This window comes from Nerophis ophidion, linkage group LG20 (assembly GCF_033978795.1).
Source record: "Nerophis ophidion isolate RoL-2023_Sa linkage group LG20, RoL_Noph_v1.0, whole genome shotgun sequence".
In the NCBI taxonomy this organism is placed as follows: Eukaryota; Metazoa; Chordata; class Actinopteri; order Syngnathiformes; family Syngnathidae; genus Nerophis; species Nerophis ophidion.
This window is the reverse complement of record NC_084630.1, coordinates 27222524-27347523: the sequence shown is the minus strand read 5'-3', so window position 1 is coordinate 27347523 and position 125000 is coordinate 27222524. Positions and strand designations below refer to the sequence as shown.

At 41.4% G+C, this 125000-nt stretch overlaps 1 long non-coding RNA gene across 1 annotated transcript; it reads left to right on the top strand.

Annotated features, from left to right (window-relative positions):
• The first annotated feature begins 40048 nt into the window (after positions 1-40048).
• LOC133538594 (uncharacterized) lies at positions 40049-91480 on the top strand. Its single transcript, XR_009803049.1, has 4 exons — positions 40049-40144; positions 82468-82529; positions 85557-85632; positions 91326-91480. It is a non-coding gene; the product is annotated as an uncharacterized LOC133538594 (long non-coding RNA).
• The last annotated feature ends 33520 nt before the right edge of the window (positions 91481-125000 follow it).

Genomic DNA, 125000 nt, shown 5'->3' with positions numbered 1-125000 from the left:
GCCTACTATCAAAATGACTGTGTCACAGGCTAACACATATCTTTGGAACATTGGAAAACATTAGTAAAACAGAGGCTTCCCCAAATGGTTGGATAACTTCTGGCATAGAATGGCCAAAGGTATAGATGTGTGTCTCCGAGATAAAGGAAACAGCAGGCTTTCTTCTTTTAATGGATTCATTACAATATATGGAAGTTGGGGAACGTTTGCTGTGGTCTGGAACAACATGGCACTCAAACACCTATCAGAAATGCAGCCAATTGTTATGTACGTGAGGGTTGGAAGGAGACGACACCATGAAGGACTTAAGGTTACCAGGTTTATTGCAACCTTTGATGATTGTTGTGGGATATGTATGCTACTCTAAGGGGAAGATAGAACGCTCTCCACCACCAGCTTAATTTGAGACACATGGACCACAGGATGTCGCTTGATCGAGGGTGGGAGAGCCAATTTAACAGAAACTGGGTTGATTACGGAAATGATGGGAAAAGGACCAACAAAACGGGGTGCTAATTTTTGGGACGGTACCTGTAAACTGAGGTCCTTAGCGAGTAACATGACCTTCTGTCCAGGTTGGTAGGAAGGGGCCGGGATGCGGTGTTTGTTTGCGCTGCGACACATCCTCTCTGATTCCTTCACTCGGGCCCTACGAGCTGCTCTCCACACCCTTTGACACCTCTTGATGTGGGCCCTGGTAGAAGGTACCCCAATCTCGAGTTCCTGCTGGGGAAACATAGGGGGTTGATAGCCCAAAGAACACTCAAAAGGGTACATAACGGTGGCGGAGCTCTTCATCGCGTAGTAGGAGTATTCCACCCATGGAATGGACTTGCTCAAGGACGTGGGCTGACGTTGGGCAACGCAGCAAAGCATAGACTCCAGGGTTTGATTAGCCCTTTCGGCCTGTCCATTGCTTTGGGGGTGAAACCCAGTGGTGAGGCTGACTGAGTCCCCGATCCCCTTACAAAATGCTTTCCATACCTTAGAGGTAAACTGGGGGCCCGGTCGGATACGATGTCCATAGGAATCCCATGTTGTTTGACGACGTGCAACGTGAGGAGATCCGCTGTCTCGGAGGAGGAAGGCAGCTTGCGGAAGGGTTGAAGTAGACTGCCTTCGAAAAACGGTCGACAATGGTGAGTATGGTGTTGTTACCTCTCGAGACAGAAACCCCGTGACGAATTCCAAGGCTTTGTGCGACCAAGGTCGAGCAGAGATCAGCAGTGGGCTTAGAAGGCCAGCCGGGGGTCGGTGTGATGGTTTACTGCGGGCACAAGTGGAACAGGCAGTGATGAACTCACGAGTGTCGGCAGCCAAGGATGGCCGCCAAAAACGTCTTCGGACAAAGGATAATGTTCGTTGGAACCCAGGATGGCAGGAAAACAGACTGGAGTAAGCCCAATCCAGGACCTGGGACCGAAGTTCACGGTGAACGAACAGCTTGCCAGGTGGTCCACCCCCAGGTCCAGGACGAGCCTGTAGAGCCTTTTTCACTTGGTCCTCAATTTTCCAGGTTACCATTCCCACAATTCGCATTGGTGGCAGAATGGTCTCAGGGATAGGCCGACAAGCATTCTCAGTCATGTGCATACTGGAAAAAGCGTGTGCCTTCAGGTTTTTGGATCCTGGTCTGTAAGACAAGACGTAGTCGAAGCGAGAAAAAACTGTTGCCACCTTGCCTGGCGATTGTTGATTCGTCACGCTGACCGAATGGCAAGAAGGTTGCTGTGGTCAGTCAGAATTTGGAACTGGTGTCTAGCTCTCTCTAACCAGTGTCTCCACTCTACTAATGCCTCGCGGATGGCCTGCAGCTCCCTGTTACCAGCATCGTAGTTTTGTTCTGCCGGTGAGAGTCGCCTGGAGAAAAATGCACAGGGGTGAAGCATGTTATCAATTGTGGATTTCTGCGAAAGTATACTGTAGCTCCAATCCCCGAATCAGAGGCATCCACCTCTACCAAGAATGGATAGTCCCAGTCCGGATGGATGAAGACGGGTGCAGATATAAAGCTAGCCTTGAGTCCTCTAAAGACACTGTCGGCCTCAGATGACCACAAAAAGATGAGCTTTGATAAGGTGAGAGCATTAAGGGATGCGGCATCCATCCATTTTTCTACCGCTTATTCCCTTTTGGGGTCATGGGGGGCGCTGGCGCCTCTCTCAGCTACAATCGGGCGGAAGGCGGGGTACACCCTGGACAAGTCGCCATCTCATCGCAGGGCCAACACAGATAGACAGACAACATTCACACTCACATTCACACACTGGGGCCAATTTAGTGTTGCCAATCAACCTATCCCCAAGTGCATGTCTTTGAAAGCGGGGGAAGCCAAAGTACCCGGAGGGAACTCAAGCGTTCACGGGGAGAACATGCAAACTCCACACAGAAAGATCCCGATCCTGGGATTGAACCCAGGACTGCAGGACCTTCGTATTGTGAGGCAGACACACTAACCCCTCAGCCCCCGTGAAGCAATACGAATCTTCTATAAAATCTAGCTAAGCCCATGAATCTCCTGAGTTATGTCTTGGAAGTGGGTTGCGGCCAGGCTACCACAGCCTTGACCTTCTCAGGGTCAGCCCTGACGTGACCTCTCTCCACAATGAAGCCCAGAAAATCCAAAGATGAGGCGTGAAAAAGGCATTTCTCTGCCTTGACAGTTTGTTTTCAAGAAGACGTTGAAGGACCAAATGAACATGCTGTTGATTCTCCTGCGGGTTGCGAGAAAAAATAAGGATGTCATCCGAGTAGACAACAACAAACTGGTCAAGCATGTCACGTAGGATGTCATTGACCAGCGTCTGAAAAACAGCGGGGGCGTTGGTAAGACCAAAAGGCACTCGTAGTGGCCAAGGTGGGTATTAAACGCAGGTTTCCATTCATCCCCCTCTTTATTCCGAACCAAGTGGTATGCGTTGCGAAGGTCGAGTTTGGTGAAGACGGTAGCAGGTGCCAAGGGTTCAAAAGATGCGTTAAGAAGTGGCAATGGGTACTTGTTTTTTATGGTTATGTTGTTGAGGTGTCGGTAGTCAATGCAGGGTCGCAAGGACCCGTCCTTCTTGGTCACAAAGAAAAACCCCGCAGCCACAGGGGATTTGGAAGGGGTTATGATCCAGGAAGCCAGTGATTCAGTAATAAAATTTTCATGGCTTCCTTCGGGAAGAGACAGGTTATACAGCCGGCTGGAAGGCAGGGAGGCCCCGGGAAGCAGCTCGATAGCGCAGTCATATGGCCTATGCGGTGGGAGAGATTTTGCACGTTCCTTGCTGAATACTTCGGCGAGGTCATGGTAGCACTCAGTAATGGTAGAGAGTTCGATCTTTTGGTTAGTGGATAGTGTTGTCTTGCGAGGGGCCGAGGCAGACTTCAAGCAATCAGCGTGACAGGGGGTGCTCCAGGCCATTATCTCTCCGGAGGTCCATGAAATCTGAGGATCATGTTGCTTCAACCAAACTCTACCTAGGACCACGGGAGTGAAAGGGGCCTCCAACACCCAGAAACGGATGGTATCCGAATGGTTTCCGGACAAGGTGAGAAGTAGCAGTTCTGAACAGTGTTTGATAGGACCCAATGGACGTCCGTCCAGAGCTTGAGCAGGAAGGTCCTTATCCAACGATACCAGAGGGATCTTGTTTTGTTGGGCAAAACCGTAGTCCATCAGACTATCGTACGCCCAGGAGTAAAAAACAACCTTAACTGCCACTCTTTTGTCGTTCCAAGTTAAGGATGCGGAAAACAGGATTCCCGGGTTGTCTTGTCCCTGGGGAAGAGTCAACTGGCTCACCAGGATCCCCCTTGCTGGTGAGCCCCCACACTAAAGACAGAGGTGTTGCCTCATTCTTCTCTCCCTCTCCTCCGTCCCCAAACGGGTTCTTCTCACTTGCATGGGTTCGGGGGTAGGAACCGCAACTGGCAATGGGGTCGGTGGTCCTCCAAATGGCTGGAAGACGGGAGAAGAAGTCATAGCCGGGGTTCTCCTGGCGACGCTCCGGGATCTCTCGCTTGCTCGCTAAACTAGTCTCTGGTCGTACTAAAGTGCCAAATCAATTAGGGCTCTGCAAGAGGTTGGTCTATCCCTCAGAAGACCGTCCTTAATTTCTTCAGCGAGTCCCTGACGAAAAGCACTTTGGAGCGCCTTGTCGTTCCAGCTGCTGTCTGCCGCAATGGTCCGAAACTCAAGGGTGTAAGTTGCCACCGAGCGAGTTCCTTGCTGAATGGTGTGCAGACGTCCTGCGACATACCCCCCATCCTTGGGGTGGTCAAATACTGCCCAAAATTTGGACCAAAATGCTGAGTGCTGTACTAGCTATCTTGGGCTCCCAGCTAAGAAAAATGCTACCTGAGCTAGTAGCTGGTGTAGCATGCTGTCCTGTTACCAAGTCTTGCACTGGACTGGGGCCTAACTGGTCCAACTTAGTATATAACTTGGTGAAAACTTTTTCTAAATTGTCCTCTAATGCCTCAAAGCGAGTCTGGTGTGTCTTAAGGACTGAACACATTACCTCCAAGTCCGGACTACGAGGGATCCGAGCCTGGGCAGTAAGTCTCGGCGGGGTGTTGTCGTCTGGTTCCGACCTGGTTGGCCGGAACATACTGTTATGTACGTGAGGGTTGGAAGGAGATGACACCACAAAGGACTTAAGGTTACCAGGTTTATTGTAACCTTTGATGATTGTGTGGGATGTGTATGCTACTCTAAGTGTTAAAAAACAGCTAAAAGTCGTCTGCTTTAACCGCATAATTACACAGTATTTTGGACATCTGAGTTGCTGAATCTTTTGCAATTTGTTCAATTAATAATGGAGAATTCAACATGGATCCCAACCAAATGTCAACCTTTCGGTGAGAAAATTGTGGTAAAAAGTCGCCACTTACCGGAAATCAGCTGAGCGTGTGCTGTCCATAAAGCTGCCGCCAACTTCCATCAGACACTGGCCCCAAGACACCCGTGGATACACCCTTCCGACTATCAGGTACTGTTAAACTCACTAAAACACTAGCAACACAATAGAAAAATAAGGGATTTCCCAAAATTATCCTTGTAAATGTGTCTAAAAACATCTGAATCCGTCCCAATGCAATCGCTTTTTTTTTTTAACTTTATTTTTTTCTTTTTTGTAGTCCGTCGCTATCAATATCCTCAAACACGAATCTTTCATCCTCGCTCAAATTAATGGGGAAATTGTCGTTTTCTAAGTCCGAATAGCTCTTTTTGTCAGAGGCTCCCATTACAAACAATGTGAGGAAGTGAGGAGCCCTCAACGGGTGACGTCATCGTCCGCGACTTCCGGTAAAGGCAGGGCTTTTCTGTCAGCGACCAAAAGTTGCAAACTTTATCGTGGATGTTCTCTAGTAAATCCTTTTAGCAAAAATATGGCAATATCGCGAAATGATTAAGTATGACACATAGAATGGACCTGCGTTTTTTTTTTTTTTTTTTTTTCCCTTGGCCTCAGTCTGCACCCCCACTCCAGGGCCTAGGCTAAGACCGATTTTTAAATTTTATTTTAATCTTCTATTTTTTTCTCCCCCCCCCCCCCCCCAACCCCCCTTGTTTTCCTGTATGTCATCTTTTTTGTAAGGGGCGCTGGAAGCCGGCAGACCCGTCAGCGATCCTGTTCTGTCTCCCTGTAATGTTTGTCTGATCTTGAATGGGATTGTGCTGAAAATTGTAATTTTCCTGAAGGAACTCTCCTGACGGAATAAATAAAGTACTATCTATCTATCTATCCATCTATCTATCTATCTATCTATCTATCTATCTATCTATCTATCTATCTATCTATCTATCTATCTATCTATCCCCGTTTAAATAAGAAAATATAATTTCAGTAGGCCTTCAAAGAAACCATATTAAAACAAAAATTTGTGTGTATTTCTTTTAAAAACTCCAGGGAGCCACTAGGTCGGCGCTAAAGAGCCACTGGTTGCTGACCCCCCGCCCTAAGCCATGAACAACATAACGGGTGTGTGCTGTGCAGTATTACTTTACCATACTTTATGCTTTGTGTGGAATTTATTTCTACACAAACTTGGTTGACTTTTGCTGACACTCGCCGGAATGCTGCCACTATGCATCACACAGAGGCTGTTTCATTTTATCTGCTCTTATCTTTTTCTACTTTCTTGTCCACACCAACTCTCTTATCTTTTTTTTAAATTAATCGAGAATTTCTTTTTAGGTTTTTTTGTTTTTTTAATAGTTTTTGGCCTCTTTTTCTGTGTGAGGGAGGACATATTTTCTATGACAGATGCAACATTCCTTTCCGACTTTTATCAAAAGCCTCCCCAATTGACTATCCAGCAGAGGAACAGGGCATGAGAAACAAGGATGGAGATATTTTAAGATGTATCTTTGCTCCTTCAACCTTATACTCCATTAGAACCACAGCCAATTAAGGTCAAATGATGTTGAATATAACACAGACGTATTTTTTTGTTTTGTTATTCTTCTCAGTTTAGTCTATATTTCTGTTGCCACCTTTGTTTACGATCATGTTGCTGGTAGTGCCTGTTCTCCCGCACCTGTTTCTGTTTGTTGATTAGTGTCTCCACCTGCTGTTGCCACTAATCACTCCGTTCTATACGTCTTTGTCACCCAGCCTGTCCTGGTGAGATTTTGTTCGCTCTACGCAACAATTAACGCATCTTCCTTGCTAACTCTAAACTTTGTTGTTGTTGTCCGATGGCGACCATTTGAGTTCCAGTTAGCTTCACGCTGGCTAATGCTTCTGTGCCTCGTGCAAGCAACAGTTAAAAAAGCATTCTTACCTGCCAGCTTCTTCCTGCCGTCCTTTGCATTCTGGGAAACATGACCTTCGCAGACATGCAGCATGTACTTTGAATTGAACTAAATTAGATATATTCGTTAAAAGGTATTGAAACAATGACAGTCATTGCATTTTCCTGCATTATATTACTGAAATATATTTATATAGTGCTTTTCTCTAGCGACTCACAGCGTTTTTACAAATCCTGTTTCCATATGAGTTGGGAAATTGTGTTAGATGTAAATATAAACGGAATACTATGATTTGCAAATCATTTTCAACCCATATTCAGTTGAATATGCTACAAAGACAACATTTGATGTTCAAACTTATAAACATAATTTTTTTTGCAAATAATCATTAACTTTAGAATTTGATGCCAGCAACACGTGACAAAGAAGTTGAGAAACGTGGCAAGAAATACTGATAAGGTTGAGAAATGCTCATCAAACACTTATTTGGAACATCCCACAGGTGTGCAGGCTAATTGGGAACAGGTGGGTGCCATGATTGGGTATAAAAGCAGCTTCCATGCAATGCTAAGTAATTCACAAACAAGGATGGAGTGAGGGTCACCAATTTGTAAGCAAATTGTCGAACAGTTTTAGAACAACATTTCTCAACGAGCTATTGCAACGAATTTAGGGATTTTACCATCTACGATGGGTAAAATCATCAAAAGGTTCAGATAATCTGGAGAAATCACTGCACGTAAGCGATGATATTACGGACTTTTGATCCCTCAGGTGGTACTGCATCAAAAACCGACATCAGTGTGTAAAGGATATCACCACATGGGCTCAGGAACACTTCATAAAACCACTGTCAGTAACTACAGTTGGTCGCTACATCTGTAAGTGCAAGTTAAAACTCTACTATGCAAAGCCAAACCCATTTATCAACAGACCTTTGATCCCTCGGGTGGTATTGCATTAAAAAACAGAAAAACATAGTAAACATAGTAAAATCCAATATCTAAGTTACATTTAAACCAGTGTGGGTGGCACTGGGAGCAAGTGGGTAAAGTGTCTTGCCCAAGGACAGAACGGCAGTGACTAGGATGGCGGAAGCATGAATCGAACCTGGAACCCTCAAGTTGCTGGCACGGCCACTCTACCAACCGAGCTACGCCGCCCCAAATTAGTCTTATTTCTTTAAAAAATTGTTTCGAAAGTAGATTCCTACTACACATGGAAACACCTTAATCTGATCGTGTTTGGCTTTTTAGAAATCAAAGGTGTCACACCGCGGTGAGGGAAGTCTTGTCTTGGTTTTTCTGTCTTGTGATTTACATGTTTTATTTTGAAAAGCTACCCTCTTGTTTCAAATCACGGGCCCTTCCTCTTGTGTCACCAGTCTGACGTCATCCCTGATCCCTGATTGTTTCCACCTGTTTCCCATCATATCCTATTTAAGCTCACGCCGCTTTCTGTCCGTTGCCAGATCGTCTCGATTATCGTGCCTTCTAGCGTCCATGTCCATGTCCTCGAAAAAACGTCTTTGTCTTGCTCCTGTTTTCCTGGTTCCCCCTTTTTGGATCAAGCAGTTTTTTGCTATAATTTACTTTTTTCAGGTTTCGGTGAGAAAATTGTGGTTAAAAAGTCGCTTCTTACCGGATATCAGCTGAGCTTGTGCCGCCCATAAAGCTGCCGTCGACTTCCCTGAGACACTGCGCGTCAACACCCGGCCGTAGACGTACACTTCCGACTATCAGGTACTGTTAAACTCACTAAAACACTAGCAACACAATATAAAGATAAGGGATTTCCCAGAATTATCCTAGTAAATGTCTCTAAAAACATATGAATAATCTCAAAGCAATCGCGTTTTTTTTTCTTTCTAGTCCGTCGCTATCAATATCCTCAAACACAAATCTTTCATCCTCGCTCAAATTGATGGGGAAATTTTCGTTATCTCGGTCAAATAACTCTTTTTGTTGGAGGCTCCCATTAGAAACAATGTGAATATGTGAGGAGCCATCAACATGTGACGTCATCATCTGCGACTTCCAGTAGAGGCAGGGCTTTTCTCCAGTTGCGAACTTTATCGTCGATGTTCTCTACTAAATCCTTTCAGCAAAAATATGGCAATATCGCGAAATGATCAAGTATGACACATAGAATGGACCTGCTATCCCCGTTTAAATAAGAAAATCTCATTTTAGTAGGCCTTTAACTAAGAGTGTTCCCTCAGAATTATTGCTTATTAGTAACCCTAACCCTAATATGTTACTTAAGTGTCCAAATAACTCAATTAAGTCTTTGTTACTTATAATATCCATCCATCCATTTTCTACCGTTTGTCCGTTTTGAGGTAACTGGGGGTGATGCTGGAGCCTATCTCAGCTGCATTCATACAAAAAATTTGAAATAAAAATAAATAATTTTTATTTATGATAGGTTGATTGGCAACACTAAATTGGCCCTAGTGTGTGAATGTGAGTGTGAATGTTGTCTGTCTATCTGTGTTGGCCCTGCGATGAGGTGGCGACTTGTCCAGGATGTACCCCGCCTTCAGCCCGATTGTAGCTGAGATAGGCACCAGCGCCCCCGCGATCCCAAAGGGAATAAGCGGTAGGAAATGGATGGATGGATGAATTATTAAAATCATATCAAATATGTATATTGTATGTATATTATACATTTACTGTATAGTCTATGTCCAGAGCCCTGCGATTAGAATAGAATAGAATAGAAAGTACTTTATTGATCCCTGGAGGAAATTCAGTACCACAGTTCGCTCACAATAAACAATAATAATAATAAATAATCCATCCATCCATTTCTACTACTTATTCCCTTTTTGGGGTTGTGGGGGGCGCTGGTGCCTATGACATATACTTTATATATTTATTAGGGCTGGGCAATGATTAAAATTTTCAAACGAAGTTAATCGCACTATTTCTCTGATTAATCGCGATTAACTGCATTGTATACGCAAAGCCCAATAATGAATTCAAAAGTAGTGTGTAGTGCACCTTTATTGGAATATTCTCCCACATGAACAAAAGCGCCAAAACATTTGTTGTGCAAACACAATTCAAATCAGTCCTTGTTAAACAGTAGCAGTTAAATAGCATATTTTATGAAAATCAACTCAAAAAATGTAAATACAAACATTTAAGCTTATTTCCACTGCCAGGGTATTTAAGTTATCCTGTTTGTTATGGAAAATAAATATAATCTATATACAAATCTCTGAGCCACAATCATAACATCTGAACAGGCAATTTCTGAGGTAACAGCAGGAACATTTTTTTTTTATCAGGGATCTTATGTTTAAAAAACCTATATTATAGGTAGTGGTCTTTTTTAGGAAATTTTTGATTAAATTATCCGTAGTAGCAATATTAATGTTGTTTATTATGCGTAGTGCACTTAAAATAGTTATGACCATATCTAGGAATTGATATGATGGGAATTTTCCGATTGTTTGCTTGGTGCTTTATATATATATATATATATATATATATATATATATATATATATATATATATATATATATATATTTTTTTTTTTTTTATATATATATATATATATATATATATATATATATATATATATATATATATATATATGTATGTATGTATGTATGTATATATATGTATATATGTATATATATATATATGAATAATATAAATATATTCTACATTTAAGTGCAGTCAAGGAACATATGCATTATACAGTCTGATGGCTGTCGGTATGAAGGACCTCCTGTGTGGTTCCGTGTTACATTTTGGGAGGCTGAGCCTTCCACTGAACGTGCTCATTCTCTCCGCAAGGTCCAAGTGTAGTGGGTGGGAGGTGTTGTCCATAATAGCTAGGAGTTTTGCTAGACTTCTCCTTTCTGACACCATCGCCAAAGTCCAGCTCCACTCCCACCACGTTACTGGCCTTCTCTACCAACTTGTCCAGTCTGTTTGCGTCCCTCGCTCGCAGGTGATTAGATGGCGACTTGTCCAGGGTGCACCCTGCCTTCCGCCCGATTGTAGCTGAGATAGGCACCAGCGCCCCCCGCGACCCCAAAGGGAATAAGCGGTAGAAAATGGATGGATGGATGTATGTCCACACTTTAGGGACACCCTGTACATTCCAGGGTCAGTTGTGTACCACACGCACACACACCCACACACACACACACTTCAGCCTGTAAAGAAACACATTTAGATGAAAGCAGTGGGGTTTTTTTAATCTCCTCTCAGCAGGAAACTCTGCAACTACTATTGCACATGTACACACACACACACACACACACACACACACACACACACACACACACACACACACACACACACACACACACGAACCCACAGTCTAGTTGATTAGTTGTGTGACTTTGGAATTTGGCCATAAAAATGTTCAGAATAAGCCTTTGCTTTTTCACCCTAGAAACCTCTGGTGGTTGTGATAGTCACACAAGATGGTTAGACCTGTTTTATACATTTATATTTAAACAATGAAACATTCACAAGAATGGAAGCCAGAAAAACATGTGCTTGAATGTTTTAAAGCCCTTAAAAACTGAAAAGTGCGCCTTATAACCTGGTGCGCCTAATGTACGGAATGATTTTGGTTATGTTGACGGACCTCAAGGCTATTTTTCTTCTGTCATTCATAAAGAAAACATTCAAATTTTCAAATGACACAAATGATCTGGGATAAAATAAAATTCCTGACTTGTTCCAATATTTACAAAGCCGTTATTGCAGCTGTTAACTACTTCATTCTTCTTTTTCTTTTTTTTTATTATTACCTAAACATATTATCAAGAATCATTCATAATAGCTATCGCAAGAATAACAGTAAATAACACAATAAAAACTAAAATATACAGAAGCACAAATCATATGTACCGTATTTTTCGGACTATAAGGCGCACTTAAAATCCTTTCATTTTCACAAAACTCGACAGTGCGCCTTATAACCCAGGGCGCCTAATGTACGGAATAAATCTGGTTGTGCTTACCCACCTCGAAGCTCTTTTATTTGGTACATGGTGACCAGTAGATGACAGTCACACAAAAGAGATATGTGTAAGCTGCAATATGACTCAAGTAAACAAAACCAAAATTGTATATGTTCCATTAAAAATATAGAACATTACACACAGCGCTCAAAAATCCATCAAAATGTTTTAGTACGACTTTGGTAAGCTATGAAACCACACCGCTTGATGGATTGTACTGTGCTTCAATATAGGAGTGTTATTATGATGTGTGTATAAGTTAAGACATATTATCGGGCGTTTTGTTTCACAATATTATGCAAAAGCAACTTTTTTTACCTTCTGGTACCTGCTGATCTGTATTTGGGATCTGCATAAGTCATGTAAATTTACGCAGGTCCTCCTTTGTAGTCCGTGGCAACACCGTAGCCGATAAGCTTCTTCTTTTTCTCTATATTCTTGTTATGGGACATTCATCCTCCGCTGTTCCCATTTCTAATATAGAATAGTGTAAAGTTCTTACTTATATCTGTCAGTAAACTCGCCATGAAACCCATAAAACATACTGGTGTAGTGAGTTTACATTATTCACCCAAGGAACTTTAGTTATTAGAGAGTTCCGGTCGGACGGTTTTTCATGGGACACATTTTCGGGCGTTGTTGTTGTTTCCGGATGAGGAGATGTTGCTTCATTATTGATTGAAGTAAAGTCTGAATGTCATAAAACAGTTAGCTCCATCTTTTGACACTTCTTCCACTCCCGTCCTTGCACGCTACACCGCTACAACAAAGATGACGGGGAGAAAGCGCTGTCGAAGATGAGCCACGTAACTTAGACCGCCCACAAAACGGCGCATCCGGAAGCGACTGTCAGAAGAAGATGATCTGTAAAACATCATCCATGCAACATTTTGACCAAAGAACCACCATTACATGGTATGTAGACCACAAGGAAGTGTTTCACATTTAGAAAAAATAAATAATGACTCTTTTGACACTTCTTCCACTCCGGTCCTTGCACGCTACACCGCTACAACAAAGATGACGGGGAGAAGACGCTGTTGAAGGTGAGCCAGGTAAATAAGACCGCCCACAAAAACGGCGCATCCCAAGGCGACTGTCAGAAAGCGGCTTGAAGATGATCTGTAAAACATCATCTATGCAACATTTTGACCACATGTTATGTAGACCACAAGGAAGTGTTTTATATTTAGAAAAAAAAATCATGAAATGACCTCTTTAATGCGCCCTATAATCCGGTGTGCCTTTTGTATGAAATTAGACCTGAATACAGCCGCTTATCGGCAGTGGGCCTTATAATCCGGTGCGCCCTATGGTCTGGACAATACGGTAGTTTCTTGGATAAAAGAACAATCTATACACCTGATTTATACGCTTAAACTGCTTCTGTCGTGATCTGACGCCGGATCCAGGGAACTGAAATGAAAATAAATAGGCCAGACCTTCTTAAATAATATTTGGGGAACACTAAAGCAGTTATTCCAAGAACTGAGGATTTTAACGTACATTAATGGATAAAACACATTGATGTTCCTCTTCTGTAGGCCAAATCAACTTGTCCAATGAACGCAATTTGTTGGACAATATTGCTCGTATTAGATTTGTTTCCTCTGTCATCTCAGAACTGACTGGTAGTGTGTGTGTGTGTGTGTGTGTGTGTGCGTGTGTGTGTGTGTGTGTCAAGCTGCTAGGTTGATTATCCAGACAGGACATAAAAGCTGGGTGGCCTTCTATTGGCCCGCTGTCTCCTCTACTCAGGATCATGGGCCTCAGTCACCTGAGCCTCATAAAAAAAGTATTTTATTAGCTACTCTGAAGACAACTAGGTGTGCATGTGTGTGTACACTATGTGTGTGTACACTATGTGTGTGTAAATACGTATTACCGTATTTTTTGGACTATAAGTCGCAGTATTTCATAGTTTGGCCGGGGGTGCGGACATATACTCCGAAGTGACTTATGTGTGAAATTATTAACACATTACCGCAAAATATCAAATAATATTATTTATCTCATTCGCGGAAGAGACAAAGAAAATGTCAGCAATCGTCACACACACGTCAACCAATAAGAATTGGCAGAAGTGCATTGTAGGTCATGGGATTTTCTTGTTCTCTTGGCAGATACTTTTGCTTAATTTAAACAAAGTACCCCAAATTTTAGTGTTTTTTTTTCATGTTTTGGAACACTGACTTTTTGTTGTATGGACACAAACTATTCTCCCCTCTCCCCTTAGGCAGGAGACTACGGTCCATCCAGACCCATACGTCCCGCCACCTGAACAGTTTTTTTCCCCTCGGCCATCAGGCACATGAACGATAACAAGATCTGATAGCACAGTTACAGCTCTTACACTGTAAAAAATGACTGTAAAAATACCAAAAAAATCACAGTTATATACTGTTCTTCTTAAATGCAGTAAAGTACTGTTTTTTGTTGCATTTTACAAAAAATATCGACCAACAGTAAGCTACTGCACAACCTACAGTATAATACAGTATTTTTCAGACTTGTTTCTTGGGTCCGCCCACAATTGTCAGACCGAGCTTCTTTTCGCACTGTCTGCTGCTTTCACGCATAACACGTACCCAGGCGGAAGAAAAAGTAGTTCCAACTAAACCGTGTCATTTATGCAAGATTTCAATAGTACTTCCCTTTGTGTTGCTGTTGATATTTTTACCTCAAAACATGTACTATCAAAGTATCAACATTTTGATTTGAAAATCAATTTTAGAGCATTAAGATCTGGCACTCGTTTTATTGATATTCAAGTATCATTCCGCACATCTTAACTAGTCTGAAGTTGCCAAGTACTCATGGATGGACGATCCACCTCCAGCTACACGATCACCTGGCCGCCGCAGCTACATCCATCCTACTGGTCTCTTTTTGATAACAAGGCAATTCCCGTGCATTCAAAGTCACTTGTACCTTGATGTGTCATTTTCTGTTAGAATTGCTTTATATACATATATTTATAAAGTACGAAATTACATAGCGTCACAGTCAGCATCACATGTACCGCCGCATGCTAGCTAGCTAAGTTTTCGTCATTTTTGTCAGCGTGATTATGTAAAAAAAGATATTAACCTGCAACATATGCGCTACGACTTGCAGCAATGTGTTCGCATATGTTAGATACATGCAAAGTCATAGTTTTATGCCCAATGCATCGTTTAAGTGTGCTTTCCCTGAATGAATATATCTGTATTTGAGAAAAAAAGCTATGAACCATAATGCTCAGTCTACCCTTCCTGTGGATGAAAATGGGGAGTTGACTCTTCATATCATCCAGATGTTGATGGCCTATTTTGATGAAAGAAGAGGTGCACTGATACTCCTTGCAGATGTAAGTTTATCACTAGGCATTCTTGAATTTTAATTAAATGATGCTCCAAACTGCCATGTTATATTTTGTCACAAGTCATCATGGTGACCTATTTTTTCTACAGATGTCTGCCACTGCAGGCGATGTGGAGCGGACACTGACCCTCCCGACCAGTCCACGACTGATACTGCTAGGTAAGTGTCTCATGGAGCGCAGAACATAAGTCTGTTTGTCCTAAATATATGTATACTATGCTCTCCTGCAGATGTATTTGTATCGTTGTTGTTTTTGTCATTTTGAACATTGGAAAGTAATGATTTGCAGCAGTACACCTTAGGACATTGGTTCTTAACCTTCTTTCAGTGATGTACCCCCTGTGAACACATTTTTAATTCAAGTACCCCCTAATCAGAGCAAAGCATTTTTGGTTGAAAAAAATACATAAAGAAGTAAAATACAGAACTACGTCATCAGTTTCCAATTCATTAAATTGTATAACAGTGCAAAATATTGCTCATTTGTAGTGGTCTTTCTTGAACTATTTGGAAAAAAAAGATATAGAAAAAACTAAAAACTTGATGAAAAATAAACAAGTGATTCAATTATAAATAAAGATTTCTACACATAGAAGTAATCATCAACTTAAAGTGCCCTCTTTGGGGATTGTAATAGAGATCCATCTGGATTCATCAACTTAATTCTAAACATTTCTTCACAAAAAAATAACATTTTAAATATAAACAATATTTATGGAACATGTCCAAAAAAAAAATCTAGCTGTCAACACTGAATATTGCATTGTTGCATTTATTTTCACAGTTTATGAACTTACATTCATATTATGTTGAATTATTATTTAATAAATATATTTATAAACGATTTTTGAATTGTTGCTTTTTCTAGAATGTTTTAAAAAAAATCTCACATACCTCTTGGCATACCTTCAAGTACCCCCAGGGGTACACGTACCCCCATTTGAGAACCACTGCCTTAGGACAGTGGTTCTCAAATGGGGGTGCGCTTACCCCTGGGGGTACTTGAAGGTATGCCAAAGGGTATGTGAGATTTTTCTTTAAATATTTAAAAAATAGCAACAATTCAAAAATCCTTTATAAATATATTTATTGAATAATCCATCCATCCATTTCCTACCGCTTATTCCCTTTGGGGTCTCGGGGGGTGCTGGTGCCTAGCTCAGCTACAATCGGGTAGAAGGCGGGTACACCCTGGACAAGTCGCCACCTCATCGCAGTATTTATTGAATAATACTTCAACAAAATATGAATGTAAGTTCATAAACTGTGAAAATAAATCCAACAATGCAATATTCAGTGTTGACAGCTAGATTTTTTTGTGGACATGTTCCATAAATATTGATGTTAAAGATTACTTTTTTTGTGAAGAAATTTTTAGAATTAAGTTGATGAATCCAGATGGATCTCTATTACAATCCCCAAAGAGGGCACTTTAAGTTGATGATTACTTCTATGTGTAGAAATTGTTATTTATACTTGAATCACTTGTTTATTTTTCAACAAGTTTTTTTTTTGTTTTTTTTGTATCTTTGTTTTCCAAAACAGTTCAAAAAAGACCATCACAAATGAGCAATATTTTGCACTGTTATACAATTTAATAAATCAGAAACTGATGACAAAGTGCTATATTTTGCTTCTTTATCTCTGTTTTTCAACCAAAAATGCTTTGCTCTGATTAGGGGGTACTTGAATTAAAAAAATGTCCACAGGGGGTACATCACTGAAAAAATGTTGAGAAACACTGCCTTGGGAGACTAGATGTAAACAGAGTAAAGAGAAAGCGATATATTTTTGGGTGTAAGGTGGCCATTCAAAATACCTTTAAAATGCTACCCATATTGGATACTGTTTCGGAACATAAACTGCATTTCTTGACTGTTCCAGTTGCTGGCGACATAGTCACAATAAAACGTTAGATGATCATAATGGAAGGTGATGTCATCTGCGAAGGCGTCCAACCTAGCTTCATCTAAGAGCTTGCTGCCCTTCTTGCCACCTACTATGTGTTCAACTTGGAATACCAAGAAGAAGGTGCTCGGACTTTGGAAGTTGTTCAAAGGTAAATCCTCTTGATACTGTTAAATACTGTTAGGATATTTTGCCCCTTTTCTCACCTCTGTTCAGGAATTTCACTTGTCATTTCCCCAATGTTGTGCCTTAAATCAATGACTCTTCTGTTCCTTTGTAGACCTTCTTATTACAAATGTTTCTTTTGATAGCAAGTTGAAGATGGCATGTTCATCCAAAGTGTGATGCTGGATTCAGAGTGAATTAATTACTACCACAATAAATGTTTTTTGATCTCGAGTAATTCTTTTTGGCCACCAGACCTAAGTCTGTCAAACATATCAGCATCTCAAACCACAGCTACCTCATCTTTGTGCAACTTGTTCCAACCGGTCTGAACAATCCAGTCGACCAACATGGATACCAAAATGAGGCGGGTTGTGCTTTGAAATGGACATAAAGCCAGGCGAAGAGAATACATCTGTCTCTGCCCTCCCTCTTTTGATACCCTGCCTTTTGTTGTTTTTTTTGGCATGCATTACAACAGATTAAGTTGTATTACAGTAGGTAAGTTTCCAAAACACTACATAACCATCAATCAATCAATGTTTATTTATATAGCCCCAAATCACAAATGTCTCAAAGGACTGCACAAATCATTACGACTACAACATCCTCGGAAGAACCCACAAAAGGGCAAGCAAAACTCACACCCAGTGGGCAGGGAGAATTCACATCCAGTGGGACGCCAGTGACAATGCTGACTATGAGAAACCTTGGAGAGGACCTCAGATGTTTGGCAACCCCCCCCCCCCCCTCTAGGGGACCGAAAGCAATGGATGTCGAGCGGGTCTAACATGATACTGTGAAAGTTCAATCCATAGTGGCTCCAACACAGCCGCGAGAGTTCAGTTCAAGCGGATCCAAGACAGCAGCGAGAGTCCCGTCCACAGGAGACTATCTCAAGCGGAGGCGGATCAGCAGCGTAGAGATGTCCCCAACCGATACACAGGCGAGCGGTCCATCCTGGATCCCGACGAGCGGTCCATCCTGGGTCTCGACTCTGGACAGCCAGTACTTCATCCATGGTCATCGGACCGGACCCCTCCACAAGGGAGGGGGAGACATAGGAGAAAGAAAAGAAGCGGCAGATCAACTGGTCTAAAAAGGAGGTCTATTTAAAGGCTAGAGTATACAAATGAGTATTAAGGTGAGACTTAAATGCGTCTACTGAGGTAGCATCTCGAACTGTTACCGGGAGGGCATTCCAGAGTACTGGAGCCGGAACGGAAAACGCTCTGTAGCCCGCAGACTTTTTTTGGGCTCTAGGAATCACTAATAAGCCGGAGTCTTTTGAACGCAGATTTCTTGCCGGGACATACGGTACAATACAATCGGCAAGATAGGCTGGAGCTAGACCGTGTAGTATTTTATACGTAAGTAGTAAAACCTTAAAGTCACATCTTAAGTGCACAGGAAGCCAGTGCAGGTGAGCCAGTACAGGCGTAATATGATCAAACTTCCTTGTTCTTGTCAAAAGTCTAGCAGCCGCATTTTGTACCAACTGTAATCTTTTAATGCTAGACATGGGGAGACCCGAAAATAATACGTTACAGTAATCGAGACGAGACGTAACAAACGCATGGATAATGATCTCGGCGTCTTTAGTGGACAAATTGGAGCGAATTTTTGCGATATTAAGGAGATGAAAGAAGGCCGTTTTAGTAACGCTTTTAATGTGTGACTCAAAGGAGAGAGTTGGGTCGAAGATAATACCCAGATTTTTTACAGAGTCACCTTGTTTTATTATTTGGTTGTCAAATGTTAAAGTTGTATTATCAAATAGAGGTCGGTGTCTAGCAGGACCGATAATCAGCATTTCCGTTTTTTTGGCATTAAGTTGCAAAAAGTTAGCAGACATCCATTGTTTAATTTCATTAAGACACGCTTCCAACTGACTACAATCCGGCGTGTTGGTCAGCTTTAGGGGCATGTAGAGTTGGGTGTCATCAGCATAACAGTGAAAGCTAATACCGTATTTGCGTATGACGTCACCCAGCGGCAGCATGTAGATGCTGAAGAGTACAGGGCCAAGGACCGAACCCTGGGGAACTCCACACGTTACCTTAACATAGTCCGAGGTCACACTGTTATGGGAGACGCACTGCATCCTATCAGTAAGATAAGATTTAAACCATGACAGGGCTGAGTCTGACATACCAATTCGTATTTTGATACGCTCTAATAAAATATTATGATCGACGGTATCGAAAGCAGCGCTAAGATCGAGGAGCAGCAACATAGATGACGCATCAGAGTCCATCGTTAGCAATAGATCATTAGTCAATAACAAACTAGAAAAGCATGTGAAGAGTGCAGACCACCACAATAGGGTCACTGGCAGCGATATTTTGGTGTCCAGATATGACCTTAGGTAGGAAATTATTTTCTAGTGCGCTGGGGAGTACTCCTGGCTCTTAGCCTCTATCACAGCTTATAACAGTGGGGTCTCTGACAGAATCCTTAAAAAGAAAATACTGGATCCAGACAGTGATCCGGGTCTCCACCAAAATCTAACAATCTGTTCTTTATCTGGATACCCACCTTGTGCGAATATATGAACAAAATCCGTTTGAGCTGTTTCCAAATTTTGCAAATCCACTAACCTCAACAAAAACATAACCTCCTAGGCAGAGGTAAATATGTAAATGTGTCAAAGAAGTATCCATGTTGCATGCTCCTGTGCAGTAATATGCCAGATACACAATGTCATTACATGGTTGTTTTGTCTGCCATTATAAATGTGCTATCAAAAGATGGCAAAAGATAGACGGAGAGAAATACATAAATAGAGAGAGGGATTTGGGAGGTTTTAGCATTGCCTTCCTCTCTGAATTTGTCTTAATGGGTTTTAGAGCATTCACTCATCTATAGCTGTGGTTACGGTATAGGCTCACATATATCCTAAAATTGATATGAATATTTGTGCAGTGCATATTCATAAATTAACAATGTGAGGGGAGTTCTGTATTGACTGCAAGTAATCTTCAATCACGACAGAATATCTTATATGCTTTCTCAGTTTTTTAGGCAATTCATTGGCATTAACCCTGAGAGGGGAACAAAGGCTACCCAGGGAAAGGTGGTGTCCAAGAAGACCGGGAAGCTGGTCCAGAAAAAGGCAGCGACTGTCAATCCTCAAGTAGCCACCTTTATAAAAATTCTCACAGACTTTGGTGGGGCTTTATGTTGCCCGACCACTGAACACTGGGTATGTCATGTTCAGTTAGTTTAGTTAATTGTGCAGTTCAGTTTTGTTTTACAAATTTTTCTATCGCACATGATCCTAACTTGTTTTGTTTTAAATGTTAAAAATGTTCTTTGAAAATGTGTGTGCCCTCTCTCATTGTGAAGCAGAGCCACTATGTATGGAGGTGTGTGTGGGGGGGGATGTTTACATCATATCCAAATGGACATTTTCATTTTGATCGTTTTGATTGTTATCTTTAAGAAGGGGGACCGGAGGGTGTGTTCCAACTATCGTGGGATCACACTCCTCAGCCTTCCCGTTAAGGTTTATTCAGGTGTACTGGAGAGGAGGCTACGTCGGATAGTCGAACCTCGGATTCAGGAGGAACCGTGTGGTTTTCGTCCTGGTCGTGGAACTGTGGACCAGCTCTATACTCTCGGCAGGGTTCTTGAGGGTGCATGGGAGTTTGCCCAACCAGTCTACATGTGCTTTGTGGACTTGGAGAAGGCATTCGACCGTGTCCCTCGGGAAGTCCTGTGGGGAGTGCTCAGAGAGTATGGGGTATCGGACTGTCTTATTGTGGCGGTCCGTTTCCTGTACGATCAGTGCCAGAGCTTGGTCCGCATTGCCGGACCAAGTCGAACACATTTCCAGTGAGGGTTGGACTCCGCCAAGGCTGTCCTTTGTCACCGATTCTGTTCATAACTTTTATGGACAGAATTTCTAGGCGCAGTCAAGGCGTTGAGGGGTTCCGGTTTGGTAACCGCAGGATTAGGTCTCTGCTTTTTGCAGATGATGTGGTCCTGATGGCTTCATCTGACCGGGATCTTCAGCTCTCGCTGGATCGGTTCGCAGCCGAGTGTGAAGCGACCGGAATGAGAATCAGCACCTCCAAGTCCGAGTCCATGGTTCTCGCCCGGAAAAGGGTGGAATGCCATCTCCGGGTTGGGGAGGAGACCCTGCCCCAAGTGGAGGAGTTCAAATACCTAGGAGTCTTGTTCACGAGTGAGGGAAGAGTGGATCGTGAGATCGACAGGCGGATCGGTGCGGCGTCTTCAGTAATGCGGACGTTGTACCGATCCGTTGTGGTGAAGAAGGAGCTGAGCCGGAAGGCAAAGCTCTCAATTTACCGGTCGATCTACGTTCCCATCCTCACCTATGGTCATGAGCTTTGGGTCATGACCGAAAGGATAAGATCACGGGTACAAGCGGCCGAAATGAGTTTCCTCCGCCGTGTGGCGGGGCTCTCCCTTAGAGATAGGGTGAGAAGCTCTGCCATCCGGGAGGAACTCAAAGTAAAGCCGCTGCTCCTTCACATCGAGAGGAGCCAGATGAGGTGGTTCGGGCATCTGGTCAGGATGCCACCCGAACGCCTCCCTAGGGAGGTGTTTAGGGCACGTCCAACCGGTAGGAGGCCACGAGGAAGACCCAGGACACGTTGGGAAGACTATGTCTCCCGGTTGGCCTGGGAACGCCTCCGGATCCCCCAGGAAGAGCTAGACGAAGTGGCTGGGGAGAGGGAAGTCTGGGTTTCCCTGCTTAGGCTGTTGCCCCCGCGACCCGACCTCGGATAAGCGGAAGATGATGGATGGATGGATTGTTATCTGGATGTAGGAACCACGTTCTCTGATGCGATCGTTTGTTCCGATTGCAGGAGTTGCTTAACATTGTTTTAAATGTTAAAATGTTAATTTAAAATGTGTGTGCTCTCTCGGATGGTGCAACAGAGGCACTATGTTTGGGGGTGTGGGTGTGTCCTGGTGGGAGGATATCTAAATGGACATTTTCATTTTGATTATCTAGTTTTATGGACTGTTCTGATGCTTAAGTTGCTTAACATTGTTCTAAATGTTAAAATGCTTCACTGAAAAAAAGAAGAATGCACTAAATGTACATTGAATGTGTTTGATGCACTTAAAAATAATTGGTTAATAAAAGCATAAACAAGGCCATTTCTCCAGTCATTTTTATGCCAACAGATTGCAGGGGTTTTGATTTTGAAAAATTAAAAGTTCAACTCATTAACTTCTTGTGGCATTATACTGTAAAGCTCGGTCTATAGTGCTTACAATTATTTTACTGTCATTAACTCTCATGTATATTACAGTAGATACACTAAAATAACAGTGTAATGCCGCTAAACAGATGACAGTAATATGCTGTGAAGCGTATATTTGATACAGCACAGTACTGTGACACCTTTTACAGTAATATACTGTAGTGATAAATCACAGTATGTGTGCTGTAGAAAAACAGTTTTACACTGGAACCATTAGCTGCCAGTAGGTTACTGTAATTAAACTGTGAAATGTCTTACAGTGTATATGTGATTTATTTTGTACCAAGAACAATTCATAGTTTGTGAACCCGTTCTCAAACAATGGCAATAAAAAAATATTCTAATTCTGATTCCAATTCTGATATTCTTTTATTTAAACTCCATGATACACTTGTGCAAAACTAGACAGCCAGTTAACAGGTACGTGCCCTCCAATAAGCACACAGGGTTGATCTGTTCTTCAATTTTAGTTGGGTCATTTACAAAAGAAAACATGGTAGGCCGCGGGCTAATACAGACCTGGGCAAAATGCAGCCCATTAAGATTTTCAATTTTCTACAGAAATGTTTTTAGACCTTTAACATCAAAACTGTAGCCGCCATTATAATGTGCAGTGCTGTTTTTAAATGACCGTAAATCTTGAACTATAGAAAGTATTTCAATGGTTGAAATCTGCGCTTTTGAGTGTTAAACAAGTTATTACGGTAATCTACGTCACAGCAGCTCAGACCAGAAACAAAGAAGAGTGGGCGGGGTTTGTTTTCAGACAAATATCCATCCATCCAATTCTTACCGCTTATCCCTCTCAGGGTACAGTACATATAATTAGAATAGACTAGACTACACTAGACTAGAATAGAATAGAAATAAAATAGAAAGTACTTTATTGATACCAGGGGGAAATTCAGCGCCACAGTTTGCTTTCAATAAACAATAAACACTTGGGTATTTTTTTACATGTGAATAATATGTAAAGTCTATTATACAGCATTATTAACATGTGAATTATATAAACACATTCTATTATACAGCAATATTCACATGTGAATAATATAAATACAGTCTGTTATAGAGCATTATTCATTTGTGAATAATATAAATAAAGTCTATTATAGAGCATTATTCACACGTGAATAATATAAACACAGTATTATACAGCATGGGCTTCACGGTGGCAGAGGGGTTAGTGCGTCTGCCTCACAATACGAAGGTCCTGCAGTCCTGGGTTCAAATCCAGGCTCGGGATCTTTCTGTGTGGAGTTTGCATGTTCTCCCCGTGAATGCGTGGGTTCCCTCCGGGTACGCCGGCTTCCTCCCACTTCCAAAGAAATGCACCTGGGGGTAGGTTGATTGGCAACACTAATTGGTCCCTAGTGTGTGAATGTGAGTGTGAATGTTGTCTGTCTATCTGTGTTGGCCCTGCGATGAGGAGGCAAATTGTCCAGGGTGTACCCCGGCTTCCGCCCGATTGTAGCTGAGATAGGCGCCAGCGCCCCCCGCCACCCCGGAAGGGAATAAGCGGTAGAAAATGGATGGATGGAAGGATGGATGGATTATACAGCATTATTCACATGTGAATAACACAAACACAGTCTATTATACAGCATTATTCACATGTAAATAAAATAAATACAGTTTATTATACAGCATCATTCACAAGTGAATAATATAAATACAGTCTATTATACAACATGATTAACATGGGAATAATACAAATACAGCCTGTTATACAGCATTATTCGCATGTGAATAACAAATACAGTCTATTATACATCATTATTCACATGTGAATAATATAAATACAGTCTATTATACAACATGATTCACATGTGAATAATACAAATACAGCCTATTATACAGCATTATTCGCATGTGAATAACAAATACAGTCTATTATACATCAGTATTCACATGTGAATAACATAAATACAGTCTATTATACAGCAATATTCACATCTGAATAACATAAATACAGTCTATTATATAGTATTATTCACATGTGAATAACATAAATACAGTCTATTATACAGCATATTTCTAATGTGAATAATATAAATACAGTCTATTATACAGCACTATTCACATTTGAATAACATTTATACCGTCTATTATACTGCATTATTCACATGTGAATAATATAAATACAGTCTATAATACAACATTATTCACATGTGAATAACAAATACAGTCTATTATACAACATTATTCACATGTGAATAATATAAAATTATACAGCATTATTCACATGTGAATAACATAAATACAGTCTATTATACAGTATTATTCACATGTGAAAAACATAAATACAGTCTATTAGACAGCATATTTCTAATGTGAATAATATAAATACAGTCTATTATACAGCATTATTCACATGTGAATAATATAAATACAGACTATTATACAGCTTTATTCACATGTGAATAACATAAATACAGTCTATTATACAGCACTATTCACATGTGAATGGCATTTATACAGTCTATTATACAGTATTATTCACATGTGAATAACATAAATACAGTCTATTACACAGCATTATTCACATGTGAATAACATAAATACAGTCTATTATACAGCATATTTCTAATGTGAATAATATAAATACAGTCTATTGTACAGCGTTATTCACATGTGAATAACATAAATACAGTCTATTATACAGCATTACTCTCATATGAATAACATAATTACAGTCAATTATACAGCATTATTGTTTATTGTTTCTTGAATGGATCCCCATTAGCTTACGCCAGGGCGACTGCTCGTCTTCCTGAGGTCCATATAGGAGCATACAAAATTAAAATAAAAAGAATACATGCATTACCAAACATTATACAATGGAAAAATACAACAATGTTTGTTGTTGTTTTGTAAATCACATTCACATGTGAATAACAAAAATACAGTCTATCATACATTTAAGTAGAGTCAAAAAGGAACATTTGCACTACACAGTCTGATGGCTGTCGGTATGAATGACTTCATGTGTCGTTCCGTATTGTATTTTGGGTGTGTGAGCCTTCCACTGAACGTGCTCATTCTCTCCACCAAGTCCAAGTGTATTATAGTTGTATTACTACAATATAAAATGTATACTTCAATCCCTGTGGTTGGCTTGCAGGCTGGAAGAAGCATTGTAAGAAAGGGAGGCTTAATACAGATCATACAGGGAGCGGACCGCCACAATCAGACAGTCCGATACCCCATTCTCTCTGAGCACTCCCCACAAAACTTCCCAGGGTACACGGTCCAATGCCTTCTCCAAGTCCACAAAGCACATGTAGACTGGTTGTGCAAACTCCCATGTACCCTCAGACCCTGCCGAGAGTATAGAGCTGGTCCACAGTTCCACGACCAGGACGAAAACCACACTGTTCCTCCTGAATCCGAGGTTCGACTATCCGACGTAGCCTCCTCTCCAGTAAACCTGAATAAACCTTACCGGGAAGGCTGAGGAGTGTGATCCCACGATAGTTGGAACACACCCTCCGGTTACCCTTCTTAAAGAGAGGAACCACCACCCCAGTCTGCCATTTCAGAGGTACTGCCCCTGATGTCCACGCGATGTTGCACAGTCTTGTCAATCAAGACAGTCCCACAGCATCCAGAGCCTCAAGGAACTCTGGGCGGATCTCATCCACCCACGAGTTCTTGCCAATAAGGAGCGTTTTAAGTACCTCAGCAACCTCAGCCCCAGAAATAGGAAAACCCACCACAGATCCCCAAGGCACTGCTTCCTCATAGGAAGACGTGTTGGTGAGATTGAGGATCTCTTTTAAGTATTCCCTCCGCCGATCCACAATATCTGCAGTCGAGGTCAGCAGGACACCATCCCCACCATACACGATGTTGAGATTGCACTGCTTCCCCTTCCTGAGGTGGCGGATGGTGTTCCAGAATCACTTAGAAGCCGCCTGGAAGTAGTTTTACATGGCTTCCCCGAACTCCTACCATGTCCGAGTTTTTGCCTCCGTGACCGCTGTAGCCGTACACCGCTTTGCTTGTCTTTATCTGTCCCCTGCCTCCGGAGCCCCATGAGCCAAAGGGACCCAATAGGACTCTTTCATCGGCTTGACGGCATCCCTCACCGCTGGTGGACCAGCGAGTTCTAGGATTACTGCCACGACAGGCACCAACCACCTTGCGACCACAGTTCCAATCGGCCGCCTTGACAATAGAGGTACAGAACATGGTCCACTCGGACTCAATGTCCAGCGCCTCCCTCGTGACATGTTCAAAGTTCTTCCAGAGGTGGGAATTGAAACTCTCTCTGACAGGAGACTCACAATGCTTTTGGGTCTGCCAGGTATGTCTGGCATTCTCCCCCTACATCGCAGCCAACTCACCACCCGGTGGGGATCGGAAGAAAGCTAAGCCCCTGTCTTCACCCGAGTGTCCAAAACATGAGACCGCAAATCCGATGACACAACTACAAAGTCAATCATGGAACTGTGGCTTAGGATGTCCTGGTGCCAAGTGCACACATGGGCACCCTTTTGTTTGAACATGGTGTTTGTTATGGACAATCTGTGACGAGCACAAAAGTCCAATAACAAAACACCACTGGGGTTAAGATCTGGGTGGCCATTCTTCCCAATCACACCTCTCCAGGTTTCACTGTCAATGCCAACATCAGCTTTGAAGTCCCCCAGTAGAAAAAGGGACTCACCAGGGGCAGCACTCTCCAGTACTCCCTCGAGTGAATCCAAAAAGGGTGGGTACTCTGAGCAGCTGCTTGGTGAGTAAGCACAAACAACAGTCAGGACCCGGCCCCATACCTGAAGGCGGAGGGAAATTACCCAGTAGTCCACTGGGTTGAACTCCAACGTGCAGGCTTTGAGCCGGGGTCAACAAGAATTGCCACCCCAGCCTATCACCTCTCATTGCTTGCAACGCCAGAGTGGAAGAGAGTCCATCCCCTCTCGAGAGAACTGGTTCCAGAGCCCTTGCTATGCGTCGAAGTGAGTCCAACTATATCTAGCCGGAACTTCTCCACCTCACGCACTAGCTCAGACTTCGTCTCCCCCAGCGAGATGACGTTCCACATCCCAAGAGCTAGCTTATGTGGTCGAGGGTCGGACCGCCAAATGCCCTACCTTTGACTTCTGCTCAGCTCACAGCACACCCGATCTCTATGGCTCCTGGTATGGGTGGTTAGCCCATTGGAAGGGGGAATCCTCGTTACCTCTTCGGGTTGTGTGCCCGGCTGGGCCCCATGGGGCCACCAGGCGCTCGCCACCTTGCCCCACCTCCGGGCCTGGCTCCTGAGGGGCGCCCCAGTGACCCGCGTCCGGGTGAGGGAAATCTGGGTCCTTTGTTTTTATTTTTCATAGAGGTCTTCGATCTGCTCTTTTGTCTGATCCCTCACCTAGGACCTGTTTGTCTTGGGAGGCCCTACCAGGGAGCATAGAAGCCCCCGGACAATATAGCTCCTAGGATCATTGGGACTCGCGAACTCCTCTACCAAGATACGGTGGCCGCTCAGAGAGTATACCATGGTAAGTATTCATCATGATTCTTGTTCTGTGTACTTTGTGAACAACTGTAGTTTGAATAGTCTCTTAAACTGAATCATATTAGTGCTTTGTTTGACTTCTTTGGTTAATCCATTTTATAATTTAATTCCACATACAAATGTTTTGTGAGGAGGCGTGGCCGGCGGACCTGCAGCGGGGCTGGGCGCTCCGGGGCCGGCTCCGAGATGGGCGTCAAGAGGGGCAGAAGGAGTTGGAGAGCCAGTGGTGCATGATGAGCAAACGCGACAAAGAGCGAGACACGGACGACGTCAGGGCGGCTGAAAAGCGACTGGAAGAGCAAGCAGTTGGAAGAAGAAGAGCTGAAAAGCGACCTGACCTGTACTGAAGTTTTTTGAAAGAATAAACAAAGTGACAAAACTGCTCACAGTCATGTCCCTCATTGGTGGTCCAAGGAACCGGGAGGGAAGCGATCCTCCACAGTTTTAAATGGCATTTTCCTCTAAGGTCATATTTCTCTTTTGTTGAGAAGAATTGTTGTACATTATTAAGTAGCAGGTTATAGTTTGCATTGTAAATAATTTGGGCTGTTTGCAAATGCACCAAACCGCTGAATTCATTGCGGGGGGCAAAACTTACAAAATCAGCCTCGGGACCAGATAATATATTATTGTTTTCCTCACTGTATTTTCAGATTAAAAAAAGTGGACGTGCTTATCAGCTGCACTTCAGCCAAGAGTCATTGAGACGGTCATCTGTGTGTGTTTGCATGTGCGCATGCACATACGTGACAGTGTGTGTTTGAGTGTTAGCCCGAGGCTGCAGCAGGTGATGTCTGCACTAATGAGGGTTAGTCCGATATTATCTGTGTATCAGCTGTCAGTGTGTTTACGTGCAGGCACTAATTCAGTCATCTTATCTCTGCTCTGTGATCTCTTCTGACGTCCTCATCCATCATTTCTCTTCTCATGGCCCTCGTGGACATCACGTACTGTTTGTCTTCAGTTTTAACCTGTTCTATACAAGATTGTCAGTTCTCTCAATCATCCAACTATATAGTCTTATTTGCAAGACAGATAGTCACTTCTGTCTCTACAATTCTTCATCTGCTGTCTGCATCTGTCGAGGAGCAATTGCGTTAATTGTATTGTCATTGTGGATTATTTGGGCAGTTTTTCTAGTGCTTTATATTACGAACTTTCGATCAGTCAATGTTTATTTATATAGCCCTAAATCACAGGTGTCTCAAAGGGCTGCACAAGCCACAAACGACATCCTCTGTTCATATCCCACACAAGGGCAAGGAAAAACTCAACCCAGTGGGATGACAATGAGAAACCTTGGAGAGGACCGCAGATGTGGGTGACCCCTCCGCCCCCTCTAGAGCGACCTGTGCAATTGACGTAGAGTGGATCTAGCATAATATTATGAAAGTCCAGTCCATAGTGGATCTAACATAATAGTGAGAGGCCAGTCCATAGTGCGGCCAGCAGTGGACAATCCCGAGCGGAGACAGATCAGCAGTGCAGAGATGTCCCCAACCGATGCACAGACGGGTCCCGAAACTAGACAGCCAGCACTTCATCCGTTGCCACCGAACCTGTGCCCCCCCCCCCTCCTTAAGGGAGAGGGGGGCTGAGCAGAAAATAAAATAAATGGCAGATCAACTGGTCTAAAACGGGGGACTATTTAAAGGATAGAATATACCAATGAGTTTTAAGATGGGACTTAAAGGCCTACTGAAACCCACTACTACCGACCAAACAGTCTGATAGTTTATATATCAATGATGAAATATTAACATTGCAACACATGCCAATACGGCCTTTTTAGTTTACTAAATTACAATTTTAAATTTCCCCAGGAATTTTATTGTCGAAAACGTTGCGGAATGATGACGCGTGCGCCGGAAGTCTCGAGTTGGAGGGGACATATTAGCGCAGCACCCCTAGCGGCTAAAAGTTGTCTCTTTTAATCGCGCAATTACACAGTATTTTGGACATCTGTGTTGCTGAATCTTTTGCAATTTGTTCAATTAAAAATGGAGAAGTCAAAATAAAAAGAAGGAGGTGGGAAGCTTTAGCCTTTAGCCACACAAACACACGGTGTTTCCTTGTTTAAAATTCCCCGAGGTGAAGCTTTACTATGGATCAGAGCGGTCAAGCGAATACGGATCCCGACCCCTTGTCAACTGGCAGGTTTTGGTGAGAAAATTGTGGTAAAAATTTGCCTCTTACCGGAGATCAGTGGGGCTTTTGTCGTGCTGCTGCTGCCATGACTAATTCCCTCAGACACCCATGGACACACCCCTCCGACTATCAGGTACTCTTTAACTCACTAAAACACTAGCAACACAATAGAAAGAGAATTATCCTAGTAAATGTGTCTAAATACATCTGAATCGCTCACAATGCAATCGCCTTTTTTTTTTTTTACTTTTTTTTTTCTAGTCCTTCGCTATCAATATCCTCAGCCACAAATCTTTCATCCTCGCTCAATTTAATGGGGAAATTGTCATTTTCTCAGTCCGAATAGCTCTTTTTGTTGGGGCTCCCATTATAAACGATGTGAGGATGTGAGGAGCCCATGCATTGCGACTTCCGGTAAAGGCAAGGCTTTTTTATTAACGACCAAAAGTTGTGAACTTTATCGTGGATGTTCTCTGCTAAATCCTTTCAGCAAAAATATGGCAATATCGCGAAATGATCAAGTATGACACATAGAATGGACCTGCTATCCCCGTTTGAATAAGAAAATCTCATTTCAGTAGGCTTTTAAATGCTTCTACTATAGTAGCATCTGTAACTGTTACCAGGAGGGCATTCCAGTGTACTGGAGCCCAAATACAAAACGCTCTATAGCCCGCAGACTTTTTTTGGGCTCTGGGAATCACTAATAAGCCGGAATTCTTAGAACGCAAATTTCTTGCCAAAACAACTTTCTATAACGAACTGTGGACGAGCGATTACAATACAATTGACTATGTTGCACTCGTGCATGTGTGCGTGTAATTGTATGGGTGTATCGATTATCAGCCCCTCCCAACACACACACGCACACACACACACACGCGCACACACACACACACACACACACACACACACACACACACACACACACACACACACACACACACACACACACACACACACACACACACACAGACCACATGTGCAAGTGTGTTCTCCATGTATAACTGTAAAAGGGGTGATCACATTACAGTTAACTACATGTGCTTTTAATTACTTTCTACAAGCAGCATCATATATTTCATATGTAGTTATACATAGTATTAAATAGTACTTCATATTGTCATTTAAGTGGTGAATGTGAATGAAAGCAAGAGAAAATCCATTTCTATATCCACAATGTTTTAACCCAAAGGGCACCAAAATACAGGTTTCTTCTTGTATTTTCCCTAAAAAGTTGAATGCAAATTATTGGTGTATATTTTTTTTAATTCTGCTATTACCTAAGAAATTAACAAACTTGCAGAAGCCGAAAACAACCTCTTTGTGTTTTCCACTTGCCAGTAGTAAAATTGTTTGTGACACCAGCCATTGTATAAACTCATCTGATTTGAAGTCTGATCCAGAATTATTCAGTTTTTGTGGAAATTGTGATTCAACAGGAAAAGGTGGTCCTTAGTTTTAATGTACCCTATTTTCCGGACTATAAGGCGCACTTAAAATCTTTTTCCCCCCCTCAAAACTCAACACTGCATCTTACAAGAATAATTCTGGTTTTGCTTACCGACCTCAAAGCTATTTTATTTAGTACATGGTGTAATGATAAGTGTCACCAGTAGATGGCAGTCAAACATAAAATATAAGTGTAACCTGTACTATAATGGCAATATGACTTGTGTGAAAAACACCAACATTTTATTTGTTTCATTGAAAATATAGAACATTACACACGGCGCTCAAAAATCTATCAAAATGTTTTAGTGCAATTTTGGTAAGCTAAGAATATGCACCACTTGATGGATTGTACTGTGCTTCAATTTAGGATTATTATTATGGTGTGTGTATAAGGTAAGACATATTATCGGGCTTTGTGTTTCGCAATATTATGCAAAAGCAACTTTTCTTACCTTCTGGTACCTGCTAATTTTATATTTGTGATCTTTATGAATCCTGAAAAATTGCGCGCCTCCGCCTTTGTAGTCCGTGTAGACACTGTAGTCGATAAGCTTCTTCTTTTTCTCTATCTTCTAGTTATGGAACATTCATCCTCTGATTAATTTCTAAGTAGTGTAAAGTTCTTACTTATATCTGTCAGTAAACTCGCCATGAAAGCGCTAAAACATACCGGTGGATTGAGTTTACATTATTCACCCAAGGAACTCTAGTGATTAGAGAGTTCCAGTCGGATGGTTTTCACGGGACACATTTCTGCTGTTGTTGTTTCCGGAAGAGAAGATGCTGCTCCGTTGTTGATTGAAGAAAAGTCTGAATGTCATTAAAACAGTTACCTCCATCTTTTGACACATCTTCCACTCCCGTCCTTGCACGCTACACCCCTACAACAAAGATGACGGAGAAAAGCCGCTGTCGAAGGTGAGCCTCGTAAATAAGACCACCCACAAAACGGCGCTTTCGGAAGTGACCGTCAGAAGAAGATTATCTGTGAAACATTTTGACCAAAGAACCACCATTACATGTTATGTAGACCACAAGGAAGTGTTTTACATTTAGAAAAAATAAATAATGACTCCTTAAATGTGCCCTATATTTTCGGTGTGCCTTATACAGTGTATATATATATATATATATACTGTATATATATATATATATATATATATATATATATATACAGTATATATACAGTAACTTAGCACAGGAAACAAAAGGCTAACACTTAGAATAAACCATGGACAGGGCAAAAACCCTCTAACTGTGGCATGGACAAACAAAAACTTACTTGGCAAGGCATGAAGCAAACAATCGCATGAGACAAGCAATGACGCCAGGCCGACTGACAGACAAAGACAGGCTTAAATACTGGTCTCTTGATTAGACGCAGGTGTGTCCCGAACGCAAGAGGCAGGTGAAAATCATAAGTCGTCATGGAAACTAAAACAAACAAGGGTGCACAAAAACAGGAACTAATGGAGCCTTAAAACTAACAGTAAATAACAAAAACATGATCCAGACCACAGATCATGATGGTATATTGTTTAATGAAGACAATGAAATACAATTCAGCATATAAAGTCAACTTGTTTTTCCATTCTACTAGTACTTTAAGCTCAGACTTTCACTAAATATCTGCATTGCACAAGTTATTTTACTTTGTCCCCCCCTCCCTTGTGGAGGGGGTCCGGTCCGATGACCATGGATGAAGTACTGGCTGTCCAGAGTCGAGACCCAGGATGGATAGCTCGTCGGGACCCAGGATGGACCGCTCGCCTGTATCGGTTGGGGACATCTCTACGCTGCTGATCCGCCTCCGCTTGAGATGGTCTCCTGTGGACGGGACTCTCGCTGATGTCTTGGATCCGCTTGAACTGAACTCTCGCGGCTGTGTTGGAGCCACTATGGATTGAACTTTCACAGTATCATGTTAGACCCGCTCGACATCCATTGCTTTCGGTCCCCTAGAGGGGGGGGGGGGTTGCCCACATCTGAGGTCCTCTCCAAGGTTTCTCATAGTCAGCATTGTCAATGGCGTCCCACTGGATGTGAATTCTCCCTGCCCACTGGGTGTGAGTTTTCCTTGCCCTTTTGTGGGTTCTTCCGAGGATGTTGTAGTCGTAATGATTTGTGCAGTCCTTTGAGACATTTGTGATTTGGGGCTATATAAATAAACATTGATTGATTGATTGACAAAAATCCTGTAAGATTTACTTGATTTGCTGTACTACTACCATAACACCTTAGCATTTGTGCAACCGAAAATAGGTTTATGAAATTTAATGAATTGTTTATGAATTGATTAACGTGGACCCCGACTTAAACAAGTTGAAAAACTTATTCGGGTGTTACCATTTAGTGGTCAATTGTACAAAATATGTACTGTAACTGTGAAATCTACTAATACAAGTCTCAATCAATCAATCAATCAATCAATCAATCAATCAATCAAAAGCCCCATGATAATCAATGATGTACATGTCATTACGGTGATCTGGAGAACTGTAAAACAGCAGATCGGAGAAGAAAAGGCTTAAATACAAAGCAGAGTGAAGGTTTGTTTACAAATGAGCATAAGTGACAGAGAGGGACGGCGAAGCAAACTTCATATGGGACAAAGTTCTACAAAACTCAAAACCAGTGAACCATCCAGATAATAATCTGGACGGTTCTTGTCCTCTTTGTTCCGCAGGACACGACGTCCACAGTTTCCAAAAACAATTGTTGACTCCTCAAACCACAGAACAATTTTCCGCTTTGCATCAGTCCATCTTAGATGAGCTCGGGCCCAGCGAAGCCGGCAGCGTTTCTGGGTGTTGTTGATGAATGGCTTTGGCTTTGCCTAGTAGAGTTTTAACTTGTACTTACAAATGTAGCGGCCAACTGTAGTTAATGAAAGTGTTTTTCTGAAATGTTTCTGAGCCCATGTGGTGATGTCCTTTAAACACTGATGTTGCTTTTTGATTTAGTTGCCATTTGTGCCAGCTTTTTTAAAAACATGTTGCAGGCATCAGATTCCAAATGAGCTATTATTTGCAAAACATAACAAAGTTTACCAGTTCGAACAATAAATGTCTTGTCTTTGCAGTTTATTCATTTAAACATAGGTTGAAAAGGATTTGCAAATCATTGTATTCTGTTTATATTTACCATTTACACAACGTGCCAACTTCACTGGTTTTGGGTTTTGGTGTTTCTAACATTTTCTTCCAATTTAGTACCCTGGTAAAACACAAAAATGGTGCAGGAATGCAAATCGACTACATGAGAAGTAGTCTTGACAAACGAGAGAAAAACATATGTTTTATACATGTCTGGCCCTTCCCCCGGGAAAGACAAAAACAATAATTGCTGGTATACAGTCAAGGTCAATGCTCATCCAGCACATACACACTCAAATGTCGGTGAAGTGCTTTTGAGAGAGTAAAAAGTAAGACATCTTTTGTGAACAGTGATTGTCCTTCCTTAGGCCAAAGGTCAATCTATTCATAGCACATAGACACAACCTATGAATTCACCACACAAAATAGCCTCCAACAAGAGTAGTGTGTGTGTGTGTGTGTGTGTGTGTGTGTGTGTGTGTGTGTGTGTGTGTTTACCAGGATGGATCTCCACCTTGTGACCCAGGCACAAGCCAGGGTCGAAGTTCAGAAACTTTTTGTCTGTCTCTTTTTAAAGACTAAAATGGCCTGTGGGACCTCTTTGTGCACACACACACATGCAACCTCAAAACTTTTCAACAGCAGCACACCACCAATTAGGACCAAAAATGGAAAATATAGTTTAGTTGAAACCTAATATGTCAGAGATAGGCTCCAGCACCCCTCGCGACCCCGAGAGGGACAAGCGGTAGTAAATAGATGGATGGATGGATGTTCAGCCATGGAAATTGACTGAGAACTACTGTATTTTCCGGACCATACGGCACACCGGGTTATAATTTTTTCATATATAAGGTGCACCAGATTACAGGGCGCAGTAAAGGAGTCATATTATTTATTTATTTTTTCTAAATATAAAACACTTCCTTGTGGTCTACATAACATGTAATGGTGGTTCTTTGGTCAAAATGTTGCATAGATTATGTTTTACAGATCATCTTCAAGCCGCTTTCTGACAGTTGCTTCAGGGTGCAACGTTTTGTGGGCGGTCTTATTTACGTGGCTCACCTTCGGCAGCGTCTTCTCCCCGTCATCTTTGTTGTAGCGGTGTAGCGTGCAAGGACGGGAGTGGAAGAAGTGTCAAAAGATGGAGCTAACTGTTTTATTGACATTCAGACTTCCATCCATCCATCCATCTTCTTCCGCTTATCCGATTTCAGGTCGCGGGGGCAACAACCTAAGCAGGGTAGCCCAAACTTTCCTCTCTCCAGCCACTTTGTCTAGCTCTTCCCGGGGGATCCCGAGACGTTCCCAGGCTAGCCGGTTCACATAGTCTTCCCATCGTGTCCTGGGTCTTCCCCGTGGCCTCTTACCGGTCGGACGTGCCCTAATCACCTCCCTAGGGAGGCGTTCGGGTGGCATCCTGACCAGATGCCTGTACCACCTCATCCGGCTCCTATCGACTGGCTCCATTCAGACTTTACTTCAATCAATAACGGAGCGGCATCTCCTCATCCGGAAACAACAACACAGGAAATGTGTCCTGTTAAAAAAACTCCGACCTGAATTGTGAAGTGAATTATATTTTATATAGCGCTTTTCTCCAGTGACTCAAAGCGCTTTACATAGTGAAACCCAATATCTAAGTTACATTTAAACCAGTGTGGGTGGCATTGGGAGCAGGTGGGTAAAGTATATTGCCCAAGGACACTACGACAGTAACTAGGATGGCGGGAGCGGGAATCGAACCTGCAACCCTCAAGTTGCTGCCCCACAATTCTCTACTAACTAAAGTTCCTTGGTTGAATAATGTAAACTCACTACACCGGTATGTTTTAGCGCTTTCATGGTGAGTTGACTGACAGATATAAGTAATAACTTTACACTACTTTATATTAGAAATGGCAACAGCGGAGGATGAATGTCCCATAACAAGAAGGTACAGAAAAAGAAGAAGCTTATCGACTACGGTGTCGACACAGACTACAAAGATAGAGGCGCACAATTTTTCAGGGTTTATGCAGATCCCAAATACAGATCAGCAGGTACCAGAAGGTCAGAAAAGTTACTTTTGCAGAATTTTGCAGAACAAAACGCCAGATAATATGTCTTACCTTATACACACACCATAATAATACTTCTATGTTGAGACACAGTACAATCCATCAAATGGTACGGCTTCATTGCTTACCAAAGTCATACTAAATCATTTTATAGATTTTTGAGTTCCGTGTTTAATGTTCTTTATTTTCAATGGAACATTTAAAATGTTGGTGTTGTTTACTTGAGTCATATTGCCATCAAAGTGCAGTCTACAGGTATCTCTTATGGTTGACAGCCATCTACTGGTCACACTTATCATTACACCATTGACCAAATAAAATAGCTTTGAGGTCGGTAAGCAAAACCGGAAATATTCCGTACATTAGGTGCACCAGGTTATTAAGGCGCTGTCACGCCAAATTTCTTCTCCCTACAAAAACCTCTCCCCACCCTGTTTACTTCCGGGGTCATGATTAATACAGACGTTTTGTTAACGCTATATTATGAAAATATAACGCTATATTATGAAAATATAACGCTATATTATGAAAATATAACGCTATATTATGAAAATATAACGCTATATTATAAAAATACAGACGTTTTTTTTAACGCTATATTATAAAACAAATTTAAAAAACAATTTACAAACACAAGCTATGGGATGACATAAGAGGAAACGTGACCCCGGAGGTAAATGCGTCATCCCATAACTTGTGTTTGTAAATTGTTTTTTAATTTTTTTTATAATATAGCAATAACAAAACATCTGTATTTTTATAATATAACGTTATATTTTATAAATTAGCGTTAACAAAACGTCTGTATTAATCATGACCCCGGAAGTAAATGGGGGGGGAGGTTTTTGTAGGGGGGAAGAAATTTGGCGTGACAGCACACTGTCGAGTTTTAAGGGAATAAGGATTTTAAGTGCGCCTTATAGTCCAGAAAATACGGTAAATTCATTGACTAACTATACCCAAATAGTGGATATGAAGATAAAAACATGCGTTTGCTGTTTGTCCAAATACAAACTGGGAACTACTAAAATGGTCCCTAGTGTATGAATGTGAGTGTGAATGTTTGTCGATCTGTGTTGGCCCTGTGATGAGGTGGCGACTTGTCCAGGGTGTACACCGCCTTCCGCCCGAATGTAGCTGAGATAGGCACCAGCACCCCCATGACCCACGAAAGGGACAAGCGGTAAAAAATGGATGGATGGATAGACACAACGTGATGACGACGGAAGCGCAGGGGGTGGCGGACCCGCACCTTTCAGAGGCGGTATAGTACCGAATGTGATTCATTGGTATCGCAGTACTATACTAATATCGCTATACCGTACAACCCTAGAGTAGACTAAATTAGGAGTCTTTATTTCTAAATTAGGAGTCTTTATTTGCTTACTTACTAAAAAAAGACAAGTTTTCTTGTATGTTGACAATTTTATTTAAGGACAAATTTGCAATAAGAAACATATGTTTAATGTATAGCCTGTGGAAGTGTGGAAATAGTCGAGTGAAAGCAGAGAAAAAAATCTAATTTTGGTTTCAATATTGACACATTAAATGTTTCATCACACCACATTTACAGTCTTAATGTCGCTGTATTTGTAAGCCTAATAACTTCTAATACAGATGTTGAATTGTCCTACTCTAGTCTACAGAAGGTGATTTTGCGGTTGTTTTGAGTGAAGAGGGTTTAGCTTTGGACATATTACTGCTGAGAGGCCTATTACAGCTAAATATTTCTGCGTGTGTGTGTGTGTGTGTGTGTGTGTCCTTGTCTTTCTGCCCTTCTTGAGACATCAACAAGGTAAAGTACCTTCCATATGAGGAGCCGTGAACAAGTTAGGACATAGATCATGGTCCCAATATGGAAAATAATCTAATAGAGAATGTCTTAACCAGATCTGAGGAGGGGATGTCGTTGTGGCTTGTACAGCCCTTTGAGACACTTGTGATTTAGGGCTATATAAATAAACTTTGATTGATTGATGGAAAACGTCTCATTTTCACCCCTGGTGAAGAAATCTATCAAAATTCGGGTGGCCCCCAAAAAAGAGGGATTTTTTAAGGTGATTGTGTGTCAGTTTTAAAAAGTGCTCCCTCTGTGGCCAACATATGAAATAACAAGTGTGTGTAACAAATTGAAATGTGGCCTCTTTGGCCAAAATTAATTTAAAAAAAAAATAAAGAAAGAAAATAAATATGTATATAGAGACATACTGTAATAACTTGAAGTAAATAATGAAGATTAAAAACCAATTAAAAGCAACAACAACAAACAAAAAAGGCAAAGGCCCACCTTTTTTATATTTACATAGGATGTATTTATTATTAATGTTGTCAATGCAAATCTTTATATATCTAGAAAGGGTGGTCCTAAAGAGGCAGGAATTTTTTGGAGGTCTCAAGAAGGTTAGAAATACTAGAAAGTGTGTGTGTGTGTGTGTGTGTCCTTGTCTTTCTACCCTTCTTGAGACATCAACAAGGTAAAGTACCTTCCATATGAGGAGCGGTGAACAAGTTAGGACATAGATCATGGTCCCAATACGGAAAATAATCTAATAGAGAATGTCTTAACCAGATCTGAGCCGAGGATGTCGTTGTGGCTTGTGCAGCCCTTTGAGACACTTGTGATTTAGGGCTATGTAAATAAACTTTGATTGATTGATGGAGAATGTCACATTTGCACCCCTGGTGATGAAATCTATCAAAATTAGGTTGGCCCCAAAAAAGAGGGATTTTTTAAGGTGATTCTGTGTCAGTTTTAAAAAGTGCTCCCCCTGTGGCCAACATATGAAATAACAAGTGTGTGTAACAAATTGAAATGTGGCCTCTTTGGCCAAAATTAATTTTAAAAAAAAGTAAGAAAGAAAATAAATATGTATATATAGACATACTGTAATAACTTGAAGTAAATAATGAAAATTAAAAACCCCCCAAAAAAGGAAAAGACCCACCTTTTTTATATTTGCATAGTATGTATATATTATTAATGTTGTCGATGCAAATCTTTATATATCTAGAAAGGGTGGTCCTAAAGAGGCAGGCATTTTGGAGGTCTCAAGAAGGTTAGAAATTCAAGAAAGTGTGTGTGCGTGTGTGTGTGTGTGTGTGTGTGTGTGTGTGTGTGTGTGTGTGTGTGTGTGTGTGTGTGTGTGTGTGTGTGTGTGTGTAGCATGTGGTTTCTGATGACAACCATTTAAAGGTGTCAGACTGGAGCCAAAGAAAATTATCAAAGCCACACACACACACACACACACACACACACACACACACACACACACACACACTAGCCTCATTCCTCTCTTTTTTCTGCGCAGTCTAAACAAGCGTGTTATCTTGGCCCTCATTAGATAATGGATGACAACAGGTCACATGACCCGCCCTAACAAGGTTGCTAAGAGCGACATCTTAATGGCGCCTTAAAGCACCGCTCACGGAAACGACACACGTATTAGAGGTAAGTACTTATAATTACTCTTCCACAAACACCCACAATGTTATTTGTACATGTTTGTGGTTGTGTTTAACCTGTCCCATGAAGGTTATTGACCAACATGGAATTTGAATTATTCCGGTAGATGGAAAAAAGTCACTGCTCGACTATAAATAACCACAATAGAACCACCAACACACTAGACAAAGTTTCATTAAAAAAAAACATCATGTTTGTACGTGGACAATTCAACATGTCTGAAAAGGAATAGGGTAAAGCAGAAGTAATGTAATCCTACACCTTTTCCATGTTTTAGCAAATACTGATAGTTTGTTAAAATGTGTACCGTATTTTCCGAACCATAGGGCGCACCCGTGGCTCTCATCCGTGGCTCACTGGTGCAACAACAACACCGGAAATGTGTCCCGGGAAAAACCGTCCGTCCGGAACTCTGTAATAACTAAAGTTCCTTGGGTAAATTATGTAAACTCACTACATCGGTAGTTTTTAGCGCTTCCATAGAGAGATATAAGTTAGGACTTTACACTACTTTAACTTAGAAGGTGAATGTCCCATAACGAGAGTAAGTTTATCCACTACGGCATCGGCATGGACTACAGTGGCGGCCGTTCGCTAATTTTCAGGCTTTATGCAGATCCCAAATACACATCAGCAGATACCAGAAGATAAGAAAAATTGGTTTTGCATAATATTGTCAAACAAAACGCCAAATAATATATCTGCTAATGGGTGCCATTTTATGGTCCTTATACACACACCATACTAATACTTGTGTCTCTGACTACGGAAGCCGTAATGGACCGACAATCCATCAAACGGTACAGCTTCAAAGTCGTACTAAAACATTTTGATGGATTTTTGAGTGCCGTGTGTGATGTTCTATATTTTCAATGGAACATTAAAAGTTTTGGTGTTGTTTACTGGCATCATATTGCAGTTTACAAGTATCTCTTATGTGTGACTACCATCATATTGCAGTCTACACGTATATCTTATGTGTGACTGCCATCATATCGCAGTATCACAGTCTACACGTATTTCTTATGTGTGACTACCATCTACTGGTCACACTTATCCTTACACCATGTACCAAATAAAATTGCTTCGAGGTCGGTACGCACAACCAGAATTATTCCGTACATTAGGCGCACTGGGTTATAAAGCACACTGTAGGTTTTTGAGAAAATTAAAGGATTTTGAGTGCGCCTTATAGTCCGAAAAATACGGTAATAATGAAAATAATTGAATTCCCACTAAGCTTACTAATTTAATGCCCAAATTTAGATTGGGTAAACTCCAACTTAACCATAACCCTAATAAGGACAAACGGTAGAGAATATAGAAGGGGACATTCCTTTGGTAATAAAAGAAAATATAAATAAATAAGGGAGTCGACATTGGCAGAAACACTGTAGAGAAATGGATACACTAATTACAGAATAAAACACAAACATTGATTAATTCAATACATTGAGAATATATTATAGATATAACACAAGAACATCATACTGAATATAAACATATATAATATAAGGTAGCTAATACTTCATCAAATAATGCATAATAAAGTTAATATCAATAATTTCAGACCAGGGGGTATTTTTTAATACATAAGGAATTCAGAATAAATTGTATCACACACTGTTTTTTATTAAATAACACTAAAATAATACAATAAGGATAAATGATGGTATTTGTCAATAAATGAGGAATATCTCAAGATAAATTCTATCCAACATTGTAATGGTCGGTGAATAACAATTATCGAAGGAGAACAGGATACATGATATCAGACACTGTGGATTTATTAAATAACAATGAAAGGGATTTAGATACATTATATCAGACACTGTTGTATTTATTAAGTAACAATACATGAATAACATCAAGATAAAAAAGATCAGACAATGTGGTTCACTAAACAACAATAGATAAATAAAATCCGGATAAATGATGCCAGACACTGTGGGATTTGATAAATAACAATGAATGAATTCAGGATAAATAGCATAAGCCACTGTGGTATTCATTAAACAACAATGGACAAATAAACTCTGGATTAATGACATCAGACACATTTGTAATAATTAAGTAACAATAAATTAATTAAATTAGGAGAAAATATATCAGAAAATATAATGATAATTGAATAACAAACTGATAAAAGTAGAATAAACAGTATCAGACACTTGTTTTTAGTAATAAATTAGGACTGATTCAGGATAAACAATATCAGACACTGTTGTTTTTTTAAAATAATAAATTAGGATTAATTCAGGATAAATAATATAAGACACTGTGATAGTGGTTAAATAACAATAAATGTACAAAATCAGGAAAAACAATATCAGATACTGTGATAGTTTTCAAATAACATTACATGTACAAATCAGGATAAACGATGTCAGATACTGTGATAATCATTAAACAACAATGAATGAAAATTGGACCTATGATATCGAACACTGTTGCGTTCATTAAATACCAATAAATTAACGAAATCAGGATAAATGATATTAGACACCGTGTTGTTTATTAAACAACAAATAAATGGAAACAATTAAAAGTTAGATATATGACACTGTGGCTATTATCAAAGAACAATACATGAAGGAAACCGGGATACATATCAGCCACTGGGATATCTATTAAATAATAATTAATAAATGAAATCAGGATAAATTACATCAAAGAATCTGGTTCATAATAATCCATCCTACATCGGTCTTGCTTATGTGTGTACTGTTTTTAGACTGGCTCTTATTAAAAACATGGACTTCTTTACACAAACATTGACTTGTTAAGTATTTAATGCGATGCAATATTTTCAATAAAATTGTTCATGCAGGGGAAGAAAAAAGTTGTACATTTTTGGTTGTTGAGTAAAGTTTGTGAATGAAATGTATTTTATAAATATACCCCCACAGCTCCATGCTATTATTCAGATATGGTAGCACACAAACAGCTAAGAGTTTTTGTTCCAGAATATGTTTTACTTTATTAAAAAAAAACAAAAAAAAAACACTTTTGTTGACATCATTTTAGTCCAAAGAGGTGTTTGTTTTCCAAGAAGAGTGCCACATACCAAGAGACACAGGCGCACACCCTCCGTGCCATGGCTGGCGCCTGTGATTACGCTGTTAAACTAAATGACTTTCCTGTGTTTGGTTTGATGGATGCCATCATTCTCATGGATCTAAAACAGGTAAGTGCACCCCCCAACCTTTAGCCCTTTTATTCCCTTCCAACCCCCACCCAATTCCCCACATGCACACGTTTAACCAAATGTGCCTTTTCCTCCAGCTTTATCTGATAGCTTAGTATCTTAACTTATATTCTATTTTTGTTGTTGTTGTTGTTGTTTTGCAATGTTTATAACCTTTGCAAGGCTGCTGACTAATTACTTTCCTCTTATATATTCCTTTTTTCATATGTGCAGTGTTTTTACTACATACCTTTTCTTATAAATCCCAAATAATACGGCCAAACATTGCATTAAACAAAGAACTTTGTTTCAGACCAATTAGTGCATTCAAATTTAATGACATCATCCATCATATTCGCTCGTTTCCTGTCTGTTTTGTCATGATTGTAACTAAATTAAATGAATAACAGGTAACTTTGATGCAATCATTGATATTCTTTGTAGCTTCGGTATAACCTAATGTGGGGGCCTTTAGCCAGACATCATTCTGGATGTGAATATTAACACCTTAATGCAGGGGTTCCCAAACTATGGCCAGGGTCCAAAATCCGGGCTACGGTAAGTCCTAGGTTAAAAAAAGTAATAATTTTATTTTATTTTTAATTTTTATTTTTTAGAATCTGTCCTTTCTAATCCATGTTACTGTTACCTGCTGTGTCTCCTAGCCGCTCAGTCAAATCATATTGTCGAAAAATGCATTTTCCCATGAATAACTTGACATCATCAGTGGCAAGTGCACGCTCTTTCAATCAATTAGTACGCAAGGAATATATATATATATATATATATATATATATATATATATATATATATATATATATATATATATATATATATATATATATTATTTTAACGCGCATTTGCGTATGTTGTTTACATGCTTTTATTTTGTTAACGCCTTTTCTTAACAAGATGGCGTCGCCCGGACGGGCTTCGGCGTCGAGGAGCTCTTGGTAAAGATGGAACATTTGGCAAAAATACCGGACAATTCTGCAAATTTCGTGGCTGGCTTACAGCGTGGTCACTCCGGGATCACTTACGACCGCCAGACAATTCTGAATGTGGATAGATCGGGCCGTTTTGGACTGAATGACGCGTGCTTGCTAGACCGGCTAGCTAGCATGAGAATACTTTGCCGGCTACATTCAGCGGCCTGTGAAGCAGCGGAGTATATGTGTTGTCTGTCTATTTATCAATAATGCAGACGAGGAGTGTTGGCTGAGTTCTTAACGTTTGCTTTCAGAGCGTGCATATCACAACATACAAGATGCCGTCATGGTGACACAACCTATACCGGGCTACCGCGCATGCTCGTCACTCCTGTTGCATGCTGGGTAGGGTAGTTCTTTATTTCCCTGGCTCATAACATCACAATATAGTACCATGTATATGCGTTCAGTTTATCAAAGCACCAAGCAAACAATCGGAAAATTCCCATCATATCAATTCCTAGATATGGTCCTAATTATTTTAAGTGCACTACGCAGAATAAACACAACATTATTAATATTGCTACCACGGATAATTTGATCAAAAATTCCCTAAAACTGCCCACTACCTATAATATAGGTTTTTTAAACATAAGATCCCTGATAAAAAAAATGTTTCTGCTGTTACCTCAGAAATTGCCTGTTCAGATGTTATGATTGTGGCTCAGAGATTTGTATGTAGATTATATTTATTTTCCATAACAAACAGGATAACTTAAATACCCTGGCAGTGGCAATAAGCTCAAATGTTTGTATTTATATTTTTTGAGTTGATTTTCATAAAATATGCTATTTAACTGCTACTGTTTAACAAGGACTGATTTAAATTGTGTTTGCACAACAAATGTTTTGGCGCTTTTGTTTATGTGGGAGAATATTCCAATAAAGGTGCACTACACACTACTTTTGAATTCATTATTGGGCTTTGCGTATACAATGCAGTTAATCGCGATTAATCGGAGAAATAGTGCGATTAACTTCAATTAAAATGTTTAATCGTTGCCCAGCCCTAATATATATATATATATATATATATATATATATATATATATATATATATATATATATATATATATATATATATATATATATATATATATATATATATACTATAAAAACAGTACCACTTTTTACATTTTCATTTATTTGTTTTTTTATTGTAGCAACATGGTGGTTAACGTTTTGGAGACTTGTGTATGCGTGTCCATGTTTATATATATATATATATGTACATATATATATATATACATATATATATATATGTATATATATATATATGTATATATATATATATATATATATATATGTATACATATATATATATATATATATATGTGTATATATATATATATATATATATATATATATATATATATATATATATATATATATATATATATATATATATATATATATGTCTTCGTCTAGAAATGGAACCAACTAGACGAAGACCTTGACAAAGTGCTAGAAGCCGCTCTAGCAGGAACAGCTGAACAAAAAGTCAATACACTCACAACAATAACGTACAATCTGGCAAGGGAGCGTTTTGGGATGGAGGACAAGAAGGTTTACACCAAATTGGCGCATCAGCCAAGCAGAAGAGAAAGAGAAATCCATCGCCTAAGGAAGGAAATCAAAACTTTAAACAAACAGTTCAAAAGAGCCACTGTCGAGGAAAAGGAAGGCATCAAGGATCTGACAAGGCAACTTCGGGAACGTCTTTGCAGACTCCGTAGAGCAGAAAACATTCGGAAGAGGAGGAAGGAGAGGGAGAACAGAAGAGCACAGTTCACCAAAAACCCTTTCAGATTCACCAGGAAACTACTGGGTGAAGCAAAATCCGGAATGCTGACCAGCTCTAGGGAAGATGTGGAGGCGTTCCTAAGGGAAACCCATCATGACACCTGCAAAAACCAGGCCCTGGGTGCCAACCATAACATCGGCAGCTCGGAAAAACCAAGAAAGGAGCTCCACATCGGGGAACCATCCTGGAAGGAAATCCAAGATGTGGTGAAAAAGGCCAGAACAGGATCTGCCCCTGGCCCCAGTGGTATACCCTATAAGGTATACAAAAAATGCCCGATGCTCCTTTGGAGGCTGTGGATGCTGTTCCGGAGAATCTGGAAAAAGGGCACCATTCCATCATGCTGGAAGAAGGCAGAAGGCTGTTTTGTGCCAAAGGAAGAGAACTCCTCAACCATAAATCAATTCCGTACAATATCACTTCTAAATGTAGAAGGCAAAATCTTCTTTTCTGTACTGGCAAAAAAGATGACCTTATACGTGACTGAGAACGGATATGTTGACACCTCTATCCAAAAAGGTGGAATACCAGGCTTCTCTGGATGCCTGGAACACACCGGAGTTCTCAGTCAGATGATCCGGGAGGCCAAAGCAAGCAAAGGCAACCTGACTGTTGTCTGGCTCGATCTGGCTAACGCCTACGGATCAATCCCTCACGCCCTCATTCACACTGCACTAGACCATTACCACATCCCTCTGCACATCAAGGGAATGATAACCAGCTACTTTGGGGGCATCCAGATACGTTTCAAGACAGCCAATTTCACAACTCAGTGGCAAAACCTGGAAAAGGGAATCGTAACTGGATGCACAATCTCCCCCATCCTCTTTATCATGGGTATGAACCTCCTCATAACAGCTGTTGGGAAAGAAGCCAGAGGACCAGCAATGGAATCAGGCATTCAACAACCCCCAATAAGAGGTTACATGGACGATCTCACCGTGACGACCACAACCCATGTGGAGGCGAGACGGGTGCTAACAGTTCTGGACCACATGGCAACATGGTCCAGAATGAAGTTTAAGCCCAAAAAATCAAGGAGCATGGTGATCCGGAAAGGTAAATTGGCGAACAGGTTCAAGCTGCAAGTGCAAGGAGAAGTGATTCCATCGATTGAGGAGAACCCTATAAAGTGCCTCGGAAAGTGGTTTGACAGCTCACTTACTGACAGGAACAACATCACCAGTACAGAGAAGCAGACAGAGGAGTGGCTGAGGAAGATTGGAAAATCAGGACTCCCTGGTAAATTTAAAATATGGCTATACCAACATGGACTGTTGCCAAGACTCATGTGGCTGTTGACAGTGTATGACATCCCTATGACACGCGTAGAAGGAGTGGAAAGAAAGATCAACAAGAACCTCAGAAAATGGCTGGGAATCCCTCCAAGCTTCACATCAGTAGGCCTCTACATAAGATCAGGACAGCTCCAGCTTCCCTTGTCATCCGTGGTGGAGGAATTCAAGGTAGCAAAGTGCAGAGTCTTAATGACATACAGAGACACCCAGGACGAACAAGTCAGACACGCAGGCGCCACTACAAGATCAGGACGCAAGTGGGCAGCTGACACAACTGTTGCACAAGTTGAGAGCATATTGAGGCTACGTGACATCATAGGGATGCCATGCACAGGGAGACAGGGTCTTGGAACTTCCCATGTCCAACAATGGAGTAAGGCAGAACCCAGGGAAAGAAGAGCTATGGTCCAGGAGGAAGTACGAAACCTGGAAGAGGAAGGTCGAATATCAAGAGCAGTGGAACTAGCGTCCCAGGGAGCTTGGACCAAATGGGACCTCCCTAAGAGAAAGATCACATGGGCAGATCTGTGGAAGCTGGAACCATTCCGCATCTCTTTCTTGCTGAGATCAGTGTATGACACACTCCCGACTCCAACAAACTTGCACAGATGGGGCATGAGAGGGGATCCACTATGCAAGCTTTGCGGGCAGAAGGGTACCATGGCACACATTCTGTCAGGGTGTAAAACAGCACTCACCCAAGGGAGATACAGATGGCGTCATGACAAGGTGCTCATGACACTGGCTAACACCTTGGACCAGCAGAGATGCAAGAAACAGCAACCCCAAGGGAAAACAAAATCCATCCAGTTTGTGAGGGAGGGAGAAAAGCCACCAACCACAGCAACAGCAAGGAAGAGCCTACTGCAAATGGCACGGTCTTGGGATATGAAAGTAGACCTGGGAGGAAGGCTGCAGTTCCCCCAGGTTGTACAAACAACCCTGAGACCGGATGTGGTGCTGTGGTCTGAAGAGGCAAAGAAGATCATTCTTATTGAACTCACAGTCCCATGGGAAGAAGGTTGCGACCAAGCCTTTGAAAGGAAAAGTGCTAAATACCAGGACCTTTTAAATGACTGCAGGGGAAAAGGATGGCAGGCATGGCTGTTCCCGGTCGAGGTCGGCTGCAGAGGATTCCCTGCCCAGTCGGTATGGAGAATGCTCACAGCTTTGGGAATAACGGGGAAGGAGAGAAAGACAGCAGCTCGCAGGATGGGGGAGGCAGCGGAGAGAGCCTCTTGCTGGTTATGGAGCAGGAGAGATGAGATGAGCTGGAAGCCAAGAGGAGGAGATAGGCAGTGACTTGGCCACCACTGCCGGCCCACCAGCGGTAGGGTGTTACGGTTCAGGGTCGAAACACCCAATGACCGCTGGACACCGTCTGAAGATATCAAGTTCTCCTGGCCAAGGCTTCATTCACCTAAGGTGAATGAAGAAGAAAGCATCTCCGGATGTAATGCAATCATATATATATATATTTATATATACACATTCGTGTGTGTGTGTGTGTGTGTTTGGAGGGTAATATATGTTAGCTAACTGTAGAATCAGATGGACAGTGGCTATACAGTATTATACAAGTCCAAATTTAGTGTAGCTTTTCCAACCCAATTTTGTTTTGCCCACCTTCGTGAAATGTGTGGGACTTGTATCCAAAGCGACATACATGAAAAATACATATTAAACAATCACTGTAAGCATCATCATTTAAGGGATGAATGTAACACAAAATATCAATACAATACGATATATAGATATCAAATGTATTCATGCATTGTTTATGTAGGATTTACGCATGTATATATAACCTCATCATATTTTTTTTTCAACTTAAAAATAGCTGACCATTTTTTTCCCCTTCTCTGGGATTTTATTCCCAGTTTTGATCTCGGACGTCTGGTCACTTATACAAACCCTGTTTCCATATGAGTTGGGAAATTGTGTTAGATGTAAATATAAACTGAATACAATGATTTGCAAATCATTTTCAACCCATATTCAGTTGAATATGCTACAAAGACAACATATTTGATGTTCAAACTGATAAACATTTTTTTTGTGCAAATAATCATTAACTTTAGAATTTGATGCCAGCAACACGTGACAAAGAAGTTAGGAAAGGTGTCAATAAATATTGATAAAGTTGAGAAATGCTCATCAAACACTTATTTGGAACATCCCACATGTGTGCAGGCTAATTGGGAACAGGTGGGTGCCCTGATTGGGTAGAAAAGCAGCTTCCATGAAGTGTTCAGTCTTTCACAAGAAAGGATGGGGCGAGGGTCACCAATTTGTAAACAAATTGTCGAACAGTTGTAGAACAACATTTCTCAACGAGCTATTGCAAGGAATTTAGGGATTTTACCATCTTCGGTTTTTTTAAATCATCAAAAGGTTCTGAGAGTCTGGAGAAATCACTGCATGTAAGCCATGATATTACGGACCTTTGATCCCTCAGGCGGCACTGCATCAAAAACCGACAATAGTGTGTAAAGGATATCACCCCATGGACTCAGGAACACTTTATAAAACCACTGTAAGTAACTACAGTTGGTTGCTACATAGGTAAGTTCAAGTTAAAACTCTGCTATTCAAAGCAGAACTCATTTATCAACAACACCAAGGAACGCCGCTGGCTTCGCTGGGCCCGAGATCATCTAAGATGGACTGATGCAAAGTGGAAAAGTGTTCTGTGGTCTGACAAGTCCACATTTCAAATTATATTTGGAAACTGTGGACGTAGTGTCCTCCGGAACAAAGAGGAAAATAACCATCAGGATTGTTATAGGCGCAAAGTTCAAAAGCCAGCATCTGTGATGGTATGGGGGTGTATTAGTGCCCAAGGCATGGGTAACTTACACATCTGTGAAGGCACCATTAATGCTGAATGGTCCGTACAGGTTTTGGAGCAACATATGTTGTCACCTAAGCAACTTTATCATGGATGCCTCTGCTTATTTCAGCAAGACAATGCCAAGCCACGTGTTACAACAGCGTGGTTTTGTAGTAAAAGAGTGCGGGTACTTTCCTGGCCCGCCTGCAGTCCAGACCTGTTTCCCAGCGAAAATGTGTGGCGCATTATGAAGCGTAAAATACGACAGCGGAGACCCCGGACTGTTGAGCGACTGATGCTCTACATAAAACAAGATTGAGAAAGAATTCCACTTTCAAAGCTTCAACAATTAGTTTCCTCAGTTCTCAAACGTTTATTGAGTGTTGTTAAAAGAAAAGGTGATGTAACACATTTGTGAACATGCCCTTTCCCAACTATTTTGGCACATGTTGCAGCCATGATATTCTAAGTTAATTATTATTTGCAAAAAAAAATCAAGTTTATGAGTTTAAACATCAAGCATCTTGTCTTTTAGTGCATTCAATTGAATATGGGTTGAAAAGGATTTGCAAATCATTGTATTCCGTTTATATTTACCATCCATCCATCCATTTTCTACCGCTTATCCCCTTTCGGGGTCGCGGGGGGCGCTGGCGCCTATCTCAGCTACAATCGGGCGGAAGGCGGGGTACACCCTGGACAAGTCGCCACCTCATCGCAGGGCCAACACAGATAGACAGACAACATTCACACTCACATTCACACACTAGGGCCAATTTAGTGTTGCCAATCAACCTATCCCTAGGTGCATGTCTTTGGAAGTAGGAGGAAGCCGGAGTACCCGGAGGGAACCCACACATTCACGGGCAGAACATGTAAACTCCACACAGAAAGATCCCGAGCCTGGATTTGAACCCAGGACTGCAGGACTTTCGTATTGTGAGGCAGACGCACTAACCCCTCTGCCACCGTGAAGCCAAGTATATATTTACATCTAACATAATTTCCCAAGTCATATGGAAACGGGGTTTGTAGCATATAACAATATCCTATTACTGTTAAGCAAACTATGTATAATAAAACACGCCAAAACATTTGTCCTTTATCATAGCTACACGTATGACGAAAAACCGTGTGAAAAGCAGTTGTATTCAGTAAGGTAAAATGAATTAAATGCGCTGAAAGTTTATTGGTCCTGCCAAATGAATTGCACTGAGTGGAGCGGATCACCACTCCAAGATGGCGGCCCCGCGTCTTGTCAGCGCCAGTAGGCAGTAATGCTCCATGCTGCGTCTACTTAGAAGATGTCTATTGCTGCCACCACATGTGAGTATCTTGCAACAGTTAAATTAACCTTATAAAAATTTTAGCGAACCAACAACTAAATGATGTGAATTATACATGTTGAGAGGAGTGATGAGTAGGGTCACTCTTTTAAAGGCCTACTGAAATGAGATTTTCTTATTCAAACGGGGATAGCAGGTCCATTCTATGTGTCATACTTGATCATTTCGCGATATTGCCATATTTTTGCTGAAAGGATTTAGTAGAGAACATCTACGATAAAGTTCGCAACTTTTGGTTGCTAATAGAAAAGCCCTGCCTTTATGTGACGTCACGAGTTGCAGGGCTCCACACATATTCACATTGTTTATAATGGGAGCAATTCGGACCGATAAAGCGACAATTTCCCCATTAATTTGAGCGAGGATGAAAGATTCGTGAATTAGGATATTGATAGTGAAGGACTACAAGAAAGGAAAAGAAAAAAAAAAGCGACGGCTCCGGGCGGCGGCAGTGTGAGCGTTTCAGATGTAATTAAACATATTTACGAGGATAATTCTGGAAGATCCCTGTGGAGAGACGGAGCCGAGGAGCCAACAGCAGGGTCGGACAAATGCCGGTCCTACCCGCAATGGTGGCCAGGAGGCGGGTCGTGCGGCGGAGAGAGGAGGCGGGACGCACTCAGAGTGACGCTCCAGCCAGCGAAGTCAGGTGCGTTCACACCTGCGCTCAATCTGCTCATCTATTGTTACAGCACAAAAGAGGGGAAGGAGGAGTAAGCGAGGACACCACGGCAACCAGACAACGAGCACGATGATCGAGGACAAGAGAGAGAGATGAAGACCTCCCGCAACAGACGCAACTGCCGGACGCCGAAAGGCGTGCAGCAGCGGCAAGCAGGAAGAGCCCGCGCGCTGAAAAGTGACGCGATCAGATGGCCAAAGGAAGACAGGTTTATTGACATAATAAACACCAGTCAAACCTGCTATGATGCGTCTTGTGTCTAGTGTCATGGCAACCCACACAGTGACGGCGGCTGGGAGTCCGCCACAATCCCTTATCTGCTTATTGTTTTAATAGTGTTTTAGTGAGATTGTAAAGACATACCTCGAGGTCGGATGGCTGCGGTGAACACGCAGTGTCTCAGAGAGAAGCCGAGGAGCCAAGCTCACAGCTGCCTTTTAAACAGCTGCTGCTGGAGGAAGTCCCATAATCCACTGATTTCTCCGGTAAGACTTAATATCACAATTTTCCCATCCAAAGACATGTTGGTTGATGTAAAGAAAACATGTTCGCTTGACCGCTCTGCTTCACAACAAACAAAGAAACACCGGCTGTGTCTCGGTGCTGAAGACAGCTGCAATCCACCACTTTCCACCAACAGCATTGTTCTTTATAGTATCCATTATTAAATGAAGAAATTGCAAAAGATTCAGCAACACAGATGTCCAAAATACTGTGTAATTACGCCATGAACACAGACGACTTTTAGCCGTGTTTGGTGCCTCGCTAATATGTCCCCTCCAACACGCGACATCACGCGTACGCGTCATCATTCCGCGACGTTTTCAACAAGAAACTCGCGGGAAATTTAAAATTGCAATTTAGTAAACTAAAAAGGCCGCATTGGCATGTGTTGCAATGTTAATATTTCATCATTGATATATAAACTATCAGACTGCGTGGTGGGTAGTAGTGGGTTTCAGTAGGCCTTTAAAGTATCACTACAGTAACTATCTTTTCAAACGAGATGTAGTACTAATTCCCCTGAGTCAGTTTTGCCCACCCCCCATCTGTCTTTTTTTTTCACTTTCTTTTTTTATGTCAGTCTGTGCTCGGTTCTATGAGACACAATAATGGCAAGCTGACAATCGCCAAGCTCAAGCACATGGCTACTTTCAACATGATTTGGGTATTTATAAGTGGGCGTGGTGGGGGCGTGCCTAAACCAAACCATGCCCATTGTTACGTTTCAAAGAAATGTGCTTGGATTTGTGCTTGTGCAGACTTTCATACTTATGAATTTTTACTTGCGTACGCCGTTTTCAGGATTAGAACTCACGTCAATTATTAGCAGGAAATTCACGCATCTCTTGTTACATGAGGTCCCTGGGATAAATATCACCACGCATCACTAGAATAGGGTTGTACGGTTTACCGGTATTAGTATAGTATCGCGATACTAATGAATCATATTAATTACCATACCGCCTCTGAAAAGTACAGTAAAATGTAAACAAACGCCTTTGGTGGAGCTACACCTAACATCCATTGTAAAGATACCAAATACAGTAGCATATCTAGTTGATACTACTATGATTACATCGATATTTTTTGGCATTAAAACATCGTCTGTCTTTTTTTAATTTTTTTAAACGTGTATTAAGTTTATAAACTCAGGAAATATGTCCCTGGACACATGAGGACTTTGAAGAGGACCAATGTATGATCCTGTAACGACTTGGTATCGGATTGATACCCAAATTTGTGGTATCATCCAAAACTGATTTAAAGTATAAAACAACAGAAGAATAAGTGATTATTAGATTTTAACAGAAGTGTAGATAGAACATGTTAAGAGAGACAGTAAGCAGATATTAACAGTAAATGATCGAGTAGATCTATAATTAATTTTTTACCACTTGTCCTTAATAATTTTGGCAAAATGATAGATTTGAAAATGACACAATAAGTTACTGCATATGTCGGCAAACTAAATTAGGAGCCTTTGTTAAGAAACATATGTTTAATGTACCGTAAGATTTTTGGTTAAAGGGGAACATTATCACCAGACCTATGTAAGCGTCAATATATACCTTGATGTTGCAGAAAAAAGACCATATATTTTTTTAACCGATTTCCGAACTCTAAATGGGTGAATTTTGGCGAATTAAACGCCTTTCTGTTTATGCCTACACATTAGACGCATCGAGTCGAATCAGCTGTGTTATTTTCCGTTTTTTCGACTGTTTTCCAGTACCTTGGAGACATCATGCCTCGTCGGTGTGTTGTCGGAGGGTGTAACAACACGATCAGGGACGGATTCAAGTAGATTTACGTAGAATGTGCATCGATTAGCACAGCATGCTAATCGATGCTAACATACTATTTAGGCTAGCTGTATATACATATTGCAGCATTATGCCTCATTTGTAGCTATATCTATATCTATCCTTTCCCTCCACCCACATTTAATGCCAAACAAACACTTAGCAATCGACGGATTTAAGTTGCTCCAGTATCAAGAGATGCAAAAGTCCCCCGTTTGATTTTTACCGGCGATGCTATGACAGAGATGGCACAGAGATGACAATAATGTCTGGATATCCTGCAACACTCAAAGCAGATGCATTCCCAACGATAAAGTCAACGAAATCACTAAGGTGAGTGTTTTTGTTATTGACTTATGTGCTAATCAGACATATTTGGTCGTGGCATGACTGCCAGCTAATCGATGCTAACATGCCATTTAGGCTAGCTGTATGTACATTTGAAACTATATTTACATCCAGCGTTTCCCTAAACCCACATTTAATGCGAAACAAACACTTACCAATCGACGGATTTAAGTTGATCCAGTGTCAATGCAAAAGTCCTGATCGGTTGGTCTGCACATTTTACCGGCGATGCTAACGCAAAGATGGCCGAATAGCGTCAATAGCTATTCGCTCAATAGCTTCTGTTTCTTCTTCACTTTCGTTTTCGCTATCTGCCTCCATACTCCAACCATCTGTTTCAATACATGCGTAATCTGTTGAATCGCTTAAGCCGCTGAAATCAGAGTCTGAATCCGAGCTAATCTCGCTATATCTTGCTGTGCTATTCGCCATTGTTTGTATTGGAATCGCTATGTGACGTCACAGAGAAATGGACAGTGGCTTAAGCAAATAGCGAAAATCAAGCACTTTAAAGCTTTTTTTAGGGATATTCCAGGACAGATAACATTTTGAAAAGGTTTTCGAAAAATAAAATAAGCCACTGGGAACTGATTTTTATTGGTTTTAACCCTTCTGAAATTGTGATAATGTTCCCCTTTAAAATAAAGCCAATGCCATTTTTTGTGGTTCCCTTTATTTAAAAAAGTACCAAAAAGTACTTTTTTGGTATCAGGACAACGCTACACTAGAACTAACTAAAAGCAGTGTTTATTAACCATATTGTCATGATCCATTCAATTAGTTTGACCCCCTCAGTTCTGTTTTGAGCACCCTTGGGTTTGTGTGTTTTTTGTTACCATGGGTGCTGATTAGTTTCACCTGCCTCTGATTAGTGTTCGGGACGCTCACCTGCTTCCGGGCAATAATCGGAGAGCTACGTATTCCTGTTTTTCACCACACTCAGTCTGGCTCTCTTGTTTAAATGTTTATATATGCTAAGCTTTCGCGCTAGCCTTTTCCTTAGCTTTGCTTCCTGTGCTTCGACACGTTTGTTTTGTTTTTTTGGTATCCTGTATGATTTATGAAGAATAAATGGGGATAGGTTGATTGGCAACACTAAATTGGCCCTAGTGTGTGAATGTGAGTGTGAATGTTGTCTGTCTATCTGTGTTGGCCCTGCGATGAGGCAGCAACTTGTCCAGGGTGTACCCTGCCTTCCGCCCGATTGTAGCTGAGATAGGCGCCAGCGCCCCCCGCGACCCCGAAAGGGAATAAGCGGTAGAAAATGGATGGAAATCATTCTCTTACCTGCACCTTGCCTCCGGAGTTTCCGTCTGCATTTCGGGAGAACGATCCACACCGTAAAATGCGACCGTGACGTGACACACACAGCCGTTGTTTCTCAGCTTTGTTCTGTATAAGCTGCAATACACTTTTCCACCACTTGTGGCAGTAATCACAAGATAAAACAAACAGAAGAAGTCTGAGGCTTCAGTCATAAAGAAGTTTTTTAAAGGCCTACTGAAACCCACTACTACCCACCACGCAGTCTGATAGTTTATATATCAATGATGAAATATTAACGTGTACCCCGCCTTCCGCCCGATTGTAGCTGAGATAGGCGCCAGCGCCCCCCGCGACCCCGAAAGGGAATAAGCGGTAGAAAATGGATGGATGGATGGATGCAACACATGCCAATACGGCCTTTTTAGTTTACTAAATTACAATTTTAAATTTCCTGGGAGTTTCGTCTTGAAAACGTCATGTAATGATGACGTGTACGCAAGACGTAACAGGTTTTTAGGAAGTATCAGCGCTGCACACACACACAGCTAAAAGTCGTCAGTTTTAACGGCATAATTACACAGTATTTTGGAGATCTCCTGTTGCTGAATCTTTTGCAATTTGTTCAATTAATATTGGAGAAGTCACATTAGAAAGATGGAGTTGGGAAGCTTTAGCCTTTAGCCACACAAACACACGGGGATTCCCTGTTTAAAATTCCTGGAGGTGAAACTTTACTATGGATCAGAGCGCGGTCAAGCAAACATGAATCACGACGGAATGTCAACTAGCAGGTTTCGGTGAAAAAATTGTGGTAAAAGGTTGCTTCTTACCGGAGAAAAGCTGTGCTTGTGCCATCCATAAAGCCGCCTTCGAGTCCCCTGAGACACTGGCCTCAAGACACCCGTGGACGTACACCTCCGACTATCAGGTAGTATTTATCTCACTAAAACACTAGCAACACAATAGAAAGTTAGGGGATGTCCCATAATTATCCTGGTAAATGTCTCTAAAAACATCGGAATCCGTCCCAATGGAATCGCGTTTTTTTGGGGGGGTTTTTCCTAGTCCGTCGCTATTAATATACTCAAACACAAATCTTTCATCATCGCTCAAATTAATGGGGAAATTGTCGTTTTCTCGGTCGAATAGCACTTTTTGTTGGAGGCTCCCATTAAAAACAATGTGAATATGTGCGGAGCCATCACACGGGTGACGTCATCGTCTGCGACTTCCGGTAGAGGCAGGGCTTTTCTCTTAGCACTGAAAGTTGCGAACTTTATCGTGGATGTTCTCTACTAAATCCTTTCATTAAAAATATGGCAATATCGCCAAATGATCAAGTATGACACATAGAATGGACCTGCTATCCCCGTTTAAATAAGAACATCTCATTTCAGTCGGCCTTTAAGCACATAAAATGATGGCTAAAGTGTTGAAGCTGTATTTTTTTGTTTGCACTCAAATATCCTAGACAGTTTATTTATCAATTTCGTAAAAAATAAAAAAATAAATACATAATTTAGTATATGTGTGTGTCTGTGAGAGACAACACGTGTGTATATGAGAGTGAGAAAGAAAGAAAAGCAAGACAGCTGGAATGTGTCAAGACTGACGAGAGACATTCCTGTTAGTGTAGCATAACCGTCTACTACTCTGCTGATAACACTGGCACCTCTCTGACACACACACACACACACTTGCACTCTGCTATCTCCAGCACTGCGCTACCAATACTAATGCCATGGGAACCAGACTGTGGGTTCAATTATTCCACTGTGTATGCATAAACACACACACACACACACACACGCACACACACACACGCACACACACACACACACACACACACACACACACACACACACACACACACACACACACACACACACACACACACACACACACACACACGCACACACACACACATACGCACACATGCACACACGCACGCACGCACACACTCTTTCACAGGGCTAGTGTGTTTCAGTGACCTCACTGTGGAAAGAGTTAAGATAGTCTTATCTGTTGTGCTCACACGCTAAAATGCTTGTGTGCCCAAACACACACACACACACACACACACACACACACACACACACACACTAGTGGGACATTGATCATAACAGAGGCAACTGGCTTATGCTGCTGTATTGACATCTTCAGCTGGAGAGCTGCTTTTTCGCCTCGGAGCTAATGAAAGTTTATTCTAGATCAGACCTGGGCAATTTAAAGGCCTACAGAAACCCACTACTACCCACCACGCAGTCTGATAGTTTATATATCAATGATGAAATATTAACATTGCAACACATGCCAATACGGCCGGTTTAGTTTACTAAATTACAATTTTTAATTTCCCGCAGAGTTTCTTGTTAAAAACGTCACGGAATGATGACGGGCACGCAGGGGACATATTAGCGCAGCACTATTGGCGGCTAAAAGTCGTCTCTTTTCATCGCCCAATTACACAGTATTTTGGAGATCTGTGTTGCTGAATCTTTTGCAATTTGTGCAATTAAAAATCGAGAAGTCACAGTAGAAAGATGGAGTTGGGAAGCTTTAGCCTTTAGCCACACAAACACACGGTGATACCTTGTTTAAAATTCCCGGAGTTGAAGCTTTACTATGGATCAGAGTGGTCAAGCGAACATGGTTCTCGACCACTTGTCAACCGGCAGGTTTCGGTGAGAAAATTGTGGTAAAAAGTCGCCTCTTACCGGAGATCTGCGCCGTCCATGCAGCTGCCGTCGACTTGCCTCAGAGAATGGCGTCAAGACACCCGTGGACACACCCCTCCGACTATCAGGTACTATTTAATCTCACTAAAACATTAGCAACACAATAGAAAGATAAGGGATTTCCCAGAATTATCCTAGTAAATGTGTCTAAAAACATCGCCTTTTTTTTTTTAAGTTGATTTTTTTTTCTAGTCCTCCGCTATCAATATCATCATCCACGAATCTTTCATCCTCGCTCAAATTAATGGGGAAATGGTCGTTTTCTCGGTCCGAATAGCTCTTGCTGCTGGAGGTTCCATTATAAACAATGTGAGGTCGTGAGGAGCCCTCACCCTTGTGATGTCATCGTCTGCGACTTCCGGTAAAGGCAAGGCTTTTTTTTTAGCGACCAAAAGTTGCAAACTTTATCGTCTATGTTCTCTACTAAATCCTTTCAGCAAAAATAAGGCAATATGGCAAAATGATCAAGTATGACTTATAGAATGGACCTGCTATCCCCATTTGAATAAGAAAATCTCATTTCCTGGGAAGTTTTTGAATCTAGCCCGCCGGATATTCCCAAATAACTTTTTTTAGATCTTTAAGATGGAAACTGTCGCTGCCTTTATGATGTGCAGTGATGTTTTCAAATGACCCTAAAGTTAAAAGTTAAGTTAAAGTACCCATTATAATCACACACACACACACTAGGTGTGGTGAAATGTGTCTTCTGCATTCGACCCATTCCCTTGTTCACTCCCCTGGTAGGTGAGGGGAGCAGTGGGCAGCAGCGGTGGCCAGACCCAGGAATAATTTTTGGTGATTCAACCCCCAATTCCAACCCTTGATGCTGAGTGCCAAGCAGGGAGGTAATGGGTCCCATTTTTATAGTCTTTGGTATGACTCGGCCGGGGTTTGAACTCACGGCCTACCGATCTCAGGGCGTACACTCTAACCACTAAGCCACTGAATAGGTGTAAGTATTGAACTATACAAAGTATTTCAATGGTTGGAATCTACACTTTTGCGTGATATACTTGTTACTATGGTCATCTAATTAGTTACTATGGTAATGTAATTATTAACTATGGTAATCTAAGTCACAGCAGCTCAGACGAGGCACCAAGCAGTGTGGGTGGGGAGCGTTTCCACAGAGTGTTTCCAGCGCGGCCAGCCTGAAATGCGGTTGTCAGGGACAGACGGGGAAGGACATTTTTTACAACAAAGTTCTGCAAGAAAAGTGACATATCAGATATATCAGATTATAGGTGTTGTTTTTTTGTTTTTTTTACTCTTTGCGATCATATTTTGCTGGGTTTGTTGCATTTTTGTTGCATTTTGCTTGCTTGTAAAATATGTCGATCGACAGGGTGTGCGACGTTCATATGTTGTCAATATTCAGTGTTTTATCGTTTATAGTTAATATTGTAAATCCCACAAAATTGTCATGTACACATTGGGTGTCTCATTAGGTAAAAAAATTAAATTCCATTCTGTTTTTTCAGGCGGTCTGTCTTACCTTCTGATACCTGCTGATCTGTATTTGAGATCTGCATAAGTCCATAAAAATTGTGCGCAGCCACCTTTGTAGTCCATGCCGATGACATAGTCAATAAGCTTCTTCTTTTTCTCTATCTTCTTGTTATGGGACAAATGGATGGATGATGATTAACGTGGACCCCGACTTAAACAAGTTGAAAAACGTATTCGGGTGTTACTATTTAGTGGTCAATTGTATGGAATATGTACTGAACTGTGTAATCTACTAATAAAAGTTTCAATCAGTCAATCAAAGTATTTATGATTGATACTAGTGATTAGATTGCTATATATGTATTTCTTTAAATCTGTTTTTTGTTATTGTTTACAAATTCAAGGAGTAAATCCCTGGACACTGTAGGACCTTATTGGCATTAACATAATGAGTAGTAGTAGATCATGGGAGTTTTTGCTTTTGTTTGGTTATTTTGCACCTTTGACTTTATTTTGCTTGTATGTAGTAAAAGATAATAATTAAATATTATAGTTTAAGTATTGTGATGATATTTTACACTTCTTTCTTGTGTTTTTCTTATTATAATTATTATCAAAAAACTAAAAATAAAATTATTTATCATTTTAGATATTCAGTTCATTTTCAGTTTATTTCGAACATGCATGCTCTGAACCGAGGATGTCGTTGTGGCTTGTGCAGCCCGTTGAGACACTTGTGATTTGGGGCTACATAAATAAACATTGATTGATTGATTGATTGATTGATTGACATTCATCCTACGCTGTTGCCATTTCTACTATAAAGTAGTGCAAAGTTCTTAATTATATCTGTCGGTAAACTCGCCATGAATGCGCTAAAACATACCGGTGTAGTGAGTTTACATTATTCACCCAAGGAACGGTCGGACGGTTTTTCACAGAACACATTTCCGGCCTTTTTGTTGCACTTTTCAATGTCACATTTTCACCATTTAGAGCACAAATAAAAGAGATTAGAACCTCAGGTCACCAAACTTGGCATCCGCTACTCCTTTGTTGCTGTTCAGAAATTCCAACAAACAGAGTGAACATCCGCCATCAACAATTTGGACTTCAAGTGATTTCATTCAACATCCTTCTCCAGTATACCAATCAAGAGGCACTGTGGGCTCCAAGATGATGCTCTTTAGCCTAACTCGGGGGTCAGCCCTGGTGCCGCCCTAGTGGCTCCCTGGAGCATTTTTAAAAAAGGATTGAAAATGGAAAAAAAAAATGGGGGAAAATCTTTTTTTTCTTCAAATTTTTTTGTTTGAGGACAAACGTGACACAAACCTTCCCAATTGTTCGAAAGCCCACTGTTTAGTATGTTTGTGTGTAGGATTCCCTGGTAAGAGTATTTGGTGAACATCGTTTTGTCCTACTGATTTTGCCGGTTCTCGAACTCACCATAGTGTGGACTGTGTCGCAACAGATTGTTTACATGTAAAATCTTACACTCCTTCGTCTCATTTTGTCCACAAAATGTTTTATACTGTGTGTGAATGCACAAAGGTGTGCTTTGTTGATGTTATTGACTGTCAAACATTTTTTTTTTAAACGATTGAAAATGGAAAAGATGGGAGAATTTTTTTTTTTTTAAGTACGTTTTTTGTTTGAGAACAAACATGACACAAACCTTCCCGATTGTTCGAAAGCCCACTTTTTAAAATGTCTGTGTGTATACTTCCCTGGTGAGAGTATTTGGTGAACACCGTTTTGTCCTACTGATTTTGGCGGTTCTCGAACTCACCATAGTGTGGACTGTGTCGCAACAGTTTGTTTACATGTAAAATCTTACACTCCTTCGTCTCATTTTGTCCACAAAATGTTTTATACTGTGTGTGAATGCACATAGTTGACGTTATTGACTCTCTGTAACATTTTTTTAAAAATGATTGAAAATGGAAAAGATGGGAGAATTTTTTTTTTTTTTGTTTAAGTACGTTTTTTGTTTGAGTACAAACATGACAAAAACCTTCCCGATTGCTAGAAAGCCCACTGTTTAATATGTTTGTGTGTATGTTTCACTGATGAGACCATTTGGTGAACCTTTTTTTTGTCCTGCTAATATCGTCGGTTTTCGAACTCACCATAGTGTGGACAGTATGTTTACATGTAAAAATCTTCCACACCTTCTTTGTCTCATTTTGTCCACCAAAACTTTTATGCTGTGCGTGAATGCACAAAGGTGAGCTTTGTTGATGTTATTGACTTATGTGGAGTGCTAATCAGGCATATTTGGTCAGTGCATGACTGCGAGTTAATAATATGACTCCTTTAATGTGCCTTATATACAAGAACATGATCAAAATTTGACCATTCATCGGCAGTGTGCCTTATAATCCGGTGCGCCCTATGATCCGGAAAACACGGTATATTTGTGTGTAAAGCGTTCCACCAACTCCATGGGGTTAGACATTGTGGAAAAGAGAGTCTCCATCCCAAAGGTCCTGCTCGACGGTTGATTAAGTTCTAGGTGACTACTTGTCTCGTGGACACTTTCATCATTACAGACTCTTTCCAGGGAAGACACTTTTTCTTCTTGTTCTAGATCATTCCAGCACTTCTGTGTTTCCTGCTTCAGTGATTATCTGACCCACTCTAATGTGGTCCACCTGTGTACAATTATCCCACTGTAGCGAGGGCGCCCTGTCGCCGTGTCTCCTTTGTGGTTGTCCTCCATGTCTACGTGTTCCACCCTCAGTTCTGCATGTGATCCAATCCTTTGTTGTTCACGTTCTATATTCTTGAGAGGAGAAAAAATAACTTTTATTGATCCAGTCCTGTGTGAAAGTACACAATTACAGCAAGTCCTTTCTGTGTGAAATGTATTTGTTGTCCCTCAGTGCAGAAGTTTCTTACTTTCTGGTTCTGTTCAAGGTTTTTTCTTATACAAAAGGAAGAGCTTGCTAAAGTGCTTTCTCATGTGGAATTAGGCAGACTTTTCTTTGGTTTTGGTGTTTACAAAGCACAATATGGGGAACAAAAACTGTGAATATAATCCAAACACGTCACAATTTTACACTTTCTTTGAGAAGGAGTAGGATGAAACCAAGTTGTTGTGTTTATTCTTTCAACCTATAAGAAGCTAAAAGGCTTTAGATGAGATTTATTCATCGAGTTTATTAATACTGTTAAGGATATTTTCTTACTGCTAACAAATACCATCAAACATGCTATAATGCGGTCATTCTTGTCAAATAAAACACTTGGCTTTCCTGCACGACTAAAACGTTTAGTTTCTGTTGTAAAAATCGACAACAAAAATATGGTGGATTGTACCAACAGTCACAATATTTATTATTGTGCATCGGTTGGGGACATCTGGGCGCTGCTGACCTGTCTCCTCTCGGGATGGTATCCTGCTGGCCCCACTATGGACTGGACTCTCACTTTTATGTTAGATCCACTATGGACTGGACTTTCACAATATTATGTTAGACCCACTCAACGTCCATTGCACCGGTCGCCCTGGGGGGGGTCCTCTCCGAGGTCTTTCATTGTCATCCAACTGGGTTGAGTTTTTACTTGCCCTGATGTGGGCTCTGAACCGAGGATGTCGTTGTGGCTTGTGGAGCCCTTTGAGACACTTGTGATTTAGGGCTATATAAATAAACATTGATTGATTGATTATTGGGACTTATCATGACATTAGTTTATTTGCACAAGCAGGTCTTTGTAGTTATATTTATTCATAGCAACCACAATAGAACACACAATAATGCGATCTCTTGTCCTTTCTTTATGTTTAGTTCTGCTCTCCAACACTCCTAATGGAGTAAACTAATGATTTAGACTTTGATTTTTGGCAATGGTTTGTCATGGGATTTATGTAACTGGGGTGTTGCTAAGCTGGTTTACTTCAGATAATAGAACCGTCAGTAGTCATTATTTCAGACGTTTTAGTTATTCTAGTAGGGTTCCTCAAAGTTCTATTTTAAGTCCTCTCGTTTTCATCATTTGGGGTATTCAACTGGCGGACCCACGGGTTCAGTTTTGTTATGCCTTGGCGCGAATGAGGACTCAGATGCAGATGGGGGATGATTGACACAGGCTTTATTTCAGCAGTTTCCTAGAACTCTCTTTAGATAGATTGATTAAACAAATGGCTATGAACCATATACTAGATACTAGTAATGGGTCTGGCAACACCGATGCACATGTGTCGAGCTCATAGAGCAAAACCCTGTGTCGGTGCACGTACCGCTTTTAGAAAGTCACGTGACCGATCATGAGCTGTTTCGGTCACGTGACCGATACGCGAACTGTGTCGAAGTGAGAAAGGAAAAATAGAGAGATAGAGAGAGAGAGAGAGAGAGAGAGAAAATAGAAAAATAGAGAGCTAGACAAAGAGAGAGAGGGAGGGAAACAGAGAGAAAAACAGAGAAAATGTATAAAGAAACAGAGAGAGAGAGATAAAGAGAGAGTGAGCGAGAAACAAACAGAGCGCGAGAGAGAAAGAGAGAGAAAAACCGAGAGAGAAACGGATAGAGGAACAGAGAGAGAGAGAGAAACAGAGTGAGAGACAGAGAAAGAGAAACAGAGAGATTAAGACAGAAAGAGAGAGAGAAAGAGAGAAACAAAGAAAAACAGAGAAAGAGAGAGAAAGAGAAAGAGAGAAGATAGAAAGAGAGAGAGATAGACAGAGAGAGAAACAGATAGAAAAACAGAAAGAGAAAAACAGAGAGAGAAACGGATTGAGAAACAGAGAGAACGAGAGAAAGACAGAAAAAAGAGAGGGAGACAGAGAGACAGAGAGATAGATACAGAGAAAGAAAGAGAGAGAGAATCAAAGAGAGAGAGAGAAACTGAGTGAGAGACTGAGAGATAGAAACAGAGAGAGAGAGAGAGAGAGAGAGAAACATAGAGAGAGAGAGAAACTGAGTGAGGGACAGAGAGATAGAAACAGAGAGAGAAACAGAGAGAGAGAGAGAGAGAGAGCGGGAGAAAGAGAGAGAGAAACATAGAGAGAGAGAGAAACTGAGTGAGGGACAGAGAGATAGAAACAGAGAGAGAAACAGAGAGAGAGAAAGAGAGAGAGAGAGAAAGAGAGAGATAGAGAGAAAGAAAGAGAGAGAGAGAGAGAGAGAAAGAGAGAGAGAGATAGAGAGAGAGAAACAGAGAGAGAGAGAGAGAGAAAGAGAGAGAGAGAGAGAAACAGAGAGAGAGAGAGAGAAAGAGAGAGAGAGAGAGAAAGAGAGAGAGAAACAGAGAGAGAGAGAGATAGAGAGAGAGAGAGAAACAGAGAGAGAGAGAAAGAGAAAGAGAGAGAGAGAGAGAGAAAAAGAGAGAGAGAGAGAGAGAGAGAGAGAGAGAGAGAGAGAGAGAGAGAGAGAGAGAGAGAGAGAGAGAGGAAAACTTGTTGGACGAACAAGCGGCAGAAAATAGATGGATGGATATCGTCGAGAAAGGAAAAGAAACAGTATGGATCACATTATTGAATATTACTATGGTACATTTTTTTTTTCTACTTAATACCTTTTGTTTTCACCCTCTTTTTGTGCCCTTGTGTGCATTACCCTTTCCATCCTTACCCTTTCCATCCTTGGTAACTGAGCTACTGTGTGGAACAACTTCCCTTGTGCACCATTCCAGTTGGTGTAAGTGTGAACCTGATGTGTCTGATCATCTGGTTTTTGGCCTCACTGACTGTAACACACATCACCTCTGCACTGAGGCACTGCACTGCTACCCAGGCGGAAGAAAAAGTAGTTCCCACCCACCACATAACATCTAGACAAGATCTCAATGACTGGTACTTTGCACTGTGTTCATCTACTCAGTGGCCAAGTGGTTAGGGCAGGGGTCACCAACCTTTTTGAAACCAAGAGCTACGCAAGCGTGACAATATATATCCAATCGATTACTATTAGTATAATAAAAATATACAATGTATTGAGAAAAGCAGCAAAATGATGTACTAATATGAGTCACTTTAGGACAATGGACCAATCAATCATCATTAATCAATGTTTATTTATATAGCCCTAAATACAAATGTCTCAAAGGACTGTACAAACCACTACGACTACGACATCCTCGGAAAAACCCACATAAGGGCAAGGAGAATTCACAACCAGTGGGACGCCGGTGACAATGATGACTATGAGAACCTTGGAGGGGAGCTCATATGTGGGCAGTACCCCCCCCTCTCCACCCTCTAAGGGACCGAAAGCAATGGATATCGAGCGGGTCTAACATGATACTGTGAAAGTTCAATCCATAGTGGATCCAACACAGCCGCGAGAGTTCAGTTCAAAGCGGATCCAAGACAGCAGCGAGAGTCCCGTCCACAGGAAACCATCCAAGCGGAGTCGGATCAGCATCGCAGAGATGTCCCCAACCGATACACATGCAAGCGGTCCATCCTGGGTCCCGACTCTGGACAGCCAGTACTTCATCCATGGTCATCGGACCGGACCCCTTCCACAAGGGAAGGGGGGACAGAGGAGAAAAAGAAAAGAAGCGGCAGATCAACTGGTCTAAAAAGGAGGTCTATTTAAAGGCCAGAGTATACAAATGAGTTTTAAGGTGAGACTTAAATGCTTCTACTGAGGTAGCATCTCGAACTGTTACCGGGAGGGCATTCCAGAGTACTGGAGCCCGAACGGAAAACGCTCTACAGCCCGCAGACTTTTTTTGCGCTTTGGGAATCACTAATAAGCCGGAGTCCTTTGAACGCAGATTTCTTGCCGGGACATATGGTACAATACAATCGGCAAGATAGGATGGAGCTAGACCCTATAGTATTTTATACGTAAGTAGTAAAACCTAAAAGTCACATCTTAAGTGCACAGGAAGCCAGTGCAGGTGAGCCAGTACAGGCGTAATATGATCAAACTTTCTTGTTCTTGTCAAAAGTCTAGCAGCCGCATTTTGTACCAACTGTAATCTTTTAATGCTAGACATGGGGAGACCCGAAAATACTACGTTACAGTAATCGAGACGAGACGTAACAAACGCAAGGATAATGATCTCAGCGTCGTTAGGGACAAACACATGTTTACAAATAAAGAACAAGAATAATGCTCAACCACTGATTTCGTTGATTGTTATTTATTTGATATTACAGGGTCTGGTGTTATCAACCCTGACTTCATGTATTTACTGTATTATATTTTAACAAGGCACTGTCCATCACATATCCTCGATGTCACAGATATTTACAATATCTGTAAATTCTGGAGCTATTGAAAAGGTGCGGGATTAAATTAACTTTGCTTCTTCCTCCATGTTAAAATTGTTCTTATTCGTACTTTGTGAACACTTGTATTTTGAACAGTCTATTTTGAACTGAATCCTATTGGTGTTTTGTTTGAGTTCCTTGCTGAATTCATTCCATAATTTAATTTCACATACGCATATGTGTCATGATCTGTGGTGTAGATCATGTTTTGTTTAGTTATGTTCCGTTAGTTTCGGACTCCATTGGTTCCTGTTTTTGTGCACTCTTGTTTGTTGTAGATTCCATGACGACTCATTAGTTCCACCTGCCTCATGTGTTCAGTAGGCCTTTAATATTTGCACTGATAATGGCAACCCGCGAATGTGGCTCTTTAGCGCCACTCTAGTGGCTCCCTGGACCTCTTTCAGAGATGTGTGAAATTGGAAAAAGATAAAAATAAAAAAGGTAAAATTCATTTCAATGGTTTTATAAATATATATATATATATTTTAATATGTATTATTGTTTTAGTTGCTTAAGAAATTTTCCTGGCTCTGAATTTGTTCACTGTTATTTTTATGTTTTTGTGCATTACTTGTTGCCGTCATTAAACGAACAGGTTACTCATCAGTTACTCAGTACTTGAGTAGTTTTTTCACAACATTCTTTTTACTTTTATTCAAGTAAATATTTGGGTGACTACTCCTTACTTTTACTTGAGTAATAAGTCTCTAAAGTAACAGTACTCTTACTTGAGTACAATTTCTGCCTATTCTACCCACCTCTGATTATCGCTAATATAGACACTTATATCTCGTGTTCCTTTTATAATAAGGCTTTGAATTTTTTGCAACTCCAGACAAATTTTTTGGTATTTTTGGTCCAATATGGCTCTTTCGACATTTTGGGTTGCCGGGTTTAGACAATACAGTAATACTAATTTTGATTGATTATTACTAAATTAACCAGTGGAGCATACAGCAAATATTTTGTTAAGTTTATTTACATATTGAATGTGTGTTTTATGTGCTGTCCACCAACATGAAGTGACATGCTTGTGTACAGAATGTAGCTCTGAGACAACTAGGGGAGACAGAGAGAGACATCCAGAGAAAGGAACTGACCAGATGCCTCGATGATGATGTCCAGACTTGGGTCTGGACCGTCCTTAATTCAGTTAACGTGTACCAATGGGCCCGATGGTGTGTATCACTGTGTGCGCTTGTGTGTTAGTGTTTGTTGCGTCTTGATTGGCCCACCGCCCTGTGTCTCTGGCCCACAAGACAAAAGGTTAACTGAATTTGGTCAAGATTGAATTGATGTGTTCCTTTTCCTGCCTTTGTGTTTGCACATGAGTGTATGTGTCCGTAACCGTCTTACAGCCATATAATGTTGGACAGATGTTACAGCCCAACTGTATAACATATATACATACACAACTCAAAACCAGTCAAGTTGGCACATTGTATAAATGGTAAATAAAAAGTGAATACAATGATTAGCAAATCATTTTCAATATATTCAATTGAATAGACTGCAAAAACAAGATATTTAACGTTCGAACTGGAAAACGTTGCTATTTTTTGCAAATATTGGCTCATTTGGAATTTTATGCCGGAAACATGTTTCAAAAAAGCTGGCACAAGTGGCAAAAAAGACTGATAAAGTTGAGGAATGCTCATCAAACAGGTGAACAGGCTTATTGGGAACAGGTGGGTGCCATGATTGGGTATAAAAGCAGCTTCCATGAAATGCTCACTCATTCACCAACAAGAATGGGTTGAGGGTCGGCACTTTGTGAACAAATGCGTGAGCAAATTGTCCAACAGTTAAAGAACAAATTCTCAATGAACTATTGCAAAAAATGTAGGGATTTCACCATCTGCCGTCCATAATGTCATGAAAAGGTTGAGAGAATCTGGAGAAATAACTGCACGTAAGCGATGATATTATGGACCTTCTATCCCTCAGGCGGTACTGCTTCAATAAGTGACATCAGTGTGTCTACTACATGGGTTCAGGAAGACTTCAGAAAACCACTGTCAGTAACTACAGTTGGTCATTACATCTGTAAGTGCAAGTTTAAACTCCCCTATGCAAAGCGAAAGCCATTTGTCAACAACACCCAAAAACGCAGCCGGCTTCGCTGGGCCCGAGCTCATCTAAGATGGACTGATGCAAAGTGGAAAAGTGTTCTGTGGTCTGACGATTCCACATTTCACATTGTTTTTGGAAACTCTGGACGTCGTGTCCTCTGTAACAAAGAGGAAGAGAACCATCCGGATTATTATAGGCGCAAACTTTAAATGTCAGCATCTGTGATGGTATGGGGGTGTATTAGTGTTCAAGGCATGGGTAACGTACACATCTGTGAAGGCACCATTAATGCTGAAAGGTCCATACAGGTTTTGGAGCAACATATGTTGACATTCAAGCAAGATTATCATGGACGCCCCTGCTTATTTCAGCAAGACAATGCCAAGCCACGTGTAACAACAACATGGTTTTGTAGTAAAAGAGTGCGGGTACTTTCCTGGCCCGCCTGCAGTCCAGACATGTCTCCCATCGATAATGTGTGGCACATTATGAAGCGTAAAATACCACATTGGAGACCCCGGACTGTTGAACGACTTAAGCTGTACATCAAGCAAGAATTCCACCTGAAAATCTTCAAAAATGGGTCTCCTCAGTTCCCAAACGTTTTTCCAAGTGTTGTTAAAAGGAAAGGCCATGTAACACGGTGGTAAAAAAGAACCCTGTGCCAACTTTTAAACATTTTATCTTTGCAGTCTATTCAATTGAATACAAGTTGAAAAGGATTTGCAAATAATTGTGTTCTGTTTTTATTTACGAATTACACAACGAGCCAACTTCACTGGATTTGGGTTTTGTAGTATACTGTGTGAGGAGTACACTCACATTATTTCACACTTTTGAGCTTTCATTTCCTACAGTTTGTGTTCCACTTTAAGCACAAATATGGGCTGTTTTAAAAAAAAACGTATTTTGCATAATAAATACTTGACAAAAAAACTGTGATTTTATATCTAAAAAAGTCATGCTTTCTACACATGAAACAAAAATGTACAATGTGTTAAACACAATAATTATTGGGTTCGACATTTTGAGAATAAAAGAGAAACAATCCAGTCCGAATGTTTTAATTGTGGAAAAAAACTAACTGCACATTCTTAAATGTGTAAAAAATATAATAAATATTTATTAACACGAATTAAATATAATAATAAATATCCATGCCTAATTTGTGTTTAGCGTTCCCAGCTGAAAACTGAATACCCTTTGTAGCGCTAGATTTATTGTGTGAGCAGTTAAAGCAAGTACCCTATTAAAAACCAACCTAAGTTACCAACCTGACCCTAAACATTGCATGTGTGCGCTTGTGTGTGTGTGTGTGTGTGTGTGTGTGTGTGTGTGTTTGCGTGTGTGTGTTCTTTTTCCTTCATGTATAAGTACTAGTATATGCAAGGCAACTTTAAACATTCCATTTATTACTTTCCTACTATCTTAAATGAGAACTGCACTTTTTTTTTTCACATGACGACGGATGGATTTTTTTTTTCAATGCATTCAAAATATTAAATGAATTCGATCAAAAGTTCGCTTACGATGGATCCTATGAGAGCCGTTCAATTCTGCCTAGAGAGCCCCTAAAAAGTCATCTAAACACCTCCATTAGGGTTTTATATACAATCCCCGTTTCCATATGAGGTGGGAAATTGTGTTAGATGTAAATATAAATGGAATACAATGATTTGCAAATCCTTTTCAACCCATATTCAATTGAATGCACTACGAAGACAAGATATTTGACGTTCAAACTCATAAACTTTATTTTTTTTTTGCAAATATTAATTAACTTAGAATTTCATGGCTGCAACACGTGCCAAAGTAGTTGGGATAGGATAGGATAGGATAGGATAGGTCTTTATTGTCATTGCACAAGTACAACGAAACTTTGTTTTCAGCACAAACCTGTTCAATATTAGACAAACAAACAGTGTACAGGGTTACAGAACAAGAATGTTGATGGGTCGCCATAAGGCGCCCCGTAAAAGATGCGAAAAAGGTAAACGCTGGGGAAGGATGAGTAAAAAAATACAATCTAGACTGGGCTCCTAAGGTGGCCCAGTCTGGAGTGGGAAAAAACCTCCATAGCAAAGCACATATACATATTACAACATACATCTCAAGATATCTAGCAACAGAGGGAAGGTAGTTCTAGGTCATGGTGGTAGGTCGCAGCTCTCAGGCGCTGACCATCCATTCATCACCCCTACGGAATTTGCGTTGAGGGTGTTAGGGGGGGGGGAATAGGGTGTGTATGTGTGGCGTATATTTTTGTGGATGTGTGTGTGTGTAAGCCCTTAGTGTGTCTCTATTCCGCAACCTTGATGTATTGTGCAGTCGCTAGTCCAAAGTCAACAACAAGTGTGTGTCCATGAGAGACAAGAAGGGAGCTGTTGTGTCTTCGGCGCACTGTCCTTCGGGAAAGTCCTCGAAGCCAGGGAAACAATCCAAGTTAGAATGATTTGTATGCGATTGAAAATAAAATATGATTTTCACTCTAAATTGTCTATGACTTGTCCTCAAAAACTGCGAGGTAGACAGTCCGATGTAATCCACAGTACTTCCCGCATCCTCCAATCATTTGTGGCAGCTTAGGGGTACTTTGAAGACTGCCAGCAACTTCCAATTTGACGACAAACCAGAGGAACGCTTACAACCAATCAGCAGATGTCCTGTTGTCATAATTCCGAATAGGTGGATATCTTCACATCCTTAACAGAAAAGGGTCGCCAGGCACGCTGCACTCCTTCTTCTCCCAAGAGTCCGTCGTGTGTCCAGCAACAACCACTCTGTCCCGACAGGAGGTTCCCCCAAACCCAAGATCTTGTCAATTTTGTTGAGGCCAGTTAAATCGTTCCAATGTTTAGATTTGGAGAGCAGTGCAAAAAGAGGCAACAAGAAAGTTAAGACAAGACAAGACAAAGAAGCAAGCAGGAGAGATAAGGGAGAGGAAAGGGGAGCGTCCACCTTCGATGAGTGCCAGAGAGAATCAAAGGGCATGTTCACCACTGTGTTACATCAGCTTTTCTTTTGACAACCGTCAATAAATGTTTGGGAACTGAGGAAACTAATTGTTGAAGCTTCGAAAGTGGAATTCTTTCTCATTCTTGTTTTATGTAGAGCTTCAGTCGTTCAACAGTCCGGGGTATCCGGTGTCGTATTTTACGCTTCATAATGCGCCAGACATTATCGATGGGAGACAGGTCTGGACTGCAGGCGGGCCAGGAAAGTACCCGCACTCTTTTACTACGAAACCATGTTGTTATAACACGTGGTTTGGCGTTGTCTTGCTGAAATAAGCAGGGGCGTCCATGATAATGTTGCATGGATGTGCCTTCACAGATGTGTAAGTTACCCATGCCTTGGGCACTAATACACCCCCATTGCATCACAGATGCTGGCTTTTGAACTTTGCGCCTATAACAAACCGGATGGGTATTTTCCTCTTTGTTCCGGAGGACACCACATCCACATTTTCCAAATATAATTTGAAATGTGGACTCGTCAGACCACAGAACACTTTTCCACTTTGCATCAGTCCATCCTAGATGAGCTCGGGTCCAGCGAAGCCAGCGGCATTCCTTGGTGATGTTGATAAATTGGTTTTGCTTTGCATAGTAGAGTTTTAACTTGAACTTACAGATGTAGCGACCAACTGTAGTTACTGACAGTGGTTTTATGAATGGTTCCTGAGCCCATGTGGTGATATCCTTTACACACTGATGTCGGTTTTTGATGCAGTACCGCCTGAGGAATCAAAGGTCCGTAATATCATCGCTTACGTGCAGTGATTTCTCCAGATTCTCTGAACCTTTTAATGATTTTACGGACCGTAGATGGTAAAATCCCTAAATTCCTTGCAATAGCTCGTTGAGAAATGTTGTTCTAAAACTCTTCAACAATTTGCTTACAAATTGGTGACTTTCGTCCCATCCTTGTTTGTGAATTACTTAGCATTTCATGGGAGCTGCTTTAATACCCAATCAGGGCACCTACCTGTTCCCAATTAGCCTGCACACCTGTGGGATGTTCCAATTAAGTGTTTGATGAGCATTTCTCAACTTCTTTGTCACGTGTTGTTGGCCTTAAATCCTAAAGTTAATGATTATTTGCAAAAAAATAAATGTTTGTCAGTTTGAACATCAAATATGTTGTCTTTGTAGCAAATTCAACTGAATATGTGTTGAAAAGGATTTGCAAATCATTGTATTCCGTTTATATTTACATCTAACACAATTTCCCAACTCATATGGAAACAGAGTTTGTAGATGATGTAGTATGATGAAGTGTTTATGTAATGAAGTAAGGGGCGCATTCAAAATGACTTTTAATATTTGTATTTTGATCATTTTAAGCCACATGTGTCAAACTCAAGGCCCGCCTCTTTGTTTTGTTTGGCCCTCAAAAGCCTGGAAATAATGTGTATAAATAAAGTACCGTAACGTTTCTCACTAAATGTATTCTTTCTTTATATTTTGGGAGAAAAAAAAAAGAAGTACTTCATGTAATTGCAAATTATGTGAACTTAAATATTGTCTAATTATGCATACATATATTATCAAACATTCAAACCAATTTTAAAGAGAAATAAATACTATTAATAATGATTTCCAAGCAAGTTATCCATCAAATTGTGCAAGGTAAAAGTCGCAAAAGATATCATGGTAAAATTGGGAAATTTACTGTGGTTTTTACAGCATTTTTCTCTAAATAAAAAAAAAAAAAGTTATTTTTTTAAAATTGTAAAAAACTGTGGTGTCGTTTTGGCATTTACAATAATACACAGAAAAATCCACAGTTGTTGATTTGCAGTAAAAAAAAAAGAAAAAAAAATCTGCTTTAAAATTGTATTTTTTTTAATTTACGGTCAGAAAAAAATAATTTTACTGTAAAATTCTGGCAACTGAGCTGACTTTTTTTTTTTTTAACCATAAAAAAAGCAGTACTGTTTTTACATTTAATTTTGAGGTGCAGTTAAAGTTAAAGTTAAAGTACCAATGATTGTCACACACACACTAGGTGTGGTGAAATTGGTCCTCTGCATTTGACCCATCACCCTTGAATATCCCCTGGGAGGTGAGGGGAGCAGTGGGCAGCAGCGGTGCCGCGCCCGGGAATCATTTTTGGTGATTTAAACCCCAATTCCAACCCTTGATGCTGAGTGCCAAGCAGGGAGGTAATGGCTCCCATTTTTATAGTCGTTGGTATGACTCAGCCGGGGTTTGAACTCACAACCTACCAATCTCAGGGCGTACACTCTAACCACTAGGCCACTGAGTAGGTGATTTTATATATATATACTGTATATATATATATATATATATATATATATATACACACACATATATATATATATACACACACATATATATATATATATATATATATATATATATATATATATATATATATATATATATATATATATACCGTATATTACCAAAAAGCAGCCCGGGCGTTTATTTCACAAAATCATTTTTGGAGACTCAAAGTAAAGCCGCTGCTCCTCCACATCGAGAGGAGCCAGATGAGGTGGTTCGTTTAAAAGAAGCTGGCGGTTACTTGCACAAGGCTTTTATTTATTTTAGCACCAAGCTGCACTAGGCCCTTATTTGGTTACAATGGTTACTGTCCAGTAATTTTTTTTTCGTCTAAAAAACTTTAAATGTAAAAGCTAAACAGAAAAACAAGAAGTATCAAAATTCAAGAGATCAAAAGGCCTCAACATGGCAGTAGTGCAACAACTGTCAAATAAAATACCAATGCTGAAAATAAATAAAGTTTTTAAATAAAGCAGCCTACCGGGAAAAAATAAATTATGGTACCAAGAACTCAAGTATAAAACCCACCATCAAAACAGAACAATAATAGTGTCACCTAAGTACAATAAAGGCTACAGTATTCCAAGTTTTAAATAAAGCAGCATACAGGAAAAATTAAATTATGGTACCAAGTACTCTATAAAACCATCAAAACAATAATACTGCAGCAAACGCAACCCCGAATGCAACTCAAACCCACTCATCTTTCTCCTCCTCTTCAATCACAAGTTCATTGAGGAACTGCTGTTCCTCATCACTCTCCTCCTCTTCCTGAACCACAGCAGCACCCTGCTGTCTAGCCCTCAACAGCATCTCTCTGCCTGCCTGACATGGTTGTCCCTCCCTGAGGCATTAAATGAGCTGGTCCTCACTCCCATCAGCTGCCACCGTCAGCCCACACACCTTGCAGGATACCAGAAAGCAACAATCAGCTATGGCTACTGTTTGCAACACATACACACACACACACACACATACACACATTCATCCAGCCTACCTTGAATGAGTTGATCAGAGTGTCCCGATCCAGAGCATCCCAAGCTCCCAGGACCCAGTCGACCAGGAGGCGGCGGGAAGGGGCTCTAAGGTTCCCTGACTTGGTGTAGGTCTTGTCTTTATGACCAGTCATCCAGTTATCATAGTAGTCACGGAGCTGCGCTTTGAAAGGGCCATTCCACACATCGGGTGCCTGCAGGTACTTTGTTCAACCTCCAGATATAACAGCCATTGTAAGGTTGTAGCCCCTTTTGAGCTCTGCCTTCGTGACCTCGCTGATATGGCATCGGTATGAGTCCCATGCAAGTAGCCTCGGTCCGAAATGAACTTTCCCCACTGCCCTCTGGAGCCAATCCTTTGTCAGGTCATCATTAAACCAGCCATTCTTGGAGAAAGATATGATCACCCCGGGGATGCTCTGCATAGCCTTTACATCACGGACAGCACCTTTAAACTCAATGTAAGGCTTCAGCTTTGTCTCGTCTGCTTTGGCTGCAAGAGCCACCGTGACGCGGGCCTTCTCGTGGTCGGTGGTTTTGAGGCAGATGGAGCAAGCGCCTCTCTCATTGACCGTAATAAAACCAACCATGTCAAAACAGACGGCTGTTTCATCCATGGCGATGATATTCTTGGGCTGGATTTTCTTGGCCTCTCTCTGTTTAGTAGAGAAAACGAGGAAGTTGACAATCTTCTCGACGGGAGCGTCCTTCTGTGCAACAGTTGTTCTCCTCCTGAGGGTAAAGTTGTTCCGACGCAGGAATCGTTTAAGCCAGCCACTCGTTGCACCAAACACCACCTCGGTTGTATGCCACCGTCTCTCGTGTCACTCGCGGTGGCATACAACTCCTTGGCCTTAATGCGGATCATTTTGTGGTAGACATGGTGGTTCAGTCCACGAACGTGATGCATCCACTGACAGAAATTAGCATCAAGCTCGTCGCTCACTTTCTTCCTACCTCCGCCAGATAAGCGAGCCCGTTTTCTATCAATTGCCGACTGAGATAGTAGTTCTCCTTTTTTTTGTTTCCATTCGCGTACACGCTTAGGGTCAACGTTAAACTACCTGGCCGCTGCCAAATCAGAATTCTGCGTCGCATACTTCACAACCGCTGGTTTGATATTTAAGTCAAACTTTCTGTTCTTCTTCCCCCTTAAAGTATTCCTGTCCATCAGTTGTGGTGTAACGCTATACATGGGATATTATTAGGAAGAGGCGTTTAATTCACAAAATGGGCTCAGACCCCGGGCGGCTATTAGGACATGGGCAGTTATTTGCCCAAGGGCGTTTATATGGTAATATACGGTATGTATATATATATATATATATATATATATATATATATATATATATATATATATATATATATATACATATATATATTACAACACACACACACTCACACATCTATACACTGTATTGCCAAAAGTATTTGGCCACCTGCGTTGACTCACATATGAACTTGAAGTATCATCCCATTCCTTCGATATGATGTGGGTCCACCTTTTGCAGCTATTACAGCTTCAACTCTTCTGGGAAGGCTGTCCACAATGTTGCAGAGTGTGTTTATAGGAATTTTCCACCATTCTTCCAAAAGTGCATTGGCGAGGTCACACACTGATGTTGGTCGAGAAGTCCTGGCTCTCAGTCTCCATTCTAATTCATCCCAAATGCGTTCATTCGGGTTCAGGTCAGGACTCTGTGCAGGCTAGTCAAATTCATCAACATTAGACTCTGTCATGTTGGAAGAGGAAGGAGCCAGCTCCAAACTTTTTCTCAAAAGGTTGGGAGCAAAATGTTTTGGTATCCTGGAGCATTCAAAGTTCCTTTCACTGGAACTACGGGGTCAAACCCAACTCCTGAAAAACAACCCCACACCATAATTCCTCCTCTACCAAATTTCACACTTGGCACAATGCAGACTCGTCCATCAGATTGCCAGATGGAAAAGTGTGATTCATCACTCCAGAGAAGGCGCCGCTACTGCTCTAGAGTCCAGTGGCGACGTGCTTAACACCAGTGGTCCCCAACCACTGGCTCGATTGGTACCGTGCCGCAGAAGAATTTTGTATTATTATTATTATTATTTTTTTATTTTTATTAAATCAACATAAAAAACACAAGATACACTTACAATTAGTAAACCAACCCCAAAAACCTCCCTTTTTCATGACAAAAAAAATGTAATAAAAAATGTTTTAAAAATAAATAACCCCCCACCCACCCACACCCCGCCCGGGCCACAGGACAATTTATCAAGCGTTGACCGGTCCGCAGCTACAAAAAGGTTGGGGACCACTGCTTTACACCACTGCATCCGAACCTTTGCATTGGACTTGTTGATGTATGGCTTGGATGCAGCTGCTCTCTGCGCACTGTACGTGGGCTAATTGGAATGTCACATGAAGTTTGGAGCTATGTAGCAACTGACTGTGCAGAAAGTGGGCGACCTCTTTGCACTATGCGCCTCAGCATCCGCTGACCCCTCTCTGTCAGTTTACCTGGTGGCTGAGTTGCTTTTGTTCCCAAATTCTTCCATTTTCTTATAACAAAGCCTACAGTTGACTTTGGAATATTTAGGAGCGAGGAAATTTCACGACTGGATTTGTTGCACAGGTGGCATCCTGTGACAGTTCCACGTTCGAAACCACTGAGCTCCTGAGTCCGGCCCATTTTTTCAAAAATGTTTGTAGAAACAGTGTCCATGTCTAAGTGCTTGATTTTATACACCTGTGGCCGGGCCAAGTGATTAGGAGACCTGATTTTGATCGTATGGATGGGTGGCCAAATACTTTTGGCATAATAGTGTGTAAATATATAAATATATATATATATATATATATATATATATATATATATATATATATATATATATATATATATATATATATATATATATATATATATATATTCAGTGACGTGAATATATGGCAGGTGAGGCGGGGCCATCATGGAAAGAAAAAAAAATGTAAAAAGAAAAAAAAGTAATGAAATTGTTATATGTATCCAGTAATTATACTATAAAGTTATTTTCCATTTAACTTAACCAGTTTTAGATTATTTTTATTCAAAATCGCTGAATTTTCACATATGTGTGTGTGTATATATATACACACACACAGACACATATATGCTTACATACATACATATATACATTTATCTAAATAAATAAATAAATGGGTTGTACTTGTATAGCGCTTTTCTACCCTCAAGGTACTCAAAGCGCTTTGACACTACTTCCACATTTACCCATTCACACACACATTCACACACTGATGGAGGGAGCTGCCATGCAAGGCGCCAACCAGCACCCATCAGGAGCAAGGGTGAAGTGTCTTGCTCAAGGACACAACGGACGTGACGAGGTTGGTTCTAGGTGGGATTTGAACCAGTGACCCTCGGGTTGCGCACGGCCACTCTCCCATTTCGCCACGCCGTCCCTACATTGTAATTAAGTAGTAAAATAAAATACAATATAAATATGAAAAAAAATTATATATATATATGAAATATAAAAAAATATATATATATATATATATATATATATATTTATATATATATTTTTTTTATATTTGTATTGTATTTTATTTTACTACTCAATTACAATGTAGATAAATGTATATACTGTATGTATGTATGTAAGCATATATGTGTCTGTGTGTGTATGTATATATATATATATATATATATATATATATATATATATATATATATATATATATATATATATATATATATATATGATTATCTTTATTGATAAATGTATTTTGTAGATTAATCAAATATTGACAAATTACATTAGTCAATAAAGAGATGTATACAGTATATATATATACATTTTTATATTTATATACTGTAAATGTATATAGTTGAATAATCTATTTTGTGTGACTTAACTGTCTTTGTAAATTAAAAAAAGGTATATAAATATACATATATATATATATACTCTTATATATATATATATACACACACATATATATATACATATATATACACACACATATATATACTATACATATATATATATATATATATATATATATATATATATATATATATATATATATATATATATATATATATATATATATATATATATATATATATATATATATATATATATATAATTTGTTTTGTTTTGTTTTGTTTTGTTTGTTTCCAAACAAAATACACTAGTAAGGGATTGCTTTTTGATTATTGCCTACCAAAAAAAATTAAATTTCCGCACAAGTTTGACTCTAAAAATATAATAATTAATAGAAAAGCATAGGACTCTATTTTTGTTAAACGGTAGTTAACTATATTGAGATGTTACAATATTTAAAAAAAACAACAATAAATTCCATTTCCCTTAATAACAGAAGAAATGTACACATTAAAAGATGGTTTGACAAAAAAACACACTATACTCGAATTTCAGTAAAACTACAATAATATTAGTCGATAACAGCAGAAGAGAAAGTTGAACACCAATACCGATAGAAGGACATTGAGAGAATAAAAGAAAGGGTCTAATAATAGATGATAGTGAATCAATTAAGTGTTTCTAAGTTTAAAAGCACAGGCATATAGCATGTACGGGGTTTAAAAATACATTTGAGGCTACAGTGGACATTCTTCACACTAAAGTCATAATTTCCCCTTGAATATTGCTCCAAAGCTAATGAACATTTTTGCAACATGAGGGTAATAAGTTATGTCTTCAGTTGCTCTGTGTATTTCTTTTTTTAACGTTTATAGCGCCGTTGCGTGCTAGAGTGCCTGCTGGTCACTAAACACTGCAGTCAACTACGGCTGCAAAATTATACTCTCACAAAATAAAAGCATGTTTTGTTGTAAGGTCACGAGCCTGGGTATGTTTAGAACTTTATTTAGGCCTATTATTGTGGTTGCTTTTGTCAGAAAAACGACAGCAATTGCATGCACAGGCCCTTGGTAGCAGAAATGGCGCCGGTTGTTTAGTCTGCCATACTCTCTGCTTGAGAGGGATCTATTCTGTCCCCTGTTGGTTGAGAGCAACACTGCACTTTTACAAGTTCTGCATCATTTGATGAGGAAGCTCACATCAAACCATCTGGAAGAGATGAACACTCACCCTTGGACTTAGTACCTTCTTGAACCTCGCACGAGGCCGGTCGACCGATCATTTGATCAAACGACATTTATTATTTAAAAATATATAATATGTATACAGTATTGTGTCTAATAGTCCTGATTGGACTTTCTGTGATACACACATCAACTTATGCTCAATATAAGTAATTATACCTGTGTGTGTGCTCATGTGTGTGCGTGTGCGTGTGCATGTACTCGTGTGTGTGTGTGTGCGTGTGTGCACGTGTGTCTGTGTGTGTGTGTGTGTGTGTGTGTGTGTGTGTGTGTGTGTGTGTGTGTGTAAATGTGATCAGGAATTCATTAGTGAGAGGAAGCTCTATGCCACAGTCTGTTTTCCGTCAGTCTGTCGCACTCTGATTTTTCCCAAGGCCAAGAGTATATCCCTTACACACACACACACACACACAACTGCTGATGCTGCCACACACGGAAAAAAGAGAACGTAATTTAATGCACGACATAAAGAAAGATGAAAAAGCATACATGTTTGTACTTTACAAGAGGCAAGATATTGTGTGTGTTTAAGACAATCATCCATCCATCCATTTTCTACCGCTTATTCCCTTTGGGGTCGCGGGTAAGACAATCGTAAATATTTTAAATGGGCCACTATTAAAAGTCTGGGGTAAAAAATTGAAGTATTCGAGCATTCAAGGAATTTATAAATTCATGTTATGATAAATATGAGATATTATACAATTAACATCAAACTAAGATGATTGGAAAAAAGGCTCCAAAGTACAGCTTGGGGAACATTTTCAGCCCACAGCTTATTCTTTTAATTTGTTTTTTGATTGGCATCCAGTAGATTGTGAACATATAGTAAATTAATTATTAATTAGTTGCATTATTACTTATTGAACTATTTTTTTTTGTCACACAAAGTTACGCTGTAAAAACTAATAATTGCATTGCATTCACACTTACAGTAAATTCATGTGAAGTATATTTTACAGCAATTTATTGCATAGTTGTCAATTGATAGTTTATTTCAATAATAGAAGAAATATAAGAAATATATGCTGTAACATTTCTTCGGGGTCGCGGGGGCCGCTGGTGCCTATCTCAGCTACAATCGGGCGGAAGGTGTTTTACACCCAGGACAAGTCGCCATATCGCAGTAAATTTCAAATTAAAGTACAATTATATGTTGGAACTTTATTCCATCCATTTTCTACCACTTATCCCTACATCCCTATATCCCTGTCAGGGATATAGGGATATAGGGATAAGTGTGCATTATCCTTTCCATCCTTTGTAACTGAGCTAATGTGTGGAACAATTTCCTTTGTGGACCAATAAAGTTTGTCTAATGTCGAATTTGTCTAATACAGGGCTGTCAAACGTACGGCCCTAGGGCCTGATCAGGTTTTATCCAGCCCGCGGGATGAGTTTGGTAAGTATAAAAAAGTTATCTGAATCTTCTGAATGAAATAAACTGCTGTTCTAAATGTGTCTACTAGATGTCGCAATTTCAATTATTCACACCTTTCTAGACGATGCTACACACTGTATTTCCTTGAATTGCCGCATGGGCGCTAATTAATTTAAGACCTCTTCTCACTCCTGCGCTTACCAAAGGCATGGGGTAAAAGTAAGCATGCTCTAATTATTCTAAAACCTCTTCTCACTCCGGCACTTACCAAAGGTATGCAGTAAAAAATTGAGTTTGATGTAAGCTTGGACCTTAAATCCTACCGAATAGCTCTTAATCTTCTTCCTTTTATGCGATTTCAAATTGCCGGTATTGAAATCAGCCTGCTCTATTTTGAAAATGATGACAGGGGAAGTGTCACTCGTGACGTCACGAGTTTGACCAGGCGGTAATACTAAGCATGCGCTAATTATTTTGGGAAGCGAGTTTGACCCGGCAGTAATTCAAGGCAGGCGCATACTATATGCCCTGCGGCAATTCAAGGAAATACGGTATGTACAAAATAAACCACAGGATGTTAGTGCACCAGTCGAGGAAAATGATCAAACTACATAAATCAAAATTTTTTATCGTGATGGATTGAAATCTAATACTAATGAGTTGACTGATGAACATTATCACATAATTAATTCAGAAAGTATAAACAACCACAAATAAAGATAGAATACTATCAACCGCAACATGTAAGTGTAAAAGAAAACCCAACAACATTATGATTTGTACATTTTCAGAATGGGCTTGTTCTCTTTTTAAACAAAGAAAACAATCTGAAGTTGTCTTTATTTTTAAGTTATCGATCCGTGATTTTACCAGTCCGGCCCACTTGGGAGTAGATTTTTCTCCATGTGGCCCCCCATCTAAAATGACTTTGACACCCCTGGTGTAATGTCAAATGTTACAGGACCTTTTGTTTACGGTGTTTTATTATTTAAAAAAAAAAAGTTAAATGCTGAGAAATTTATATTATTGATGTATGTATACATGTTATTGATGTATTGTTATTTACAGATAAACACTGACATGTATTATTTATACATAGTTATTTACAGATTCCGCCCGATTGTAGCTGAGATAGGCACCAGCGCCCCTCGTGACCCCAAAGGGAATAAGCGGTAGGAAATGGATGGATGGATATTTACAGATAAACACTGACATGTATCATTTATATATTTTTCATTTACAGAAAAAACTGACATTTATACTGTATATATTGTTAATGACAGGTAAACAGTGACATTTATTTTGATATATTGTTTAGCTCGGTTGGTACAGTGGCCGTGCCAGCAACTTGAGGGTTGCGGGTTCGATTCCCGCTTCCGCCATCCTAGTCACTGCCGTTGTGTCCTTGGGCAAGACACTTTACCCACCTGCTCCCAGTGCCACCCACACTGGTTTGAATGTAACTTAGATATTGGGTTTCGCTATGTAAAGCGCTTTGTGTCACTAGAGAAAAAGCGCTATATAAATATAATTCACTTCACAGATAAATACTGACATGTATCATTTATATATAGTTATTTACAGGTAAACGCTGGCATTTATTATTGATGTATTGTTATTTACAGATAAACACTGACATGTATTATTGGTGTATTTTTATTTACAGATAAACACTGACAGGTAGTATTGATATATCGTTATTTACGGGTGAAAACTGACATTTATTATTGATATATTCTTACTTCCAGATAAACACTGACATGTATTATTGGTATATTGTTATTTACAGATAAACACTGCCATTTATTATGTATATATTGTTATTTACACATAACCACTGACATGTATTATTGATATATTGTTATTTACAGATAACCACTGACACGTAGTATTGATATATTGTTATTTACAGATAAACACTGACATTTATTATTTATATATTGTTATTTACAGATAAACACTGACATTTATCATGTATATATTGTTATTTACAGATAAACACTGACATGTATTATGTATGTATCGTTACTTATAGGTGGACACTGACATTTATTATTGATGTATTGTTATTTACAGGTAAACACTGACATGTATTATTAATACATTGTTATTTACTGGTAAACACTGACATTTATCATGTCCATCCATTTTCTACCGCTTATTCCCTTTCGGGGTCGCGGGGGGCGCTGGCGCCTATCTCAGCTACAATCGGGCGGAAGGCGGGGTACACCCTGGACAAGTCGCCACCTCATCGAAGACAGATCATGTATATATTGTTATTTACTGGTAAACACTGACATGTATTATTTATACATTGTTATTTACTGGTAAACACTGACATTTATCATGTATATATTGTTATTTACAGATAAACACTGACATGTATTATGTATGTATTGTTACTTATAGGTGGACACTGACATTTATTATTGATGTATTGTTATTTACTGGTAAACACTGACGTGTATTATTGATATATTGTTATTTACAGATAAACACTGGCATATATTATTGATATATTGTTATTTACAGGTAAACACTGACATTTATCATTGATATATTGTTATTTACAGATAAACACTGACAGGTAATATTGATATATTGTTACTTACAGATAAACAATTCCAGTGTACTGTACTGTATATTGACTCACAGATTGTACTGAACCCTTCGCCACAATCGTAGCCATCTCAAGCGGTTGCAATTCAAGTAAATATTACACTGGTCATTTCCGACACAGTGGCTGTGACACAACACTGGCCTGTCAAAATCCACACACTCGAGAGCTGAGTAGAGTTTGCACACAATACTTAGTGATGGAAGGATTCCTTTTGAGACATATGGTATGGTGTTGTGCTGGATGCCTTAGAATAGCACAGATGCTGTAAAAGTGATTTATGAGGGCAAAAAAAATACAAGGGTGGAGGAAAAGAGGTAAAAGAATGGCAGTAAAAGTGTGAGAACACAAGGTGTACAGCACCACCTGCGCGTGCATTTATCAGTAAAGAAAAGTGTGTTTGCTGTTGTTATGTTTGTGTCTTTGCTTAGTCAACCATGATGTCCAAGGAGTCAGGACTCTGCCAGGACTTCACCAAGCATCTGACATCTCAACACTGCACTGGAGGTACGTCTGCAGAACCATTTTCACATCCATGCTTTAAAAGCAGTTAGTTGCTTTACAACATATTACAAATAATGCATTGAAGAACACCACATAACTGCACTATTTTGCATTTCTGGAAAGGAGTAGAAAGTAGCAGAGTTTAGGTACCTATTAAATTCCTTTTCTATTGAATGAAAATTCATTGTATTCATTGTATTTATATGTTACAATTAATAACAAAGTGATAAAAAAAGAAAGTGAAACATGTTGAAAAAAATACAAAATAATATTCACTTGCCTATTTAATTACATATATGTTGATCCTCTTTAAACAGTATCACTGAAAATATTACGACCTTTAAATTTTATTTTGAAAAACAAAAACAAAAAGAAGACTCAACAAGTTGTATTAAAAAACTGTGTTATTATTACAGTAATTATATTATAACATATTCCGTTTATTGACAGTAAGTCTTTGCTCGTGTTTCCCATTTTCGGCTTTAGTTAAAAAAATAAAAATAAAAAATAAAAAACTTCTTAAAAGCGGACAAAATGACGAATTCGAAGATGAATGAATAAATAAACTCATAATTGACAGGCGTGTATGATGGAAATGCAAATACAATAATACAAATGTTCGATAAAAAAATATTGAAAAATAAAAGTGGATACACAGGATATTAAACGACAAATAAAATGAATAAAGGAGTATTTAGTCTTTGGTGAATCAATAAAAACAAGGAATACAGTTTGTTTTCCTTTTAGACGTCCTTCGACGCAAACCTCACATTTACACTCAGGCGCATTCATTTATTATTATTATTATTATTTATTTACATGTATTATTATTATTATTATTAATATTATCATTATTTCGTTTTAGACTTCCTTCCAGACGCAAACCTCACATTTACACTTTCAAGTGCATTAATTGATTAGTATTATTCTTTATTGATTTTTTTTCATTATTATTATCATTTTCGTTGGACGTCCTTCCTGACGCAAACAGCACATTTATTATTATTTTTATTTATTGAAATTGTTTTATTATTATTATCATTTTCGCTTTAGACGTCCTTCTTGACGCAAACAGCACATTTACACTCAAGGGCATTAATTTATTATTATTTTCATTTATTGAAATTGTTTTATTATTATTATCATTTTCGTTTTAGACGTGCTTCTTGACGCAAACGCAGGTGCATTAATTTGTTATTATTTACATCATTATTCTTTTTATTATTATTATCATTATTATTATTATAATTATTATTATTATCAGCGTAGATTTGTCTGTATTTAAGCAGACTTTACTTATTTGTCTAGTCTGCAGAGAACAAGATTGCGGGCCGCTGGGCGCAAACGATACGGAGAAGATTATTGATATGAAGTGGAAGCAAAACCTACCAGGGGAAGAAAACACTTTATGAAGAATTGTGTGAAAATATTAACGGGTTAATTATTACAGCGCTCATGCAATAATACGAGTTGACAAATTGCTGATGTACAACAACAACATTTCAAAATCACTTCATCAATAAGTAAAAATAAAATTGAAAGTGTACAAGTAGTTTTTCTTATTTTACGGTAATGTTTAAATTATCATTTATCATATATTATCAAATGTATTACCTTTGCTATATCATTATTATTATTCTTACCATCATTATTACATTGTGTTATTGCAAAACTCCAAACATTGCAGTAACATGAATACAAAATGTTTTTATTGTCTCACACGGATTAGGTGATATTAACAATATCGATGCCGTTTCATTCAATTAAAAATTGTACTATGTATTTGTGCACCACGTAACATACAAAAATGAAATAAAAAAAATCGAATTATTTTAAATTCGTTGTCAATCTAAAAGAGAAATGCATTTAGTACATGTTTTGAACGTTTTTGTGTGTGTATGTATATATATATATATATATATATATATATATATATATATATATATATATATATATATATATATATATATATATATATATATATATATATATTTATATATATATATATGTATATATATACTGAATTGTAGTCGTATTAAAGTTTGCGGGGGGGGGGGCATGTCTTTAAACACTTTTCAACGACTTTGGGTTTGAAATATGGAAATTTATGTCTGGTATTGATTTTTTTTTTTACATAATACTTTGATGATGTTAATTAAAGCAGGTTAAGTGTCTGACCTTTGTGTTTGTGTGCGTGTCATAGTGCGTGTGTGTGTGCGTGGGCGCGTGTGTAGGTGTGTAAGTGTGTGCGTGTGTTTGCGTGCGTGTCCGCGTACGTGCGTGAAATGAATGTAAAGATGATAAATGGCCGCCATTAAGGAAGTGCTGCGTGTGTGCAGATCATTTATGGGATTTTGTTTTTCACATTAAAAGCTGTAAATTAGGAGCTTTTCGCAAGGACAACACACATTCTTACATTAAAGACGCTGTCAAATGCTGAGATCAGAACAATACATTCACCAGCTTTGCGATTTATGGGACAAAGAAAAGTATTATTATATCTAATTATATTAAATTATTTTATTTTTAGTGCCAATGAAACTTTGGACAACTGTGCTGTATTTGAAAAAAGTGTTATTGGTGATATTTCCAAACTCTCACGTTTACCCCAATACTTGACATAAATCTGGCTTGGGGGTCCCAACTTGCTTTTTATTGACCTGTGGAAGATTCTAAAAATAAATACAGACAAACAAGAAAATTTAAAAAATTATTTAAAAAAGCGAAAAGGCATAGAGCAGTGGTCCTCAAACTACAATATGTATATATATATATATATATATATATATATATATATATATATATATATATATATATATATATATACACACATATATAAATGTATAGACACACGTATATATATGTATATATACATACATTTATTTATATATATATATATATGTATACATTTATAGATATACACAATTATATGTATATAATTTAGAGTAAAAACAATAACAACCATATATATATATCCATCCATTTTCTACCGCTTATTCCCTTTTGGGGTCGCGGGGGGCGCCTATCTAAGCTACAATTGGGCAGAGGCCGGGGTACACCCTGGACAGGTCGCCACCTCATCGCAGGGCCAACACAGATAGACAGCCAAAATTCACAGTCATATATATAAACATACATATATTCATATATATGTAATATATTTATATGCATATATATACATATATATACATACATATATTTATATATATGTAAGATGAATATGTAAATATATATGTGTGTACATATATATATGTGTGTATATATATGTAAGTATGTATGAATGTATGTATATATATATGTATATACGTATGTGTGTATACATGTAAGTATGTATAAATGTGTATATATATATATATATATATATGTATATATATATATATATATATATACGTATGTGTGTATATATGTAAGTATGTATAAATGTGTATATATATATATATATATATATATATATATATATATATATATATATATATATATATATATATATATATATATATATATATATATATATATATATAACCTGGGCTCCGGCCAAATTTCTTTAACCCAATGCGGCCCCCTAGTCAAAAAGTTTGGGGACCCCTGGTGTAGAGTCATGGAGTCCAAAGTGCTTTCAGTAAGATGTCGTGATTTATTTGCACATAGCATATTTAAAAATTAAACAAACCATAACAAAAAAATAACCTTAATTGATGACTTTTGGTAGACCGTCGGAAAAGCAACTGAGCAGATTGTGCCTATTTTTTTTTTTTTTCCTACTATGCTGACTATTACCGACTTTTGATGTCAATATAATGAATGCAGTCTGAATGACAAAATATATACTCAAGATTAAATAAGAGGTAGATGCACGCACTCACACGCACGCACACACACACACCCCCACACACACACAAACAGACACACACGCGTGCACACACTCACACACACACACGCCCACACGCACACGCACGCATGTGCACACACGTGCACACACCGACACACACACGGGCACACACCCACACACGCTACAATCTTATGAGTACTGTTTCAAAGGAGGGACAATTACTGAATTGTAAAAGCTTTTAAAATAATCCAGCACAGGAATGAGCACACTGTTATAGTCAAAGTCAGTTGGGTCAACTAAAATGTACACAACATAAAGACTGATAAATCCCCAATACAAATATTACAGTAGGGTAGAAAATGGCGCTAAAAGTAAAGTAAGGTCATGATTTCAAACAAGGCAACACAACCGGCAGGTGAGCAAGGCAGCACAAGGAGAAGGACACAAAGTAGGCTACAGAAACAAACTGGCACAGATGGCAGGCCAAAAACAGGAAAGAGTAGCAAAGATTAGCTATCTGAAAATACACAGAAGTATCCGTACACACAACAGCGTACAATTCTGTATGCTCCTCCTGTAGCCTGCTTGCTTCAATACCATGATCGCGCAATGTCTACAGGTGTGGACCCAGTGGGTCTGTGGGGAAGCAGAAAAAAAGCAAACATGTCAAACAGAACAACACAAACTACCGGTAACACAATGCAATGCATGACAGTCATCCCAAGATGGCAATATCTTAGTCAGCAACATGTGGCTCCAGTGCAGGGGTCACCAACCTTTTTGAAACCAAGAGCTACTTCTTGGGTACTGATTAATGCGAAGAGCTACCAATTTGATACACACTTAAATAAATTGCCAGAAATAGCCAATTTGCTCAATTTAACTATAATAAATAAATCTATGTATATAAAAAAAAGATGGGTATTTCTGTCTGTCATTCCATCGTACATTTTTTATCCTTTTACGTAAAGTTATTTGCAGAGAATGAATGATGAAAAAACACTTAATTTAACGGTTTAAAAGAGGAGAAAACACGAAAAAATAAGAAAATTAAATTTTGAAACATAGTTTATCTTCGCCGGAATTTTTTTTTAAATTTTAATCATAATAAGTTTGAAGAAATATTTCACAAATATTCTTCATTGAAAAAACAGAAGCTCAACTGAAGAATTAAATTAAAATGTATTTATTATTCTTTACAATAAAATAAAAAAATACTTGAACATTGATTTAAATTGTCAGGAAAGAAGAGGAAGGAATTTAAAAGGTAAAAAGGTATATGTGTTTAAAAATCCTAAAATAATTTTTAAGGTTGTATTTTTTCTCTAAAATTGTCTTTCTGAAAGTTATAGGAAGCAAAGTAAAAGAAATAAATGAATTTATTTAAACAAGTGAAGACCAAGTCTTTAAAATATTTTCTTGGATTTTCAAATTCTATTTGAGTTTTGTCACTCTTAGAATTAAAAATGTTGAGCAAAGCGAGACCAGCTTGCGAGTAAATAAATACAATTTAAAAAATAGAGGCAGCTCACTGGTAAGTGCTGCTATTTGAGCTACTTTTAGAACAGGCCAGCGGGCGACTCATCTGGTCCTTACGGGCTACCTGGTGCCCGCGGGCACTGCGTTGGTGACCCCTGTCCTAGTGGCTCCCTGGACCTCTTGCAGAGATGTGTGAAAATGGAAAAAGATGAAGAAAAAAATGAATATGTTTGTTTTAATATATTTTCTGTAGGAGAAAAAACATGACAAAAACTTTCCTATTTGTTAGAAACCCACTGTTTATGTTATGTTTATGTTAGACATGCTTCACTGAAGAGAGTATTTTGATCCTTGAACACTTTAGTGTTGCTAATCAACCTATCCCCAGGTGCATGTCATTGGAGGTGGGAAGAAACTGGACTAACCGGTAGGAAGCCACGCAGTCAAGGGGAGGTCATGCATACTCCACACAGAAAGATCCCGAGCCCGGGATTGAACCCAGGACCTTTGTATTGTGAGGCACATCCACTAACCCCTGTTTCACCGTGCTGGCCAAAGTGTTTTACATTTAGAAAAAAAAAATATATATATATATATGAATCTTTCAATGTGCCCTATAATCCATCCATCCTTCCGTTTTCTACCGCCTGTACTGTTCGGGGTCGCGGGGGGTGCTGGAGCCTATCTCAGCTTTATTCGCACCCTGGACAAGTCCCCACCCCAATAATCCGGTGCGCCTCATATATGAAAAAAGATCAAAAATAGAACATTGATCGGCAGTTCGCCTTATAATCCGGTGCACTCTATGGTCCGGAAAATATGTTAAGTAAAGCAGAATTGCAGAAATTGGAAACAGTTGCCTGAGAGCTTCTAGTTATCTTTGCCAGCATTTATGTACCAAAACTTCAGTTGTTTTAGGAATTTATTTCTTCTTTCTGCATATGTTTCAGTCGTTGACATACATTGTAGCTACCTCCAATGTTTGAAACCTCCATCAGATGTTCAGTCATTCAGGTCATGGTCACCTGTCAAAAATGGTACCAAATTAACTAGACTCCTATTGTTTGCTGAAGTTGTTTCCCCTTTTGTCAAAAAATGGCTTCTACGTTGGAGAAAAGCAACCCTTATATGAATGCATGGCACAATGTACAATAAGAGGACAGTTTTATTCAGCCTGTATGTATGTCAATCATTTGCCACCTTGGGCTGCTGCAAAAAGAATCATATTGTGACCAATAGAAAACACGCCATTGGAAAAGTATATATTTATCAATCATCAATCAATCAATCAATGTTTACTTATATAGCCCTAAATCACTAGTGTCTCAATATATATATATATATATATATATATATATATATATATATATATATATATATATATATATATATATACACACATATATATATCCATCCATCCATCCATCATCTTCCGCTTATCCGAGGTCGGGTCGCGGGGGCAACAGCCTAAGCAGGGAAACCCAGACTTCCCTCTCCCCAGCCACTTCGTCTAGCTCTTCCCGGGGGATCCCGAGGCGTTCCCAGGCCAGCCGGGAGACATAGTCTTCCCAACGTGTCCTGGGTCTTCCCCGTGGCCTCCTACCGGTTGGACGTGCCCTAAACACCTCCCTAGGGAGGCGTTCGGGTGGCATCCTGACCAGATGCCCGAACCACCTCATCTGGCTCCTCTCGATGTGAAGGAGCAGCGGCTTTACTTTGAGTTCCTCCCGGATGGCAGAGCTTCTCACCCTATCTCTAAGGGAGAGCCCCGCCACACGGCGGAGGAAACTCATTTCGGCCGCTTGTACCCGTGATCTTATCCTTTCGGTCATGACCCAAAGCTCATGACCATAGGTGAGGATGGGAACGTAGATCGACCGGTAAATTGAGAGCTTTGCCTTCCGGCTCAGCTCCTTCTTCACCACAACGGACCGGTACAACGTCCGCATTACTGAAGACGCCGCACCGATCCGCCTGTCGATCTCACGATCCACTCTTCCCTCACTCGTGAACAAGACTCCTAGGTACTTGAACTCCTCCACTTGGGGCAGGGTCTCCTCCCCAACCCGGAGATGGCACTCCACCCTTTTCCGGGCGAGAACCATGGACTCGGACTTGGAGGTGCTGATTCTCATTCCGGTCGCTTCACACTCGGCTGCGAACCGATCCAGCGAGAGCTGAAGATCCCGGTCAGATGAAGCCATCAGGACCACATCATCTGCAAAAAGCAGAGACCTAATCCTGCGGTTACCAAACCGGAACCCCTCAACGCCTTGACTGCGCCTAGAAATTCTGTCCATAAAAGTTATGAACAGAATCGGTGACAAAGGACAGCCTTGGCGGAGTCCAACCCTCACTGGAAATGTGTTCGACTTACTGCCGGCAATGCGGACCAAGCTCTGGCACTGATCGTACAGGGAACGGACCGCCACAATAAGACTGTCCGATACCCCATACTCTCTTAGCACTCCCCACAGGACTTCCCGAGGGACACGGTCGAATGCCTTCTCCAAGTCCACAAAGCACATGTAGACTGGTTGGGCAAACTCCCATGCACCCTCAAGAACCCTGCCGAGAGTATAGAGCTGGTCCACAGTTCCACGACCAGGACGAAAACCACACTGTTCCTCCTGAATCCGAGGTTCGACTATCCGACGTAGCCTCCTCTCCAGTACACCTGAATAAACCTTACCGGGAAGGCTGAGGAGTGTGATCCCACGATAGTTGGAACACACCCTCCGGTCCCCCTTCTTAAAGAGAGGAACCACCACCCCGGTCTGCCAATCCAGAGGTACCGCCCCCGATGTCCACGCGATGCTGCAAAGTCTTGTCAACCAAGACAGCCCCACAGCATCCAGAGCCTTAAGGAACTCCGGGCGGATCTCGTCCACCCCTGGGGCCTTGCCACCGAGGAGCTTTTTAACTACCTCAGCGACCTCAGCCCCAGAAATAGGTGAGTCCACCACAGATTCCCCAGGCACTGCTTCCTCATAGGAAGACGTGTTGGTGGGATTGAGGAGGTCTTCGAAGTATTCCTTCCACCTATCCACAACATCCGCAGTCGAGGTCAGCAGAACACCATCCGCACCATACACGGTGTTGCTAGTGCACTGTTTCCCCTTCCTGAGGCGGCGGACGGTGGTCCAGAATCGCTTCGAAGCCGTCCGGAAGTCGTTTTCCTTGGCTTCCCCGAACTCTTCCCATGTCCGAGTTTTTGCCTCCGCGACCGCTGAAGCTGCACACCGCTTGGCCTGTCGGTACCTGTCCACTGCCTCCGGAGTCCTATGAGCCAAAAGGACCCGATAGGACGCCTTCTTCAGCTTGACGGCATCCCTCACCGCTGGTGTCCACCAAGGGGTTTTAGGATTGCCGCCCCGACAGGCACCAACTACCTTGCGGCCACAGCTCCGATCTGCCGCCTCGACAATAGAGGTGCGGAACATGGTCCACTCGGACTCAATGTCCAGCACCTCCCTCGTGACATGTTCAAAGTTCTTCCGGAGGTGGGAATTGAAACTTTGTCTGACAGGAGACTCTGCCAGACGTTCCCAGCAGACCCTCACAATGCGTTTGGGCCTCCCAGGTCTGTCCGGCATCCTCCCCCACCATCGCAGCCAACTCACCACCAGGTGAGTATATATATACACATATATATATATATATACATATATATATATATATATATATATATATATATATATATATATATATATATATATACACACACACATATATATATATATATATATAGAGTCAGAGTTACTGTGGTTATATATATATATATATATATATATATATATATATATATATATATATATATATATATATATATAACCAAAGTAACTCTGACCTGTTTCACAGGTTTTCTTGCTCATATATATATATATATATGAGCAAGAAAACCTGTGAAACAGGCTTGTAGGGATAAAATAGCCTCTGTGATTTTCCTTACCTTTTGTGTTAAATGTACATATATATATATATATATATATATATATATATATGTATATATACATATGCACTTATAGCATACATGTGTGAAACAGTTACATTTGATAATTAACAGTGGGAAAATAGTACATGGGTGTGGAGAGACGGAGCCAACGGGCCGACGGCAGGGTTGGGCTCACTTTGGCCCGGCTCAAGATCGCGGCCAGGAGGCGGAGGATGCAGCGGAACAAGGAGGCGGGGCGTGCCTTGAACAACGGCACCGTAATCAGAGTCAGGTGCGTAACACACACACACCGGGTCTCAATCTGTCCATCTCCTGACATCATTTAAGAGGGGAGAAGGAGGAAGGAGGGAGAGAGCGAGTCGGAGTGAAGACAGTGGAGGGAGAACAGACAAACAAGACGAGCGAGACCAGACGAAAGATGAGCCCCCGAGGAAGACGGAGTCACCGGCATCCAAAAGGCCAGCCGAGACGAGCAGCAGAGGACGAAGCGCTTGAAATATGCGCGACCGACTGGGACATCCATCCATCCATTTTCTACCGCTTATTCCCTTTCGGGGTCGCGGGGGGCGCTGGCGCCTATCTCAGCTACAATCGGGCGGAAGGCGGGGTACACCCTACATAGAACTGTTTATTGAAATAATAAACAAGAGTCAAACCTGCTCCGCGATGTCCTTCCTGGGTGATCCATACAATCCATGCTACGACGGTCAGAGTCGTTTCACAGTGGCGCCCAACGCATGTGGATCATCGGAGGCAGGGGAGGACGACTTCCTCTGGACGCTCGTCGTGAAGTTCAGCAAACTGGCGGAGGAAAAGCGTCTGTATAGCCAGCTTCTGCAAACACTGGTGGACTAAATGGGGGGAGGCGGCGAGTGTCCCCCCCAAAGAAGAAGTCGAGGAAAATGCCAGTGAAGTCTGGGCTGAAACCTCCTACCCAGAAGGCGGAGCTGGGCAGGGCACAGTGGCTTCTGCAGACCAGCAGGGTGAGCTGTCGGCCAAAGAGAGGGAGGACGAGTTGCCCTGCTAGATGATGATGATGGTGAAGAGGAGCATGGTGAGGACGTACCAGAGCATAATGATGAGGAAGAGGAATCAAATGATGAACTCAAGAAATTTAGAAAGGAAAAGAAGTACTTGAAGAAATTCGGGAAAATGATGAAGAAAATGAATCAAATGATGAAGAAACTCAAGAAATTGAGATAGGAAAATACATTCTTGAAGAAATTCTGGAAAATGATGAAGCTGAAGAAGAAATTGAAGATAAAGAAAATGATGAAGTTAAAGAAGAAGTTGAAGATGGAAAAGAAATTGAAGAAACTCAAGAATTTGAGAAAGAAGAAGAAATACTTGAAGAAATTCGGGAAAATGATGAAGAAGAAGAAGTTGAAGATGAAGGAGAAGTTGAAGAAACTCAAGAAATTGAGAAAGAAGAAGAAATACTTGAAGACATTTGGGAAAATGATGAAGATGAAGAAGAAGTTGAAGATGAAGACGTCGAAGAAACTCAAGAAATTGAGAAAGAAGAAGAAATACTTGAAGAAATTCGGGAAAGTGATGAAGATGAAGAAGAATTTGAAGAGAAAGAAGAAGTTGAAGATGAAGAAGAAGTCAAAGAAACTCAAGAATTTGAGAAAGAAGAAGAAATACTTAAAGAAATTCGGGAAAATGACAAAGATAAAGAAGAAGTTAAAGAAGAAAAAGTTTAAGAAACTCAAGGAATTGAGAAAGAAGAAGAAATACTTTAGGAAATTCAAGAAAAGGACAAAGAAAAAGGAAGGGACAAAGGAAAAGACAAAGAAGGCAAGGAGAAGACAGTTTTTTTCTCTCGCTCCTTCAGAAAAGGGAGGGAGGAGTATGCTCAGCCGGACTAAGGCCCGGCTTGAGTTTGGCGATGGAGAACTGTGGAGAGACGGAGCCAACGGGCCGACGGCATGGCGGGGCTCAAGATGGCGGCCTGGAGGCGGAGGATGCAGCGGAACAAGGAGGCGGGGCGTACCTGGAGCAACGCTACCGTAATCAGAGTCAGGTGCGTAACACACACACACCGGGTCTCAATCTGTCCATCCCCTGACAGCATTTAAGAGGGGAGAAGGAGGAAGGAGGGAGAGAGAGAGTCAGAGTGAAGACAGTGGAGAGAGACCAGACGAACAAGACGAGCGAGACCAGACAAACGATGAGCCCCCGAGGAAGACGGAGTCACCGGCGACCACAAGGCCAGCCGAGACGAGCAGCAGAGGATGAAGCGCTGGAAATCGGCGCGACCGACTGGGACACGGAACTGTTTTTTGAAATAATAAACAAGAGTCAAACCTACTCCGCGATGTCCTTCCTTGGTGATCCATACAATCCACACTACGACGGTCAGAGTCGTTTCACAATGGGTTATACTTGTATAGCGCTTTACTAGGTTTCTGTAGTTTATCTGTTATGCAGTGCTCAATACCGGGGTAAAGCGGAATATACGTTAGGTCAGGAAAAAACAGAGGGGCTATTTCATCCCTACAAGTATTTTTTGCAGGTTTCCCTGCTCTTCAGGGGAGTTGAAACAACTATTTCATCCCCACAAGTATTTTTTTGCAGGTTTACCTGCTCTTCAGGAGAGTTGGAGAGTCTATTTCAGCCCTACAAGTCTGTTTTGCATGTTTCCCTGCTCTTTAAAGTTAAAGTATCAATGATTGTCACACACACAGGAGGTGTGGCGAAATTATTCTCTGCATTTGACCCATCACCCTTGATCACCCCCTGACGAGCAGGGAAACCTGCGAAACAGGCTTGTAGGGATGAAGTAGCCTCTGTGTTTTTTCCTGACCTGACATATATATATATATATATATATATATATATATATATATATATATATATATGGCTTCACGGTGGAGGAGGGGTAAGTGCGTTTACCTCACAATACAAAGGTCCTGAGTAGTCCTGGGTTCAATCCCGAGCTTAGGATCTTTCTGTGTGGAGTTTGCACGTTCTCCCCGTGACTGCGTGGGTTCCCTCCGGGTACTCCAACTTCCTCCCACCTCCAAAGACATGCACCTGGGGATAGGTTGATTGGCAATACTAAATTGGCCCTAGTGTGTGAATGTGAGTGTGAATGTTGTCTGTCTATCTGTGTTGGCCCTGCGATGAGGTGGCGACTTGTCCAGGGTGTACTCCGTCTTCTGCCCGATTGTAGCTGAGATAGACACCAGCGCCCCCCGCGACCCCAAAGGGAATAAGCGGTAGAAATAGATGGATGGATGGATACATATAGCGAGAGCGAGAGAGAATTGTCTCATATGTATACTGCTTTCTAATATCTTCTGGTATTAAGTATATTGCCTATTTATCGCATAGCCCTACTTATAACGTATGATTAGTCTGAATGTCATTGAAAGGGTTTTAGTGTTGGAATAACTGAGTAGGTTGAGATTATTAGTCTTAATTTATGTTTCCATGTTGAATTGGTTTGAATCAGTTAGGAAATGTGATACTAAAATTCTACATCCATTTTCAGATGTGGAATTATTAAAAAATGTGGCCAATTTTAAAGTGCCAATACTATACAATGCTGGATATTTTGATGTAGGGTTAAGAAACGTGGAAGTAACTGAGGTACAAAGACAGAATTGGAGTTATACATGGAAAGCAAATTAATGTTTTAGATTTTATTGTGTTCTGCAAAACAGCCACTGACTTAGTCAGAAGTGCGTGCAACAGTTACAGTATTTCAGTTTCCTTGCAGGGAAGGCAATCTTCTTTCCATTAAAAATGATGTCATGATTGGCTGCAGCTTAAACACAGACTGGGCACCGCCTGCAATATGCATTCATCTAATGCTTTTTATGTCCATTCACCAAATAACTATGTCCCTCTGCAATTGAACGTACAAGAACATAAATACAAGCCCAGTCCTCGTTTAAAATAAAATCATGTCCTTGTGCCAGTAAGACAAAAAGTAAATGACATGCATTGAAAATATAAATCTGGGATTCCAATGTCATCGGATTTTCTAATTAATAAATTAAAGCTGTCCTTCTACCTTCTTTATTATTACTGTTACCTCTACCTGTCAACACTCTCATTCATCTATTAATTGTGTTTTCAAGGCATTGAATTCTCATTGAATCGAATGCAACTGGACAGTTTAGATCGTCTTAGAAGATGTTTTCACCTTTCACCCAAGCAGGCATCATCAGTTCAAGCAGGCATCATCAGTTCATGTTCGCAGACTTAGGCTAAGTCTACACTAAGCCGGATAACCCCTTAAACGAAGAATTATTTAGCCCCGTTTCGGCCACACTAATTCATCGTTTAAGGCTCCCCTCCTTGGATAATTGTTTTACACTGGTAAGTGTGGCGTGTATTTCTTGATTTTACGGCTCTTAACTTTGTATGGACTCATTGATCGTTTACGGACTGAGTTCGGAGAGGAAGTGACGCCAGAAATACCGCGACCCACGCAGGAAGTGACGTCAGAAAAAACGCGCTACAGTCAGCTTCATAATAAAGCGGTTCCGTAACTCGGAGGTAAGCACTGGAAATATGGAGGCCATTAATCCAGACATGCCCGTGTTTCTCCTTCTTCTACATGTACAGAGGCTTGTGGAAATCACACATGAATACCTTAAAGGGGAACATTATCACAATTTCAGAAGGGATAAAACCAATAAAAATCAGTTCCCAGTGGCTTATTTTATCTTTCGAAGTTTTTTTCAAAATTTTACCCATCATGGAATATCCCGAAAAAAGGCTTTAAAGTGCCAGATTTTCGCTATCCGTTCACCGTCCATTTTCCTGTGACGTAACATAGTGATGCTAATACAAACAAAGTGGATAGAACAGAAAGATATAGCGACATTAGCTCGGATTCAGACTCGGATTTCAGCGGCTTATGCGATTCAACAGTTTACACATGTATTGAAACGGATGGTTGGAGTGTGGAGGCAGATAGCGAAAACGAAATCAAAGAAGAAACTGAAGCTATTGAGCCATATCACGACGGACAAAGGCAATGCGGACGAATTCGGTGATCGCCTTCTAACCAACGATTGCATCTTTTGACCATTGGAGCAACTTAAATCCGTCGATAGGTAAGTGTTTGTTTGGCATTAAATGTGGGTGGAGGGACAGGCTGGATGCAAATATAGCTACAAATGTACATACAGCTAGCCTAAATAGCATGTTAGCATCGATTAGCTGGCAGTCATGCCGTGCGCAAATATGTGTTAGTAGCACATAAGTCAATAACATCAACAAAACTCACCTTTGTGATTTTGTTGACTTTATCATTGGAAATGCATCTGCTTTGAGTGTCGCAGGATATCCACACATCTCTGTCATAGCATCGTTATCGTCGGTAAAATGTGCAGAACAAACGAGGGACTTTCGCATCATTTGACACTGGTGAAACTTGAATCTGTCGATTGGTATGTGTTTGTTTGGCATTAAATGTGGGTGGAGGGAAAGGCTGGATGCAAATATAGCTACAAATGAGGCATATTGATGCAATATGTACATACAGCTAGCCTAAATAGCATGTTAGCATCGATTAGCATGCTGTGCTAATCGATGCACACTCCACATAAGTCAACTTGAATCCATCCCTGATCGTGTTGTTACACCCTCCGACAACACACAGACGAGGCATGATGTCTCCAAGGTACGGAAAACAGTCGAAAAAATGGAAAATAACAGAGCTGATTTGACTTGGTGTCTGTAATGTGTTTGAGAAATTGGCGGAATGCTTCCTGATGTGACGTCACGGGTGAAAGGTCATTGCTCCGACAGCGAACAATTGAAAGGCGTTTCAATCGCCAAATTCACCCTTTTAGAGTTCGGAAATCGGTTAAAAAAACAAATGGTCTTTTTTTTCTGCAACATCAACGTATATATTGACGCTTACATAGGTCTGGTGATAATGTTCCCCTTTAAGAGAAAGCAATTGCAGCTATTTGGGATACAACACTTCTCAGATGACAAGAGACCTTTCCAATGTCCGGGTCAGCTGTGATTCTACTTACCGAAAAACTATGTCCAGTGCTTTGTTGAGGGAAGACTACGGAAAATGCATTGTTTGTGTGGACAATGATAAGGTTAGGTGGGATTTACCCTGGATAGAAGGGATCTTAGGTAGGACAGCCATAGTCTGGGGACCAGGTGAAGGATCTTAAGTATTTTTACTGTTACCACTGGCTCCTATTGTCATAAATAAAATAGTTTTGCTGTTGTATTTGTTGATGTTGGTAGTGTTACGCTTGTGTGGCATTGTAATGCCGGATTCGGTCCTCCGTGGATGCGTCAGCAAGAACACAGCAAAAAGGTAAGAACTAAGGGATTTATTAAACAAAAGGAGCTATGAACAAAAATACTGATACAAATAGAAAAGGCAAATAAAAGCGCTAGCATGGAAAGCTAGGACAAACAAACCGAAGCACAAGGGCACCAAAAGGAAATACAAAACAACTAGCGTGAAAGCTAGGAATAAAAATAAAGCTTAGCGTGAGAGCTAGCGAAAACGAGAGTGAGAGACAAGTCGTAAACAGATGTATGTGAACAAACTAAGATCCGACAATCAGTGAACAGAAAACGCTGGCTTATAAACAGGTGGTGATTAGTAAAGACAGGTGTGCTGGAAAAGAGAGTAGCAGCTGAAACTAATGAGTGACCATGGAAACGAACGAAACAGGAACTAAGTATGTCAAACCGCAGAGTGATATAAAAATGGAACAAAAATAACAATATGGTGATGATCCGACCATCGGATCACAACAGTATCCCCCCCCAAAAGAGACAGATACCAGATGTCCAAAAAAAATACAACAAAGAATGCAAAGAAAAACTAGAACCCCCTCCCCACAACAAGAAAATCCGCAGAAGAAGGGAGGGCGGAGGGAGGTCACGGCGGAGGGTCACCAGGTCGCGTGTCCCCGAATCCACCGAGGAATAGCAATGTGGCGGCGGCGGATGGAACGCCGCTGCCGAAAACGTTTTGGCGGCCGACCTTGAAAAGGCCACATCAGTGGCCGCCTTGCAGGATGAGGTGCACGGCGAGGCGGACGACCTCGCAGAGGCCACACCTGTGGCAGACGTGGAGGAGGCTTGGCAGCAGCAGACGAAGGTGCGGGGGCTGCAGCCGAAGCAGGTGCAGAGGCCGGCGGAGGATCAGGCGCAGAGGCCGGCGGAGGATCAGGCGCAGGCTTCAGCCGAGGATCAGGCGCAGGCTTCAGCCGAAGATCAGGCGCAGGCTTCAGCCGAGGATCAGGCGCAGGCTTCAGCCGAGGATCAGGCGCAGGCTTCAGCCGAGGATCAGGCGCAGGCTTCAGCCGAGGATCAGGCGCAGGCTTCAGCCGAGGATCAGGCGCAGGCTTCAGCCGAGGATCAGGCGCAGGCTTCAGCCGAGGATCAGGCGCAGGCTTCAGCCGAGGAGCAGGCGCTGGCTTCAGCCGAGGAGCAGGCGCTGGCTTCAGCCGAGGAGCAGGCGCTGGCTTCAGCCGAGGAGCAGGCGCTGGCTTCAGCCGAGGAGCAGGCGCTGGCTTCAGCCGAGGAGCAGGCGCTGGCTTCAGCCGAGGAGCAGGCGCTGGCTTCAGTCGAGGAGGAGGCGCTGGCTTCAGCCAAGGAGGAGGCGTTGTCTTCAGCCGAGGAGGAGGTGCTGCAGCCGAAGAAGGCGGCGTCATGGAGTCTGGCGTAGTCGTTGCCGTCGTGGAGGTCGGCGTAGTCGTCGCCGTCGTGGAAGAAGGCGTAGTAGTCGGCGTCGTGGAAGAAGGCGTAGTAGTCGGCGTGGAAACCGCAGTTGTCGACGGAGGTGTTGGAGTGGGTTCCAACTTAAGAGCTGGTGTGGACTCCAGCTTTGGAGCTGGTGGTGGAGTGGGTTCCAGCTTAGGAACACGTGCTGGTGCGAGGACCAGGAAAGAGTCAATTGCTGGCGTGAGAACCAGACTAAGATTCGGTGCTGGTGTGTGAACCAGGCGAGAGACCGAAGCTGGTGTGGGAACCAGGTTAGGAACCTCTTCTGGTGTGAAAACCAGGCGAGAGTCTACTTTTGGTGTAAAAACCAGGTTAGGGACAGTGCCGAACATCGGTGGTGGAGGACGTGCTGGAGGTAATGACCTCGCAAGTCTGAACACCGGTGGAGGAGGTCTACTTGGTCGTTGTGATTTGACCGGGGGAAACACAGGTGGAGGAGGTCTACAAGGCCGTTGAGACTTGGCCGGGGGAAAAACAGGTGGAGGAGGTCTACAAGGCCGTTGAGACTTGGCCGGGGGAAACACAGGTGGAGGAGGTCTACGAGGAAGAGCTAAGCGGAATACAGGTGGCGGCGGCCTAGGGGGAGCTAGCGGTTTAACGGGCCGAAAAACAGGTAAGGGTGGCCTCATAGGAGGTTGCGGTTTGACAGTTTTAAGAACAGGTAGCGTCTGCGCTACCTCCGCAACACAGCTATAGGCCATAGCCCCCCCCTCCAGACGGGAATCCCAGACCCGTTCCCTGTGGTCAGGGACTGACCATAAGGGAGGGTGGTGGGAGGTTTGGAGGCGGGCAGACTCCTCCCCTCTATATTGTCCAGAGTGTCCCTTTGAAAAGGGAGAAAAAACCTTGGACTTGGGCGGGGAATGAGGTTTTACAGGTGGAGTTGAAAAAGCAGATGGTTGGGATTTACCAGAATAATAAAAAGCAAAAATGTCCTGGAAATTCTGTATTTTATTATTAATGTTATTGTCATTTGAAAATGGATGAGAAAGAGAATCTTCAAAAAAAAATTCCTCGTTGATGATGTCATCAACGGAGGACGGGTTTGCGTTACCGGGAGTAGTCGACGAAATGACGTCATCTGCGCGGGACACAAGTTGGGAATTTGCCCAGTCGGTAAAACTGTTAGCAAAGTGTGTTATTGGGTCCCCAAACAATGGTGTAGGGGTCTTGTATGCTGACTGTAGGTTGCTGTGTTTATGAGGAGGGAGGCATGGAGTGGGAAAGTCACTGTCATGGGACGAAGCCATCGTTCGCGGCTTCCGCCTACGCGGACGAGCGCGAGCGCTGCGGGAGGGAAACTCACCGGACCGGAAAACATCGATGGGGATCAGGGTTCCATCCGGACCCCACATGATACTTTCATCCGGGTTGCAACGGAGAGTCTCTGCCTCCATCGCCCGAAACACCATCCATGTACCTTCATCGAAGGCGTCCTCGTGGTTGCCAGACGCGAAGGAACCATTCTTTGGTCGGATCTTACTGTTACGCTTGTGTGGCATTGTAATGCCGGATTCGGTCCTCCATGGATGCGTCAGCAAGAACACAGCAAAAAGGTAAGAACTAAGGGATTTATTAAACAAAAGGAGCTATGAACAAAAATACTGATACAAATAGAAAAGGCAAATAAAAGCGCTAGCATGGAAAGCTAGGACAAACAAACCGAAGCACAAGGGCACCAAAAGGAAATACAAAACAACTAGCGTGAAAGCTAGGAATAAAAATAAAGCTTAGCGTGAGAGCTAGCGAAAACGAGAGTGAGAGACAAGTCGTAAACAGATGTATGTGAACAAACTAAGATCCGACAATCAGTGAACAGAAAACGCTGGCTTATAAACAGGTGGTGATTAGTAAAGACAGGTGTGCTGGAAAAGAGAGTAGCAGCTGAAACTAATGAGTGACCATGGAAACGAACGAAACAGGAACTAAGTATGTCAAACCGCAGAGTGATATAAAAATGGAACAAAAATAACAATATGGTGATGATCCGACCATCGGATCACAACAGGTAGTTATAGTTTATTTTCTATTCTGAGTTCTTCCTATAGTTCAGCGTTATACCATGACACATAGACTATATCGTGCAATTTGTCTTCAACTGTGCACAAAATATGACAAATAAAAGATAGGTGAAGAGCTCTAATATGAAAATAAAATAAGATACTGTCTGTTTAGTTTGTTTGTTTGTTTGTTTGTTTAGTGTGAGTGTTCATTTAGTCTATGTGTGTAACCATTGGGGTGACAAATACCAGTCATTCACTTCAGGCTCGACTCGCCATCCAGGTCTGGAAATCCTTGGTTGTCTCAAATCCAATGGCAAAAAAAAAACGGTAGGCCCAGATGCAACACAGGGCCTCTCAGCTCAAGTGGTTTCACAGCCTTTGGACTTGCAGTATCAATCTTTGTGTATTTTTCCACCACAAAGGCTGCTACCACCGTGCTAGTTTTCATTAACACAGACACGAGGCTCTCTGTCTGCCTGGGTCTCTCAGCGTCTGATGCAACAGCCTCTGGACACACCCATGTGGGCTCCTCTCCAGCAGCGGCTACGGTCCTGCTCTAAATCATCAATCAACGCACCTGACGCTGATGAGGACACCACACATATTTAGACCAGCACGTCCTGCGTTCCAGTGCAAAAACGTAGCCATCTGTACCGTACAGTAAGCTCTCTGTGTTTCCCCTCCTCTGTGCTAATTGGGTTGTGTCCTTTTTCGTCGTCCCGCAGTATCACTCTGTTCCCTGGATTCGAGCTGTGTGTCTCATTTCCCCGGACTTCCCCTAGACCTCTTCCTGATTCCCCGTATCTCAATCTCTCGCCTGCCCACGGACCCTGATGCCTCTCCCCTGCCCTCGACCTCTCGCCTGCCCACGGACCTGATGCCTCTCTCCTGCCCTCAACCTCTCGCCTGCCCATGGACCCTGACGCCTCTCTCCTGCCCTCAACTTTTTGCCTGCCCACGGACTTCCAAGTCAGCCCGCCCTCTTTGGACTCCTGCATTCCTCTCAAAACGAACCTTCAACACTTGCCTGTAACTTTCATCATTTGAATAAATCACATAGTCTAGCACCAAGTATTTTGGTTATTTACACACGCACTTCATCTTGAGAATAAATACGACAAGGGCTAAACTACTTCTCTGCCTCAGTGCCGTCTTCTTCTCCCCGTACCGTTATACTTATACATTTTCTCATAGTAGGTTAAAGCATTCCCCACAAAGAATGTGACAGCCAACACCGTAGCAAAGCTGCTGGTGTGAAAGGTAATTCCGCGATGGGGCATCCCAGAAAAGATCTCCTCTAACAAATTCCCCCATTTTGAAAACGCATTAATGACCAATATGAGTGACACTTGAGGTGTCGACCTGAGAACACAATGCAGTTACCACTCACAGTTGGTAGGGGCGGCAGAGAGAGAGAGAATGGCAACATCAAACAGAAATTAACAAAATGCCGGCAGACAGGCATGAATGGGATACTATGCCAGCCCCTGGTACTAATGTAGATGCAGATGAGAGTTTGCAACCTCTCTGTCTTGAAATTTTGTCTAGTGCCCCACCAAATGTGCTGATGGGTCCCCGGCCACCAGGATCCCTCCTTCACGGGAGATGATGCATTAATCTATTATTACTTGCACTTAACCAACTCTCTTACTGCCATCAGGAAAACTGTTCAAGAAGCGCTTCCAAGAACCTCTAACAGACATCTAACCCAGCGATTGGGTCTTCATCCGGTACATGAGCCCGAAGAAGTTCAAGCTCGGACGCTGGATCGGGCCGTTCCAGATTCAACCGTCAACGCACACTGCAGTCAAAGTCATGGTCACTGCAAAGGAGTTCCACAACTGACGACAGGTCCATATGGTAAGTGCAAGGAATTCGACTGCACGGGCACGGAGACAAGTACTAAAAAATGACTTTGTTCGACACCGAGCACACAAGCGCACGGAGTGAAGTGCTAGTAACCTCTCCTCCTAGGTCATAGAAGAGCGAGCCATTTTGCACCACACAAAGAACCTTGTTACGGGGCCAGAAGTAGACGTGGCACCGTGGCTTGAAGGCTTCACACCGGCCGACGTCTGTATGTTTACATCATCGAGTGGTCATCATCGCCCCCCACCCTTGTATAAGTTTCAGTCGACTTGTGTCAAACACGTGTCTCATTTGAATTTGACGTTTCTTTTCTGCTCTGCCCCCCGCTCTTTCGTGAAGAGGGGCGGCAGAGAGGAAGGACTAGCTGTCCAAAGTTGGGACCCAGGGTGGACCACTCTTCTGTTCAGTTGGGGATGTCTCTGGGCTGCTGACCTATTTCCGCTCAAGATGATCTACTGCTGGCCCAGCTATGGACTGGACTCTCACTATTATGTTAGATACACTATGGATTGGTCTTTCACACTATAATGTTAGATCCACTATGGACTGGACTCTCATTATTATGTTAGATCCACTATGAACTGGACTTTCACGCTGTTTTGTTAGATTCAGTATGGACTGGACTCTCACACTTTTATGTTAGATCCACTATGGACTGGACTCTCACAATATTTTGTTAGATCCACTATGGACTGGACTTTCACATTATTATGTTAGATTCCGTATGGACTGGACTTTCACACTATTATGTTAGATCCACTATGGATTGGACTTTCACACTATTATGTTATATTCAGTATGGACTGGACTCTCACACAATTATGTTAGATCCACTATGGACTGGACTCACAATATTTTGTTAGAGCCACTATGGACTGGACTTTCACACTATTATGTTATATTCAGTATGGACTGGACTCTCACACTATTATGTTAGATCCACTATGGACTGGACTCTCACAATATTTTGTTAGATCCACTATGGACTGGACTTTCACACTATTATGTTAGATCCACTATGGATTGGACTTTCACACTATTATGTTATATTCAGTATGGACTGGACTCTCACACTATTATGTTAGATCCACTATGGACTGGACTCACAATATTTTGTTAGAGCCACTATGGACTGGACTTTCACACTATTATGTTAGATTCAGTATGGACTGGACTCTCACACTATTATGTTAGATCCAATATGGACTGGACTCACAATATTTTGTTAGATCCACTATGGACTGGACTTTCACACTATTATGTTAGATTCAGTATGGACTGGACTCACACTATTATGTTAGATCCACTATGGACTGGACTCACACTATTATGTTAGATCCACTATGGACTGGACTCTCACACTATTATGTTAGATCCACTATGGACTGGACTCACACAATATTATGCTAGATCCACTCGACGTCCATTGCACCGGTCGCCCAGGGGGGTCCCCACATCTGCGGTCCCCTCCAAGGTTTCTCATTGTCATCCCATTGGGTTGAGTTTTTTCTTGCCCATCTGTGCTGAAGATGTCGTGGCTTGGGCAGCCCTTTGAGACACTCCTGATTTAGGGCTATATAAGTAAACATTGATTGATGATTGATTGATTTATTGTTCACATACGCGATTATGGTTCTGAGATCTATCTATACTACTATTAATCTGACCAATAACATACGTAGTGTGAAGTGAATTATTTTTATATAGCGCATTTCTCTAAAGACTCAAAGCGCTTTACCTGCTGGGCTCCCAATGGACTGGCCTTTCACTTGAAGTCAGATCCCGGGGTGGACCACATCTTATGCATCAGTCAGTGACGTCTCTGCGCCCTGACCTGTCTACATGCAAGAGGTTCCCACTATGGACTGGACTCTCAAGTAATTAACCATATCCACTCGGCATCCATTGCACCATTCACCCAGAAGGGGTCCCCACATCTGCGGTCTCTTCCAAGGTTTCTTGTTGTTCCCATTGGGTGGGGTTTTTTCTTACCCTGATCCAAACCAAGGATGTAGTTGTGGCTTGTGCAGCCCTTTGATACATTTGGGATTAAGGGCTAAATAACTCAAATTTGATTGATTGATTGACTGACATAGTGAAACCCATTATCTATCAATCAATCAATCAATGTTTACTTATATAGCCCTAAATCACTAGTGTCTCAAAGGGCTGCACAGACCACCACGACATCCTCGGTATGCCCACATAAGGGCAAGGAAAACTCACACCCAGTGGGACATCGGTGACAATAATGACCCAGTGGGACGTCGGTGACAATGATGACTATGAGAACCTTAGAGAGGAGGAAAGCAATGGATGTCGAGCGGGTCTAACATGATACTGTGAAAGTTCAATCCACAATGGATACAACACAGTCGCGAGAGTCCAGTCCAAAGAGGATCCAAGACCCAGCAGCGAGAGTCCCGTTCACAGCGGAGCCAGCAGGAAACCATCCCAAGCGGAAGCGGACCAGCAGCGCAGAGATGTCCCCAGCCGATACACAGGCGAGCAGTACATGGCCACCGGATCGGACCGGACCCCCTCCACACGGGAGAGTGGGACATAGAAGAAAAAGAAAAGAAACGGCAGATCAACTGGTCTAAAAAGGGAGTCTATTTAAAGGCTAGAGTATACAAATGAGTTTTAAGGTGAGACTTAAATGCTTCTACTGAGGTGGCATCGCAAACTGTTACCGGGAGGGTATTCCAGAGTACTGGAGCCCGAACGGAAAATGCTCTATAGCCCGCAGACTTTTTTTGGGCTTTGGGAATCACTAAAAAGCCGGAGTCCTTTGAACGCAGATTTCTTGCCGGGACATATGGTACAATACAATCGGCAAGATAAGATGGAGCTAGACCGTGTAGTATTTTATACGTAAGTAGTAAAACCTTAAAGTCACATCTTAAGTGCACAGGAAGCCAGTGCAGGTGAGCCGGTACAGGCGTAATGTGATCAAACTTTCTTGTTCTTGTCAAAAGTCTAGCAGCCGCATTTTGTACCAACTGTAATCTTTTAATGCTAGACATGGGGAGACCCGAAAATAATACGTTACAGTAGTCGAGGCGAGACGTAACAAACGCATGGATAATGATCTCAGCGTCTTTAGTGGACAGAATGGAGCGAATTTTAGCGATGTTACGGAGATGAAAGAAGGCAGTTTTAGTAACGCTTTTAATGTGTGCCTCAAAGGAGAGAGTTGGGTCGAAGATAATACCCAGATTCTTTACCGTGTCGCCTTGTATAATTGTTTGGTTGTCAAATGTTAGAGTTGTATTATCAAATAGAGTTCGGTGTCTAGCAGGACCGATAATCAGCATTTCCGTTTTTTATGCGTTGAGTTGCAAAAAGTTAGCGGACATCCATTGTTTAATTTCATTAAGACACGCCTCCAGCTGACTACAATCCGGCGTGTTGGTCAGCTTTAGGGGCATGTAGAGTTGGGTGTCATCAGCATAGCAGTGAAAGCTAATACCGTATTTGCGTATGATGTCACCTAGCGGCAGCATGTAGATGCTGAAGAGTGCAGGGCCAAGGACCGAACCCTGGGGAACTCCACACGTTACCTTAACGTAGTCCGAGGTCACATTGTTATGGGAGACACACTGCATCCTATCAGTAAGATAAGAGTTAAACCAAGACAGGGCTAAGTCTTATGCACCAAACAGCAGTTCAGAGTACCCACCCTTTTTGGGAACGCTCGAGGGAGTACTGGAAAGTGCTCCCCCGGGTGATTCCCTTGTCCTACTGGGAGACTTTAACGCTCACGTTGGCAACGACAGTGAAACCTGGAGAGGCGTGATTGGGAAGAATGGCCGCCCGGATCTGAACCCGAGTGGTGTTTTGTTATTGGACTTTTGTGCTCGTCACAGTTTGTCCATAACAAACACCATGTTCAAACATAAGGGTGTCCATATGTGCACTTGGCACCAGGACACCCTAGGCCGCAGTTCCATGATCGACTTTGTAGTTGTGTCATCGGATTTGCGGCCTCATGTTATGGACACTCGGGTGAAGAGAGGGGCGGAGCTTTCTACCGATCACCACCTGGTGGTGAGTTGGCTGCGATGGTGGGGGAGGATGCCGGACAGACCTGGGAGGCCCAAACGCATTGTGAGGGTCTGCTGGGAACGTCTGGCAGAGTCTCCTGTCAGAGAGAGTTTCAATTCACACCTCCGGAAGAACTTTGAACATGTCACGAGGGAGGTGCTGGACATTGAGTCCGAGTGGACCATGTTCCGCACCTCTATTGTCGAGGCGGCAGATCGGAGCTGTGGCCGCAAGGTAGTTGGTGCCTGTCGGGGCGGCAATCCTAAAACCCCCTGGTGGACACCAGCGGTGAGGGATGCCGTCAAGCTGAAGAAGGAGTCCTATCGGGTCCTTTTGACTCATAGGACTCCGGAGGCAGTGGACAGGTACCGACAGGCCAAGCGGTGTGCAGCTTCAGCGGTCGCGGAGGCAAAAACTCGGACATGGGAAGAGTTCGGGGAAGCTATGGAAAACGACTTCCGGACGGCTTCGAAGCGATTCTGGACCACCGTCCGCCGCCTCAGGAAGGGGAAGCAGTGCACTATCAACACCGTGTATGGTGCGGATGGTGTTCTGCTGACCTCGACTGCGGATGTTGTGGACAGGTGGAAGGAATACTTCGAAGACCTCCTCAATCCCACCAACACGTCTTCCTATGAGGAAGCAGTGCCTGGGGAATCTGTGGTGGACTCTCCTATTTCTGGGGCTGAGGTCGCTGAGGTAGTTAAAAAGCTCCTCGGTGGCAAGGCCCCAGGGGTGGACGAGATCCGCCCGGAGTTCCTTAAGGCTCTGGATGCTGTGGGGCTGTCTTGGTTGACAAGACTTTGCAGCATCGCGTGGACATCGGGGGCGGTACCTCTGGATTGGCAGACCGGGGTGGTGGTTCCTCTCTTCAAAAAGGGGGACCGGAGGGTGTGTTCCAACTATCGTGGGATCACACTCCTCAGCCTTCCCGGTAAGGTTTATTCAGGTGTACTGGAGAGGAGGCTACGTCGGATAGTCGAACCTCGGATTCAGGAGGAACAGTGTGGTTTTCGTCCTGGTCGTGGAACTGTGGACCAGCTCTATACTCTCGGCAGGGTTCTTGAGGGTGCATGGGAGTTTGCCCAACCAGTCTACATGTGCTTTGTGGACTTGGAGAAGGCATTCGACCGTGTCCCTCGGGAAGTCCTGTGGGGAGTGCTCAGAGAGTATGGGGTATCGGACTGTCTTATTGTGGCGGTCCGTTCCCTGTACGATCAGTGCCAGAGCTTGGTCCGCATTGCCGGCAGTAAGTCGAACACATTTCCAGTGAGGGTTGGACTCCGCCAAGGCTGTCCTTTGTCACCGATTCTGTTCATAACTTTTATGGACAGAATTTCTAGGCGCAGTCAAGGCGTTGAGGGGTTCCGGTTTGGTAACCGCAGGATTAGGTCTCTGCTTTTTGCAGATGATGTGGTCCTGATGGCTTCATCTGACCGGGGTCTTCAGCTCTCGCTGGATCGGTTCGCAGCCGAGTGTGAAGCGACCGGAATGAGAATCAGCACCTCCAAGTCCGAGTCCATGGTTCTCGCCCGGAAAAGGGTGGAGTGCCATCTCCGGGTTGGGGAGGAGACCCTGCCCCAAGTGGAGGAGTTCAAGTACCTAGGAGTCTTGTTCACGAGTGAGGGAAGAGTGGATCGTGAGATCAACAGGCGGATCGGTGCGGCGTCTTCAGTAATGCGGACGTTGTACCGGTCCGTTGTGGTGAAGAAGGAGCTGAGCCGGAAGGCAAAGCTCTCAATTTACCGGTCGATCTACGTTCCCATCCTCACCTATGGTCATGAGCTTTGGGTCATGACCGAAAGGATAAGATCACGGGTACAAGCGGCCGAAATGAGTTTCCTCCGCCGTGTGGCGGGGCTCTCCCTTAGAGATAGGGTGAAAAGCTCTGCCATCCGGGAGGAACTCAAAGTAAAGCCGCTGCTCCTTCACATCGAGAGGAGCCAGATGAGGTGGTTCGGGCATCTGGTCAGGATGCCACCCGAACGCCTCCCTAGGGAGGTGTTTAGGGCACGTCCAACCGGTAGGAGGCCACGGGGAAGACCCAGGACACGTTGGGAAGACTATGTCTCCCGGCTGGCCTGGGAACGCCTCGGGATCCCCCGGGAAGAGCTAGACGAAGTGGCTGGGGAGAGGGAAGTCTGGGTTTCCCTGCTTAGGCTGTTGCCCCCGCGACCCGACCTCGGATAAGCGGAAGATGATGGATGGATGGAAGGGCTAAGTCTGACATACCAATTCGTGTTTTGATACGTTCTAATAAAATATTATGATCGACGGTATCGAAAGCAGCGCTAAGATCGAGGAGCAGCAACATAGATGACGCATCAGAATCCATCGTTAGCAATAGATCATTAGTCATTTTTGCGAGGGCTGTCTCCGTGGAGTGATTTGCCCTGAAACCGGATTGAAAGGTTTCACATAGATTGTTAGACGCTAAGTGTTCATTTAAATGCTCCGCAACAATTTTTTCAAGGATTTTTGAAATAAAGGGAAGGTGAGACACCGGTCGGTAATGTACCCTGAGGTCAGGATCGAGGTTAGGTCTTTTAAGAAGAGGATGAATAACCGCTTTTTTGAATGCTAGGGGAACAGTGCCCGAGGAGAGTGATATGTTTATAATATTTAGCACTGATGGACCTAATAATACAAAGAGCTCCTTGATCAGTTTCCCAGGAAGAGGGTCAAGTAAACATGTTGTCTGTTTTATTCCATTTACACGTTGTAACAATTCCTCTAATGTTATTTCCTCAAAACGAGAGAAACTATTTTGGAGGGCAGTATCCGCCGTATATACCATCGTATCAGTGTTAATAGAACCCCGTTGTAGCTGGGACGCATTGTCTTTAATCTCCTTTCTAATGACTTCAATTTTCTTACTAAAGAATTGCATAAAGTCATCAGCTGAGTGGGTTGAGCTACTGGAAGGAGTCCCTTGTTGGGTTAGCGATGCTACCGTACTAAACAAAAATTTAGGATCGTTTTTATTACGGTGGATGAGATTTGAGTAATATTTAGCTTTAGCTGAGGTAAGCATGCGTTTATAAGTTATTAAACCATCACTCCATGCTTGATGGTGCACCTCAAGTTTAGTCGTGCGCCATTTGCGTTCCAGCTTTCTACATAATAATTTCTGAGCTCTAGTTTCTTCTGTAAACCACGGGGTGCGCTTTTTTGGAGCCTTTTTTAACTTTAGCGGTGCTATGTTATCAATGGTTTCGCGCAGGGCGTTGTTAAAGTTGTTAGTGAGGTTATCAATAGAGCCCACATACTTTGGGAATGGTGCCATTACCGAGGGCAGTAGGTCAGCAAGAGTTGTCGTTGTGGCTGTATTAATGTTGCGGCTGCTATAGCAGTTATTATTATTATTAGTTTGACGAACATGCGTCTGAACCTCGAATTTTATAAGGTAATGATCGGACAATACATTAGTATACGGGAGTATCGTAACTTTGGAAACGGTGATGCCCCTGACAAGCACTAGGTCTATCGTATTACCGTTGCGATGCGTGGGTTCATGTATTATTTGTGTGAGACCACAGCTATCAATTACAGTCTGGAGCGCTACGCACGGTGGGTCCGATGGGGTATTCATATGGATATTAAAGTCCCCCATTATGATTATATTATCGCCGTGTGTCACTAGATCAGCAACGAACTCTGAGAATTCATTGATAAAGTCCGAATAGGGCCCTGGGGGGCGGTAGATAACAGCCAGGTGTAGAGGCAGTGGTGTGACAGACCTCATAGTAAGCACCTCAAACGATTTATATTTATTATTTATGATTAAGCTGCATTTAAACCAGTGTGGGTGGCACTGGGAGCAGGTGGGTAGAGTGTCTTGCCTAAGGACACAGCCGCAGTGACTAGGATGGCTGAAGCGGGGATTGGACCTGGAACCATCAAGTTGCTGGCATGGCCCTACCAAGCGAGCCTCGCCGCCCAGAGCTCGACATTACTGATCTGAGTTCAGCAGATTTGAAAATTATGTTTTATTTAACTTTCAAATGATTCACACCTTCAATTAGACAAGGCGTAGAGAAGTGAAGTGAAGTGAAGTGAATTATATTTATATAGCGATAGAAAAATTATTAAGCATGCATGCACTTTATTGAAATTAATGTAAAGGCCTACTGAAACCCACTACTACCGACCACGCAGTCTGATAGTTTATTAATCAATGATGAAATATTAACATTGCAACACATGCCAATACGGCCTTTTTAGTTTACTAAATTGCAATTTTAAATTTCCCGCGGAGTTTCTTGTTGAAAACGTCACGGAATGATAACGCGTGCGTGTGATGTCCCGGACTGTAGAGGACATATTAACGCAGCACCATTTGCGGCTAAAAGTGGTCTCTTTTCATCGCACAATTAAACAGTATTCTGGACATCTGTGTTGCTGAATCTTTTGCAATTTTTTCAATTAATAATGGAGAAGTCAAAATAGAAAGATGGAGTTGGGAAGCTTTAGCCTTTAGCCACACAAACACACGGTGATTCCGTGTTTAAAATTCCCGGAGGTGAAGCTTTACAATGGATCGGAGCGGTCAAGCGGACATGGTTCTCGACCACTTGTCAACTGGCAAGTTTTGGTGAGAAATTGTGGTAAAAAGTCGCCTCTTACTGGAGATCAGCTGAGCTTGCGCCGTCCATGCAGCTGCCGTCGATTTCCCTCAGATAAAGGCCTCAAGACACCCGTGGACACACCCCTCCGACTATCAGGTACTATTTAATCTCACTAAAACACTAGCAACACAATAGAAAGATAAGGGATTTCCCAGAATTATCCTAGTAAATGTGTCTAATAACATCTGAATCTGTCCCAATGCAATCGACTTTTTTTTTTGTAACTTTATTTATTTTATTTTTATTTTTTTCTAGTCCTTGGCTAGCAATATCATTCACAAATCTTTCATCCTCGCTCAAATTAATGGGGAAATTGTCGTTTTCTTGGTCCGAATAGCTCTTGCCGCTGGAGGCTCCCATTATAAACAATGTGAGGACGTGAGGAGCCCTCACACCTGCGACGTCATCGTATGCGACTTCCGGTAAAGGCAAGGCTTTTTTATTAGTGACCAAAAGTTTCGAACGTTATTGTCGATGTTCTCTAATAAATCCTTTCAGCAAAAATAGGGCAATATCGCAAAATGATCAAGTATGACACATAGAATGGACCTGCTATCCCCGTTTGAATAAGAAAATCTCATTTCAGTAGGCCTTTAACTTCAATACTATAAGCAGCGGGTAAAAGTCACCACAAATGACGGAGACCACGACAATCAGTCATTACAGCTGGTGAGGATGTTCTGCTAATTCCCACCATCTTCGCGCCTGCTTTGCCAAAAATAAAACCATTAGCAGTGGTTTAACATGGCATGTAACAGGGCATATTTATTGTAAATTAGCATCGAGCTAAACAAAATATATGTATATTTCTGAGCCTTTTCTATCAAGCGTACTTGCTTAGTTAGTATGGAAAAGTGCAACAGTACCGAGAGGCATTTCGGCTGAGTCCGCTCTGTGTACTTGTTTCCCCACCAAGTGCTTGAGCCGGTGAAGAATCTGCAACCAGACATGACATTATGTGGAACAAGGGTATTACTGTAATATATGGGGCCGTTTGATTTTTACATTAATTGGTGCCTGGTAGTGCAGACGGAATTCAGTCAGTACCCCTAAAAAGTACAAAAATTCGGTACCCACTCCTAACCTGTTGGACCCCGACTTAAACGAGTTGAAAAACTTATAGGGGTGTTACCATTTAGTGGTCAATTGTACGGAATATGTACTGTACTGTGCAATCTACTAATACGTATAACCTGAATTTTAGCTCTCAACCTAAAACATTACAATTTGTCGAGGCAAGGTAAATATCCCAAAAAACTTGAGGTAATACTGTATTTTGTTCTGGGTGCTTTTACCAGTTTTGAATGTTTTCTAATAAAAACACAATTTTGTACAACTTTCATTTATTCACAATCATCGTGTCTGTTTTGGGGTCAAAATACCTCGCCACACCATCACAGTATTACTATTATAGATGTACAAAACCCAAAACCAGTGAAGTTGTAAATGGTAAATAAAAACAGAATACAATGATTTGCAAATCCTTTTCAACTTATATTCAATTGAATGGACTGCAAAGACAAGATACTTAACGTTCAAACTGGGAAACTTTGTTATTTTTTTCAAATATTAGCTCATTTGGAATTTGATGCCTGCAACATGTTTCAAAAAAGCTGGCACAAGTGGCAAAAAGACTGACAAAGATGAGGAATGTTCATCAAACACTTATTCGAAACATCCCACAGGTGAACTGGCTATTTGGAAATAGGTTGGTGCCAGGATTGGGTATAAAAGCAGCTTCCAATGAAATGCTCAGTCATTCATAAACAAGGAAGGGGATTTGTTCACCACTTTGTAAACAAATGCCTCAGCAAATCATCCAACAATTTAAGAACAACATTTCTCAACAAGCTATTGCACGGAATTTAGGTTCAGATAATCTGAAGAAAAAAATTCACGTAAGCGATGATATTACGGACCTTCGATCCCTCAGGCGGTACTGCATGAAAAAGCGACATCAGTGATATCAGGATATCACCCCATGGGCTCAGGAACACTTCAGAAAACTACTGTCAGTAAACTACTACTGTATTTATCAACAAGACCCAGAAACGCTTTGCTGGGCCCGAGCTCATCTAAGATGGACTGATGATAAGTGGGAAAAAAGTTCTGTGGTCTGACGAGTCCACATCTCAAATTGTTTTAGGAAACTGTGGACGTTGTGTCCTCTGGACCAAAGAGGAAAAGTACTCTCCGGATTGTTATAGGTGCAAAGTTCAAAAGCCAGTATCTGTAATGGTATGGTAGAGCGGCTGTGCCAGCAACTTGAGGGTTACAGGTTCAATCCCTGCTTGGACCATCCTAATCACTGCCGTTGTGTCCTTGGGCAATACACTTTACCCACCTGCTTCCAGTGCCACCCACACTGGTTTTAAATGTAACTTAGATATTGGGTTTCACTATGTAAAGAGCTTTGATTCACATGAGAAAAGCGCAATATAAATATAATTTGCTTTTGTTTTTATTTACGAATTACACAACGTGCCAACTTCACTGGTTTTGGGTTTTGTATGTTAATAATCATATTTGGCATTCATTGGTTTATTTAGTCTTTTTTGCAATAATTTCAAGCATCACAACACAAAATGACACAAGTGCCACTTGAGTCTATGGCCTGATGTACATCTGTTGAGTAGAACTGCATCGGAGGAAATACTGCAGACATTTCATGTCAGCTCTTGAAGTGTTTCGACTCACTTTATCTGTGATGGAACAGTCTGGATTGGATCTGCCAGAAAAGCATCTCCCAAGTGGAAACAAGGGCTTTTTCATCTTATCGGACTACGCGCTCCCTCTTCCTTGCAGCCCATGTGAACAAAGCGGCTCTCTCTTCACAACTCCACCGGTCTTGTTTTTGTGGAGGCCATTTTATTTACTTGCATGCCACGGAGTGTCTCTAAAGACACAAACACAGATTCAATATATAAATTAATATCAAAGCATTCTATTCATTTTAAAAAACTGTTTTATTATATTTTAGAATAATTCTTAAATGTATTTTTTGTAGTAGGTGAATATGGTAATAGGGTCAAAGAGCTTTGAGTACCTTGAAGGTAGAAAAGCACTATACAAGTATAACCCAATTGCTATTTTACCATTATTAATTATAAATAAAACTGTTTTACACACGTATGCTACAAGTCTATATTTTATATAATTATAGCATGTATATATATATATATATATATATATATATATATATATATATATATATATATATATATATATATATATATTTATATATATATATATATGTATATATATATATATATATATATATTTATATAAATATATATATATATATATATATATCAATCAATCAATCAATGTTTACTTATATAGCCCTAAATCACTAGTGTCTCAAAGGGCTGCACAAACCACTACGACATCCTCGGTAGGCCCACATAAGGGCAAGGAAAACTCACACCCAGTGGGACTATATATATATATATATACATATATATGCATATATATACACACATTTATATATATATATATATATATATACATATATATATATATATATACATATATATATGTATACACATACATGATACTGATATATATAGACACACACATATATATATATATATATATATATATATATATATATATATATATATATACACATATGTGTGTCTATGTATATATGTATGTATGTATATATATATATATATATATATATATGTGTATATATATAGCTATATATATATGTGTATATATATATATACATACTGTATATATATAAATATATATATGTATATATACACACACACAAATTTATATGTATATATATATATATACATGCATACATATATACATATACACACATATATAAATACACACACATATGTATATATATATACAGATATGTATGTATATATATATATGTATGTATATATATGTGTATACATATACACACACACATACATGATACTGATATATATATATATATATATATATATATATATATATATATATATATTCAGTGACGTGAATATATGGCAGGTGAGGCGGGTCCATCATGGAAAGAAAAAAAATGTAAAAAGAAAAAAAAATGTATTGTTATATGTATCCAGTAATTATACTATAAAGTTATTTTCCATTTAACTTCACCAGTTTTAGATTATTTTTATTCAAAATCACTGAATTTTCACATTTGCCATTCAAATACTGAGCAGAGAGTCACAGCCAGTTGAGCCTCACCGTGGATTGCGCAATGACTAGGCTAACTACTGGCTGCTATAGTATACATTTCCATAGTTTAGTTAGCTGAGGTATATAATGTACAGTGTATTTTGTCAACAACTGTATGTGTGTAACGTATTTCTTGTGCTGGGCAATCATAAAACGGCTGCGAAGACCCACTATGTTAGGAACCTGTTCTCCGGCCTCCTGGTGGTAGAGGGCCCTAGTGATCCCAGAGATCATTCTTGCACTACTCGGCTAGGCCTGGGGACATCTGAAGCTGGTATATTTTAAAGTTGTCGTATGCCTGCATATCGTAAAAACAACTGTCCAACATTTTACAACTAATTGTAAACTTATAGGTGCCGACAATCAGGACCGAGTTGCGACGAAAGAGTGTGTCGATGTTGAATTATTTAGCCGAGTTGATAAGTGAATTTGTTTGCTAAAAGTAGCTACTAGCCGTACCCATGTATTTTGTATGGGCGGTTAGCATCAGGTTTTAATCCCGTTTCTTCCAATGTTTCTGATTGGATTGAATTTATATTTATATCAAGTCTTAATTTTGGATACTTAAATATGGTGACTGAGTATTGTGGCGTTTTAAGGCTATCTGCATGTTTTATGCTACAGTAAAGACAATGAATGAACACTGCCGCTGGAGCGCGGTTACACCTGTCATTGTGACAACACTGTGTTACACCTGTCATCGTGACAACACTGTGTTACACCCGTCATTGTGACAACACTGTCTTACACCTGTCATTGTGACAACACTGTGTTACACCTGTCATCGTGACAACACTGTGTTACACCTGTCATTGTGACAACACTGTGTTACACCTGTCATTTTGACAACACTGTGTTACAGCTGTCATAGTGACAACACTGTGTTACACCTGTCATAGTTATAACACTGTGTTACACCTGTCATTGTAACAACACTGTGTTACACCTGTCATAGTGACAACACTGTGTTACACCTGTCATAGTGACAACACTGTGTTCAACTGTCATAGTGACAACACTGTGTTGCACCTGTCATTGTGACAACACTGTTACATCTGTCATAGTGACAACACTGTGTTACACCTGTCATAGTGACAACACTGTGTTCAACTGTCATAGTGACAACACTGTGTTACACCTGTCATTGTGACAACACTGTTACATCTGTCATAGTGACAACACTGTGTTACATCTGTCATAGTGACAACACTGTGTTACACCTGTCATAGTGACAACACTGTGTTACACCCGTCATAGTGACAACACTGTGTTACACCTGTCATAGTGACAACACTGTGTTACACCTGTCATTGTGACAACACTGTTACATCTGTCATAGTGACAACACTGTGTTACACCTGTCATAGTGACAACACTGTGTTACACCTGTCATTGTGACAACACTGTGTTACACCTGTCATAGTGACAACACTGTGTTACATCTGTCATAGTGATAACACTGTGTTACACCTGTCATAGTGACAACACTGTGTTACACCCGTCATAGTGACAACACTGTGTTACACCTGTCATAGTGACAACACTGTGTTACACCTGTCATTGTGACAACACTGTTACATCTGTCATAGTAACAACACTGTGTTACACCTGTCATAGTGACAACACTGTGTTACACCTGTCATTGTGACAACACTGTGTTACACCTGTCATAGTGACAACACTGTGTTACACCTGTCATAGTGACAACACTGTGTTACACCCGTCATAGTGACAACACTGTGTTACACCTGTCATAGTGACAACACTTTGTTACACCTGTCATTGTGACAATACTGTGTTACACCTGTTATAGTGACAACACTGTGTTACACCTGTCATAGTGACAACACTGTGTTACACCCGTCATAGTGACAACACTGTGTTACACCTGTCATAGTGACAACACTGTGTTCAACTGTCATAGTGACAACACTGTGTTGCACCTGTCATTGTGACAACACTGTGTTACACCTGTCATAGTGACAACACTGTGTTACACCTGTCATAGTGACAACACTGTGTTCAACTGTCATAGTGACAACACTGTGTTACACCTGTCATTGTGACAACACTGTGTTACATATGTCATAGTGACAACATTGTTACATATGTCATAGTGACAACACTGTGTTACATATGTCATAGTGACAACACTGTGTTCAACTGTCATAGTGACAACATTGTGTTACACCTGTCATTGTGACAACACTGTGTTACATATGTCATAGTGACGACACTGTTACATATGTCATAGTGACAACACTGTGTTACATTGTCATAGTGACAACACTGTGTTACATATGTCATAGTGACAACACTGTGTTACACTTGCCATAGTGACAACACTGTTACATCCATCATAGTGAGAACACTGTATTACATCCATCATAGTGACAGCACTGTATTACATCCGTCATAGTGACAACACTTTGTTACATCCATCATAGTGACAACACTGTGTTACATCCATCTTAGTGACAACACTGTATTACATCCATCATAGTGACAACACTGTGTTACATCCATCATTGTGACAACACTGTGTTACACCTGTCATAGTGACAACACTGTGTTACACCTGTCATAGTGACAACACTGTGTTACACCTGTCATAGTGACAACACTGTGTACTGTCGTGTTTGTTATATTGTAAATACATGTGATTATTTAATATCTTAATGTTAGCAGTATTATCGCTAATAATGGTAATAATAAGTGTAATTCATTCATTGAAGTTCAAACGATAGATGACTTAATGTTGATATTTATGTGTGCACATTGATTGAACTCTGGGTCCTGTGTTGACGTAGACCAGTTCCCTAAGTTTTGGATGGCGAGCTGTAGATAGGCCTCAAGCCCGAACCCAAAGATCTCCACCTCCTCAACCCCTGAACTCCACCTGCTCTGGTCGGGCCGGTAGGCGGCTTATAGCCGAACCTCTTGCCTCGCATTTCATTGTTCTGCGACTTTTTGCACTACCTCATACACAACCTGCCCATAAACTGAACTTTCACTACAAACTGCCATATCCACAACGCCAACCCGTGTGGCTGTATGAACTGCCAATGCACATATGGACAGCGATCAGTCTCATAAGGCTCCTATAAACTTGAAGAACTTTTGATATTACTTTTTATGAATTACCTGAACTAAACCTGTCATATGACAGGTGTAACAGTGTTGTCCCTAAACTCAAAGACTTCTATGGAATTACAACGAAATGAACCCAGATTTCCCTCGCCCGGACGTGGGTCACCGGGGCCCCGCTCTGGAGCCAGGCCCGGAGTTGGGGCACGATGGCGAGCGCCTGGTGGTCGGGCCTGTCCCCATGGGGCCCGGCCGGGCACAGCCCGAAGAGGCAACGTGGGTCATCCCTCCAATGGGCTCACCACTCATAGGAGGGGCCATAGAGGTCGGGTGCATTGTGAGCTGGGCGGCAGCCGAAGGCAGGGCACTTGGCGGTCCGATCCTCGGCTACAGAAGCTAGCTCTTGGGACGTGGAACGTCACCTCACTGGGGGGGAAGGAGCCTGAGCTAGTGCGCGAGGTAGAGAAGTTCCGGCTGGATATAGTCGGACTCACCTCGACGCACAGCAAGGGCTCTGGAACCAGTTCTCTCGAGAGGGACTGGACCCTCTTCCACTCTGGCGTTGCCGGCAGTGAGAGGCGACGGGCTGGGGTGGCAATTCTGGTTGCCCCCCGGCTCAAAGCCTGTACGTTTGAGTTCAACCCAGTGGACGAGAGGGTAGCTTCCCTTCGCCTTCGGGTGGGGGGACGGGTCCTGACTGTTGTTTGTGCTTACGCACCAAACAGCAGTTCAGAATACCCACCCTTTTTGGGTACACTCGAGGGAGTACTGGAAAGTGCTCCTCCGGGTGATTCCCTTGTCCTACTGGGAGACTTCAACGCTCATGTTGGCAACGACAGTGAAACCTGGAGAGGCGTGATTGGGAAGAATGGTCGCCCGGATCTAAACCCGAGTGGTGTTTTGTTATTGGACTTTTGTGCTCGTCACAGTTTGTCGATAACAAACACCATGTTCAAACATAAGGGTGTCCATATGTGCACTTGGCACCAGGACACCCTAGGCCGCAGTTCCATGATCGACTTTGTAGTTGTGTCATCGGATTTGCGGCCTTATGTTTTGGACACTCGGGTGAAGAGAGGGGCGGAGCTTTCTACCGATCACCACCTGGTGGTGAGTTGGCTGCGATGGTGGGGGAGGATGCCGGACAGACCTGGCAGGCCCAAGCGCATTGTGAGGGTCTGCTGGGAACGTCTGGCAGAGTCTCCTGTCAGAGAGAGTTTCAATTCACACCTCCGGGAGAACTTTGAACATGTCATGAGGGAGGTGCGGGACATTGAGTCCGAGTGGACCATGTTCCGAACCTCTATTGTCGAGGCGGCTGATTGGAGCTGTGGCCGCAAGGTTGTTGGTGCCTGTCGTGGCGGTAATCCCAGAACCCGTTGGTGGACACCAGCAGTGAGGGATGCCGTCAAGCTGAAGAAGGAGTCCTATCGGGTTCTTTTGGCTCATAGGACTCCGGAGGCAGTGGACGGGTACCGACGGGCCAAGCGGTGTGCAGCTTTAGCGGTCGCGGAGGCAAAAACTCGGACATGGGAAGAGTTCGGGGAAGCCATGGAAAACGACTTCCGGACGGCTTCGAAGCGATTCTGGACCACCATACGGCGCCTCAGGAAGGGGAAGCAGTGCACTATCAACACCGTGTATGGTGCGGATGGTGTTCTGCTGACTTCGACTGCGGATGTTGTGGATCGGTGGAGGGAATACTTCGAAGACCTCCTCAATCCCACCAACACGTCTTTCTTTGAGGAAGCGGTGCCTGGGGAATCTGTAGTGGACTCTCCTATTTCTGGGGCTGAGGTCGCTGAGGTAGTTAAAAAGCTCCTCGGCGGCAAGGCCCCGGGGGTGGATGAGATCCGCCCGGAGTTCCTTAAGGCTCTGGATGCTGTGGGGCTGTCTTGGTTGACAAGACTCTGCAGCATCGCGTGGACATCGGGGGCGGTACCTCTGGATTGGCAGACCGGGGTGGTGGTCCCTCTCTTTAAGAAGGGGGACCGGAGGGTGTGTTCCAACTATCGTGGGATCACACTCCTCAGCCTTCCCGGTAAGGTTTATTCAGGTGTACTGGAGAGGAGGCTTCGCCGGATAGTCGAACCTCGGATTCAGGAGGAACAGTGTGGTTTTCGTCCTGGTCGTGGAACTGTGGACCAGCTCTATACTCTCGGCAGGGTTTTTGAGGGTGCATGGGAGTTTGCCCAACCAGTCTACATGTGCTTTGTGGACTTGGAGAAGGCATTCGACCGTGTCCCTCGGGAAGTCCTGTGGGGAGTGCTCAGAGAGTATGGGGTATCGGAATGTCTTATTGTGGCAGTCCGCTCCCTGTATGATCAGTGTCAGAGCTTGGTCCGCATTGCTGGCAGTAAGTCGGACACGTTTCCAGTGAAGGTTGGACTCCGCCAAGGCTGTCCTTTGTCACCGATTCTGTTCATAACTTTTATGGACAGAATTTCTAGGCGCAGTCAAGGCGTTGAGGGGTTCCGGTTTGGTGGCCACGGGATTAGGTCTCTGCTTTTTGCAGATTATGTAGTCCTGATGGCTTCATCTGGCCGGGA